The 144,179-nt window shown below is 34.3% G+C and overlaps 5 protein-coding genes across 5 annotated transcripts; 2 read left to right on the top strand and 3 right to left on the bottom strand.

Moving 5' to 3' along the window:
- Positions 1 to 48,045: 48,045 nt before the first annotated feature.
- On the bottom strand, positions 48,046 to 51,241 carry LOC146732308 (uncharacterized). The gene is made up of 2 exons (XM_085493072.1): positions 48,690 to 51,241; positions 48,046 to 48,502 (listed from the first exon to the last, which is right to left on the bottom strand). Exons 1-2 carry the CDS (start codon positions 51,202 to 51,204, stop codon positions 48,246 to 48,248), a joined length of 2,772 nt encoding a protein of 923 aa, XP_085349198.1. The 5' UTR covers positions 51,205 to 51,241; the 3' UTR covers positions 48,046 to 48,245.
- A 949-nt stretch (positions 51,242 to 52,190) lies between these two features.
- On the top strand, positions 52,191 to 67,417 carry LOC144356120 (acyl-coenzyme A thioesterase 13-like). The gene is made up of 3 exons (XM_085492773.1): positions 52,191 to 52,310; positions 66,522 to 66,706; positions 67,224 to 67,417. Exons 1-3 carry the CDS (start codon positions 52,215 to 52,217, stop codon positions 67,399 to 67,401), a joined length of 459 nt encoding a protein of 152 aa, XP_085348899.1. The 5' UTR covers positions 52,191 to 52,214; the 3' UTR covers positions 67,402 to 67,417.
- A 31,792-nt stretch (positions 67,418 to 99,209) lies between these two features.
- Positions 99,210 to 100,016, top strand: LOC146732307 (uncharacterized). Its single transcript, XM_085493071.1, has one exon. It carries the CDS (start codon positions 99,210 to 99,212, stop codon positions 100,014 to 100,016), a length of 807 nt encoding a protein of 268 aa, XP_085349197.1.
- Positions 100,017 to 101,616: 1,600 nt separating this feature from the next.
- On the bottom strand, positions 101,617 to 114,142 carry LOC146732306 (uncharacterized). The gene is made up of 7 exons (XM_085493070.1): positions 113,973 to 114,142; positions 110,702 to 110,848; positions 107,836 to 108,033; positions 107,428 to 107,652; positions 106,868 to 107,041; positions 104,617 to 104,701; positions 101,617 to 102,264 (listed from the first exon to the last, which is right to left on the bottom strand). The coding sequence occupies exons 1-7, from the start codon at positions 114,085 to 114,087 to the stop codon at positions 101,877 to 101,879; spliced, it is 1,332 nt and encodes a 443-aa protein (XP_085349196.1). The 5' UTR covers positions 114,088 to 114,142; the 3' UTR covers positions 101,617 to 101,876.
- Positions 114,143 to 124,918: 10,776 nt separating this feature from the next.
- Positions 124,919 to 135,604, bottom strand: LOC146732305 (uncharacterized). The gene is made up of 7 exons (XM_085493068.1): positions 135,490 to 135,604; positions 132,156 to 132,302; positions 129,249 to 129,446; positions 128,841 to 129,065; positions 128,281 to 128,454; positions 126,385 to 126,469; positions 124,919 to 125,666 (listed from the first exon to the last, which is right to left on the bottom strand). Exons 1-7 carry the CDS (start codon positions 135,602 to 135,604, stop codon positions 125,198 to 125,200), a joined length of 1,413 nt encoding a protein of 470 aa, XP_085349194.1. The 3' UTR covers positions 124,919 to 125,197.
- Between the last annotated feature and the right edge of the window lie 8,575 nt (positions 135,605 to 144,179).

Below are 144,179 nucleotides of genomic sequence, written 5' to 3'. Positions count from 1 at the left end.
GTCTATCAATGCTGTGTTTATTAAGGTTAATCTATCATAATAATGCACTGATACTATACAATCTAGTGATATGAAATATAATATGGCGTTTATCAATGGTGGGTTTAGAAAGGTGACTATCATAATAATGCACTGATACTATACAATCCAGTGCTATGAATTATAAGATGGCGTCTATCAATGGTGGGTTTAGAAAGGTTAATCTATCATAATAATGCACTGATACTATACAATCTAGTGATATGAAATATAATATGGCGTTTATCAATGGTGGGTTTAGAAAGGTGACTATCATAATAATGCACTGATACTATACAATCCAGTGCCATGAATTATAAGATGGCGTCTGTCAATAGTGGGTTTAGAAAGGTGACTATCATAATAATGCACTGATACTATACAATCCAGTGCTATGAATTATAAGATGGCGACTATCAATGGTGGGTTTAGAAAGGTGACTATCATAATAATGCACTGATACTATACAATCCAGTGCTATGAATTATAAGATGGCGTCTATCAATGGTGGGTTTAGAAAGGTGACTATCATAATAATACACTGATACTATACAATCCAGTGCTATGAATTATAAGATGGCGTCTATCAATGGTGGGTTTAGAAAGGTGACTATCATAATAATGCACTGATACTATACAATCCAGTGCTATGAATTATAAGATGGCGTCTATCAATGCTGTGTTTATTAAGGTTAATCTATCATAATAATGCACTGATACTATACAATCTAGTGATATGAAATATAATATGGCGTTTATCAATGGTGGGTTTAGAAAGGTGACTATCATAATAATGCACTGATACTATACAATCCAGTGCTATGAATTATAAGATGGCGTCTATCAATGGTGGGTTTAGAAAGGTTAATCTATCATAATAATGCACTGATACTATACAATCTAGTGATATGAAATATAATATGGCGTTTATCAATGGTGGGTTTAGAAAGGTGACTATCATAATAATGCACTGATACTATACAATCCAGTGCCATGAATTATAAGATGGCGTCTGTCAATAGTGGGTTTAGAAAGGTGACTATCATAATAATGCACTGATACTATACAATCCAGTGCTATGAATTATAAGATGGCGACTATCAATGGTGGGTTTAGAAAGGTGACTATCATAATAATGCACTGATACTATACAATCCAGTGCTATGAATTATAAGATGGCGTCTATCAATGGTGGGTTTCGAAAGGTGACTATCACAATAATGCACTGATACTATACAATCCAGTGCTATGAATTATAAGATGGCGTCTATCAATGGTGGGTTTAGAAAGGTGACTATCACAATAATGCACTGACACTATACAATCCAGTGCTAGGAATTATAAGATGGCGTCTATCAATGGTGGATTTAGAGAGGTGACTATCATAATAATGCACTGATACTATACAATCCAGTGCTAGGAATTATAAGATGGCGTCTATCGATGGTGGGTTAAGAAATGTGACTATCACAAAAATGCACTGATACTATACAATCCAGTGCTATGAATTATAAGATGGCGTCTATCAATGGTGGGTTTAGAAAGGTGACTATCACAATAATGCACTGATACTATACAATCCAGTGCTATGAATTATAAGATGGCGTCTATCAATGGTGGGTTTAGAAAGGTGACTATCACAATAATGCACTGATACTACACAATCCAGTGCTATGAATTATAAGATGGCGTCTATCAATGGTGGGTTTAGAAAGGTGACTATCACAATAATGCACTGATACTATACAGTCCAGTGCTAGGAATTATACAATGGCGTCTATCAATGGTGGGTTTAGAAAGGCGACTATCATAATAATGCACTGATACTATACAATCCAGTGCTATGAATTATAAGATGGCGTATATCAATGGAGGGTTTAGAAAGGTGACTATCATAATAATGCACTGATACTATACAATCCAGTGCTAGGAATTATAAGATGGCGTCTATCAATGGTGGGTTTAGAAAGGCGACTATCATAATAATGCACTGATACTATACAATCCAGTGCTATGAATTATAAGATGGCGTATATCAATGGAGGGTTTAGAAAGGTGACTATCATAATAATGCACTGATACTATACAATCCAGTGCTATGAATTATGAGATGGCGTCTATCAATGGTGGGTTAAGAAAGGTGACTATCACAAAAATGCACTGATACTATACAATCCAGTGCTATGAATTATAAGATGGCGTCTATCAATGGTGGGTTTAGAAAGGTGACTATCACAATAATGCACTGATACTATACAGTCCAGTGCTAGGAATTATACAATGGCGTCTATCAATGGTGGGTTTAGAAAGGCGACTATCATAATAATGCACTGATACTATACAATCCAGTGCTATGAATTATAAGATGGCGTATATCAAAGGAGGGTTTAGAAAGGTGACTATCATAATAATGCACTGATACTATGCAATCCAGTGCTATGAATTATAAGATGGCGACTATCAATGGTGGGTTTAGAAAGGTGACTATCATAATAATGCACTGATACTATACAATCCAGTGCTATGAATTATAAGATGGCGTCTATCAATGGTGGGTTTAGAAAGGTGACTATCATTATAATGCACTGATACTATACAATCCAGAGCTATGAATTATAAGATGGCGTCTATCAATGGTGGGTTTAGAAAGGTGACTATCACAATAATGCACTGATACTATACAATCCAGTGCTATGAATTATAAGATGGCGTCTATCAATGGTGGGTTTAGAAAGGTGACTATCATTATAATGCACTGATACTATACAATCCAGTGCTAGGAATTATAAGATGGCGACTATCAATGGTGGGTTTAGAAAGGTGACTATCATAATAATGCACTGATACTATACAATCCAGTGCTATGAATTATAAGATGGCGTCTATCAATGTTGGGTTTCGAAAGGTGACTATCATAATAATGCATTGATACTATACAATCCAGTGCTATGAATTATAAGGTGGCGTCTACCAATGGTGGGTTTAGAAAGGTGACTATCACAATAATGCACTGACACTATACAATCCAGTGCTAGGAATTATAAGATGGCGTCAATCAATGGTGGATTTAGAAAGGTGACTATCATAATAATGCACTGATACTATACAATCCAGAGCTATGAATTATAAGATGGCGTCTATCAATGGTGGGTTTAGAAAGGTGACTATCACAATAATGCACTGATACTATACAATCCAGTGCTATGAATTATAAGATGGCGTCTATCAATGGTGGGTTTAGAAAGGTGACTATCATTATAATGCACTGATACTATACAATCCAGTGCTAGGAATTATAAGATGGCGACTATCAATGGTGGGTTTAGAAAGGTGACTATCATAATAATGCACTGATACTATACAATCCAGTGCTATGAATTATAAGATGGCGTATATCAATGGAGGGTTTAGAAAGGTGACTATCATAATAATGCACTGATACTATACAATCCAGTGCTATGAATTATGAGATGGCGTCTATCAATGGTGGGTTAAGAAAGGTGACTATCACAAAAATGCACTGATACTATACAATCCAGTGCTATGAATTATAAGATGGCGTCTATCAATGGTGGGTTTAGAAAGGTGACTATCACAATAATGCACTGATACTATACAGTCCAGTGCTAGGAATTATACAATGGCGTCTATCAATGGTGGGTTTAGAAAGGCGACTATCATAATAATGCACTGATACTATACAATCCAGTGCTATGAATTATAAGATGGCGTATATCAAAGGAGGGTTTAGAAAGGTGACTATCATAATAATGCACTGATACTATGCAATCCAGTGCTATGAATTATAAGATGGCGACTATCAATGGTGGGTTTAGAAAGGTGACTATCATAATAATGCACTGATACTATACAATCCAGTGCTATGAATTATAAGATGGCGTCTATCAATGGTGGGTTTAGAAAGGTGACTATCATTATAATGCACTGATACTATACAATCCAGAGCTATGAATTATAAGATGGCGTCTATCAATGGTGGGTTTAGAAAGGTGACTATCACAATAATGCACTGATACTATACAATCCAGTGCTATGAATTATAAGATGGCGTCTATCAATGGTGGGTTTAGAAAGGTGACTATCATTATAATGCACTGATACTATACAATCCAGTGCTAGGAATTATAAGATGGCGACTATCAATGGTGGGTTTAGAAAGGTGACTATCATAATAATGCACTGATACTATACAATCCAGTGCTATGAATTATAAGATGGCGTCTATCAATGGTGGGTTTCGAAAGGTGACTATCATAATAATGCATTGATACTATACAATCCAGTGCTATGAATTATAAGGTGGCGTCTACCAATGGTGGGTTTAGAAAGGTGACTATCACAATAATGCACTGACACTATACAATCCAGTGCTAGGAATTATAAGATGGCGTCAATCAATGGTGGATTTAGAAAGGTGACTATCATAATAATGCACTGATACTATACAATCCAGAGCTATGAATTATAAGATGGCGTCTATCAATGGTGGGTTTAGAAAGGTGACTATCACAATAATGCACTGATACTATACAATCCAGTGCTATGAATTATAAGATGGCGTCTATCAATGGTGGGTTTAGAAAGGTGACTATCATTATAATGCACTGATACTATACAATCCAGTGCTAGGAATTATAAGATGGCGACTATCAATGGTGGGTTTAGAAAGGTGACTATCATAATAATGCACTGATACTATACAATCCAGTGCTATGAATTATAAGATGGCGTCTATCAATGGTGGGTTTCGAAAGGTGACTATCATAATAATGCATTGATACTATACAATCCAGTGCTATGAATTATAAGGTGGCGTCTACCAATGGTGGGTTTAGAAAGGTGACTATCACAATAATGCACTGACACTATACAATCCAGTGCTAGGAATTATAAGATGGCGTCAATCAATGGTGGATTTAGAAAGGTGACTATCATAATAATGCACTGATACTATACAATCCAGTGCTAAGAATTATAAGATGGCGTCTATCGATGGTGGGTTAAGAAAGGTGACTATCACAAAAATGCACTGATACTATACAATCCAGTGCTATGAATTATAAGATGGCGTCTATCAATGGTGGGTTTAGAAAGGTGACTATCACAATAATGCACTGATACTATACAATCCAGTGCTATGAATTATAAGATGGCGTCTATCAATGGTGGGTTTAGAAAGGTGACTATCACAATAATGCACTGATACTATAAAGTCCAGTGCTATGAATTATACAATGGCGTCTATCAATGGTGGGTTTAGAAAGGCGACTATCATAATAATGCACTGATACTATACAATCCAGTGCTATGAATTATAATATGGCGTCTATCAATGGTGGGTTTAGAAAGGTGACTATCACAATAATGCACTGATACTATACAGTCCAGTGCTATGAATTATACAATGGCGTCTATCAATGGTGGGTTTAGAAAGGCGACTATCATAATAATGCACTGATACTATACAATCCAGTGCTATGAATTATAAGATGGCGTCTATCAATGGTGGGTTTAGAAAGGTGACTATCATAATAATGCACTGATACTATACAATCCAGTGCTATGAATTATAAGATGGCGTCTATCAATGGCGGGTTTAGAAAGGTGACTATCATAATAATGCACTGACACTATACAATCCAGTGATATGAATTATAAGATGGCGTATATCAATGGAGGGTTTAGAAAGGTGACTATCATAATAATGCACTGATACTATACAATCCAGTGCTATGAATTATAAGATGGCGACTATCAATGGTGGGTTTAGAAAGGTGACTATCATAATAATGCACTGATACTATGCAATCCAGTGCTATGAATTATAAGATGGCGTATATCAATGGAGGGTTTAGAAAGGTGACTATCATAATAATGCACTGATACTATACAATCCAGTGCTATGAATTATAAGATGGCGACTATCAATGGTGGGTTTAGAAAGGTGACTATCATAATAATGCACTGATACTATGCAATCCAGTGCTATGAATTATAAGATGGCGACTATCAATGGTGGGTTTAGAAAGGTGACTATCATAATAATGCACTGATACTATACAATCCAGTGATATGAATTATAAGATGGCGTATATCAATGGAGGGTTTAGAAAGGTGACTATCATAATAATGCACTGATACTATACAATCCAGTGCTATGAATTATAAGATGGCGACTATCAATGGTGGGTTTAGAAAGGTGACTATCATAATAATGCACTGATACTATGCAATCCAGTGCTATGAATTATAAGATGGCGACTATCAATGGTGGGTTTAGAAAGGTGACTATCATAATAATGCACTGATACTATACAATCCAGTGCTATGAATTATAAGATGGCGTCTATCAATGGTGGGTTTAGAAAGGTGACTCTCATAATAATGCAGTGATACTATACAATCCAGTGCTATGAATTATAAGATGGCGTCTATCAATGGTGGGTTTAGAAAGGTGACTATCATAATAATGCACTGATACTATACAATCCAGTGCTATGAATTATAAGATGGCGTCTATCAATGGTGGGTTTAGAAAGGTGACTATCATAATAATGCACTGATACTATACAATCCAGTGCTATGAATTAAAAGATGGCGTCTATCAATGGTGGGTTTAGAAATGTGACTATCATTATAATGCACTGATACTATACAATCCTGTGCTATGAATTATAAGATGGCGTCTATCAATGGTGGGTTTAGAAAGGTGACTATCACAATAATGCACTGATACTATACAATCCAATGCTATGAATTATAAGATGGAGTCTATCAATGGTGGGTTTAGAAAGGTAACTATCATAATAATGCACTGATATTACACAATCCAGTGCTATGAATTATAAGATGGCGTCTATCAATGGTGGGTTTAGAAAGGTGACTATCATAATAATGCACTGATACTATACAATCCAGTGCTATGAATTATAAGATGGCGTCTATCAATGGTGGGTTTAGAAAGGTAACTATCATAATAATGCACTGATACTACACAATCCAGTGCTATGAATTATAAGATGGCGTCTATCAATGGTGGGTTTAGAAAGGTGACTATCATAATAATGCACTGATACTACACATCCAGTGCTATGAATTATAAGATGGCGTCTGTCAATGGTGGGATTAGAAAGGTGACTATCATAATAATGCACTGATACTACACAATCCAGTGCTATGAATTATAAGATGGCGTCTGTCAATGGTGGGTTTAGAAAGGTAACTATCATAATAATGCACTGATACTATACAATCCAGTGCTATGAATTATAAGATGGCGTCTATCAATGGTGGGTTTAGAAAGGTTACTATCACAATAATGCACTGATACTATACAATCCAGTGCTATGAATTATAAGATGGCGTCTAACAATGGTGGGTTTAGAAAGGTGACTATCATTATAATGCACTGATACTATACAATCCAGTGCTAGGAATTATAAGATGGCGTCTATCAATGGTGGGTTTAGAAAGGTGACTATCATAATAATGCACTGATACTATACAATCCAGTGCTATGAATTATAAGATGGCGTCTATCAATGATGGGTTTAGAAAGGTGACTATCACAATAATGCACTGATACTATACAATCCAGTGCTATGAATTATAAGATGGCGTCTATCAATGGTGGGTTTAGAAAGGTGACTATCATAATAATGCACTGATACTATACAATCCAGTGCTAGGAATTATAAGATGGCGTCTATCGATGGTGGGTTAAGAAAGGTGACTATCACAAAAATGCACTGATACTATACAATCCAGTGCTATGAATTATAAGATGGCGTCTATCAATGGTGGGTTTAGAAAGGTGACTATCACAATAATGCACTGATACTATACAATCCAGAGCTATGAATTATAAGATGGCGTCTATCAATGGTGGGTTTAGAAAGGTGACTATCACAATAATGCACTGATACTATACAGTCCAGTGCTAGGAATTATACAATGGCGTCTATCAATGGTGGGTTTAGAAAGGCGACTATCATAATAATGCACTGATACTATACAATCCAGTGCTATGAATTATAAGATGGCGTATATCAATAGTGGGTTTAGAAAGGTGACTATCATAATAATGCACTGATACTATACAATCCAGTGCTATGAATTATAAGATGGCGTCTATCAATGGTAGGTTTAGAAAGGTGACTATCATAATAATGCACTGATACTATACAATCCAGTGCTATGAATTATAAGATGGCGTCTATCAATGGTGGGTTTAGAAAGGTGACTATCACAATAATGCACTGATACTATACAATCCAGTGCTATGAATTATAAGATGGCGTCTATCAATGGTGGGTATAGAAAGGTGACTATCATTATAATGCACTGATACTATACAATCCGGTGCTAGGAATTATAAGATGGCGACTATCAATGGTGGGTTTAGAAAGGTGACTATCATAATAATGCACTGACACTATACAATCCAGTGCTATGAATTATAAGATGGCGTCTATCAATGGTGGGTTTCGAAAGGTGACTATCATAATAATGCATTGATACTATACAATCCAGTGCTATGAATTATAAAGTGGCGTCTACCAATGGTGGGTTTAGAAAGGTGACTATCACAATAATGCACTGACACTATACAATCCAGTGCTAGGAATTATAAGATGGCGTCTATCAATGGTGGATTTAGAAAGGTGACTATCACAATAATGCACTGATACTATACAGTCCAGTGCTAGGAATTATACAATGGCGTCTATCAATGGTGGGTTTAGAAAGGCGACTATCATAATAATGCACTGATACTATACAATCCAGTGCTATGAATTATAAGATGGCGTCTATCAATGGTGGATTTAGAAAGGTGACTATCATAATAATGCACTGATACTATACAATCCAGTGCTATGAATTATAAGATGGCGTCTATCAATGGTGGGTTTAGAAAGGTGACTATCACAATAATGCACTGATACTATACAGTCCAGTGCTAGGAATTATACAATGGCGTCTATCAATGGTGGGTTTAGAAAGGCGACTATCATAATAATGCACTGATACTATACAATCCAGTGCTATGAATTATAAGATGGCGTATATCAATGGAGGGTTTAGAAAGGTGACTATCATAATAATGCACTGATACTATGCAATCCAGTGCTATGAATTATAAGATGGCGACTATCAATGGTGGGTTTAGAAAGGTGACTATCATAATAATGCACTGATACTATACAATCCAGTGCTATGAATTATAAGATGGCGTCTATCAATGGTGGGTTTAGAAAGGTGACTATCATTATAATGCACTGATACTATACAATCCAGTGCTATGAATTATAAGATGGCGTCTATCAATGGTGGGTTTAGAAAGGTGACTCTCATAATAATGCAGTGATACTATACAATCCAGTGCTATGAATTATAAGATGGCGTCTATCAATGGTGGGTTTAGAAAGGTGACTATCATAATAATGCACTGATACTATACAATCCAGTGCTATGAATTATAAGATGGCGTCTATCAATGGTGGGTTTAGAAAGGTGACTATCATAATAATGCACTGATACTATACAATCCAGTGCTATGAATTATAAGATGGCGTCTATCAATGGTGGGTTTAGAAATGTGACTATCATTATAATGCACTGATACTATACAATCATGTGCTATGAATTATAAGATGGCGTCTATCAATGGTGGGTTTAGAAAGGTGACTATCACAATAATGCACTGATACTATACAATCCAGTGCTATGAATTATTATATGGCGTCTATCAATGGTGGGTTTAGAAAGGTGACTATCATTATAATGCACTGATACTATACAATCCAGTGCTATGAATTATAAGATGGCGTCTATAAATGGTGGGTTTAGAAAGGTGACTATCACAATAATGCACTGATACTATACAATCCAGTGCAATGAATTATAAGACGGCGTCTATCGATGGTGGGTTTAGAAAGGTGCCTATCACAATAATGCACTGATACTATACAATCCCGTGCTATGAATTATACAATAGCGTCTACCAATGGTGGGTTTAGAAAGGTAACTATCATAATAATGCACTGATACTATACAATCCAGTGCTATGAATTATAAGATGGCGTCTATCAATGGTGGGTTTAGAAAGGTGACTATCATTATAATGCACTGATACTATACAATCCAGTGCTATGAATTATAAGATGGCGTCTATCAATGGTGGATTTAGAAAGGTGACTATCATAATAATGTCCTGATACTATACAATCCAGTGCTAGGAATTATAAGATGGCGTCTATCAATGATGGGTTTAGAAAGGTGACTATCATAATAATGCACTGATACTATACAATCCAGTGCTATGAATTATAAGATGGCATCTATCAATGGTGAGTTTAGAAAGGTGACTATCATTATAATGCACTGATACTATACAATCCAGTGCTATGAATTATAAGATGGCGTCTATCAATGGTGGATTTAGAAAGGTAACTATCATAATAATGCACTGATACTATACAATCCAGTGCTATGAATTATAAGATGGCGTCTATCAATGGTGGGTTTAGAAAGGTGACTATCATTATAATGCACTGATACTATACAATCCAGTGCTATGAATTATAAGATGGCGTCTATCAATGGTGGATTTAGAAAGGTGACTATCATAATAATGTCCTGATACTATACAATCCAGTGCTAGGAATTATAAGATGCGTCTATCAATGATGGGTTTAGAAAGGTGACTATCATAATAATGCACTGATACTATACAATCCAGTGCTATGAATTATAAGATGGCATCTATCAATGGTGAGTTTAGAAAGGTGACTATCACAAAAATGCACTGATATTATGCAATCCAGTGCTATGAATTATAAGATGGCGTCTATCAATGGTGGGTTTAGAAAGGTGACTATCATTATAATGCACTGATACTATACAATCCAGTGCTATGAATTATAAGATGGCGTCTATCAATGGTGGGTTTAGAAAGGTGACTATCACAATAATGCACTGATACTATACAATCCAGTGCTATGAATTATAAGATGGCGTCTATCAATGGTTGGTTTAGAAAGGTGACTATAATTATAATGCACTGATACTATACAATCCAGTGCTATGAATTATAAGATGGCGTCTATCAATGGTGGGTTTAGAAAGGTGACTATCACAATAATGCACTGATACTATACAATCCAGTGCAATGAATTATAAGACGGCGTCTATCGATGGTGGGTTAAGAAAGGTGACTATCACAAAAATGCACTGATACTATGCAATCCAGTGCTATGAATTATAAGATGGCGTCTATCAATGATGGGTTTAGAAAGGTAACTATCATAATAATGCACTGATAGTATACAATCCAGTGCTATGAATTATACAATGGCGTCTATCAATGGTGGGTTTAGAAAGGTAACTATCATAATAATGCACTGATACTATACAATCCAGTGCTATGAATTATAAGATGGCTTCTATCAATGGTGGGTTTAGAAAGGTGACTATCATAATAATGCACTGATACTATACAATCCAGTGCTAAGAATTATAAGATGGCGTCTACCAATGGTGGGTTTAGAAAGGTGACTATCATAATAATGCACTGATACTATACAATCCAGTGCTAGGAATTATAAGATGGCGTCTATCAATGGTGGGTTAAGAAAGGTGACTATCACAAAAATGCACTGATACTATGCAATCCAGTGCTATGAATTATAAGATGGCGTCTATCAATGGTGGGTTTAGAAAGGTGACTATCATAATAATGCACTGATACTATACAATCCAGTGCTATGAATTATACAATGGCGTCTATCAATGGTGGGTTTAGAAAGGTAACTATCATAATAATGCACTGATACTATACAATCCAGTGCTATGAATTATAAGATGGCTTCTATCAATAGTGGGTTTAGAAAGGTGACTATCATAATAATGCACTGATACTATACAATCCAGTGCTAAGAATTATAAGATGGCTTCTATCAATGGTGGGTTTAGAAAGGTGACTATCATAATAATGCACTGATAGTATACAATCCAGTGCTATGAATTATAAGATGGCTTCTATCAATAGTGGGTTTAGAAAGGTTACTATCATAATAATGCACTGATACTATACAATCCAGTGCTATGAATTATACAATGGCGTCTATCAATGGTGGGTTTAGAAAGGTAACTATCATAATAATGCACTGATACTATACAATCCAGTGCTATGAATTATAAGATGGCTTCTACCAATGGTGGGTTTAGAAAGGTGACTATCATAATAATGCACTGATACTATACAATCCAGTGCTAAGAATTATAAGATGGCGTCTATCAATGGTGGGTTTAGAAAGGTGACTATCATAATAATGCACTGATACTATACAATCCAGTGCTAAGAATTATAAGATGGCGTCTATCAATGGTGGGTTTAGAAAGGTGACTATCATAATAATGCACTGATACTATACAATCCAATGCTAGGAATTATACGATGGCGTCTATCAATGGTGGGTTTAGAAAGGTGACTATCATTATAATGCACTGATACTATACAATCTAGTGCTATGAATTATAAGATGGCGTCTATCAATGGTGGGTTTAGAAAGGTAACTATCACAAAAATGCACTGATACTATGCAATCCAGTGCTATGAATTATAAGATGGCGTCTACCAATGGTGGGTTTAGAAAGGTGACTATCATAATAATGCACTGATACTATACAATCCAGTGCTATGAATTATACAATGGCGTCTATCAATGGTGGGTTTAGAAAGGTAACTATCATAATAATGCACTGATACTATACAATCCAGTGCTATGAATTATGAGATGGCGTCTATCAATGGTGGGTTTAGAAAGGTGACTATCATAATAATGCACTGATACTATACAATCCAGTGCTATGAATTATAAGATGGCGTCTATCAATGGTGGGTTTAGAAAGGGAACTATCATAATAATGCATTGATACTACACAATCCAGTGCTATGAAATATAAGATGGCGTCTGTCAATAGTGGGTTTAGAAAGGTGACTATCATAATAATGCACTGATACTATACAATCCAGTGCTATGAATTATAAGATGGCGTCTATCAATAGTGGGTTTAGAAAGGTGACTATCATAATAATGCACTGATACTATACAATCCAGTGCTATGCATTATTAGATGGCGTCTATCAATGGTGGGCTTAGAAAGGTGACTATCATAATAATGCACTGATACTATACAATCCAGTGCTATGAATTATAAGATGGCGTCTATCAATGGTGGGTTTAGAAAGGTGACTATCATAATAATGCACTGATACTATACAATCCAGTGCTATGAATTATAAGATGGCGTCTACCAATGGTGGGTTTAGAAAGGTGACTATCATAATAATGCACTGATACTATACAATCCAGTGCTATGAATTATAAGATGGCGTCTATCAATGGTGGGTTTAGAAAGGTGACTATCACAATAATGCACTGATACTATACAATCCAGTGCTATGAATTATAAGATGGCGTCTATAAATGGTGGGTTTAGAAAGGTGACTATCATAATAATGCACTGATACTATACAATCCAGTGCTATGAATTATAAGATGGCGTCTGTCAATAGTGGGTTTAGAAAGGTAACTATCATAATAATGCACTGATACTACACAATCCAGTGCTATGAATTATAAGATGGCGTCTATCAATGGTGGGTTTAGAAAGGTAACTATCATAATAATGCACTGATACTACACAATCCAGTGCTATGAATTATAAGATGGCGTCTATCAATGGTGGGTTTAGAAAGGTGACTATCATAATAATGCACTGATACTACACAATCCAGTGCTATGAATTATAAGATGGCGTCTGTCAATGGTGGGTTTAGAAAGGTGACTATCATAATAATGCACTGATACAACACAATCCAGTGCTATGAATTATAAGATGGCGTCTATAAATGGTGGGTTTAGAAAGGTAACTATCATAATAATGCTCTGATACAATACAATCCAGTGCTATGAATTATAAGATGGCGTCTGTCAATAGTGGGTTTAGAAAGGTAACTATCATAATAATGCTCTGATACTACACAATCCAGTGCTATGAATTATAAGATGGCGTCTATCAATGGTGGGTTTAGATAGGTAACTATCATAATAATGCACTGATACTACACAATCCAGTGCTATGAATTATAAGATGGCGTCTGTCAATGGTGGGATTAGAAAGGTAACTATCATAATAATGCACTGATACTACACAATCCAGTGCTATGAATTATAAGATGGCGTCTATCAATGGTGGGTTTAGAAAGGTAACTATCATAATAATGCACTGATACTACACAATCCAGTGCTATGAATTATAAGATGGCGTCTGTCAATAGTGGGTTTAGAAAGGGGTAACTATCATAATAATGCACTGATACTACACAATCCAGTGCTATGAATTATAAGATGGCGTCTATCAATGGTGGGTTTAGAAAGGTGACTATCATAATAATGCACTGATACTACACAATCCAGTGCTATGAATTATAAGATGGCGTCTGTCAATGGTGGGATTAGAAAGGTAACTATCATAATAATGCACTGATACTATACAATCCAGTGCTAGGAATTATAAGATGGCGTCTGTCAATAGTGGCTTTAGAAAGGTGACTATCATAATAATGCACTGATACTATACAATCCAGTGCTATGAATTATAAATGGCGTCTATCAATGGTGGGTTTAGAAAGGTGACTATCATAATAATGCACTGATACTATACAATCCAGTGCTATGAATTATAAGATGGCGTCTATCAATGGTGGGTTTAGAAAGGTAACTATCATAATAATGCATTGATACTACACAATCCAGTGCTATGAATTATTAGATGGCGTCTGTCAATAGTGGGTTTAGAAAGGTGACTATCATAATAATGCACTGATACTATACAATCCAGTGCTATGAATTATAAGATGGCGTCTATCAATGGTGGGTTTAGAAAGGTGACTATCATAATAATGCACTGATACTATACAATCCAGTGCTATGAATTATTAGATGGCGTCTGTCAATAGTGGGTTTAGAAAGGTGACTATCATAATAATGCACTGATACTATACAATCCAGTGCTATGAATTATAAGATGGCGTCTATCAATGGTGGGTTTAGAAAGGTAACTATCATAATAATGCATTGATACAACACAATCCAGTGCTATGAATTATTAGATGGCGTCTGTCAATAGTGGGTTTAGAAAGGTGACTATCATAATAATGCACTGATACTATACAATCCAGTGCTATGAATTATAAGATGGCGTCTATCAATGGTGGGTTTAGAAAGGTGACTATCATAATAATGCACTGACACTATACAATCCAGTGCTATGAATTATAAGATGGCGTCTGTCAATAGTGGGTTTAGAAAGGTGACTATCATAATAATGCACTGATACTATACAATCCAGTGCTATGAATTATTAGATGGCGTCTGTCAATAGTGGGTTTAGAAAGGTGACTATCATAATAATGCACTGATACTATACAATCCAGTGCTATGAATTATAAGATGGCGTCTATCAATGGTGGGTTTAGAAAGGTGACTATCATAATAATGCACTGATACTATACAATCCAGTGCTATGAATTATTAGATGGCGTCTGTCAATAGTGGGTTTAGAAAGGTGACTATCATAATAATGCACTGATACTACACAATCCAGTGCTATGAATTATAAGATGGCGTCTGTCAATAGTGGGTTTAGAAAGGTGACTATCATAATAATGCACTGATACAACACAATCCAGTGCTATGAATTATAAGATGGCGTCTATCAATGGTGGGTTTAGAAAGGTGACTATCATAATAATGCACTGATACTATACAATCCAGTGCTATGAAATATAAGATGGCGTCTATCAATGGTGGGTTTAGAAAGGTGACTATCATAATAATGCACTGATACTATACAATCCAGTGCTATGAATTATAAGATGGCGTCTATCAATGGTGGGTTTAGAAAGGTAACTATCATAATAATGCACTGATACTATACAATCCAATACTAGGAATTATAAGATGGCGTCTATCAATGGTGGGTTTCGAAAGGTAACTATCATAATAATGCATTGATACTACACAATCCAGTGCTATGAATTATTAGATGGCGTCTGTCAATAGTGGGTTTAGAAAGGTGACTATCATAATAATGCACTGATACTATACAATCCAGTGCTATGAATTATAAGATGGCGTCTATCAATGGTGGGTTTAGAAAGGTAACTATCATAATAATGCACTGATACTATACAATCCAGTGCTATGAATTATAAGATGGCGTCTATCAATGGTGGGTTTCGAAAGGTAACTATCATAATAATGCATTGATACTACACAATCCAGTGCTATGAATTATTAGATGGCGTCTGTCAATAGTGGGTTTAGAAAGGTGACTATCATAATAATGCACTGATACTATACAATCCAGTGCTATGAATTATAAGATGGCGTCTATCAATGGTGGGTTTAGAAAGGTGACTATCATAATAATGCACTGATACTATACAATCCAGTGCTATTAATTATAAGATGGCGTCTATCAATGGTGGGTTTCGAAAGGTAACTATCATAATAATGCACTGATACTACACAATCCAGTGCTATGAATTATAAGATGGCGTCTGTCAATAGTGGGTTTAGAAAGGGGTAACTATCATAATAATGCACTGATACTACACAATCCAGTGCTATGAATTATAAGATGGCGTCTATCAATGGTGGGTTTAGAAAGGTGACTATCATAATAATGCACTGATACTACACAATCCAGTGCTATGAATTATAAGATGGCGTCTGTCAATGGTGGGATTAGAAAGGTAACTATCATAATAATGCACTGATACTATACAATCCAGTGCTAGGAATTATAAGATGGCGTCTGTCAATAGTGGCTTTAGAAAGGTGACTATCATAATAATGCACTTATACTATACAATCCAGTGCTATGAATTATAAATGGCGTCTATCAATGGTGGGTTTAGAAAGGTGACTATCATAATAATGCACTGATACTATACAATCCAGTGCTATGAATTATAAGATGGCGTCTATCAATGGTGGGTTTAGAAAGGTAACTATCATAATAATGCATTGATACTACACAATCCAGTGCTATGAATTATTAGATGGCGTCTGTCAATAGTGGGTTTAGAAAGGTGACTATCATAATAATGCACTGATACTATACAATCCAGTGCTATGAATTATAAGATGGCGTCTATCAATGGTGGGTTTAGAAAGGTGACTATCATAATAATGCACTGATACTATACAATCCAGTGCTATGAATTATTAGATGGCGTCTGTCAATAGTGGGTTTAGAAAGGTGACTATCATAATAATGCACTGATACTATACAATCCAGTGCTATGAATTATAAGATGGCGTCTATCAATGGTGGGTTTAGAAAGGTAACTATCATAATAATGCATTGATACAACACAATCCAGTGCTATGAATTATTAGATGGCGTCTGTCAATAGTGGGTTTAGAAAGGTGACTATCATAATAATGCACTGATACTATACAATCCAGTGCTATGAATTATAAGATGGCGTCTATCAATGGTGGGTTTAGAAAGGTGACTATCATAATAATGCACTGACACTATACAATCCAGTGCTATGAATTATAAGATGGCGTCTGTCAATAGTGGGTTTAGAAAGGTGACTATCATAATAATGCACTGATACTATACAATCCAGTGCTATGAATTATTAGATGGCGTCTGTCAATAGTGGGTTTAGAAAGGTGACTATCATAATAATGCACTGATACTATACAATCCAGTGCTATGAATTATAAGATGGCGTCTATCAATGGTGGGTTTAGAAAGGTGACTATCATAATAATGCACTGATACTATACAATCCAGTGCTATGAATTATTAGATGGCGTCTGTCAATAGTGGGTTTAGAAAGGTGACTATCATAATAATGCACTGATACTACACAATCCAGTGCTATGAATTATAAGATGGCGTCTGTCAATAGTGGGTTTAGAAAGGTGACTATCATAATAATGCACTGATACAACACAATCCAGTGCTATGAATTATAAGATGGCGTCTATCAATGGTGGGTTTAGAAAGGTGACTATCATAATAATGCACTGATACTATACAATCCAGTGCTATGAAATATAAGATGGCGTCTATCAATGGTGGGTTTAGAAAGGTGACTATCATAATAATGCACTGATACTATACAATCCAGTGCTATGAATTATAAGATGGCGTCTATCAATGGTGGGTTTAGAAAGGTAACTATCATAATAATGCACTGATACTATACAATCCAATACTAGGAATTATAAGATGGCGTCTATCAATGGTGGGTTTCGAAAGGTAACTATCATAATAATGCATTGATACTACACAATCCAGTGCTATGAATTATTAGATGGCGTCTGTCAATAGTGGGTTTAGAAAGGTGACTATCATAATAATGCACTGATACTATACAATCCAGTGCTATGAATTATAAGATGGCGTCTATCAATGGTGGGTTTAGAAAGGTAACTATCATAATAATGCACTGATACTATACAATCCAGTGCTATGAATTATAAGATGGCGTCTATCAATGGTGGGTTTCGAAAGGTAACTATCATAATAATGCATTGATACTACACAATCCAGTGCTATGAATTATTAGATGGCGTCTGTCAATAGTGGGTTTAGAAAGGTGACTATCATAATAATGCACTGATACTATACAATCCAGTGCTATGAATTATAAGATGGCGTCTATCAATGGTGGGTTTAGAAAGGTGACTATCATAATAATGCACTGATACTATACAATCCAGTGCTATTAATTATAAGATGGCGTCTATCAATGGTGGGTTTCGAAAGGTAACTATCATAATAATGCATTGATACTACACAATCCAGTGCTATGAATTATTAGATGGCGTCTGTCAATAGTGGGTTTAGAAAGGTGACTATCATAATAATGCACTGATACTATACAATCCAGTGCTATGAATTATTAGATGGCGTCTATCAATAGTGGGTTTAGAAAGGTGACTATCATAATAATGCACTGATACTATACAATCCAGTGCTATGAATTATAAGATGGCGTCTATCAATGGTGGGTTTAGAAAGGTGACTATCATAATAATGCACTGATACTATACAATCCAGTTCTATGAATTATAAGATGGCGTCTATCAATGGTGGGTTTAGAAAGGTAACTATCATAATAATGCATTGATACTACACAATCCAGTGCTATGAATTATAAGATGGCGTCTGTCAATAGTGGGTTTAGAAAGGTGACTATCATAATAATACACTGATACTATACAATCCAGTGCTATGAATTATAAGATGGCGTCTGTCAATAGTGGGTTTAGAAAGGTAACTATCATAATAATGCACTGATACTACACAATCCAGTGCTATGAATTATAAGATGGCGTCTATCAATGGTGGGTTTAGAAAGGTGACTATCATAATAATGCACTGATACTACACAATCCAGTGCTATGAATTGTAAGATGGCGTCTATCAATGGTGGGTTTAGAAAGGTGACTATCATAATAATGCACTGATACTATACAATCCAGTGCTATGAATTATAAGATGGCGTCTATCAATGGTGGGTTTAGAAAGGTGACTATCATAATAATGCACTGATACTACACAATCCAGTGCTATGAATTATAAGATGGCGTCTATCAATGGTGGGTTTAGAAAGGTGACTATCATAATAATGCACTGATACTATACAATCCAGTGCTATGAATTATAAGATGGCGTCTATCAATGGTGGGTTTAGAAAGGTGACTATCATAATAATGCACTGATACTATACAATCCAGTGCTAGGAATTATAAGATGGCGTCTATCAATGGTGGGCTTAGAAAGGTGACTATCATAATAAAGCACTGATACTATACAATCCAGTGCTATGAATTATAAGATGGTGTCTATCAATGGTGGGTTTAGAAAGGTGACTATCATAATAATGCACTGATACTATACAATCCAGTGCTAGGAATTATAAGATGGCGTCTATCAATGGTGGGTTTAGAAAGGTAACTATCATAATAATGCACTGATACTATACAATCCAGTGCTAGGAATTATAAGATGGCGTCTATCAATGGTGGGTTTAGAAAGGTAACTATCATAATAATGCACTGATACTATACAATCCAGTGCTAGGAATTATAAGATGGTGTCTATCAATGGTGGGTTTAGAAAGGTGACTATCATAATAATGCACTGATACTATACAATCCAGTGCTAGGAATTATAAGATGGCGTCTATCAATGGTGGGTTTAGAAAGGTGACTATCATAACAATGCACTGATACTATACAATCCAGTGCTATGAATTATAAGATGGCGTCTATCAATGGTGGGTTTAGAAAGCCGACTATCATAATAATGCACTGACACAATCCAGTGCTAGGAATTATAAGATGGCGACTATCAATGGTGGGTTTAGAAAGGTGACTATCATAATAATGCACTGATACTATACAATCCAGTGCTAGGAATTATAAGATGGCGTCTATCAATGGTGGGGTTAGAAAGGTGACTATCATAATAATGCACTGATACTATACAATCCAGTGCTAGGAATTATAAGATGGTGACTATCAATGGCGTCTATTCAATACACGCATTACAATATTGAATGTTTTTACTGACCCCGTGCTTCACAAATCTTACCGTCTGGCAGCAGACATGTGTGTACATTTCTACTGGAAGTCCTTCCTTTGTTGTCCATGGATATGACATGAATTTAGTGTCAATTTTGTTGTTCATTTAATTCACTTTACATTATTTACAAAAGCATGGGTGCCTAAACTTTCCATAGTAAAACATACCATACTTACCCTAGGCATACATTTCTTAATCTCCGAAATAATTATACCATTTCAACATGTTTAAATTGATATATTAATAACGCACAGTTCATATCAACTTATCATAACCTTTTGAGAATTGAAAATACACCTATGTGTGAATATTTTTAACATTAGCTAGACTGGACTTTGCACGTGACCATCTGCGATCATACTTTGGGCAATAAACGGAAATTCAGCTCATATTTGGTTTGGAGTTTTGGTAACCTATTTGCAAGGTAACTGAACTTAGAAATGAAACAAATGTATGGTTCTCTCCCAATAAGACTGCAATTCCAAGGCAGTAGTACAAATTCAGAACACACAGAATACAAGATAATATACAGTAATAGTAGTGAAATGTTATACCTTGTGGTTGATCTATCAATACATATTTAAAACTCAAATCCGATAGTGGCCGAGTTCAATTGCAAGATGTTGCTCGGCAGATTACGAAATGTAAACAGTTGATATGGAACATTATTCAAATAAGTGTACGTGCTTTATGTGGAATCGTTAAATAATTGTCACCTGTATTATAAATATGAACGTATAACTCACTGTTGGGTTGCATTCGAATAATAGATGAGATGACTCGGTTGACAGAATATTAAGAATTATTATAGAATAATAATTATAAATGATACGAGCGATAGAAGACGATATTGTAAATACTGTTATTGGTAATGTAATTTAGCTATGTTTCAATTGTGGTAATTTAATAAATAACAAAACGACTACTAATGAGACATTTGAAACGACGATAATGAAGACATAAAACAACTTAGAACTGTACATTGTTCTTTGGTATATTATGCTATTCTGAGGTCAAATTCAGTAGAAATTGCCTGTGAAATCTGGATTTATGACATTCAATGATAATAAATTTATACCATCGGTACGTTGCAGTATTTTTTCTTGTTGATAAAAGGTTAAACATAAATACTGCATATTTATATAACATGTGATGGACAGCAAATTGGCGTTCATTGAGAGTTTAAGTAATGGGTTGGAGAAGGCGGCTTCCTTTCAATTGATACAAATTTTGCAAGTGTTTAAAGTAGTGAGAGGAGCTTTTCTTTTTTTAAATCTTTTGTTTACACATGAACAAGTTCATTCAAACATAGATATATTCATTATAGCTAAATAAAAATCCGAATTTAGTAGGGATGTTACTTGAATGGGTGTTTGAAACATTAAATAAACTAGCACTATTATGTTTTTGAATAAAGTTTGCCCTTGGATAGACTTAGATAAACTGTATATTTAATTGTGTATTGTGTTTTATCGGTTGCACTCGAAATATAGGTTATTTGTACACTATAAGTGGGTACTGTGTGACAGATATGTTAGGCAATGGACTACTCGTTAATGGGTATATTTGCCTAACGATGGATACTGACACGTCTCTGGATACATATTGGGCAATGGACTACTCGTTAATGGGTATATTTGCCTAACGATGGATACTGACACGTCTCTGGATACATATTGGGCAATGGACTACTCGTTAATGGGTATATTTGCCTAACGATGGATACTGACACGTCTCTGGATACATATTGGGCAATGGACTACTCGTTAATGGGTATATTTGCCTAACGATGGATACTGACACGTCTCTGGATACATATTGGGCAATGGACTACTCGTTAATGGGTATATTTGCCTAACGATGGATACTGACACGTCTCTGGATACATATTGGGCAATGGACTACTCGTTAATGGGTATATTTGCCTAACGATGGATACTGACACGTCTCTGGATACATATTGACGGTGAACGACAGTAGTCGTTTCGGTTTTACTGTGTTTTCTCATCTTTGAAAAATGAATATCACTAACAGAATCAAAGAGAAATATATAGATCACAAGGCATGTTAGTCATGTTTTAAAAGAGTGGCTACATGGCTATATTGTTCTCTATTTTATATCAACTTGTTTTCTTTTCAATGAGTACAGGCAGCAGTTTTTGAGCTGGTGTTGTTTGCTTTTACAAAATTACCTTCTAACCGTAATTATAATGAAATGGTTAAGTCTAACAATCTTGACTTTAGAGATTATAAATAACCCACAAACCATGACAATCTAGCCAGTATATTACCACTTAGGTATGAGAAATGCATTTATAGATTAAGCCATATCATGTACATCTCATCTAGTAAGTATCCTGGATTACTTTGCAGTCACCTTGACATTGTAAACACTCAGTTAAATAGGCAAAGCCAATTAAATCATTTCAGATGCCCATAATTTGAGTTATTTTAAGAAACCCAACATATAATAATAATAATCAATTGAATAAGCAGAGTATACGTGCCAAGTATGCATTCTGTTAAAACAAATGATTGGGATAAACTTAAATCACATTAGTCGTGGTTCAGTAGAACTTGCTTGTGCAGCATTGCTGAAAACAAATTATATTTGTGAGCAATGTAATCACTCAATGTAATGTTATAGTATCACACTGCTGGTGCGATTCAGTGTCTTATATATATATTACATTGTTTTAACCCCGAAATGACACCCATGTGAATACAGGAACATTTCAAGGTCAAATGACACTGCATAAAAACAAACACAGAAACAGTAGTAGAAACACTTACATATCACCCTCAATACACAGTAACAGTGTTGAAGAATACAATGTTTTTTTTTTATTTAACTAAATGATCAATGGTATCTAAATTGTTACATACAATTCGTATGCAATTTGCAAAAGTCATGGCATGGGTTTATGTATTTTGTTAGATATATAACCACAAGAGGAAAATAGAAATGGTTTTCAAACGTGCTACTAAAGCGACTCAAACGTGAAACACCTGCGTATATTTTCAAGGGGATAGCTAGAAACCTTAAACCTGGAACGCATTCCCCCCATGTAACCCACAAGCCGTGACAAATTTCAGGAACAAAATGTCAAAGGTCAAATTCACAGTTTGATTTCGTACTGTACAATAGTACTACATAGGAAAAATAGTCAGCGTTTCATAATGTACATATATATTTCTCATGCAATTTACATTTATCTTATTCATCTGAATAATAGACAAAACTGTGACACGCGGTATTTAGGTTCAAATACGTCAAAATTAGCCGTGATTGTCTCAGATAATACTCAATTTGAGGCGCTAGAAAATGCAGTTATCCCAAAAGATGTGAACAAAGTGCCTTAAAAATTAACCTTTCACATACTGAAATTATTTATAAATAGTGTGCATATTTGCGGGTTGTGGCGTGACTAATAGTTAAAATAACTAAACTTGACTTTAATTTTACGGTCAAATTACGCATATATGGTGTGTCATGGGGTCATAAATAAAACCATAACACATTCATATTTAAAATATGAGCAGTTTAATGTACAATATGAGTAATTAAATTTAAACACACCACACTATACGCATGATTGGAAACTGATTGAGTCAATCTAAATAATGCAGGTAAAATTGCATCCTACATGAACATATTTGTGACCGATTTTGTTTTTCTAAATGAGTTCATGAAGTATTATTGTGAATGCTTTCAAGGGCGTACAATTTTGGAGTGTTTCCAATTTACATGAAAAACATCTTTTATTAAAACGAACAAAAGTGCAGTAGACACTTAAAGTACAGCCATTGATTGGAACGAAGCAACCTGCTGCACCTGGATGATAAATATGATATCATACAGACTTTGGTGATATAACAGAGATTATGATGCCACATTATGTCCTTTGGGGTATTGTATGTAATGGTAAGCTACAAAATAAAAAATGAACATGATCACGTTTGTTGGTACATGTGAGTGTGTTAATACAGTATAGTCGTCGGCGGTTCTTTTTGACATTTAATCGGAGACTTAGAAATTAAAATACCAAATGTACATTATCCCACGTATTGATTCATTGGAAATGTTATTGAAATGTCTTAGTTCGCTATTCACGTGTCTTTAGACGAATATCAAAAGAAATGTATCATACGAACTCGTCAAAATTCGGTGTGGTTTAGTAATTGTTACTATGATATATTAGTTCCGTTGTCATTTCCTGCACCTTTGTTCTTTCATGTGACTTTATTAGTATTGTATCATTATGGATATCTAGCACAAATTTCTCTTGGGCAACTCTGGTCTCGAAAATTTAACTTTTAAAACACTGGTCCTAGAATGATGTTTAAGTAAGTTTTAATCGATTTGTAATTTTCATTTCAAAACAAACAATTATTTAAGAATAATAACCCCCCTAAGTTGCTCATCAATGTCTCAATGACTGTCATGAGTATATTAAATGCTTCTTAAAGATTGTAACATACTTCAATTAAACCACTAAATATGTCTAGAATATCTAGATTGCTCAATTACTAATATTGTTGATGGGATGGGCTGTACTGTCTAGGTTGGATTATGTTGGTCATACACTAAATTCACTGCTCTTAAGAATGGATGGACAGCGCAATGAAGTAAACAAATGCATAAATTTGAAACTATAAGAACATTTCAATCTAGGGAATCACTTAATTTTATCTGTACATTCTTGAGAACATGTACTGCCACAAGAAAAGACCTAAATTGAGTACACTATTCTGTAAACAACGAATTATTGGATTAAACAATTTGATTATGTCTTGATTGCAGCGGTAATACTATAGAAATATTATAGAAATATTGACCAGGGCCGAGGTCGATATACAGATTTGTCGACCCAAAGTAAGCATGTTACCTGGTTGTCGATAAATATGTATATGGACCGAGGCTAGGGTTATTATTTGTATTATTATACCGAATAAAACAATTTGTAAATGGCTACATTTCAAGATTTCTCCTGTCCAATTTTGCGATGACAACATCTAGAACATTCTCCATTCACAAGTATCTGTTTCAACACACTTCCAATGGTTGAACCTATTCACAAACATCAACGGTGAATAACCCTTTTTTCAATGTATCATAACGTTTGTGATATGACGTATTTTACTGCTGAGAAGTCAATATGCAAATGTATCGACCGACAAATGCGCGAATTTGATTGGCTCTTAGGACTAGAGGTATTATAATTTTAAATAGTAAATTTACAAAGCTCTTGGTATAGCTCTATATATATTTAATATCTCAGAGATGCCAAAACGCAGTCATGAACATGCAATTTACGATAGATCACATATGCAAAAAACATTCATCACATTTTTACATCACTTTTATTTCCATTTTCGACAAGCAACATACACAACTTTATAGAGTACTCTCTACCAAATATGATCATAATTCATTCAAATAAAATATAGTTGCCGACATTGCTGTATATACACTGTTTAAGCCAGTTGAATTCCAGACTTTGTTAAAATAACAGTTTATGCATCTCATTTTTTTTTATTAATAATTAAATTGATGTTATTAATTTGGCAATGCACCTCACCATATGAAGGTCACATGCAGCATTTCTTTATATTTTGACAACCTGTTTTATTATTTCTTACACACCAACATCGGATTTCAGAAAGACAAAACAAATAGATATATCAACTATGTTATTTAAATAAAGAGGTAAAAGTTTGTTCTACAGAACTGAAAGTTAAAAAATAATTGAATCAACATTTGCTGCTTCATATCTTGATACTTACTTTGACATAACACTACTGTCAATTTTTCTACCGGACTTAATGATAAGAGATACGCTTGATACGCTCAGTTGAGTCATTTTAGTCGCCATGTACCCTTGTGCAACGTCATAGCATTCTGTGCACACAATTATTATGTCAAGGTTTCATTGCTAAACGACTAGAACAGTAATTCAATTTGTTTTATGACAGATACAACGATCTTGTGAATAAATATGGTTTTTATGTCATAAATGATACTATAAACTATTATTGGTTGATTCAATTCCCAACTATTTAACAGTTTCTCAATGGAGTTATGAGATGGGCGTCGCAGTGGGCAGAAGTGTTCACTCTTTTTGAAACTTCTCACACCACCGTAATTGATCTATTGTACTGTGTTGTGTTTGTGCTCTTTTTTTCAGAAATTTAGCATTTTTCTTTGCCTCAATCAGAGTAGTCCTTATGTGGTGTTCATCAATGCAAGGTTTCAAATTAATATAATAATAAATATTGTTGCTAGATAAGCCATATTGGAACACTGATATGAATGAAGCGTGACTAATTTACATTAGGTTATTTAAATGAATACAGATATATATTTAATAGATGCGACCAGATACTCCTTACATAAGCAAAAGCATGATTTCATCGCTTTTTAACTTCACGAAATCGTGTATAGGCTCGTTAAAGCACTTGTGAATGTGATCCCTGGGTGCTTTTCATGATGAGATAAACACCCTTGCCGTGATAACTGTCATGCATGCGCCGAACACATATATTTATAGTGATAATCTAATGTTTGATAGTCTTTACTTGACCAAATCGGCGCTTCGATCAAGGCCATCACAACAGACTCAACAGTTGTATTGATATATGTATGTATATTCAGGACTTAACTGAGAGGCGAGTTAATTCCGGGCAAGCACATATAAGTCAGGCCATATAAGCTAACCAACTCAATAGTCGCAGCAGGCTTGCAGTGTTTTGTATGGAACAACTTATTGTTGACCAGCACAGCACAGTACAGGCTTGCATACACAATGTGTTCGTGTGTTTTAATAGACGCGAGATTTGGGTGACAAAATATATTCATCTCTCTTTTAATAACAACTCTGGCAATTGTACAAATCTTCAAAATGTCCGTGTAGAATTTAGGGATAATTTTCTTATATGACATTAAATGTGAACAGAGACCAACAATATTATCAATTCTGATGTTATTGTATGTAATTATATTGAATCTGTACAATTTATAATCCTAATAGCAGCAACTCAACTTTTTCTGAGACAAAGATATGTGATTGCATGAGAGCGGTTTTGAAATGTTCTGTAAATATAAATAAAATATTTAAAAATATCTCGTTTATAGAGACCAAAACAGTGCCTCAGTACTTAGTCGTTAGCAATGCATTGCAATTTGTAATGTAACAATTACCTACCCTTGAAATTTGATTAGAACACAAAACAAACACGTGAAGTATACAGTTGTCTGCGCAATATATATTTATGCTATAAATAAAAGCGTCTCGGCAGATAGAGTGAAACCAAAGTCATTAATAACGTTGTAAGTGTGTAACTTAAAACACTAAATGCTACTTGAAATTATATATGAAACGTAATTATATTGATATATTCGTCTGGTTTCCTGTTTGTCATTGACGTCCGATATGCGAAAACAGGAAAATATGATATTCAGTGATCTGCATAACAATATGTATTTGCCATGGAAACAGAACGTTTTGGCTTCACATAGTAATATTGCAACGGTGTATTGTATCGACTTGTATGGCTGCGATATATCTCAGGTATACGCAGGAATTATTTGATTCCCGCAATTAATAAGTGCGAAATGGATGAATGAGATAACAGAATATAACGTGTAGTTACAAAAATGTTGCAAAATTACTACACTCTTTTAGCAAATCCGATATCACACTCGAATATATCGAAAAACGTGAACAAACATATATATTCATAATGTAATCCAACAAGTGAGGCCAAGTATTCTCGAACAACTTTAAAATGCATTAAAGCATAATAGAGGAACACTAATCGCTTTTTCAATAAGCCTCATTTTGCGTCTCAACTGCAGCCAACTGTTATGCATTAATAACACAGATTTTTTTGTAATTGTCGTGATCGCACGCCAACATTAAATTCATAATTCCACAGCTAATTTTTAATCGCTCACAACGAATAACTTGTCTTACCTTTATGAAAAAAATCGTATTTAGCACGATACCGAATGTTCGACCACTTCGCCAGTCACTTTGCGTTACGATGTGGGTATACTGCTCCTGACTTTATAATGGGAGTGTAATGTAGACAGTTGACTGGCCATTCCACTCGAAAGGTCAAATCAATGATTTATGAGAAGGATATATTATTGCTGTCATCTTCTGTCCTCTCCAGAATTGTCCTTTGGGATGTCATCTATATTTCAAATGTTAAGACCACCCACGTAACATGTAGAAACCACACTACATGTTATCAGGCAAAATATAGTATAGATATTCTTCTCTTAAACTTAGTATTACGATGATAAAACTGAGTTGTATGTTATATAAAATTTCATTGTAACTGAATTCATAATATGTGTTTGGCACCAGAGAAGAGTTTTTATCCTAAGACAATATTTTCGTCTCGTGTTTTCCCCAATGAAAACATCGGAAGCTATATTGTAACTGTCATATAAGAAGCTGTAAATCGGTAATGACAGTGATTTCTAACTAATTAGTAATGAATGAAATGCAATATGAACATAAATTAATGCTACTCACATTCTGTGCATTGATTTATTATGTTAAGTAACAGGAAGAGTAATCGTCTGTCCTAATGATTACGTTATACAAACAAACAAAAACCGATGCCTGTTATTCACAAAACTGTGTGTATGTGCATTGTAATTATATACACTGACACAACAAGCTTTGGTGGTAGTTGAGACAAATTTTATTCTGTAGGATAGAACATTTAAAAAATAATTATCATTAATTATCATTGAATTGAAATGAATAACGTGTAAATGAGATTTGTTCAGTGATTGTGGGAGCAATTTGCATTAACAAAATTGTCTAACGACATCTAATGAGAATATAGAAGATATATTATTACACTTATTACACATATAGCATCAAGACAATCTATGTCAGAATATGTGGAATGCCAAATAAGTCTCCCTCTGTTCATTGTGATGATACGTTGTTATTCTTTACTCGACACAGCTCTAAATCCATTGTTCTAATTCATGAAATTATAAGTAATTGTTGAAAAGGGTAATACGCATGTTATATATCACAGATTTGACTGATTGCGTGGTTGAGGTGAGATGGTGACTGTGAACACGCAATGTACACGCAAGTTCCGGTTTAGGTTGGTTTAGTAGTACAGTTGTTGATTGATAGTAAGGTGTGGATATCAATAACCGTACCAAATCAATGTAAATGATTAAAAGTATTCACGAAAAAAATATATTTTTACTTTTTTTACTTATAATCGCATGATTCGCATCATTCTACATATCGCAGTGTATTTATCCGTTTACATTATGTAACGACATGCTGCAATATGCAAATGCTAATTTATGACAAACGCAGAAACTGTCAAGAAATTCTAAATTATAAAGTCGCCAAAACGTACTGGTTACCACGTTATCAAGAAGTAAAATATACTCAGGGGTAATCACAATGTACATATGAGTGTTACGAGATATTATTATTTAGATCAGTTCATGTACAGGTGCAGGGACGCATTCATATAAACCTGACATTAAACAGCAACAGGATAACTATGTTGGCTGTCAACATAATGTAATGAACATAAATCAAAAAGAAGGGTATAATAAATTATAGGTAATTTCTCACACAATTAAGCCCTATTCCAAACTGCTATATTTGGTATCGTTTGTGCAATATTACCTTACCGGGTGTTCTTTAATATTTCAACAATTCACTGTCGTAGTTTCCGTGGGGGGGGGGGGGGTAAACCGGCAGCGACGTAGGTGGAATGTTAGACAACATAATAATTTACGAAATTATTATTTCTCAATGCTTTCACAGTCACACGCAGACACATGGCGTGGACAATTCGCCGAACACAAAACATACATACGGGAGCTTGGTTCGACACGAGCGTGAGACACAATTGTAACATGGAAAAGCATCAACATGATACACAACAATATGACACCAGCCCCTCCACCTTGATATGCAACACGGGTGTAGTCCCAATATACCAATCCAATCAGTGGCCTCAATTAATGTAATAACACGTGTCCCTTTTAATCAGGTCACGTGCCGTATGCGCTCGCTCATTGCTACTGACCAATCAGTGGCCTCTTCCGATGTTTATACACTTGCGTATGCACCCGTTCATAGGTGCTATCCAATCAGTGGCATTCACCATTGTGTAAACACGTGTCTTATTACTGTGATCGTAAGAAAGAATGGAATTCAATATTTGAATATGAGGCACTGCTTGCTATCAAAGTAGCTACATTACACACAAAGTGTTAGCACATGAAGCAGTGAATACATTGTGAGCAATATAGCTATACCACCAGCAAAACAATGTTACATACTACAATATTGCCGTTCCACTCTTCTTGCGGTCACAGTAATCAAGTCATGACACCTTCCATGAGGATTCATCAGAATATCCAGGAATAACCATACAGTTCTCTAAATATTTCTCTTATTATAGTCAGGTTGCCGACCCAGAAAGTCGTAAAAGTGCGTATGACTTTTTTGCTGAAATGTGTTCTACAGTATGTTTACATCAAGATCCTGATGGGTGCCCAGTTGGCACCTTTGAGCATTTTTTTCTAATTTGCATAAATCCAAAATGGCTGCCAATGAGGATCAAGCATGCTATTGTGGTGATATCTCCGCTTCAAGATTGAATTTTCAACTGCTGTATATTATGCAAATTGAGTATTGAGGCCCCCAGAATAAATATTAAGCCGCATGTTTGTTAAATTCACAGTTTCCATAAATACCTTATTTGCATAAATCCAAAATGACAGCAAATGAGGATCAAACAGGCTACTAGGGCGATTTATTCATGACTATATTTAATTTTTGGCTGATCTGGAGGCTATAAATAAATCGTCAGTAGCTGTTGTTTTTTAGTATACTCTCATTCCGTGACAGCCAATCAGACTCACGCATTTCACAGAGTGCGTGCGCAACGATGCATTCCTGTATGATCGCGTATGCAGTCTGTGAGATGGCGAGTTTATTTGTTATTTTTCGATTTAAGTCCAAGATTCCATGAGTTTTTGCTGAAGTAAGGTATTTTTGTTTTCTCAGTATATTAGCTTTCCAATATTGAGGTAATAAACCTTTAAATTTGTTTAAAGTGACACGATTTTGCTGTTTCTGTATGATAAACTGGCGATAAACACAACTATGATGAGGTTCCTATGACGCCCCCCCCCCAAGTTCCAGTTCTTCGGCGCAGACGACGATTGGTTGACCCTCAGTCACCTCTAATGGGTTAACCATTTTTACTATATTGACCTCGTTATTTGTGTTATTCCTTTATAAATATCACCAAACAGCCAATAAACTAATTATTATACAACGTGTGTAATAGTAATTATGTATTGAGCATGTGCCATGAAGGGACTTGAACAACTTTAGCAGAATTCCAAAATGGCAATTCACATGTACAGTAAAAGTAAAATAGCAATTCTGAGAAAAAAATACTTTCTTTTTTGTATTCATCAATAAATTTCCATGAAATATTATCAATTATTTGCAGGATAAAGAAATTATTATTTCAACATGACTCAAGTTGGATCACATTGTTTCTTCAACTGTGAAAGATCAGGACCACTTATAACTGGCGGGGAGATAAGAATAAAGAAAATTATTGAATCAAGTATTCTACGAAGAGACGATATTTACATAGAGTTGAAAGAGAGATTAGCAAAAAATGCTAATATAACAATAATTTATCATAAGACGTGTGTTTCAAATTATACATCGAAATTGCATATTGAACGAGAATTAAAACGTATAGGCAGTCAAAGTTTTCAGAGTGAACTCTCACCTCGAAAAAGACGATCCCAGCACAAAGGATTTGACTTTACTCAGAACTGCTCAATTTGTGGTGATATATATTTACCAAAGGACCCGAAGAATCCAACAAGATGGAGACAAGTTTTTCAGTGCAGAGCTACAGAATTTAAGGAACGTGTCCTGCAAGTGTGTGGCGAAAGGGGAGATGATCTGTCATCGAAAGTGCATACTCGAATTCTTGGTGCTCTGTCAGACTTACATGCGCAGATGCCCAATATCATCAAGATTGTTACAAAATGTTTTCATCAAAACGCAATGTTTCTGCAGCCTCTAAACTTTGTTCACCAGATGTGATTGATGTTGCTTTCCAGAGAGCTGTATCTGCCATTGAGGCTGACCCAAAGAGGATTTGGAACTCTGCCTCCACAAGTACTGCTTCGGATGTATCAAAACATGAAAAGATAGGTAATCAGCAAGAGCAACAGGCAAACCGTTCGATGCGAGCTAACCTCATTCGCAAACTTGAGAGTCATTTTGGTGATCAGTTGTTGGAAATGAAGATATTTGGATGTGCAAGTATCATTTGTTTACGAAAGTATGTACCAGACACATTGAAATTAGTTAAAGCGGATGACACGTATGACCAAGTTGATGATATTGTAAAGAAAATTAGAGACGAAATTAAGAATTCAGAACAAAAAGAAACTGACTCGTATGACTTTAACAGCTTCACCTTTCAGAACGCGCTGGAAAACACAAGTGCAACCCTTGTACGTCTTGTGAGTGGTCTGGTTTCAAATGGAACTGTCACAAAAGTATCTTTAAGTCTGTGCCAGTCAATTCAGTCTTTGATATCAAAAACATTTAATCAAACTACACTAGGACTTGCAGTAAAACTCCACCATCGATTTGGATCCAAAGAACTAATTGACATTCTTCATAAAAGTGGGTACATAAGTTCGTATGATGAAGTCTTACGATTCAGAAAATCTGCAGCAAAGTATGCAGGTCAAGGTCAAGACTGCTACTAGGTTTTTTTTTATACTGGTGGCCTCATGAGTGCATGGTTTGACAACTTTGATCTGCAGGTGTACAACCCACTCAATGGCTATTGAATTCACCCAATATTCAAATGGTAACTATGTTTATAAATACAGAAATAATGTATGAGATAAATATTTACAGATTCTCAAGAATATAATCATGGCCATACGTTACCGAGAATCACAAAAGAGGAGATGCATACTTTGAAACTCAAAGAACTGTCACCTATAAGCATTCAACATTTCATTGGTTCGAAAAAAACCGGTACCTCCTACAGTTCAGGTTAAACAAGGTCTACCATTCCACCTACTGACACAGCTTCATATGACTATAAAAACTTCTCTAGAATCTGACATAACATGGTTGTCTACAGTTATTGATAACACTCGTGGTAAAACTCCAGTACCTGAATGGTCTGGTTACATGGCTGGTATTACTAGGACGATGGTTCCTGAGCCAGGACATTCAGCAAGATTTGCATTCGGCCTATTGATAGATTCACCACCTTCCCATCCTGATACTGGGTTGACAACACTCTTGTTTATTGAAGATTTCATGAAACAGAATGATGTACCGTACACTTATGTATCTGCCGATATGCAGCTGTACAAGGTGATGCAGATTCAATGGTCTTTCCCTGACAAATGGAATAATCTCGTAGTGCGTCCTGGTGGTATGCACACACTGATGTATTTTATTGGTTGCATTGGTACTCTGATGAATAATAGTGGCCTGGAGGCAATTCTTGGTGTGGCATTCAAGGGTGTTGTTCACATGCTCAATGGAAAGGCATGGCCCAAGGCACTCCGAGGATTGAGGATGGTCACAGCAGCACTACTAGAACCATTGATTCTCGCAAGGAAGTCTACTTTTGAAGACCTGGAAGATGAGTTTGATAGTGTTCGCAGTTCTTCACGTACACCTGATTACACCTGTCATAATCCTGCACTTGTTCCTCCGTGCGGAAAGGGAGGGGGATTGGTTGCTCCATGTTTATTGTCTGAAGTGTATGTTGCCATATTTCTTTGCAGCAGGCCACTGGAATTATGCACGATATATTTTGTGGCACATTTGTGACAAGTCTACTTCATTACCAGAAGTGGTACAAGCTGCCTTCCTGAGAGGTGAACATGTTTGTCGACACCGTTGTGGAGTGTGGAATTCACTTTTCCTGGACCAATTTGGTGAACAAATCTACATACGATATGGAAAGGCCAAAGGAGGGTTAGTAGGAAAGACCCATTCTGAAGAACAAGTAGCTGGTTGGATACTTTCTCACCCTCTATGCAATGGTCTATCTCTTGCTTATGACAGAATGTATGGTGAAGCGCTTGATGAAGATCATGGTATGGAACTAAATTCTCACAAAGAAGAGGGGAAAAGAAGGAAATAACTAGATGCCTCCGACAGAAATTTGATTATTGCAGAACTAAAGAAGTACGGTAATCCTCTTACCACACAATCCGGCGATGCACTCATCAATATTGTTAGTGTCCGTGTTGCTCCAGATACTGTGAATGTAGATAACGCACTTGTCATTGGTCAGCAAATGGTTGCTGAATTCTCAGCAAAATTGCCGGAAGGATTTCATACTCCACTGAAAAAGAAAGTAATAACCATGGAGACTATGAGGAAAAGCACTAAAATAGGAGATACTAATGTCTATGACGTGGAAAAGTTGTATGCACGCCTGCTTGTTATCTCCCAGAAAAGAGACGTCAACTTGCCTGATCTTTTTCAGTACGAGCTCTCACCAGTACCTTCTTCAATCTTTGATGAATTTGGAAACATGTGGAAAGGAGTGAAATCAGTTCTCGTGACAAAGTTGGCCGTGTTTGCTTCTACACATCTCCCACCTGTAGACATGGAAATAGTGGATGGAAATGAAGCTCTCTATCATACACCTTGGCCAAAATTGGGAACTGTGGAACAGTTGTCAGAAAGCTTTTGCCAGCGTTTTAATAGACCATATGACATTTATGTAATTTTTGATAAATACATACCAAGTTCCACAAAGTCAAATGAAAATATGCGACGCATGGGAGGAACATTGCCCCAGGAGCATAACCTCATGAGAAATATGACACTACCTGCACGAGATGTTATCATGAAAAGTGATCACAACAAAACCCAATTAATCAAATTGATTTGCAATACAGACTTCGAGTCACCAACTCTTCACCTCATTGGTGAGGAGCAGTGCTTGTTTGAACATGAAGAAGCAGATGTGAATATCATCAGTTATCTACTCATGCTCCATGACCAGAAAAAATCATGTTCAAATAATTGCTGATGATACAGACATATTTGTGCTATTGGTGTACTATGTATGGAAGAGTAGCATTTCAACTCAGGTTTCCATGAAAAAAACAGGATGGAAGGGTAATTGACATTAACGCAACTGTATTAAATTTAGGAGACAAATGCGGCGATATTGTGCCTTTACATGCTGTGTCTGGGTGTGACACTGTATCATATCCCTTTGGAAAAGGCAAGGTAACATGTGTTAACCTACTGCTCAAGAACAACCTAGGTCTTGGAGTTATGTGCGATCCAAATTCCACAGATGTTGAAATCCTTAATGTTGGCATCAATTTCCTTACTCTTCTTTATGGTGGAACATCAACTTCAGATTTCAATAATCTCAGATACCAAAACTTCGGCAAGAAGAAGGATCCTCCAAAAATCAATTCCCTGCCTCCAACCCGTGCAGCTGCAGTATAACACATAAAACGAGCTCATCTGCAGACACTAATCTGGTGTGCAGTAGCACAGAGATATCCACCATCAGTTGATATATCACGCGATGGCTGGAAACTTGATGTTAACTATACCCCTCACCCAATCTACGGACCTATCAAACTTGCTCCAACTGCTTTGTTGAAGATGGTTGCATGCAACTGCAAATCACAGAACAGCTTCTCAACAAATCGATGCAGTTGCCAACTGGCTAGGCTTTCCTGTACATCATATTGCAAATGTGAAGGCGAAAATAACTGCTGCAATGAGAACACTATTCCAACAACTAATGTTGAAGATTCAGATGTAGACTAGAATTAAATTAGAGCAATCACGATTTCCCTATTGATATTTTTGCACATGTGGAATACTTTACATAATTTTGAGTTGATTTTGTTATACAATATCATATGTTGTATAGGTAGCATAACTCTTTACCAGTTTCTCAGCTTTTATAATTATTTGATGCGGTGGGTAATCTGTGCTTTGAAAAATTGTGCATTTAGGTCGATACTAAACAGATTTTCAAGTGGATCTTTGGATTACAACTGCAGTATCTCAATACACATACATTTAAATTACTATTCGTGTCTATTTAACAGTCGATATTAAGTCTACTTATGTTTTGTGGGAATGACTACCACCATTAACACGATTGAGGTTACCAAATTTATGCTCACATGGTATAGACATATTGTTCATTATAACAATATAAAATAAGTGATTTAGATCATCGGGATTTTATTCAAATGAATATATATATATATATATATATATATATATATATATATATATATATATATATATATATATATATATATACATATATATATATACATATACATATATTTATTTTGGGGGCATCAATACTCAATTTGCATGTTATACAGCAGTTGAAATTTCCATCTTGGTGCGAAGATATCATCATAATAGCATGCGTGATCGTCATTGGCGTCCATTTTGGATTTATGCAAATGGGGTATTTATGCAAATGATGAATGTAACAAACATGGGGATTAATATTTATTTTGGGGGCCTCAATACTCAATTTGCATATTATACATCAGTTGAAATGTCCTTCTTGATGCGGAGATATCATCATAATAGCATGCTTGATCGTCATTGGCAGCCATTTTTGATTTATGCAAATTAGAAAAAATGCTCAAGGGTGCCAACTGGGCACCCATCAAAATCTTGAAGCAGACATACTGGAGAACACATACGCAATTTTACGCTTTTCCCAAAAAACTAGGGCTGGCAACCTGACTAACATATATTTAGTTCCATAAACCGAATGTAGATAATATAGCTTCACATTCCGACCATAACACGGAATTCATAAAAGGAAACCTATTTTCCGAGTAATTCATATATCGTTCTATTAAAAAATCTTTCTCATATCAACTCACGTGATGATTAATGGTATATGTCTCAATAAATACCAGACACATAGATGTTTGAGAAATCAAAGACACAAACCAATTATTTCCTAGTATCCTTGGTGGAATTCATGTATAATTCCCGACTGAATTCGCGGTTCTATTCGCCTACAACCATTTGTGTAACGCTAGTCTCGCTGACAGCGTCGGTCATGGAAGGCTGGCCTATATATGTTATCAAAAGCTGAGCATGTACATGTCTTGTCTCTTTCCTAACGCCCACCTAGGCAGGAATTGTAATCATACGCTTATGCCCACCTAGACAGGAATTGTAATCATACGCTTATGCCCACCTAGGCAGGAATTGTAATCATACGCTTATGCCCACCTAGGCAGGAATTGTAATCATACGCTTATGCCCACCTAGGCAGGAATTGTAATCATACGCTTATGCCCACCTAGGCAGGAATTGTAATCATACGCTTATGCCCACCTAGGCAGGAATTGTAATCATACGCTTATGCCCACCTAGGCAGGAATTGTAATCATACGCTTATGCCCACCTAGGCAGGAATTGTAATCATACGCTTATGCCCACCTAGGCAGGAATTGTAATCATACGCTTATGCCCACCTAGGCAGGAATTGTAATCATACGCTTATGCCCACCTAGGCAGGAATTGTAATCATACGCTTATGCCCACCTAGGCAGGAATTGTAATCATACGCTTATGCCCACCTAGGCAGGAATTGTAATCATACGCTTATGCCCACCTAGGCAGGAATTGTAATCATACGCTTATGCCCACCTAGGCAGGAATTGTAATCATACGCTTATGCCCACCTAGGCAGGAATTGTAATCATACGCTTATGCCCACCTAGGCAGGAATTGTAATCATACGCTTATGCCCACCTAGGCAGGAATTGTAATCATACGCTTATGCCCACCTAGGCAGGAATTGTAATCATACGCTTATGCCCACCTAGGCAGGAATTGTAATCATACGCTTATGCCCACCTAGGCAGGAATTGTAATCATACGCTTATGCCCACCTAGGCAGGAATTGTAATCATACGCTTATGCCCACCTAGGCAGGAATTGTAATCATACGCTTATGCCCACCTAGACAGGAATTGTAATCATATGCATATGCCCACCTGCGTAGGAATACTAATCGTACTTTTACGCCCATCTAGGTAGGAAAAATAATTGTTATATAATGCCAATTGTTTGTTTGTAATATTACAGAATCTTAGTCCGATTAACTATTGCATTTAACATTATTGTAAATAAAAAGATGGCCGGGTAATTCGGTATATTGAATACCGGGCTCCTCATTTAACCATATATCTGACCAATGACAAAGTCCCAATCATTGTTGTGTATTTATGTTAGTTTACCATACGACTAACTTGATTATCAACTATCTATCAATTATCTTGATGTCTTATTTATTTTTGTATTGATTAACTTCGCCAACAACAGCCCGAGTCTCCGCTTTAACGGCTTTATTTACATGTGTATGTACATATAAGCAAACAACTACAACTTCTACGCACTATACATCAAATTTACATCAATGTAAATGCAATTACAGGTCATATATTTGATGGAGCAATCGTAATCCTAATCAAGGCTGCAAGGCTATGCGTACTTCCGCCACATACGTGTTTTTGAAGTTTGCAGCTTGCATGTAAAAGTTATTTTTGATAAAGGTTACGTTCAAATATTCTAGAAAGAAGCCGGAGATCAATTTTTAAGCTACCTTTAATCAATGTAATTACACTGCCAATTCAGATTACGCTTGGGAAACCTTTTTTATAATAATTAATCCAACTTATTAATGTCGCGTTGTGGATAATATGTTAGCTTGCAAGCTGATCATATATTGAATGCAATCATAGCTCTGATAAATAATTGTGTAGAATGCTTTTCGTCGTAAATATCTGTAAACGACATTACATGTCTTATCGATACCGTGTATGCATTACTTTGACCTGGTTAACTTGCGTGTATTATTGCTGTACATCACATAATTCCGAATCTGAAACATTGGTGGCGCTGTGCCGTTTGTAAAAGGTCGTACACTACATATTCAAATCTCTTTCTTGTTTGAACTCTTCATTTAGCTGCTTGAAATACACATCATATTTATGTCAGAAACGCGCGGTTGATTATTTACCATGGCATCGTATTTTTGTGCGCGTATAAACAATATTTGTACTCATATTCTCTTCACGTGTGTTGGTGGATTGTCTAAGATATTCGAAATATAGTATGAACTGGAATAAGATAAACCTATGTATTCGGTTAAAATTTATGAATTATATTAACCATTGTTGTTTTGAACGTCCACCTATTGAAAATATTGACCAAAACAACGTGTCTTGTCGTGTAATGTGTATTATTGTACCTCATGTTCAAGGTCATCACTGTAATGCCTCAGAGCGCAGAGATATGATGGTGAATGAAACTCATTATAGACTCGGGGTCAAAAATGAAATCCAGTGACCTCGATTTGTACGCATGCGCAGGTGTAGTGTTTACAAAAATGCTGTCTGCCATAAACTCCAACGTTCGCTTTACGTTCAGTATGTTTATTTATTTATTAGATATAATAAAATATATAGTTACCTCAGTGTCGGCTACCTCTGTAACTATTGCTATATAATAATTTTGGATAAGATAAATACAACACATATCGACTGACCATGGAGACAGTGTCGTATGACTGTTCCAATCGCGATACAGCATCTCAATATGACGTCATATAGTTTTGCTTAACGTTTCTTTGATACTGGATGTTGATGACCAAAAATGATTGTAAAAAACAGACGTACTTCATTGCCCGATTGGAGCCAATCAATTCGTATTAGAAACACTACGACGACAAAGTGTGGGTTTACAGATATAAATCCACTGTTTTGGTCGAGTCAAGCCAATTTCACGGGGGCGTTGTGGGTAATTATGTGGGTTCCAACCAATTACACTGTCTTCATTTTAAAGGTAATTCTGGGACAAGAAATAACTTCAAAACTCGTGCCCAAATGTGATACATCATTTGAATCTGAGTACTTCCCTAATGGCCCTGGAACTAGCATATATTGATCATAGAAATAATCGAGCAGTGGTTCACATTCGCTCCCTTATTTCGGCGTCGTCAAGCTCAATGTTATTCAATGACATGTAGTTTCTTGACAGCGGTACATTGTAAAATCTCTCAGTCGACATAACAGTCGACATAACAGTCGACATAACAGTCGACATAATTTTGAAAATTACAGACGCTGATTGGTGGCGTACGCCCGATTACGTTTCTGGGTTCTTGAGGGAGCCACTGCAGACGGCAACCATTTGTTGACGTCGTTTGCGGAATTCTGGCAAATTATTTTCCCCATGCCTCCCTTTGAACCTAAAATACCCGAGGATCGCATTTCGTTTCAATATTTTTTTTACAGAATTCCGTTGACAAAATTATTTAACCTTTTTTTTTGTTATTCATTTTTGGGGCCTACTTCTAAACACTGTCAATTTTATCACGGCTTGCATAATTATGAACACGCTCTCAATCAGAACGATGTAATCAGGCCATCCTTTTATTGTTATCTGAAGTTATGTATTTGAAGATGTTTTTATCGTTCTATGCCGTTTTTCGAAAAATTTACACAATATACACGAGTGGTTTACATGCAATGGTACTTCAACCACGTGACCATAGATTTCAGTTGAACTCTCAGTTATAATTTGGAAGATTCGTAGAAACACGCAACTCGAAATATAATGCAGTATTCGTGTAGTATAGTTAAAACAAAATACTTGTTATAGTTATATGTTATAGTATTCATATTGTCTCATAAACTAGGACCGCCAATTACTTGTCTGTATAAAACGTGGAATTTTGTCGTCTGCTTTTGTGTCGTCTTTTGTGAACAAAGAGTACGAGTTTGCTAGCGCGGTGGCAAAGTATGATAAAGCCTCGAACCACCGCCGAAGACGGGTATATCACAAGATTGTATATAGCGTAGACTGTGAAGAATCTGCCGTAATTTTGAGGGCGTCGTTTGCGTTATTCTAAAGAAATATTTCTTTCATGCATTACTTTTGAAGAACTCCAACGTCCTACGCCAAATCTTCTTGTATAAATAAAACACGCTCTCTATCAGAACGACGTATTCGGGCAATTAAATGCTGGTATAATATAATGAATTATTTTCAAAGTTACGTCACGTCACTTGCGTAATTTTTCAGCATGTGTGTAATTCAACGTAACCCCATGTGACCAATCACGACACAGCATCTCAATATGACGTCATATTATAATTTTGCTTAATGTTGTTTGATACTGTATGTTGATGACCAAAATGATTATAATTTATCGTGGAAAATACGTTTTTTGGAGCACTAACACTTATATTTGTTCGATGAAACACAATCTAGCGTATATCAGAATGTCAGCCTGAGAGTTTTATGTATTTTTTGAATGAATGTTTAGTTCATTATAATTCATAAAACATCGTGTTCATTGCTTTAAGATATCAAATAATATTAATTTATACATATGTTCGTTCATATTGCAACTTTAATAGCGCCCTCTAACAAATACCGGTGGTAAAAGTAATTCGTCTAACGATGATACGGAAAACACGACATTTCACAAGTACAGTAGATTCATGAGATAGGCAAGAACTGAGTCCGTATAACTGTTGTGACACAAACTCCATCACTCGGGAATGAAACAGACTGACGTATGTCAATTACTTTGCGGTTTATATTCGCTTCATATGGCTACAAAATTATTCAATCTAGAATACTAATTGGGAGTTTTGTACAGTGTATACAGGTCTATTTGTCTAGCAGTGCAGCGCCATACATGACTGAATAGCCCCGAGTTAATCCTTTCTCGACGGAACTCTGTGAACTCAGCTGAAGTTGAATATATGGTTATTTTACACTCTTGCATTAATGTGTGCCATCAGTGTTCTTTAAGGGGAAATCATATCCAACGGCTACTGTTACATCTTTTATTTGCCATGATTACATTTTCAATATAATTGTAACCGTAGAGCACTCACTACGTACAGGCAGGGGTCAACTAAAGAATAAATAGTCAACAACAACTCTCCTTGACAACTGTGTTAAGGCTAGCGGCTCTGAGAGTAGAATGATCCTTATGTGTTAACATACCCATTAAATACTCTTATTTCCAATACATTTATCTATGTGAGTATATATGCAGCTGATGTCACGTGGTTTGGGTCACTGAGGTCGTATAGAAGTGAACGTTGTTGGTACATGCGCATAACAGATACCCAGTGTTACGCTGACATCTGACCCAGAGCTTGCTGAAGATTAGAATACATACATTCTTTTTCCAATTAAATAAAATATTATTTGAATTCTGAGTGTATAAATGCCGAAAAGCTGGTTACTACGAAAACCAGGTTAGCGGAATAAACAAAACCATGTAGACGCACACTTGCGGCATCGGTGATGGTTGTCACCGGTATGGGGGTTCAGTGGCCGATTCAACGATTGACAGGCTCAATAATATTTCACCAATCAGCGTCAAGGTCAAAATTGGAGTTATATTTTTATAAATAAAAAACATTCGTCTTAATAGTGTATTAGAAACCGCGTTGAATCTCCATTGCACTGGCGGCTCTTATGAAAAAACAATTACAGAGAATGACAAAACGCATAGCAAGAGAACACTCAAAAGGACCACACGTCTCTTGTCAGTCTCGCGGTAACCCAGCTTTCGCCATTTATACACTCACATATTCTATTGTATTGAAAAAAAAAACATCAAAAAACAAGCACAAGACTGTATGCATGTCTAGCTACAAAGCTCCCTGTGTGCATTGAGACCGGTTAGTTTACCACGATTACCGGCAGTTGCAGAGCTTCGCTGCATATGAAGCTAAATAGATGAGGAAGCCACTATCGCCGGACGCAATATTGGTTTATGCATGTTTGCCTACAGATAACATATATCTGTTTTTTAATGAGGTCATAGCCAACGGCAAATTCAAATAATTCTGATTATCCGATCGCTAAATATACTATGTGTAATTAACTAATACGCCAACAACGACGATCATCCTAGCAGCCGTCGCGGTTTCATCCTTCACCGTGGTTACCGAAGTAGTCCAGGATAGTCCCCGTTGCAAAATTAATTGCCCGCGTTGTTTTCAATTAACCGTTTTTCTTGACTTAAATAATTTCAAAAATGTATCAGTTTTTCCCGACCAATTAACTCTGTGCAAACTGTTGTGCAAACTGTTGAATAAAATCACAAATGCCAGTTTACAACTAAGCGTATGATAGCGAAACAATTTGTTGTGATATTTGTTTCTGTCAGGAGTGGTGGAGTGGTGACAACTGCGCCACCAGAGTCAAAGAAAGCGTTTTGTCGCCGATTACTTGCAAAGCTGTGAACCATAGAATCGGACTCGGTTCAGTTGCTACTACTAAACTACACTTATGTTGCACTACGGAAATTGAAAGTCTTTCAAAATCACATAATACAACTATCTCATGTTACTCTGCATAATGTCACAAGCGGAGATAGAGGTTAACTGATGATGATGTAGATATTTTGTTTATATTCAGTATCCGTACATCCGATTAAATCGGCTACATAATATCAGTATGTAATTGAGATATGTAAAGTTTGTATAGGGTGTGACTGTAGTATTTACAAGAAAGGGAGATGTCGGTGTGTACGTTTGACAACATCATGAATTAGAATTTCTATCAAGGCGAGATGTAATCAGAGCGACTTTTTTCAAAGAGACGCACACTTTTAAAACTGTTTTAATGTGATAGCCGAAAAAGCAAGCAACAGATTTATGAGTGGAATTCAGTGAAATGGCGCACTGATACATTACAAAGGAGTCATTACTGGATCTACTTTTCTAATATTGCCAATACTATTGTAGTTGAATCGGCTTCAAAATGTGACGTGATGACTAAAACTGGAAAAATTACTCGTTTTAATGGCTTAAAATGTTATTAGATGCTCGACTCATTGGCTTCACTGGAATAACACTTCGAAAGTATACACGGAATTGATCGGGGCTAAAATCGCATAAGTATTGACAAATATAGTCTCTGAGAAGGAATATTTAGTGTATCTGTGAGCTGTAGTGTTTTGGCTCAAAAACCAAGCAATATTCACACAAACACCGTTTCCAGTAAAAAAGATGATACGTATTGGGGTTGGGGAGCTCCATTATAACAGGAGTCAGCGTTCGTAGTGAGGTGTTCGTAGGCAGTGGCCGACGCAGTACAACGCCAACGCCAGTGAGCAGCTGTTACATCGGGGGTAACACCAGCCGTTAGGCAGCAATATGTCACACCACTTACTTTGGCGAAGGGGGATATATTTCGGGAATGAGGAATGTTATGTTAAACAATGTTATGATTGACGGATCGTTACTCGTACCTACATGTCATGAGTAGCTCGCGCCTTCTTTTGTCTCTTCCCAATATGCCGAATTTAATTTATGCAAATGATAAATATTGGTCAATCGTGAGACAATGTTGACATATTTTGGAGCATATTAAAGTGCATATTATGGGATAGCCTATGTACATTTAACCGATACCCTGTGTTCTCGTAAGTAAGTAAGGGATTACCGATGACATATATATATATATATCAGGTGAGATTATCACCATCAGCCAAATAAAAAAAAACAACACATTGTATTACTCATTTATTCATACACATACTGGAAAACCACATCGAGGCTTTGAAGAAATATTATTATTCTATATGATGAATGGTTGAATGGTCTTGAATGGCGAAGTGCCTGTTGTAACCGAAACTTTATTCAATATCAGCAATAAGTACTCTCAATGCTGGCCATCCATGAAATCGAATTTCAGTCGACCACCGGATATCTAGTATTTGTAACCAACTGAAACGAATGGCTCGAAATATATCGTAAAGTCACCGGCAGAGGGCGGCAGAATAGATTATGCAGCAAAGTGGGGATCCTACAATTACTTACTAGTACTACTCGGAATATAAATACTGAATGAAACTGGAAAGATAGATTCTACAGACACGTACACGATTCTCGCTATATTTAGATTGAATTAAATTCCCTTATTTAAAAAAAATCGGCAATGTTTTCGTTATTTACATAATTTTGATTAATATATTTGGAAAGCCACACTATTATGTTATGTGGTAAATTCATCATGCCATATAGTGAAATCATCATACCATGTGGCGCATTGACCATTTGAAATGTATGGGGGCAAATGTCTGCACAAAAATGGAATCATGCTGGCAAGGGTTAAAAATATGCAAAAAGGTTGTATGGAAAATATTATTATACGATGAAAAAAGAAATTGCAAACTAAGATGACATTAGCGTCATTACCTCTCAACATCATTTCCCGCTCAGTTCAAACTTTTTTGTAATAAGCAATATATATACATATATAATTGTTGTGGTATTTATCTTGATTTGTAATACTTTGTTAAATTCTGCACGATTTGTTTCTGTCCAGATATGTGTAAGATTATTATAACCAGTACTGCTTGATGCATGTGACGTCATGGCCCGTAATGTCAACTCATCAGATATAAATTGTAATCAACAAGTGCTAAGTTATGCAAAGGAATAATAAGTTATGCTACTTTTATAATCATGTATGGTGATATCTAACGAAAAATGAACTCTGGCGTTTTGTGGGAGTTATTAATCAATCCTATTTCGTAATATGATGATATATGCACTGCGTGAAATGATGAATGCACTACATAACATGGTGAATGCACCACATTATATGATGGACTACCTTACATGATTGCACCAAATAACATAATATTGTACTACTTAAGGTAGAGATGCAGGTTCGTGGGCACTTGGAAGTGATTTTTTTTTTTTTTTTTTTTTTGCTTTTTATTATTCAAACAGTCTTGGCTATAGACTGTTTGTAGAATTGTGAATAGTGGAACATACTCAAAAAACGATTTTAAAATATAGATAACAGGTGCAAACATTCTCTTTTTTGAAAGCTTAGCAAGATTTAGCAAGGCTGTACATAAATAATAAAACAGCAACATGGTAAAAAAAGAAATGACTGGATCTGTATTATGCACTATATTTAACTTTTAACAAAACGATAATACATTTAAAACTTCTTACTGAGTGAATTGTTATACAAATTAGCAATTATCTCAGTTTCTTTTTAGCTCCTAGACGCTTCGACCTTTTGTTTTGAAATTTTCACAAATGACTGACAATGTGTTTATCTTCAAAACGCCGTCGGGGCATTGTTTTTGGTTGAACAGTGTTACAACAACCGTACAGACAACTAGCCTGGGTGTTAATTTATGCATAAACTTGAAGTAGTGAAATTTGAGCTGCTGCCCTGCAAAATTGACAACTGGTAGACAGTTTTCAAGACGGCACTTTCTTCATAGTAAACAGATATACCCATAAACCAATTTTGACGGAAACAGAAGCATGATTTTGAAGCTAATTTTTTTTAATCACTTTTGACCAAAAAAACAGCACATTTTTGTGCACATTTCAAACTACAGTGTCCATAAAAAAATATTAACAAAATATTAAAATTGATACAATAAGCTTTCCAAAAATATATAGTTTTGTGGACAAGGGAGGTCATCTTGGTTTCCTAATTAACTGATTAAAATACCTGTCAGGTAAACTCTACCTTAAGGTAACTGGATTCATATAATATTACATTGTTATACATTGAGTACGAGTCATTGTGCATTAAAAGTGTACTTCAGGTAATAAACATTCCAGTATGCAGTTAATAAATTATTAAAACACTAGTACGCATGCGCCCAGTAATAAACACAAGTGCATCGATCGTTTCGAAATAGTGTAAATTTGTTTGTGCTTTGCTTGGTCAGTTTTCCAGTATTGTCGGTACCAGTATTGTCAGTACCAGTATTGTCGGTACCAGTATTGTCAGTACCAGTATTGTCGGTACTGGTACCAGTATTGCCAGTACCAGTATTGTCGGTACCAGTATTGTCGGTACCAGTATTGTCAGTACCAGTATTGTCAGTACCAGTATTGTCGGTACCAGTATTGTCGGTACCAGTATTGTCGGTACTGGTACCAGTATTGCCAGTACCAGTATTGTCGGTACCAGTATTGTCAGTACCAGTATTGTCGGTACCAGTATTGTCAGTACCAGTATTGTCAGTACCAGTATTGTCGGTACTGGTACCAGTATTGCCAGTACCAGTATTGTCGGTACCAGTATTGTCGGTACCAGTATTGCCAGTACCAGTATTGCCAGTACCAGTATTGTCAGTACCAGTATTGTCAGTACCAGTAAGGCCGGGATGAACTCAGAATTATGTTAATACTGTTTATATTGATTGCTCTTTTTGTTTTTTTTCTTTCTTTCTATTCATTTGGTGTACATAACTTATTGGCACTTGGCGTAGAACAGCAATGTCTCTCAAGTCTAGTTGTGAGAAACCTTGATCTCAATGTCACATTTAGGGAAGCGCGCCATCACACGATAGTGCAACACCTCCGATGTTTATAATTCTTTTAGATCTTAAGACACTTCGTAAATATTACTTGTAGTATACTGTGGATTATGTTTAGATTCCTGAATATAATCCTGGAGCCGAGATATTTCTTTCTCGTTCATTCTGTATCGTTTCATGTCTGCTTTGGTTAAAAGGGAACATGCGTCACCATCGATACGATTACCGGAAAAACACAATATAACTTCTTCACGAAATCCAAGTTGACGAAATAGTTGAACGACCTCCCGCACACTAAACTTATTCAAATTCCCTGCAGGCCTTACTGAAATAAAAACAGAACATATTAAAATTATACACATTATTTTGTGATTATTTCAATCATATTTAATACAGGAATCGTATAACATCGTGACATGATGTCGAAATGTTGACATTAAAGGTAAGGCGATTGTACGGTGTCGACACTGGTAAATCACGGATATCATACACAAACAAACTGAAGCACATACCGGATTTGTTAAAGAAGGTTACATTTTTTGACAGATTATCGGGAATAACAGTGTCCTCAAAGTCTCGGCTTCGAAGCATCCCTCTGCGTTGCCCAAGCTTTTTAACTCTTCGAGTGGCGTCACCACACGCATGAACTTCCCTGGTGATACCTATACTTGTACGGCGGTCGTCGACTTCGTAAACCGATTCTCCCTGACTGGTCGTAGCCTTTGCATTCTTCTTTAAACCTACTTTTGGTGGCAGCATCGGTGCTCCCTCTGAAACTTGATATTCTGGAGATATTTGCCTATTTGGGTAATCAGTGTGTTCCCTTCCGATGACTGCCGACCCTCCTCCGATGATTGCCGACTTCCTTCCAATAACTGTCGATTCCTCTTCGATGATTGCTGACTCCCGTCCTATGACTGTTGATTTTCCCTCGATTGCTGTCGACCTCCTTACGGAGACTGACGAATCCCCTCTGATGATTGCCGACTTTCTTCCGATGACTGTTGACTCAACTCCGGTAACTGCCGACTTCTTATTGACGACCACCGACTCCCCTCCGATGTCTGCCGACTCTCCTGAGATGATTGACGACTTGAATTGAACAGTACGTGCCGTTTTACGAGTGTTTCGGCTTCGTTGCTTCCGGCAAATTTCTGATATGTCAACAAAATCCGGAACTCCCCGAGTATCTCCGACACAGTAAATGTCGTCTAATGATTCACCCGTTGACGGCATATCTTGTGGTTTAGCATTCACCGCATATGTGTCACTTTCGTTAAGTATAGTCGCGTCTTTTGCTGATTCACGATGTGTTGTATCTAATGAAAGCTGGCAATGTTTGTTTTGAACGGTTGAATGTTGGACAGTAAAATAGTATAACGGGTTTGAGTTTCTTTGATATCCCGTAGGATTGGTTGTTTTTACGTTCTTCACAGTGTCCCTTGCAGAGGTGTTCGTGCTTGATTTTATCAAAGCACTTTGAATTTCAGTCAAAATTTCTACTGTGTCTGGCGGATGAATACCTGTTGACTGAGCGGGGCAGATTCGACTACGTAACGGCACAACGCGTAACGGAAAAAAGTCAAGAATTTCCACTATGACATCAGAGTGCTTATTTTCATCGAATGTGCTAACGTAAATGGCACACGATTCGACGATTTCGCTGACGGTTACCCAGTCTCCCGAGTTCAAAACATCTATCTCTTCACGACCATGGTTGAACAAACGCGGTGATGCTTTTTTGCAGACTACACCATTGACAGGTAAAGAATTGAGGGCTAGTTTGGCGAGCGTGTGCGAATCGTCGTTGTCGACCTCGGTAAAATTCCCAACGGCGTCCATTGGCAAACGGACAATTCTCTCCGTGTTGTTGGTTTTCTTAGATGAGCAAATCAAAACAGAATGCTCATCTGGTTCTCCGTTAGGATTGGTGGAAGCCACACCGCGTATAGTCAGTACTTCTCCGCACAATATCGAGTCAAACTGTACGTCCGACGAACACCAAGTTTTAGTTACCTCGACCTGTGACTGGATACCAGCCATAAGCATATCAATTGGTTTAGCAAAAGTACGCGAAAAAATACGGAACGTCCCATCGTAAGATTCGGGAAGTAGAAGCTCTTGGTCCCGCCATTGGACTAAGTATTTTCTGCAGAATCCCATACTGTGGATTATAAGCAAACTGTCAATCGAGATAGGCAGACGCGAAATAATAGGGGCATGGTCCATCACCTTGACAACCAAAGGTAGTTGTTCGCCATATTTAATGCTGTCATGAATATCCATAACTTGGGCAAAGTCCTCGTCCGTGTAACAAGAATTTGTGACGAGTCTGATCGGTAAATCTGACGGTATGTAAACACACTGGCTGTGACCCATAAATAAGCATTCTACAGCCTCGGATTTGTTAAGAATGAATACATCATTAAAATCACATTTTCCATTCCATAAATCAACAACCGTACCTGCACAAAAACTGATTCGTAACGGCAAACGTTTATAGAGGTCACCGACTGTATATTCTAACTCATCGACTACTTCAATGAAATCAGCGTGAAAATCTAACGGCAGTAGCACCTCTCTATTGGATTTCAGATGTTTACATTGTATGTACAGGTTCCTGTCAGCACAGATGGCTTTGTCGATCAACTCCAACGTATCACCTGATTGCACGGACACTGCGTTCGGTACTGTGAACTCTATAGTTGGGGCGACAAATCGGGGGAAATCATCCAACAGATCCGCCACATTGCTATAAACATAACCTTCATCGTGAAATGGAAGCACTTGGAACTTTCCTTCATAATCTAATGGAACAAAACGCCTGTCTGTTACACCAGTGTGTTTAGACACGTAATCAGACTCAGATATTAGTTCCGCCCGTTGCACAACGCGTATCAGCCGACCTAAGTCTCCAACTCTGATATCAGCACCGGCGCGATCGTCATTACAGCTCTTCGCGTCAACGACTTCCACCGTAACTGGCAGTTCGTGGCGTCCTACGTATTCTTTCAGCGATAACGCCATGGCTGCTCTCGTGTCCAAAACGCTTCCTCCTGAATAGTTTCGCGAATGCTATAACCGAAGTGACCTCGTTCGATTGTATGACACCATTCTACGAATTCATTTGCATAGTGGGCACTCCATGTGAAACACGCCCCCTTGGTACGTGTCACTTCATGTTACTATCAACATATGATCATACTTATAATGTATTGGTTGTGACAGTTTCGATCCAAACGTATATTAATGTGTTGGATGTGACAGCTCGTTAAAAACGTATATTTACTATTTGTTTTTAATTGGTCTACATGAGTATCCTGCATTCTCTTAACTGCAAAGGCTTTTTTCAGCTAACACAACATATTATGGCAATAATACTTTCCTAGTGAAAATATATATATATATATATGTGTGTGTGTGTTGTGTATACTTAATAGAAATGCTGGAAAATGCATGTTCGACTTAAAAAAAGAGATAAAATTGTACTAAATTCCTAAATTTCCTTTAAGGGCCTTGAGATAGATTAGCTTTTAGATAATTGAGTTACCCTCGTAAGTCTTAAATAAAATAAAACGCTGATAGGAACCGTTTCAAAAAAATTGTTGACATCGAAACTCAACTAAACACTATATCAATATATATACACACGAGTAATATATGTCACATGATTTTTTACATGACGTCATATGTGATACATGAAACATTTTCATAGATTCAAATTTCATAAATAAAACATTATTACGGGTGACAAATGTGATTGTTTTGTATTTACGTATTTTATTTATTTATTTATTCATTTATTTATTTATTTATTTTTTATTTATTTATTTATTTATTTATTTATTTATTTATTTATTTATTTATTTATTTATTTATTTATTTATTTATTTATTTATTATTTTTTTTATTTATTTTTTCAGTTAGTTAGATAGTTATTCAGTTAGTTAGTATTCCTCATATTTCAGGGAGATATAAATCTCGCCTTGTCGAATAAAATTCAAGTTGCAAAGGATTGTGGGTACTATCGTGCAAACATGGCTGCATGGGGGTCACGAGCGGCACTTCAGAGAGCAAGGCTGATCTTAGGACAAATATTTTCTCCGTCTAGATTCAATAGGGTTTTTAATAAGGTAAGTTTCAATGTGCAAAATGTAACTTTTATTCACGATGGTATGGCTAAAGACGATAGTATGGCTATAGACGGAGTAGAATGATATGAACCACGCTAAGTCAACAGCAGCCACTGTGCCCTCGCCCTTTGACCTAGCGATTAACATTGCTAATCGACACTACAGAAAGTCATGTGAATAACTCAAGATGAATGTTTAGCATGTGTGGTTAAACAGTCACGTGTATGCAGCACCTATGCAACGATTGGACGAATCCCACGTAACAATCAGCGCTGCTCTAATTAGATTTTACGCGCATGGAAACTGCGTACATGGTAGGTATGATATGCTGCTCCAACCACCTGGCGCACTTCATCACTGAAAGTGTCGTGACATTGTATTTATTTATTTATTTTTTTATTTTTTTTTTTTTAAATTTGTAATTCTCAGTTTCTTTATTCTCATGCAAAGAATTGTGAGTAAAGTATGAAATCATAGCCAATGTTGTGAAAAATTGAAAACATTATTTCATCTATTACTTCAAAGTATGCTTCAAATTGGTCGAAAGTTTGCAACGTTGTAGCATATATTTACCAATGCCAACCATACATATAAAAATAGTTGTCATTGCAATGGAACTGAATATATAATTTTTACCAAATGCTTAATTGTATTTTATGGAATGTATCGATGAGATTAGCTTATACAGATTATATACAACCTACTGACCACAAAAAGGGGACAAGAAAATGACATTCTATTTTCAAAGTCCTAAGTAACGGTTTTTAGTAATTTTACGTTTTTGGCTGTATCTTTACTTTTTGTATATTTGTAACTTTCTAATTTCTAGTATTATAATTATTTGCATCAGTAATGTGCACACCGAAGATGTTAACTAATTTGCATCAGTTTTCCTTGAGTTCTAGATAAAATCATTTTTCTAATTTTTCCTTGCTGGTAAATCAAGATAGCGGAGTACATACATGAAAAACTTATGTGGTTTCGTTTCGTATAAAAAATTAAGTTCACATAAGACACTTTTATGTCCCTAGTGAACCAATTAGAGGCAATAATTCTTTGAAAGTAAAACTGACTGAGGTACTTTTTTTAATACATAGAAAATAATTTTTTGCCTTTTCACCTTTTTCAACCCACTACACACGCAATCACACGTTGGCACCCTTAGAAAATTAGCCATAATATTATTCTAGGTCAAATTTAGCTTTATTAAGTTCCCCCAAGTTGTGTGGAGAGGAGTTGGCCGACGAAAGTCTGTCCTACCTATTAGCTTTTTTCAATTTAATATAAAAGCGATTTACTTTATTTTCCTTTTTTTCTCTGCTGACAGTAATAGTGAAGCCTCTGATACGATAGGTGAAAATGTTTCACAACCAACTCTTGCCTTGGTTTTTAAGGCATGTCCTTCTTAACAACAGAAGACCATTATCACATCTGCCATAGTATTAAAGTTTGGTTTGTTATCACTAATTCAACACTTTGGGCTGATCTGCAGCAGCTCGGAACTCAGATATCATTGGCCAGTTTGAAAATACCTTATTTGCATATTAAAATTTGAAGAAAAAAAATTGTAGGGTCGTATGTGAAAGCCATGAAAGGGAAAGTTTTGGGGGAAAAAGTTTCTAAAGGTCCCCTCACTACTAACCTGAACAATCACCCTATCACTCCAGCCCCAAATGTAATTTAACATGCCCCTCCAAATAACTGCAATGACACAAAGAAGGTATAGGGAGAGGCACTAGATGGGCACGTTTAGAGCTATTGGTGAGGTGGTTGTTGAAGACGTCAGGTACACTATTTGTACTGGTTATGTTTTTATTATAATTGACTTTAATTTAGATCATTTTAGTCACCTGTGTATGTTCGGCAGTAGCCGTGCTTAACATTATTGTTTCGATAGTTTTGTTTTGGGTTCCAAATGCAACTGGGACACCACCAGTTATAATCTGTTAATTAAAGTCACAGCTTTATACATACCCACTTCATTTATTTGTTTGGAATGGATTTTGTCAAATTCATCTTTTCATTTGGTTGAACAGGTTGAACGTGGTTGAACGAGGTTGGACGAGGTTGAACGAGTTTGGAGTGAATTTTGTTAAATTCATCTTTTCATTTGGTTGAACAGGTTGAACGAGGTTGAACGAGGTTGGACGAGGTTGAACGAGTTTGGAGTGAATTTTGTCAAATTCATCTTTTCATTTGGTTGAACAGGTTGAACGAGGTTGAACGAGGTTGGACGAGTTTGGAGTGAATTTTGTCAAATTCATCTTTTCATTTGGTTGAACAGGTTGAACGTGGTTGAACGAGGTTGAACGGAGATGAAATGGATTTTGTCAAATTCATCTTTTCATTTGGTTGAACAGGTTGAACGTGGTTGAACGAGGTTGAACGAGTTTGGAGTGAATTTTGTCAAATTCATCTTTTCATTTGGTTGAACAGGTTGAACGAGGTTGGACGAGGTTGAACGAGTTTGGAGTGAATTTTGTCAAATTCATCTTTTCATTTGGTTGAACAGGTTGAACGTGGTTGAACGAGGTTGAACGGAGATGAAATGGATTTTGTCAAATTCATCTTTTCATTTGGTTGAACAGGTTGAACGTGGTTGAACGAGGTTGAACGAGTTTGGAGTGAATTTTGTCAAATTCATCTTTTCATTTGGTTGAACAGGTTGAACGTGGTTGAACGAGGTTGAACGAGGTTGAACAGAGATGAAATATATTTTGTCAAATTCATCTTTTCATTTGGTTGAACAGGATGAACGTGGTTGAACGAGGTTGAACGAGTTTGAACGGAAAGGGAATGGATTTTGTCAAATTCATCTTTTCATTTGGTTGAACAGGTTGAACGTGGTTGAACGAGGTTGGACGAGGTTGAACGAGTTTGGAGTGAATTTTGTCAAATTCATCTTTTCATTTGGTTGAACAGATTGTACGTGGTTGAACGAGGTTGAACGGAGAGGGAATGGATTTTGTCAAATTCGTCTTTTCATTTGGTTGAACGAGGTTGAACGAGTTTGGAATGAATTTTGTCAAATTCATCTTTTCATTTGGTTGAACAGGTTGAACGTGGTTGAACGAGTTTGGAATAGATTTTGTCAAATTCATCTTTTCATATGATTGAACAGATTGAAGCTAGTGATCTGTACAACAAAAATAAAACAAATTAGGGTCAAATGGAAGAGTCTAAAATGTAAAAAAAAATGGTCAAAATTGACTTAACCCAAGTTTCTGTATGAAATGATTGGGCAGATATATTAACCAATGTTAACATTAGTTTCCTGAATGATATTTTTTCTATATGCATGATTGCATGCATGTTTTGTGATGCAAAATTCCAATTGTATAAATTGCTGAACTTTAATAGTGCACTTGTTTATCATGAAAATGGTTGAAAATATAAAGTAACACACACTGACATCAAATACAAATATACACTAGCAACAATGTCAAATATGTGACCCCTGACACACATTTTAAATTTGGACTATTCAGTAACAAATAATTAAGTGTTGATGGTCCAAACTTAAATGGCAAACATTCTTTCATGCTTCTGCCATGAAGAACGATCTTCATTAAACTGAGTGGTTTGTGTGTGTGGACATTTCAGTTTGATGTACATACTGAAATCAAACTATTTTTATTTCAACAATGTCTAACAAACAATACATGCATGGACATATTAGTTCTTTTTTGCCATGAAAAATATTAACTGAGAAACACACTTTATATGCTCCCAGTTGCTGCAGGTTTTTCATTGAACACAAGCATACAAGTCATTGCTTTTGTGGCACCTGACACACAGACAATCATTATTTTTGGCAAGTGGTAAAAAACAGAAAGAAGTCACAATGTAGTATGCTTGGTGAATACTTGATTGTAACTATACTGCCGTTAATTATAAAGCTTTACAATTAATGGCATAGCATATATACCTGAAAGATGAAATGATGTATGACAACATTAAAGTCAAGAAACAAGCAGCCTCTCAACTGTGATAGCTCTGCTGTTAGCAACACACATTTTAATTAAAGAATTGAAGATATCATCACAAAATGAACAAATCTGACAGAGGCTAGCCTGTACCCCGGTAGTACCTATATGTATAATATCAAAGCAATCTGATTTGCGGTTTTCAACAAAAAGTTGAAAATATCACTTTTCAATAAAAATTACAAAAATATTCATCAAAATTGAAGAATCAAATATATCATCATTATATGTCAGCACTAGCACTTGCAATTTACACGTACACAAAAAATTCAGGAGAGAAAACAGTGATATTCAATGTCCAGAACTTTCGCCTGGCACAAAACTATTTTTGAAAAAAAAATATATCATCATGAAATAAACAAATCTAAGGTGCATATCAGACTTTCAAGAAGAAGTCGAAAAAGTAAGTCCCTGGACCATTTTCTGCCAGGGGCTAAAAATACACATTGCAGGGAAAGAATTAGTACTACACAAAATGTTATAATCTTAGTTTCAAATGGTACCGGTATTTGCCCTAATGAAAGTGTATCTCCAGTAGAAGTGCATATAAACTATTAATGTATAATGGATCATTTAAATATTTTTTTGCTTTTGTTGTCATTGATGTAAGCACATGGGCTATTAATACGTAATACATAAATTGTAGTTCTAGATAGTGCAGCAGGCTTATGTAAGTCAATAGGCGAGTCAATGAGTTTAATCCAGATTTATATCTTTTATTTTAAGCTTTATCGTTATTGCCAAATTTTTTGATTTTCAACTCGTCATCAGAAATAGGCTAATAATAGATAATCAATATGCATTTTTTCAACTAATCATGTCTGTGGATTACCAAAAGGAATATTATACAAATTAAGCAATTATTATGCATAGATTTAGGTCTGTAAATTGTTTCAGGGTGCATATGTAAAAAGTTTCATTATAATGTGATGATTAATTCTAACTAAATTAGTGGAAAGCTGAAAAGTTAATTATTACACAAATTACCTAATTATTATGAATGTATATAAACCCAAAACTAATGGTCACATTGTATTAGAGTACATACATACTAAGATTCATTTAAATAAGATAAGTACTGGCACAGACTATCTAAGTACAAAGTTTTATTGAAACTGAGCAGGTCTGTGCATTGTTCTAGAGTAGCTCTATAGACAAAGTTTTATTGAAATGAATTAATTAGTATACGTGATATAAGTGAGAAAGCTGAAAATTGGTTAGTTATGCAAATTAGGTCATTAATATACACAAATTTTTAGCGAAAACTAATCAGGTATCAGTATAGTTCTAGATCATCTATGTAACAAGTTTCATTGAAAAATAATGATTAGTACTTGAAATATCAAAAGCTAAAATTTATTAATTATTCAAATTAGGTTAATATCCGTACATAATAATTACCTATCAGGTCTGTGCTTGTCCTATGACATCTATGTACTAAGTTTCATTGAAATGGAGTGATTAGTAGTTGTGATATAAGTGAGAAAGCTAAAAAATTGCTAATTATGCAAATTAGGTTATTAATATGCACACATCTTTATCCAAAACTAATCAGATGTCTGCATAGTCATAGAGAATCTATGTGCCAAGTTTCATTGAAATGTGATGATTAATACTAAAGATATCAGTGGAAAAGCTGAAAATTAACTAATTATGCAAATAGGATGATTAATAGGCACAAATATTTATCCCAAAATAATTAATGTCTAAATAGTCCTTGAGTATCTATGTATCAAGTTTCATTGAAATGTAATGATTACTACTTGAAATATCAAAAGCTGAAAATTAATTATGTAAATTAGGTAATTAATATGTACTGATATTACCCTAAAAACTATCAGGTCTGTGCAGTGTCCTATGACATCTATGTACCAAGTTTTATTAAAATGTGATGATTAGTACTTGAGATATCAGTGGAAAAGCCGAAAATTGATTAATCATTATGCAAATTAGGTAATTAATATGCACATATTTTTACCCAAAACTAATCAAAACCTAGCATTAATTCAGAGCATCTATGTACCACGTTTCATCAAAATCCAATGAGTGGTTGTTTAGATATAAGTGGAACAGTCATGGGACAGCTAAAAATTATCATGCAAATTAGGTAATCAATATGCATGGATATCTACCAAAACCTAATCAAAGCTGCGCATTGGCCCAGAGCATCTATGCACCAAGTTTCATCAAAATCTAATAAATGGTTCTTTAGATATCAGTGGAACAGTCATGGAACATCTAAAAAATAGTAAATAAACAAATATATATGTTTTTGTGTGGCAAGGTGCTTGACCTTAAGTTTTTTTATATTTGGTCTTAACAATATATATTCAATTATATTATACCAGTATATTGATGGTGTTAATCCATTGATTTGATTGGTCCAAACACAAAATTTGCATATGCAATCCATGGTATATTGGCTGATAATGCACGGCTAAACCAAGTGGCCCTGGAACATGAATTGACTACAGGTTTAATACGAAAATGCATAAAACCGGTATTATTTGATTTTTAGGTAAATATAGTGGTTGAATTTTAGAAGAATATTGAAAAAAAAACTGAATTAAAAACATCTGAAAAGTTATTTAACTATAATATTGCTTTTTGTTAATGGTGGGATCCAAGTTGTGAGCGTCGGTCGTTGGGTGATTGTCGTTCGCCACACAAACCTAAACCACCGTCCCTTAACACCGTGAGGTGCCGACACGAACGCCAGAACGCTATGTTCTCAGTGCTGTTACTTTGAGATGGATTGCGAACTTCCAACAAAGAAAACATGATCTTTAAGTACAAGATATAATTGAGGGATTTAATGACATAAAAATGCAAAAAAACTATGAGTCACAGGCAAAAATGTATGCCAGTTTGCCACTAATAACAACCGGTGTCCGGTAGCGGCAGGTGACAAAATTGCAGTGCACCCGGGTAATTGTCATCTGTTTCAAAAAACACGGGACAACGCAGGATTCGACGACGATATATGGTATTGCAATTCTTCACTATGGGTGAATAAATTACAGGAGATGATGAAGGTAATTTCGAAAGCTACAGATTTGTGCCGAGTGTACACCAACCACTGTATTATATTAGAGCGACGGCGTGCAAAGTCTTTCGGCCTTAGTTGAGACAAGGCATATCATGTACGTGTCACAAAAACGATGTGAAAATCCGATCTTACACCATCAAACTTACCCCAGAACAACGACAAAACTTGTCAGTCATACTGTCACAAAACTTTGGTTATACCAAAGGTATCCAGGTCAGATGTTTGAACTGAGGTCGCTGTGCCGGTCGCCGTACATGATACACCGCGTCCCGCCGCGTACCGCTGAACGTCAAATATACACAGTTACAAGTAGTATGATGAGTCACAAAACCGGTTTATTTCACAACTGTACTTTCAATGGGCAAATTACAGTCCAAATTGTACAAAAACCGGAATGAAAACGTGGAAAATCCGTTGTTTAAATGATCCAAACTGTACACGACCCTGTATTTCAAATCGCGTTGTGCGTCAGTAAAAGGTCAGAAAAGTCATCCTTTGTTATGCTAATTTGTGTGTTTACGCTGCTCTATTCAACGTGGATGTTTGTTTTTTCATGTGGAATACAAAATTAGTTTGTATTCAATTTGAACTGTGTTGTGCATGTAATTTTTGTATGCATTCAGCGTACAACTACATACTATTCTTATAAATATTCATGTTCAAGGGCCATAATCATGATCTTTTAGTAGATGAAAGTAAACTCTTTTTTTACAAGTTTTATCGAATTGTCAATATACTGGTATAATATAATAGCAATAACCCCCGCCGAAGTTGGGTATACCACTTGATATTGCACAATTCACTCCATATATGCACTCGCCTGCGGCTCGTGCATATATGTCGTGAATTGTGCAATATCTCGTGGTATACCCGCCTTCGGCGGGGGTTATTGCTTAATTACTTAACATCAAATGGAATAGGTATGCTACAACTAGGGCAGTACAACCAAAGTGGTACAATGTACATCTACGAAAAAAGAAAAAGATAGAGTGACATTATTTAAGAGGTATTGATGTCAAGATGGTATCTAATCGATTTTAAATCAATTTTACCAGTAAATACACATGAGTATATCATCAATCTTATGAATATGCTAATTTTTCTTCCCAATTTAATGTTGCTTTAGGAAGTCGTAAGGTAGCAGCCTACTCATAATTTGTGAGAAAGTTGGTCATAAATTGCATTAAAATGTTCATTGGTTTATTGTATAAAATCATGAAGGTATTTCTTTTGTGTGTTACAGTGACTTATTTTGAGAAACTTGTCCTAATATCTTTCAAAAATCGTTATTTTCAGAACAATTCCATAGAGTACAATGTTAAAGAATAATTTAATTTTTTGCCACGTCTTAAAACCCAGATTTTTGAAATAAATTAGAACAAAAAGTACCCCATCATTCACAATACCGGTATATAATTTTTTAGCCTATGTCACCAGCCTACATTATCTTTGCCACAGGAACCTATGACAAAAGCACTATAATACTGCCAAAATGTACACTATTCACTTAAATACAATGATGATTTTCTTGAAAATTAAGCTGTGGCCTCCAACTTTGTTAAGTCAATATCCTTATATTGCTCAAAAGTACAATGTTCTGGATATTTGAAATCATGAGTAGGCTTTTAATGGTTTACGAAAAGAACTTAAAGAAACAGAATACAATAAAAACAGCTATATATATTCGATATTGGATTCTACAGGGTTTAAACAAAGACAAAATAATTGGCTTAGGGGAAACGAGGTTAACCAATGAAAATAAAAACATTGAATTGACAAATACTGGAACCATTCAATAGTACGTAAAAAGCAAAAACGTGGCGGGCTGACAATACTGATCACGGAGATATGATTTGGTGTAAACTACAAAAACATTTTTTCAATACACCCACAGATATACAAATATGTTTTGTTTACAATCCACCAGCAAATTCAAATACCAACTCAGACACATTTTTTGAACGGTTAGAAAAAATAATTAGAGAGATGGATTCAAAGGGTTCTATTTCAATAATGGGAGATATAAATGCAAAAACTGGTTTACTCCATGATTTCATCCAAAGTGACTATTCAAGACATGTACCACTACCTCAAAATTATATGATAGATACTACTAATTTGAGCCGCTGTAACATGCATAAAAACAAAAACAGCTATGGTAAACTATTATGTGATCTTTGTAAATATTGTAACTTGAGAATTCTAAATGGTCGCATAGCAGGTGATATTTGTGGAAACTACACATGTTATCACTGGAATGGTAACTAAGGTAGACTATGGCTTAGCAACAACTGATCTTTTCAACAAATTTGAAATGTTTCAAAGTTCACAGTTTTAAAAAAAGAATCCCAGATGGTTTGATAAACAATGCAACCAGAGTAAACGTGATATAATGGCTTGTGCAAAGTTGATAAATAAATTACCATTTGATATGCAACTAAGACAATTTTTTTATTCTAAAGAGAAAAGATTTAAGAAACTTATAAAACAAAAGAAAAACCAAATCCAAGAAAATTATCTTAATAAACTCAATTCAAAAGAGTTTTGAAAAATTATTAACCATATGAAAAATACAGATCAAAATAGTAATAATCCAATTTCATGGAATATTATGCAACACTAAACAATAAAAAAAGATGATAATAGTTTCAAGGAAAATAAAATGAAAGAATTATCAGAGCATGAAGAGAAAATGATTACTTAGATAAGGTTATTAGTGAAAAAGAACTTAGTTTTGAGTAGCTCAGTTTTCCCAGATATTTGGAATTTAAGGTGCATCACTACTCTTTATAACAAAAAAAAGAGACAAATTACACCCTCAAAATTACAGGGGAATATCAGTTTCAAGTTGTATTGGTAAGGTCTTCTGTTCCATCATATATAAACGCATAAACTGTTTTATTGAAAAAAATAAAATACTCAAAAACAACCAGGCCGGCTTCAGAAAAAACACAGAACAACTGTTCAATTTTTTGTATTAAAAACTCTAATTCAGAAACACATTAAAAATAAACAAAAACTCTATGTTTGTTTTGTAGATTTTGCCAAAGCATTTGACACTGTATGGAGAGTAGGGCTATTCTATATACTATTAAAAATAACATTAATGGCAAAATTTACAAAATAATAAAAAACATGTATTCAAAAACAAAAGCTTGCATTAATATAAATAAATATATAACCAAAGAATTTACTATTAATAGAGGAGTAAAACAGGGATGTACAATTAGCCTTACACTTTTCAACATTTTTATTAATGATTTAAAAGATAGTTTAGATAATGCCAATACTGAATCACTACTGAATAATAACAATGTTAAGTATTTTATATTCAGATGATTTAGCCCTCACTTCCACTACCCAGGCTGATCTACAGACATCATTAAATACGCTAAAATATTATTGCAATAGGTGAAAATTGAGTGTGAACCTTTCAAAAACACAAGTTGTTATCTTTGATTCATCAACATTGAGAAATAAATACCAATTCAGTTTTGGAAATGATAACATTCAAACAACAAACAGTTATACATATCTAGGAATCAAATGGGAGTTTTAATTTGCTGATACCGTGTCAAATTTAGCAGGTAAAGCTGTAAAAATCAATTTACATCATGAACAAAGTATTTTTTGGAAATCTAGAAATAACACTAAAAATGAAACTATTTAACATTTACATAAAAACAATTTTGCTTTTTGGCTCAGAATTATGGGCCCTAGACTTGCAGGACATTCAGGACAATGCTAAATGGGACAAAACATCAATTGAAAAGTCAATATTAAATTCTGCAAACAAATCTTACAAGTGAATAAAAAACCCTGTAACTTAGCATCAAGAGCAAAGGTGGGTCATTATCCACTACTACTCAGTGCAAAAGTTCAAGCTATTAATTACTGGTTGCATATAAAAGAACTCCCAGATGATAATCTAACAAAACAGGCATACCTAGAACAAGCACAACACAATGCTAAATGCAATACATACAACATTGAAAGACAATTCACTAAACTTCATAAAAGAAAAAACACTTACTATAGAACAAAATAATCAAATTAATATAATTTTTAAAAACTTCCCTTGAAAATAAATATGCCAGTTTTTGGAAAGAAATGATTTCCAAAGAAAATAGCAAACTGAGAACATATGCTAAATTTAAAACAGAATACATCTTTGAGCCATATTTGAATGAACTTGAATGAATGTTGCCATAACTTAGGAAATGAAACTATGAAACCTATGAACACAGGAATATGCAATAACTGTGACATAAATTCATTTGAAGATGAAGAACATTTTCTATTGAATTGCCCAAAATATGAACACATGCAGGGAAAACTTCATCAAAAAAAATTATGACAGTACTTTTATCCAAAAATAACAATATACTGTTCACATATATACTCTCAAGCAAAGATACTGGCATAATTATAGAACTTGACAATTATATTTACACAACACAAAGCTTTATTTACTAGTTAAGTTCTTTTGTTTTTTTTATAATATTTTTACATATATCCAGTTATTATTTTAAAACTCGCTGTACTTTTCTTATGAAAATCTTTTTACGCGGAGACAATAAAGTTATTATTATTAGTAAGAAACGAGTTCTTGAAATGTTTCGTAATATTAAAATGTGCGACAGCCTGAATGTGTTTCTGTCATCAGTCATACGCGACAATGATGGGCGAATAATTAGTCAGTCGCCGATTTAGCTGTCGCTGCTACAACTAAAATGTTGCAATATTGGAGTTCAATGCTACGATCAGGAAAATACAAACCAGCCGGTGCATGCTACGATCGACCGCCTTTATTATAGATTTCACACGTTATTCAGAGCTCACACCAATACCTTCTCAACTTGAATCCTATGCAGCTCTCAAAACAGTACAGAAAGTCGCCAAGAGCAAAGTTTAGCTCGATACATTGCGCTCAAAGCAACTGCGCGATGAATCGAACGAGGTCAACAAGCAACTTCTCGGAGAATAAGATTAAAAGACCGTTGACCCGGTTGGCCGTAGGTGGCGCAGCTCATTAACATTAACCAATCACGATCGATTCCCGAGCCGCTGCAGATCAACAGAACACTTTTGTTGAGTCAACTGTTTTTCCGTTATCTGTAATTAGTACTTATTCACATTTTGGGGAACACATAATCCACGTTGGTTCCTGTGTACTTATTTTCAAATTAATATGAGAAACTGTATAAATGTCGTATTGCAACAACAACGTTTAAACCGTTTGAAAGGTTAATGGAATCGAAGCGTACCAACAAATCAAAATAAATTAATCTAATACCCCTAGCCCCCAGAAATAGGAGACTTTCAACAAAAAAACTTGATTACCGGTCTGTTTTATGTGACGTCGTACCTTATCCTTAAACAGCGCTTGTGACGTCACTCTATACGAAAAACTTACCCCGAAACCACACTTCACACTAAACAATATACTTACCCTCGAACCACAGCTGTGACGTCAAACTATACAATTTATTTACTCCAGAACCACCCTTGCAATGTCATGCCACACTATAGACTTACCTTATAACCACTATTATGACGTCACATTAAAAAATATATTTACCCTCAATCCACAGTGACGTCACACTATACAATATACTCATCTTCAAACCACACTTGTAACGTCAAACGATAAAATTTATTTACCCCGAAACCACACTTACCTCATAGTACACAATAAACTTACGCTTAAACTACATTTGTGACGTCACACTTATCGATTACTTATCCAAAACCCACACTTGTCACTTTATTGTCCTTATTGGTGTTTATTTCATACTTCAACTGCGGAAATTCTGACAAAGTCTATAGGATATTCTGACAGGCTTGGCTACAACAACAATTTCTGTCAGGGGCAGTGATGAGCAATTTATTAGTTATAATAGGCTTCCTTGATAATAGTTAAGAGCTCACCTTGCTCCCTAAAGTATACATGCAGGTTGGTGGGCACTCGCACACTAAATAATCTTACATTGTTTATTGTATACAGTCCTGACGTCACACTATTTAGGAGCACTGCCACAAGTGGGCAAAAAAGCGTCCTGAAAGCTGTTTTCTTGATAAACGCCACCTGTATGTGAACATTTCAAATTCGATGAAATTCTCTTGGAACTATTCAGGCTTGAAACTCCCTCGTAAAGGTAGATAATGCTCATTTTTAAACCTAAGCAACCATGTGTATCTTAGTAATAACTGATATAACTCGACATGATTTCCCCCGATGTTAGTAGCCAACACTGTGTAAGATTGAACAAAGGAAAAGATTTATCAATTCGAAACTACTCTGGAAACCTGATTGCCCTGGAGAAGTCCCTTTCAGAACTGAACTAAACAAGTGATTGATGAGGAAATGCAATAATTTGCCAAGATTACAACCATTGTCTGTTAAACATTTTGAAAATAATAGTGAGCTATTTATATGGAGACAGTGTACGTGTGATTTTTATTAAGATAACCGCCACCTCTTCGGGGTTTGTGGCATGGAATCATCTCGTAGTGGACAGTTATTTATTATATAAAGTAGTTTTATTAGCAGATATTTTAGTAATTATTCATTCACCACAAAAAGTTTAAAAATGGCGGAGACGAAGAATATGTCGTGTGGTTACGGTATACTCGAAGGCGTTGTTAGTCTATTAAATGTTTCAATAACTGTAGGGTTTTACGATACACGATGAATCTACCGTTGAAAAAAAATGATACTTTGTTCAAAACGTTATATAGAATAATTGACACGGAGTGCGAACACTATTTTCTACTATATTATAATTATTGGTCCTAGCAGCTTTTTTTTAATTTTTAATTTTGCTAAAATGTGAATTAATTTAGGTATATTTTGGAGATGCTTAAATGTGTTTCTCTGTATTGCATCTTGATAGAATATAAAGTAATCATTTTTCAAAAAAAATGAAACCACGATTCGGAGCAAATGCAGTTCGATAAATGCTCATGTATTTCGATTCGTCGTTTGCAATATTTATACAATAAACAAAGATGCGTCGTTTGCAATATTTATACAATAAACAAAGATGCGTCGTTTGCAATATTTATACAATAAACAAAGATGCAAATGCAATTTTCTTGAATAATTAGTTAACCACAATGTCTCTTTGAATTTACTTCTACGTGTATTCTTTTTTTATTTCTTTTGAATTAAAGATGAAAATACTATCAGCCGATCCTGGCAATCTTAAATGTGAACTGATATTACATGAAGAACATGTGAATAGTCTAGGGACATTACATGGATCTATGATTACGTCACTTGTGGATGTTGTATCTGGAATCGCTGTCATCACACATCATATGTGTAAAGATCCCCTCTCTGTTGAGCTGAATACATCGTAAGTCTCAAATTGTTATAGTATTGTAAGCTTTTTAGTCCCGTCATACAATATGATCATGTGATTTCGTATAGCCAATCGCCTGAATGCCACAATTAAAAAATCGCCTGCGTCAAATAATACTATAGTTCATTGACGCATATAAACCACAGTAGGTTTGAATTGTTACTGTTATTCATCTATCAGGAATATTTTATGAGGTCTGATATATTCAATATTTTATTTTTCACTGGAAGTTTTCATCTTGAAGTTGAATCAAAGTTAGATTACATTATTTCGGTTTTTGTAGAGATGTGCTTAAAATGTCAACGGTTCAAAAGTTATCGGTCTTTGTGATATGCCTGTGATATTAACAAAAGTGAAGTATTTCTTACTAAATGGGCTACAGGTACCTGACAATTATTTGACTTAACGTAATTATTGAATATCTGTCGCCAGTGGGAATTTCATGACGTGTCACCGAACATGACGATCACAATACATTTTCCTAATTATTCATTTTAATTTCTTCATCCAGATTTATGAGATCAGCGGCTCTTGGAGAAAAGATAACAATATGTGCTGACGTCATTGGAGTAGATGATAATCTTGTTTACGCGTCTATACACATTACCAATGAAATGAATAAACTTATAGCCAGGGGCGGACATACAATGACATGCTCAAACAAGACGTTCAAAATAAACGCAATCTGAAAATATTACTCATAAACTTATATATCTTTATGTATTGAATACGGTTGAAAACTGACCAAATGACACTCGCGGTTGTGACGCACGGAAATGAAGTCGATAGTTTCGACAATATATGACGATGAATTACGGTTCATTTTACATAAACGCAACATGAAGAATATAACCACCAACATACATTCAGTTAAATTACATTAAATTCAATTAAAACTACAATCATATATAGAAATGAAATTAAAATTTGGTATACGAATAATACTTGATTAAATTTAAACTATATCTAGATGAAATGACTTACATTCAATAAAATTCAAACTAAACTTCAGACAAATTTATTTAAAGTGTTTTGGTATTAGAATTTCGGTAAATGGATATGTATAGGAATACTTAAAGCCCTTTCACCAATAAATCTAATCCTATTTCTACCTTGCCAGTGACCGTCTCGTCTGTAGTTATTTAGAGGGCCTCGTATACAATTAATTGGAATATCTGTAAGGAATGTATTCCCCAAATATTGTACCGATGCTATAAATGTCGGAAACGCACACTAATTTATTCCATACAGGCACCTGCACTACAGCGCTGTTATTCACATCATTTTATTGTGATATTTTACCCAGAACCATCATTAAATAAATAAATAAATTTCAAATGGAATATGCTATGAAAGTCTGAAAGATTATCACGCTATGCGTGAATGGAGTACGCGTGTGAAACATTGATGACCGACCTTTCGAAATTTGTGGTCATTGTGAATACTGAATTGTCAGGTTTCAGACAGGAGATGCTGAATTGTTCGAGTTAACTCGAACCTTAATTAATAGTTAACCGAACTTCGAGTTATGGGCAAGATTTTTTTGGAACTTTGGAATTTCTGGTTAACATTTTTTGAACAACACCATCCATCAAAATATACCTCTTTTTGGTGTGCAAATGCTACATTTTTGAAACATCGTTTACATAAAATAGATTTTAAATTTAGCACAATTTTGTATATCATTTAAGTTATTTGTTTCCTGGGCGAGCCTCCATAAGGTCATGTGTGGTAGAGTTAACTGTAACCAGTACATACCTGTCAGCGTACAAGTACTACACTCATTTAAAGTATATGAACGAGCTGCTATTGAATTCTTACACAGTACTGACCTCCAGATTATATAGCTGTCTTATTTATATCACAAAGAACTATATATCTTAATACGCACCAACATTATTGAATAAGTAAATCAAACTCAACATAAACTTAACATACAACAATGACAGTGTTGTAAATAAACACATGCACATTAATATTCTATGATATGAAATATTGAAATATATATATATATATATATGTATACAGACAATTGAAATATTTAATCTATATATGTGTGTTTCACTTATTTATATGGCAACAAACAAGTTACACACACAGAGACAATTGAAATATTTAATCTATATATGTGTGTTTCACATATTTATATGGCAACGAACAAGTTACACACACACAGAAAGACAATTAAAATATGTAATCTATATATTGTGTTTTTACATATTTATGTGGCAACGAACAGGTTACACACACACAGACAATTGAAATATTTAATCTATATATGTGTGTTTCACATATTATATGTCAACGAACAAGTTACAGACACACAGACAATTGAAATATTTACTTTATATGTGTGTGTTTCACATATTTATGTGGCAAACAAGTTACACAGACAATTGAAATATTTACTTTATATATGTGTGTTTCACATAGTTATATGGCAACAAACAAGTTACACAGACAATTGAAATATTTAATCTATATATGTGTGTTTCACATATTATATGTCAACGAACAAGTTACAGACACACAGACAATTGAAATATTTAATTTATATATGTGTGTTTCACATATTTATGTGGCAAACAAGTTACACAGACAATTGAAATATGTAATCTATATATGTGTGTTTCACATATTTATATGGCAACAAACAAGTTACACAGACAATTGAAATATTTAATCTATATATGTGTGTTTCACATATTAATATGGCAACGAACAAGTTACACACACACACAGAAAAACAATTAAAATATGTAATCTATATATTGTGTTTTCACATATTTATGTGGCAACGAACAGGTTACACACACACAGACAATTGAAATATTTAATCTATATATGTGTGTTTCACATATTTATATGGCAACGAACAAGTTACACACACACAGAAAGACAATTAAAATATGTAATCTATATATTGTGTTTCACATATTTATGTGGCAACGAACAGGTTACACACACACAGACAATTGAAATATTTAAACTATATATGTGTGTTTCACATAGTTATATGGCAACAAACAAGTTACACAGACAATTGAAATATTTAATCTATATATGTGTGTTTCACATATTTATATGGCAACGAACAAGTTACACACACACAGAATGACAATTAAAATATGTAATCTATATATTGTGTTTTCACATATTTATGTGGCAACGAACAGGTTACACACACACAGACAATTGAAATATTTAATCTATATGTGTGTGTTTCACACAGTTATATGGCAACAAACAAGTTACACAGACAATTGAAATATTTAATCTATATATGTGTGTTTCACATATATGTCAACGAACAAGTTACACACACAGAGACAATTGAAATATTTAATCTATATATGTGTGTTTCACATATTTATATGGCAACGAACAAGTTACACACACACAGGAAGACAATTAAAATATGTAATCTATATATTGTGTTTTCACATATTTATGTGGCAACGAACAGGTTACACACAGACAATTGAAATATTTAATCTATATATGTGTGTTTCACATATTATATGTCAACGAACAAGTTACAGACACACAGACAATTGAAATATTTACTTTATATATGTGTGTTTCACATATTTATATGGCAAACAAGTTACACAGACAATTGAAATATTTACTTTATATATGTGTGTTTCACATAGTTATATGGCAACAAACAAGTTACACAGACAATTGAAATATTTAATCTATATATGTGTGTTTCACATATTTATATGGCAACAAACAAGTTACACACACAGACAATTGAAATATTTAATCTATAAATGTGTGTTTCACATATTTATATGGCAACAAACAAGTTACACAGACAATTGAAATATTTAATCTATATATGTGTGTTTCACATATTTATATGGCAACGAACAAGTTACACACACACAGAAAGACAATTAAAATATGTAATCTATATATTGTGTTTTCACATATTTATGTGGCAACGAACAGGTTACACACACACAGACAATTGAAATATTTAATCTATATGTGTGTGTTTCACACAGTTATATGGCAACAAACAAGTTACACAGACAATTGAAATATTTAATCTATATATGTGTGTTTCACATATATGTCAACGAACAAGTTACACACACACAGACAATTGAAATATTTAATCTATATATGTGTGTTTCACATATTTATATGGCAACGAACAAGTTACACACACACACAGGAAGACAATTAAAATATGTAATCTATATATTGTGTTTTCACATATTTATGTGGCAACGAACAGGTTACACACAGACAATTGAAATATTTAATCTATATATGTGTGTTTCACATATTATATGTCAACGAACAAGTTACAGACACACAGACAATTGAAATATTTACTTTATATATGTGTGTTTCACATATTTATATGGCAAACAAGTTACACAGGCAATTGAAATATTTACTTTATATATGTGTGTTTCACATAGTTATATGGCAACAAACAAGTTACACAGACAATTGAAATATTTAATCTATATATGTGTGTTTCACATATTTATATGGCAACAAACAAGTTACACACACAGACAATTGAAATATTTAATCTATAAATGTGTGTTTCACATATTTATATGGCAACAAACAAGTCACACACACACACATACACACACACACACACACACACAATTGAAATATTTAATCTATATATGTGTGTTTCACATATTTATATGGCAACAAAAAAGTTACAAACACACAGACAATTGAAATATTTAATCTATATATGTGTTTCACATATTTATATGGCAACAAACAAGTTACACACAGAGACAATTTAAATATTTAATCTATATATGTGTGTTTCACATATTTATGTGGCAACAAACAAGTTACACACACAGACAATTGAAATATTTAATCTATATGTGTGTGTTTCACATAGTTATATGGCAACAAACAAGTTACACACACAATTGAAATATTTATCTGTATATGTGTGTTTCACATATATGTCAACGAACAAGTTACAGACACACAGACAATTGAAATATTTACTTTATATATGTGTGTTTCACATATTTATGTGGCAAACAAGTTACACAGACAATTGAAATATTTACTTTATATATGTGTGTTTCACATAGTTATATGGCAACAAACAAGTTACACAGACAATTGAAATATTTAATCTATATATGTGTGTTTCACATATATGTCAACGAACAAGTTACAGACACACAGACAATTGAAATATTTAATTTATATATGTGTGTTTCACATATTTATGTGGCAAACAAGTTACACAGACAATTGAAATATTTAATCTATATATGTGTGTTTCACATATTTATGTGGCAACGAACAGGTTACACACACACACACAGAAAGACAATTAAAATATGTAATCTATATATTGTGTTTTCACATATTTATGTGGCAACAAACAGGTTACACACACACACAGACAATTGAAATATTTACTTTATATATGTGTGTTTCACATATTTATGTGGCAAACAAGTTACACAGACAATTGAAATATTTACTTTATATATGTGTGTTTCACATAGTTTTATGGCAACAAACAAGTTACACAGACAATTGAAATATTCAATCTATATATGTGTGTTTCACATATTATATGTCAACGAACAAGTTACAGACACAGACAATTGAAATATTTACTTTATATATGTGTGTTTCACATATTTATGTGGCAAACAAGTTACACACACAGACAGACAATTGAAATATTTAATCTATATATGTGTGTTTCACATAGTTATATGGCAACAAACAAGTTACACAGACAATTGAAATATTTAATCTATAAATGTGTGTTTCACATATTTATATGGCAACAAACAAGTCACACACACACACACACACAATTGAAATATTTAATCTATATATGTGTGTTTCACATATTTATATGGCAACAAAAAAGTTACACACTCACAGACAATTGAAATATTTAATCTATATATGTGTGTTTCACATATTTATATGGCAACAAACAAGTTACACACACAGACAATTGAAATATTTAATCTATAAATGTGTGTTTCACATATTTATATGGCAACAAACAAGTCACACACACACACACACACAATTGAAATATTTAATCTATATATGTGTGTTTCACATATTTATATGGCAACAAAAAAGTTACACACTCACAGACAATTGAAATATTTAATCTATATATGTGTGTTTCACATATTTATGTGGCAAACAAGTTACACAGACAATTGAAATATTTAATCTATATATGTGTGTTTCACATATTTATATGGCAACAAAAAAGTTACACACTCACAGACAATTGAAATATTTAATCTATATATGTGTGTTTCACATATTTATATGGCAACAAACAAGTTACACACACAGACAATTGAAATATTTAATCTATAAATGTGTGTTTCACATATTTATATGGCAACAAACAAGTCACACACACACACACACACAATTGAAATATTTAATCTATATATGTGTGTTTCACATATTTATATGGCAACAAAAAAGTTACACACTCACAGACAATTGAAATATTTAATCTATATATGTGTGTTTCACATATTTATGTGGCAAACAAGTTACACAGACAATTGAAATATTTAATCTATATATGTGTGTTTCACATATTTATGTGGCAACGAACAGGTTACACACACACACAAAGACAATTAAAATATGTAATCTATATATTGTGTTTTCACATATTTATGTGGCAACGAACAGGTTACACACACACAGACAATTGAAATATTTAATCTATATATGTGTGTTTCACATAGTTATATGGCAACAAACAAGTTACACAGACAATTGAAATATTCAATCTATATATGTGTGTTTCACATATTATATGTCAACGAACAAGTTACAGACACACAGACAATTGAGATATTTACTTTATATATGTGTGTTTCACATATTTATGTGGCAAACAAGTTACACACACAGACACAGACAATTGAAATATTTAATCTATATATGTGTGTTTCACATAGTTATATGGCAACAAACAAGTTACACAGACAATTGAAATATTTAATCTATAAGTTACACACACACACACAGACAATCGAAATATTTAATCTATATATGTGTGTTTCACATATTTATATGGCAACAAACAAGTTACACACACAGACAATTGAAATATTTAATCTATAAATGTGTGTTTCACATATTTATATGGCAACAAACAAGTCACACACACACACAATTGAAATATTTAATCTATATATGTGTGTTTCACATATTTATATGGCAACAAAAAAGTTACACACACACAGACAATTGAAATATTTAATCTATATATGTGTGTTTCACATATTTATAGGGCAACAAACAAGTTACACAAACACAGACAATTGAAATATTTAATCTATATATGTGTGTTTCACATATTTATATGGCAACAAACAAGTTACACACACAGACAATTGAAATATTGAATCTATAAATGTGTGTTTCACATATTTATATGGCAACAAACAAGTCACACACACACACACACACACACAATTGAAATATTTAATCTATATATGTGTGTTTCACATATTTATATGGCAACAAAAAAGTTACACACACACAGACAATTGAAATATTTAATCTATATATGTGTGTTTCACATATTTATATGGCAACAAACAAGTTACACACACAGACAATTGAAATATTTAATCTATATATGTGTGTTTCACATATTTATATGGCAACAAAAAAGTTACACACACACAGACAATTGAAATATTTAATCTATATATGTGTGTTTCACATATTTATAGGGCAACAAACAAGTTACACACACAGACAATTGAAATATTTAATCTATATATGTGTGTTTCACATATTTATGTGGCAACAAACAAGTTACACACACAGACAATTGAAATATTTAATCTATAAATGTGTGTTTCACATATTTATATGGCAACAAACAAGTCACGCACACACACACACACACACACACACACACAATTGAAATATTTAATCTATATATGTGTGTTTCACATATTTGTGTGGCAACAAACATGTTACACACACACAGACAATTGAAATATTTAATCTATATGTGTGTGTTTCACATATTTATATGGCAACAAAGAAGTTACACACACACAGACAATTGAAATCTATATATGTCTGTTCGTTTCATAAATTGATGTGGTAAGTCATTCTCATACAAAGAAATGAAACATTTAGTCCATGCATGTGGAAGTGTGTTATCTATAGTCGATGCATATGCCCTACCCTGTGCACCAAATATTAAAGAATATAGTATACATTTCATGCGGTACTATTCATTAGAGGAAACGTTACAAGTGTTAAGCTATGATACACCTACAGTAAGCCGATGTATTAACCTTTCTGGGAACAATATAGTAACGTGTGTGGGAACAATACATTGCCTCTGTGGCAACTTTGTATAATTCTTGTACATTGACATTTTACATAAAGCCGTCGTATGTCACGAGCTGCATTCAATGCTCAAATCTCGTGTTATTCTCGCGTGATCTATGTTAAGAACAAAGCACACTAATATTAATGCTTGAACGAATCCTGACGAGTGATCATAGCCGCGACATTTAACAGGTACCATGTCTTACATCTGTCCATTTTTACATCACTGGTCATATCTCATCGTATTGTGATTGGGTTAGGCAGGTATTGACGTATGTTGTAGCTTGATCTTTGGTTGGTTGTCGTTTCGTGGTCCAGTACTCACTTGTTGTGTGGTCATGTGATAGAATGACTTAGTGATCTAACGGATGTTAATGATTAACTTTGTCAAGGTTAGTTTTCATGAGTGTGTGTTAATGTTTAACTTTGTCTAGGTTATTCATTTATTTAATTATGTGTTTTCACCCCGGTAAACAAACAATTGGTCGATGTACGTCAAAACAAAAATCTTGTACAAGGAAGGAAAAATACCAGTATAGTACTTTAATAAATATTGCGTATCGCGTCATGTCATGGCGATTGGAAACGACTCACTGATATGTGGTCGATGTATTACATGTACTTGTTTGCTGGAGTATCGCGTCATGTCATGGCAATTGGAAACGACCCACTGATATGTGGTCAATGTATCACATGTACTTGTTTGCTGGAGTATCGCGTCATCTCATGGCGATTGGAAACGACTCACTGATATGTGGTCGATGTATTACATGTACTTGTTTGCTGGAGTATCGCGTCATGTCATGGCCATTGGAAACGACTCACTGATATGTGGTCGATGTATTACATGTACTTGTTTGCTGGAGTATCGCGTCATGTCATGGCCGTTGGAAACGACTCACTGATATGTGGTCGATGTATTACATGTACTTGTTTGCTGGAGTATCGCGTCATGTCATGGCCATTGGAAACGACTCACTGATATGTGGTCGATGTATTACATGTACTTGTTTGCTGGAGTATCGCGTCATGTCATGGCCATTGGAAACGACTCACTGATATGTGGTCGATGTATTACATGTACTTGTTTGCTGGAGTATCGCGTCATGTCATGGCCATTGGAAACGACTCACTGATATGTGGTCGATGTATTACATGTACTTGCTTGCTGGAGTATCGCGTCATGTCATGGCCATTGAAAACGACTCACTGATATGTGGTCGATGTATTACATGTACTTGTTTGCTGGAGTATCGCGTCATGTCATGGCCATTGGAAACGACTCACTGATATGTGGTCGATGTATTACATGTACTTGTTTGCTGGAGTATCGCGTCATGTCATTGCGATTGGAAACGACTCACTGATATGTGGTCGATGTATTACATGTACTTGTTTGCTGGAGTATCGCGTCATGTCATGGCCATTGGAAACGACTCACTGATATGTGGTCGATGTATTACATGTACTTGTTTGCTGAAGTATCGCGTCATGGCATGGCAATTGGAAACGACTCACTGATATGTGGTCGATGTATTACATGTACTTGTTTGCTGGAGTATCGCGTCATGTCATGGCCATTGGAAACGACTCACTGATATGTGGTCGATGTATTACATGTACTTGTTTGCTGAAGTATCGCGTCATGGCATGGCAATTGGAAACGACTCACTGATATGTGGTCAATGTATTACATGTACTTGTTTGCTGGAGTATCGCGTCATGTCATGGCGATTGGAAACGACCCACTGATATGTGGTCAATGTATCACATGTACTTGTTTGCTGGAGTATCGCGTCATGTCATGGCCATTGGAAACGACTCACTGATATGTGGTCAATGTATCACATGTACTTGTTTGCTGGAGTATCGCGTCATGTCATGGCCATTGGAAACGACCCACTGATATGTGGTCAATGTATCACATGTACTTGTTTGCTGGAGTATCGCGTCATGTCATGGCAATTAGAAACGACCCACTGATATGTGGTCAATGTATTACATGTACTTGTTTGCTGGAGTATCGCGTCATGTCATGGCAATTGGAAACGACCCACTGATATGTGGTTGATGTATTACATGTACTTGTTTGCTGAAGTATCGCGTCATGTCATGACAATTGGAAAGGACTCACTGATATGTGGTCAATGTATTACATGTACTTGTTTGCTGGAGTATCGCGTCATGTCATGGCAATTGGAAACGACTCACTGATATGTGGTCAATGTATTACATGTACTTGTTTGCTGAAGTATCGCGTCATGTCATGGCCATTGGAAACGACCCACTGATATGTGGTCGATGTATTACATGTACTTGTTTGCTGGAGTATCGCGTCATGTCATGGCAATTGGAAACGACCCACTGATATGTGGTCAATGTATCACATGTACTTGTTTGCTGGAGTATCGCGTGATGTCATGGCCATTGGAAACGACCCACTGATATGTGGTCAATGTATCACATGTACTTGTTTGCTGGAGTATCGCGTCATGTCATGGCAATTGGAAACGACTCACTGATAAGTGGTCAATGTATCACATGTACTTGTTTGCTGGAGTATCGCGTCATGTCATGGCCATTGGAAACGACCCACTGATATGTGGTCAATGTATCACATGTACTTGTTTGCTGGAGTATCGCGTCATGTCATGGCAATTGGAAACGACCCACTGATATGTGGTCAATGTATCACATGTTCTTGTTTGCTGGAGTATCGCGTCATGTCATGGCAATTGGAAACGACCCACTGATATGTGGTCAATGTATCACATGTTCTTGTTTGCTGGAGTATCGCGTCATGTCATGGCGATTGGAAACGACCCACTGATATGTGGTCAATGTATCACATGTACTTGTTTGCTGGAGTATCGCGTCATGTCATGGCCATTGGAAACGACCCACTGATATGTGGTCGATGTATTACATGTACTTGTTTGCTGGAGTATCGCGTCATGTCATGGCAATTGGAAACGACCCACTGATATGTGGTCGATGTATTACATGTACTTGTTTGCTGGAGTATCGCGTCATGTCATGGCCATTGGAAACGACCCACTGATATGTGGTCGATGTATTACATGTACTTGTTTGCTGGAGTATCGCGTCATGTCATGGCCATTGGAAACGACTCACTGATATGTGGTCGATGTATTACATGTACTTGTTTGCTGGAGTATCGCGTCATGTCATGGCCATTGGAAACGACCCACTGATATGTGGTCGATGTATTACATGTACTTGTTTGCTGGAGTATCGCGTCATGTCATGGCCATTGGAAACGACTCACTGATATGTGGTCGATGTATTACATGTACTTGTTTGCTGGAGTATCGCGTCATGTCATGGCCATTGGAAACGACCCACTGATATGTGGTCGATGTATTACATGTACTTGTTTGCTGGAGTATCGCGTCATGTCATGGCCATTGGAAACGACCCACTGATATGTGGTCGATGTATTACATGTACTTGTTTGCTGGAGTATCGCGTCATGTCATGGCAATTGGAAACGACCCACTGATATGTGGTCGATGTATTACATGTACTTGTTTGCTGGAGTATCGCGTCATGTCATGGCCATTGGAAACGACCCACTGATATGTGGTCGATGTATTACATGTACTTGTTTGCTGGAGTATCGCGTCATGTCATGGCCATTGGAAACGACTCACTGATATGTGGTCGATGTATTACATGTACTTGTTTGCTGGCGTATCGCGTCATGTCATGGCAATTGGAAACGACTCACTGATATGTGGTCGATGTATTATTAATAAGATTAAAACAACTATGAATGAAAGAAAAAAAATCCCGTCGATAACACAGACAGTGGATTAAAAACAGTGATTCATGTAGAGCGTTATCAATTAGGACAAAAAATAACTCTTTGATAAAAAATAATATTCAGAAACATATTAAATCCAGGCAAAGTTTATGCATCGTATAGGAATTAGGAAGGCAGATGGGAAATCAAATCGTAAATACTGATAACTTTTAAAATGCCCAAAAGAAAGGTCTTATATAACTGTGGTCTTAGACCAGGATTCTACTCTAGTAATAGAAAAAAACAAAATAAAAAACTAAACAAGTAAATTGCGAGCAAGTTTTGGGTAAACGAAACAAACAAAACGTAAATCAGAGAAATAAACCATTAGATTTGACGTTTTTGGGTTTTAGAAAAACATTTGATTGTGTTTGGTAAGAAGGTCTTCGATATGCACTATGGCAAATTAGCATTGAAGGAAAATTGTGGCGAGTGATAACAAATATGTACAGCCACTGAAGGTAAAGTATTATTAAAGTATGACATTGAAGCAGAATATTTTACTTACAACGAGGGCTGCTCGAAACATGGATATGTGTTAGACTCATTGCTGTTTTCAATTTATATCAATGAACCTAGAATATGTGTGTTAGTTCCATTGCTGTTTTCAAGTTATATCAATGAACCAAGAATATGTGTGTTGGCACCATTGCTGTTTTCAATTTATATCAATGAACCTAGAATATGTGTGTTAGCCCCATTGCTGTTTTCAATTTATAACAATGAACCTAGAATATGTGTGTTGGCCCCATTGCTGTTTTCAATTTATATAAATGAACCTAGAATATATGTGTTAGCCCCATTGCTGTTTTCAATTTATATCAATGAACCTAGAATATGTGTGTTAGCCCCATTGCTGTTTTCAATTTATATCAATGAACCTAGAATATGTGTGTTAGTTCCATTGCTGTTTTCAAGTTATATCAATGAACCAAGAATATGTGTGTTGGCACCATTGCTGTTTTCAATTTATATCAATGAACCTAGAATATGTGTGTTAGCCCCATTGCTGTTTTCAATTTATAACAATGAACCTAGAATATGTGTGTTGGCCCCATTGCTGTTTTCAATTTATATAAATGAACCTAGAATATATGTGTTAGCCCCATTGCTGTTTTCAATTTATATCAATGAACCTAGAATATGTGTGTTAGCCCCATTGCTGTTTTCAATTTATAACAATGAACCTAGAATATGTGTGTTAGCCCCATTGCTGTTTTCAATTTATATCAATGAACCTAGAATATGTGTTTTAGCCGCATTGCTGTTTTCAATTTATATCAATGAACCTAGAATATGTGTGTTAGCCGCATTGCTGTTTTAAATTTATATCAATGAACCTAGAATATGTGTGTTAGCCCCATTGCTGTTTTAAATTTATATCAATGAACCTAGAATATGTGTGTTAGCCCCATTGCTGTTTTAAATTTATATCAATGAACCTAGAATATGTGTGTTAGCCGCATTGCTGTTTTCAATTTATATCAATGAACCTAGAATATGTGTGTTAGCTTCATTGCTGTTTTCAGTTTATATCAATGAACTTCGAATATATGTGTTAGCTCCATTGCTGTTTTCAATTTACATCAATGAACCTAGAATATGTGTGTTAGCCCCATTGCTGTTTTCAATTTATATCAATGAACCTAGAATATGTGTGTTAGTCCCATTGCTGTTTTCAATTTCTAACAATGAACCTAGAATATGTGTGTTGGCCCCATTGCTGTTTTCAATTTATATAAATGAACCTAGAATATATGTGTTAGCCCCATTGCTGTTTTCAATTTATATCAATGAACCTAGAATATGTGTGTTAGCTTCATTGCTGTTTTCAGTTTATATCAATGAACTTCGAATATATGTGTTAGCTCCATTGCTGTTTTCAATTTACATCAATGAACCTAGAATATGTGTGTTAGCCCCATTGCTGTTTTCAATTTATATCAATGAACCTAGAATATGTGTGTTAGTCCCATTGCTGTTTTCAAATTCTAACACTGAACCTAGAATATGTGTGTTGGCCCCATTGCTGTTTTCAATTTATATAAATGAACCTAGAATATATGTGTTAGCCCCATTGCTGTTTTCAATTTATATCAATGAACCTAGAATATGTGTGTGAGCCCCATTGCTGTTTTCAATTGATAACAATGAACCTAGAATATGTGTGTTCGCCCCATTGCTGTTTTCAATTTATATAAATGAACCTAAAATATATGTGTTAGCCCCATTGCTGTTTTCAATTTATATCAATGAATCTAGAATATATGTGTTAGCCCCATTGCTGTTTTCAATTTATATCAATGAATCTAGAATATGTGTGTTAGCCCCATTGCTGTTTTAAATTTATATCAATGAACCTAGAATATGTGTGTTAGCTCCATTGCTGTTTTCAATTTATATCAATGAACCTAGAATATGTGTGTTAGCCGCATTGCTGTTTTCAGTTTATATCAATGAACTTCGATTATGTGTGTTAGCTCCATTGCTGTTTTCAATTTATATCAATGAACCTAGAATATGTGTGTTAGCCCCATTGCTGTTTTCAATTTATATCAGTGAACCTAGAATATGTGTGTTAGCCCCATTGCTGTTTTCAATTTATATCAATGAACCTAGAATATGTGTGTTAGCCCCATTGCTGTTTTCAATTTATATCAATGAACCTAGAATATGTGTGTTAGCCCTATTGCTGTTTTCAATTGATATCAATGAACCTAGAATATGTGTGTTAGCCCCATTGCTGTTTTAAATTTATATCAATGAACCTAGAATATGTGTGTTAGCCCCATAGCTGTTTTTTTCAATTTATATCAATGAATCTAGAATATGTGTGTTAGCCCTATTGCTGTTTTCAATTGATATCAATGAACCTAGAATATGTGTGTTAGCCCCATTGCTGTTTTAAATTTATATCAATGAACCTAGAATATGTGTGTTAGCCCCATAGCTGTTTTTTTTCAATTTATATCAATGAATCTAGAATATGTGTGTTAGCCCTATTGCTGTTTTCAATTAATATCAATGAACCTAGAATATGTGTGTTAGCCCCATTGCTGTTTTAAATTTATATCAATGAACCTAGAATATGTGTGTTAGCCCCATTGCTGTTTTAAATTTATATCAATGAACCTAGAATATGTATGTTAGCCCCATTGCTGTTTTCAATTCATATCAATGAACCTAGAATATGTGTGTTAGCCGCATTGCTGTTTTCAATTTATATCAATGAACCTAGAATAGGTGTGTTAGCCTCATTGATGTTTTCAATTTATATCAATGAACCTAGAATATGTGTGTTAGCCCCATCGCTGTTTTAAATTTATATCAATGAACCTAGAATATGTGTGTTAGCCCCATTGCTGTTTTAAATTTATATCAATGAACCTAGAATATGTGTGTTAGCCCCATAGCTGTTTTTTTCAATTGATATCAATGAATCTAGAATATGTTTGTTAGCCCTATTGCTGTTTTCAATTAATATCAATGAACCTAGAATATGTGTGTTAGCCCCATTGCTGTTTTAAATTTATATCAATGAACCTAGAATATGTGTGTTAGCCCCATTGCTGTTTTAAATTTATATCAATGAACCTAGAATATGTATGTTAGCCCCATTGCTGTTTTCAATTCATATCAATGAACCTAGAATATGTGTGTTAGCCGCATTGCTGCTTTCAATTTATATCAATGAACCTAGAATATGTGTGTTAGCCTCATTGCTGTTTTCAATTTATATCAATGAACCTAGAATATGTGTGTTAGCCCCATCGCTGTTTTAAATTTATATCAATGAACCTAGAATATGTGTGTTAGCCCCATTGCTGTTTTCAATTTATATCAGTGAACCTAGAATATGTGTGTTAGTCCCATTGCTGTTTTCAAATTCTAACACTGAACCTAGAATATGTGTGTTGGCCCCATTGCTGTTTTCAATTTATATAAATGAACCTAGAATATATGTGTTAGCCCCATTGCTGTTTTCAATTTATATCAATGAACCTAGAATATGTGTGTGAGCCCCATTGCTGTTTTCAATTGATAACAATGAACCTAGAATATGTGTGTTCGCCCCATTGCTGTTTTCAATTTATATAAATGAACCTAAAATATATGTGTTAGCCCCATTGCTGTTTTCAATTTATATCAATGAATCTAGAATATATGTGTTAGCCCCATTGCTGTTTTCAATTTATATCAATGAATCTAGAATATGTGTGTTAGCCCCATTGCTGTTTTAAATTTATATCAATGAACCTAGAATATGTGTGTTAGCTCCATTGCTGTTTTCAATTTATATCAATGAACCTAGAATATGTGTGTTAGCCGCATTGCTGTTTTCAGTTTATATCAATGAACTTCGATTATGTGTGTTAGCTCCATTGCTGTTTTCAATTTATATCAATGAACCTAGAATATGTGTGTTAGCCCCATTGCTGTTTTCAATTTATATCAGTGAACCTAGAATATGTGTGTTAGCCCCATTGCTGTTTTCAATTTATATCAATGAACCTAGAATATGTGTGTTAGCCCCATTGCTGTTTTCAATTTATATCAATGAACCTAGAATATGTGTGTTAGCCCTATTGCTGTTTTCAATTGATATCAATGAACCTAGAATATGTGTGTTAGCCCCATTGCTGTTTTAAATTTATATCAATGAACCTAGAATATGTGTGTTAGCCCCATAGCTGTTTTTTTCAATTTATATCAATGAATCTAGAATATGTGTGTTAGCCCTATTGCTGTTTTCAATTGATATCAATGAACCTAGAATATGTGTGTTAGCCCCATTGCTGTTTTAAATTTATATCAATGAACCTAGAATATGTGTGTTAGCCCCATAGCTGTTTTTTTTCAATTTATATCAATGAATCTAGAATATGTGTGTTAGCCCTATTGCTGTTTTCAATTAATATCAATGAACCTAGAATATGTGTGTTAGCCCCATTGCTGTTTTAAATTTATATCAATGAACCTAGAATATGTGTGTTAGCCCCATTGCTGTTTTAAATTTATATCAATGAACCTAGAATATGTATGTTAGCCCCATTGCTGTTTTCAATTCATATCAATGAACCTAGAATATGTGTGTTAGCCGCATTGCTGTTTTCAATTTATATCAATGAACCTAGAATAGGTGTGTTAGCCTCATTGATGTTTTCAATTTATATCAATGAACCTAGAATATGTGTGTTAGCCCCATCGCTGTTTTAAATTTATATCAATGAACCTAGAATATGTGTGTTAGCCCCATTGCTGTTTTAAATTTATATCAATGAACCTAGAATATGTGTGTTAGCCCCATAGCTGTTTTTTTCAATTGATATCAATGAATCTAGAATATGTTTGTTAGCCCTATTGCTGTTTTCAATTAATATCAATGAACCTAGAATATGTGTGTTAGCCCCATTGCTGTTTTAAATTTATATCAATGAACCTAGAATATGTGTGTTAGCCCCATTGCTGTTTTAAATTTATATCAATGAACCTAGAATATGTATGTTAGCCCCATTGCTGTTTTCAATTCATATCAATGAACCTAGAATATGTGTGTTAGCCGCATTGCTGCTTTCAATTTATATCAATGAACCTAGAATATGTGTGTTAGCCTCATTGCTGTTTTCAATTTATATCAATGAACCTAGAATATGTGTGTTAGCCCCATCGCTGTTTTAAATTTATATCAATGAACCTAGAATATGTGTGTTAGCCCCATTGCTGTTTTCAATTTATATCAGTGAACCTAGAATATGTGTGTTAGCCCCATTGCTGTTTTCAATTTATATCAATGAACCTAGAATATGTGTGTTAGCCGCATTGCTGTTTTAAATTTATATCAATGAACGTAGAATATGTGTGTTAGCCCCATTGCTGTTTTAAATTTATATCAATGAACCTAGAATGTGTGTGTTAGCCCCATTGCTGTTTTCAATTTATATCAATGAACCTAGAATATGTGTGTTAGCCGCATTGCTGTTTTCAATTTATATCAATGAACCTAGAATATGTGTGTTAGCTTCATTGCTGTTTTCAGTTTATATCAATGAACTTCGAATATGTGTGTTAGCTCCATTGCTGTTTTCAATTTATATCAATGAACCTAGAATATGTGTGTTAGCCCCATTGCTGTTTTCAATTTATATCAATGAACCTAGAATATGTGTGTTAGCCGCATTGCTGTTTTCAATTTATATCAATGAACCTAGAATAAGTGTGTTAGCCGCATTGCTGTTTTAAATTTATATCAATGAACCTAGAATATGTGTGTTAGCCCCATTGCTGTTTTCAATTTATATCAATGAACCTAGAATATGTGTGTTAGCCCCATTGCTGTTTTCAATTTATAACAATGAACCTAGAATATGTGTGTTAGCCCCATAGCTGTTTTTTTTCAATTTATATCAATGAATCTAGAATATGTGTGTTAGCCCTATTGCTGTTTTCAATTAATATCAATGAACCTAGAATATGTGTGTTAGCCCCATTGCTGTTTTAAATTTATATCAATGAACCTAGAATATGTGTGTTAGCCCCATTGCTGTTTTAAATTTATATCAATGAACCTAGAATATGTATGTTAGCCCCATTGCTGTTTTCAATTTATATCAATGAACCTAGAATAGGTGTGTTAGCCTCATTGCTGTTTTCAATTTATATCAATGAACCTAGAATATGTGTGTTAGCCCCATCGCTGTTTTAAATTTATATCAATGAACCTAGAATATGTGTGTTAGCCCCATTGCTGTTTTAAATTTATATCAATGAACCTAGAATATGTGTGTTAGCCCCATAGCTGTTTTTTTTCAATTTATATCAATGAATCTAGAATATGTGTGTTAGCCCTATTGCTGTTTTCAATTAATATCAATGAACCTAGAATATGTGTGTTAGCCCCATTGCTGTTTTCAATTAATATCAATGAACCTAGAATATGTGTGTTAGCCCCATTGCTGTTTTCAATTTATATCAATGAACCTAGAATATGTGTGTTAGCCCCATTGCTGTTTTCAATTTATATCAATGAACCTAGAATATGTGTGTTACCTCCATTGCTGTTTTCAATTTATATCAATGAACCTAGAATATGTGTGTTAGCCGCATTGCTGTTTTAAATTTATATCAATGAACCTAGAATATGTGTGTTAGCCCCATTGCTGTTTTCAATTTATATCAATGAACCTAGAATATGTGTGTTAGCCGCATTGCTGTTTTCAATTTATATCAATGAACCTAGAATATGTGTTTTAGCCGCATTGCTGTTTTCAATTTATATCAATGAACCTAGAATATGTGTGTTAGCCGCATTGCTGTTTTAAATTTATATCAATGAATCTAGAATATGTGTGTTAGCCCCATTGCTGTTTTCAATTTATATCAATGAACCTAGAATATGTGTGTTAGCCGCATTGCTGTTTTCAATTTATATCAATGAACCTAGAATATGTGTTTTAGCCGCATTGCTGTTTTCAATTTATATCAATGAACCTAGAATATGTGTGTTAGCCGCATTGCTGTTTTAAATTTATATCAATGAACCTAGAATATGTGTGTTAGCCCCATTGCTGTTTTCAATTTATATAAATGAACTTCGAATATGTGTGTTACCTCCATTGCTGTTTTCAATTTATATCAATGAACCTAGAATATGTGTGTTAGCCCCATTACTGTTTTCAATTTATATAAATGAATCTAGAATATATGTGTTAGACCCATTGCTGTTTCCACTTTATATTAATGAACCTAGAATATGTGTGTTAGCCCCATTGCTGTTTTCAATTTATAACAATGAACCTAGAATATGTGTGTTAGCCCCATTGCTGTTTTCAATTTATATCAATGAACCTAGAATATGTGTGTTAGCCCCATTACTGTTTTCAATTAATATAAATGAATCTAGAATATATGTGTTAGACCCATTGCTGTTTCCACTTTATATCAATGAACCTAGAATATGTGTGTTAGCCCCATTGCTGTTTTCAATTTATAACAATGAACCTAGAATATGTGTGTTAGCCCCATTGCTGTTTTCAATTTATATCAATGAACCTAGAATATGTGTGTTAGCCCCATTACTGTTTTCAATTTATATCAATGAATCTAGAATATATGTGTTAGACCCATTGCTGTTTTCACTTTATATCAATGAACCTAGAATATGTGTGTTAGCCCCATTGCTGTTTTCAATTTATAACAATGAACCTAGAATATGTGTGTTAGCCCCATTGCTGTTTTCAATTTATATCAATGAACCTAGAATATGTGTGTTAGCCCCATTGCTGTTTTCAATTTATATCAATGAACCTAGAATATGTGTGTTAGCCCCATTGCTGTTTTCAATTTATATCAATGAACTTAGAATATGTGTGTTAGCCCCATTGCTGTTTTCAATTTATATCAATGAACCTAGAATATGTGTGTTAGCCCCATTGCTGTTTTCAATTTATAAAAATAACCTAGAATATGTGTGTTTTCCCCATTGCTGTTTTCAATTTATATCAATGAACCTAGAATATGTGTGTTAGCCCCATTGCTATTTTCAATTTATATCAATGAACCTAGAATATGTGTGTTAGCCCCATTGCTGTTTCCAATTTATATCAATGAACTTAGAATATGTGTGTTAGCCCCATTGCTGTTTTCAATTTATATCAATGAACCTAGAATATGTGTGTTAGCCGCATTGCTGTTTTCAATTTATATCAATGAACTTAGAATATGTGTGTTAGCCCCGTTGCTGTTTTCAATTTATATCAATGAACTTAGAATATGTGTGTTAGCCCCATTGCTGTTTTCAATTTATATCAATGAACCTAGAATATGTGTGTTAGCCGCATTGCTGTTTTCAATTTATATCAATGAACTTAGAATATGTGTGTTAGCCCCGTTGCTGTTTTCAATTTATATCAATGAACTTAGAATATGTGTGTTAGCCCCGTTGCTGTTTTCAATTTATATCAATGAACTTAGAATATGTGTGTTAGCCCCATTGCTGTTTTCAATTTATATCAATGAACCTAGAATATGTGTGTTAGCGCCATTGCTGTTTTCAATTTATATCAGTGAACCTAGAATATGTGTGTTAGCCCCATTGCTGTTTTCAATTTATATCAATGAACCTAGAATATGTGTGTTAGCCCCATTGCTGTTTTCAATTTATATCAATGAACCTAGAATATGTGTGTTAGCCGCATTGCTGTTTTCAATTTATATCAATGAACCTAGAATATGTGTTTTAGCCGCATTGCTGTTTTCAATTTATATGAATGAACCTAGAATATGTGTGTTAGCCGCATTGCTGTTTTAAATTTATATCAATGAACGTAGAATATGTGTGTTAGCCCCATTGCTGTTTTAAATTTATATCAATGAACCTAGAATATGTGTGTTAGCCCCATTGCTGTTTTCAATTTATATCAATGAACCTAGAATATGTGTGTTAGCCGCATTGCTGTTTTCAATTTATATCAATGAACCTAGAATATGTGTGTTAGCTTCATTGCTGTTTTCAGTTTATATCAATGAACTTCGAATATGTGTGTTAGCTCCATTGCTGTTTTCAATTTATATCAATGAACCTAGAATATGTGTGTTAGCCCCAATGCTGTTTTCAATTTATATATCAATGAACCTAGAATATGTGTGTTAGCCCCGTTGCTGTTTTCAATTCATATCAATGAACTTAGAATATGTGTGTTAGCCCCATTGCTGTTTTCAATTTAGATCAATGAACCTAGAATATGTGTGTTAGCCCCATTGCTGTTTTCAATTTATATCAGTGAACCTAGAATATGTGTGTTAGCCCCATTGCTGTTTTCAATTTATATCAATGAACCTAGAATATGTGTGTTAGCCGCATTGCTGTTTTCAATTTATATCAATGAACCTAGAATATGTGTGTTAGCCGCATTGCTGTTTTCAATTTATATCAATGAACCTAGAATATGTGTGTTAGCCCCATTGCTGTTTTCAATTTATATCAATGAACCTAGAATATGTGTGTTAGCCCCATTGCTGTTTTCAATTTATATCAATGAACCTAGAATATGTGTGTTAGCCCCATTGCTGTTTTCAATTTATATCAATGAACCTAGAATATGTGTGTTAGCCGCATTGCTGTTTTCAATTTATATCAATGAACCTAGAATATGTGTGTTAGCTTCATTGCTGTTTTCAGTTTATATCAATGAACTTCGAATATGTGTGTTAGCTCCATTGCTGTTTTCAATTTATATCAATGAACCTAGAATATGTGTGTTAGCCCCGTTGCTGTTTTCAATTCATATCAATGAACTTAGAATATGTGTGTTAGCCCCATTGCTGTTTTCAATTTATATCAATGAACCTAGAATATGTGTGTTAGCCCCATTGCTGTTTTCAATTTATATCAGTGAACCTAGAATATGTGTGTTAGCCCCATTGCTGTTTTCAATTTATATCAATGAACCTAGAATATGTGTGTTAGCCCCATTGCTGTTTTAAATTTATATCAATGAACCTAGAATATGTGTGTTAGCCGCATTGCTGTTTTAAATTTATATCAATGAACCTAGAATATGTGTGTTAGCCCCATTGCTGTTTTCAATTTATATCAATGAACCTAGAATATGTGTGTTAGCCCATTGCTGTTTTCAATTTATATCAATGAACCTAGAATATGTGTTTTAGCCGCATTGCTGTTTTCAATTTATATCAATGAATCTAGAATATATGTGTTAGACCCATTGCTGTTTCCACTTTATATCAATGAACCTAGAATATGTGTGTTAGCCCCATTGCTGTTTTCAATTTATAACAATGAACCTAGAATATGTGTGTTAGCCCCATTGCTGTTTTCAATTTATATCAATGAACCTAGAATATGTGTGTTAGCCCCATTACTGTTTTCAATTTATATCAATGAATCTAGAATATATGTGTTAGACCCATTGCTGTTTTCACTTTATATCAATGAACCTAGAATATGTGTGTTAGCCCCATTGCTGTTTTCAATTTATAACAATGAACCTAGAATATGTGTGTTAGCCCCATTGCTGTTTTCAATTTATATCAATGAACCTAGAATATGTGTGTTAGCCGCATTGCTGTTTTAAATTTATATCAATGAACCTAGAATATGTGTGTTAGCCCCATTGCTGTTTTCAATTTATATCAATGAACCTAGAATATGTGTGTTAGCCGCATTGCTGTTTTCAATTTATATCAATGAACCTAGAATATGTGTTTTAGCCGCATTGCTGTTTTCAATTTATATCAATGAACCTAGAATATGTGTGTTAGCCGCATTGCTGTTTTAAATTTATATCAATGAACCTAGAATATGTGTGTTAGCCCCATTGCTGTTTTCAATTTATATCAATGAACTTAGAATATGTGTGTTAGCCCCATTGCTGTTTTCAATTTATATCAATGAACCTAGAATATGTGTGTTAGCCGCATTGCTGTTTTAAATTTATATCAATGAACCTAGAATATGTGTGTTAGCCCCATTGCTGTTTTCAATTTATATCAATGAACCTAGAATATGTGTGTTAGCCGCATTGCTGTTTTCAATTTATATCAATGAACCTAGAATATGTGTTTTAGCCGCATTGCTGTTTTCAATTCATATCAATGAACCTAGAATATGTGTCTTAGCCGCATTGCTGTTTTCAATTTATAACAATGAACCTAGAATATGTGTGTTAGCCCCATTGCTGTTTTCAATTTATATCAATGAACCTAGAATATGTGTGTTAGCCGCTTTGCTGTTTTCAATTTATATCAATGAACCTAGAATATGTGTGTTAGCCTCATTGCTGTTTTCAGTTTATATCAATGAACTTCGAATATGTGTGTTACCTCCATTGCTGTTTTCAATTTATATCAATGAACCTAGAATATGTGTGTTAGCCCCATTGCTGTTTTCAATTTATGACAATGAACCTAGAATATGTGTGTTAGCCCCATTGCTGTTTTCAATTTATATCAATGAACCTAGAATATGTGTGTTAGCCCCATTACTGTTTTCAATTTATATAAATGAATCTAGAATATATGTGTTAGACCCATTGCTGTTTCCACTTTATATCAATGAACCTAGAATATGTGTGTTAGCCCCATTGCTGTTTTCAATTTATAACAATGAACCTAGAATATGTGTGTTAGCCCCATTGCTGTTTTCAATTTATATCAATGAACCTAGAATATGTGTGTTAGCCCCATTACTGTTTTCAATTTATATCAATGAATCTAGAATATATGTGTTAGACCCATTGCTGTTTTCACTTTATATCAATGAACCTAGAATATGTGTGTTAGCCCCATTGCTGTTTTCAATTTATAACAATGAACCTAGAATATGTGTGTTAGCCCCATTGCTGTTTTCAATTTATATCAATGAACCTAGAATATGTGTGTTAGCCGCATTGCTGTTTTAAATTTATATCAATGAACCTAGAATATGTGTGTTAGCCCCATTGCTGTTTTCAATTTATATCAATGAACCTAGAATATGTGTGTTAGCCGCATTGCTGTTTTCAATTTATATCAATGAACCTAGAATATGTGTTTTAGCCGCATTGCTGTTTTCAATTTATATCAATGAACCTAGAATATGTGTGTTAGCCGCATTGCTGTTTTAAATTTATATCAATGAACCTAGAATATGTGTGTTAGCCCCATTGCTGTTTTCAATTTATATCAATGAACTTAGAATATGTGTGTTAGCCCCATTGCTGTTTTCAATTTATATCAATGAACCTAGAATATGTGTGTTAGCCGCATTGCTGTTTTAAATTTATATCAATGAACCTAGAATATGTGTGTTAGCCCCATTGCTGTTTTCAATTTATATCAATGAACCTAGAATATGTGTGTTAGCCGCATTGCTGTTTTCAATTTATATCAATGAACCTAGAATATGTGTTTTAGCCGCATTGCTGTTTTCAATTCATATCAATGATCCTAGAATATGTGTCTTAGCCGCATTGCTGTTTTCAATTTATAACAATGAACCTAGAATATGTGTGTTAGCCCCATTGCTGTTTTCAATTTATATCAATGAACCTAGAATATGTGTGTTAGCCCCATTGCTGTTTTCAATTTATATCAATGAACCTAGAATATGTGTGTTAGCCGCTTTGCTGTTTTCAATTTATATCAATGAACCTAGAATATGTGTGTTAGCCTCATTGCTGTTTTCAGTTTATATCAATGAACTTCGAATATGTGTGTTACCTCCATTGCTGTTTTCAATTTATATCAATGAACCTAGAATATGTGTGTTAGCCCCATTGCTGTTTTCAATTTATGACAATGAACCTAGAATATGTGTGTTAGCCCCATTGCTGTTTTCAATTTATATCAATGAACCTAGAATATGTGTGTTAGCCCCATTACTGTTTTCAATTTATATAAATGAATCTAGAATATATGTGTTAGACCCATTGCTGTTTCCACTTTATATCAATGAACCTAGAATATGTGTGTTAGCCCCATTGCTGTTTTCAATTTATAACAATGAACCTAGAATATGTGTGTTAGCCCCATTGCTGTTTTCAATTTATATCAATGAACCTGGAATATGTGTGTTAGCCCCATTACTGTTTTCAATTTATATCAATGAATCTAGAATATATGTGTTAGACCCATTGCTGTTTTCACTTTATATCAATGAACCTAGAATATGTGTGTTAGCCCCATTGCTCTTTTCAATTTATAACAATGAACCTAGAATATGTGTGTTAGCCCCATTGCTGTTTTCAATTTATATCAATGAACCTAGAATATGTGTGTTAGCCCCATTGCTGTTTTCAATTTATATCAATGAACCTAGATTATGTGTGTTAGCCCTATTGCTGTTTTCAATTTATATCAATGAACTTAGAATATGTGTGTTAGCCCCATTGCTGTTTTCAATTTATATCAATGAACCTAGAATATGTGTGTTAGCCGCATTGCTGTTTTCAATTTATATCAATGAACCTAGAATATGTGTGTTAGCCCCACTGCTGTTTTCAATTTATATCAATGAACCTAGAATATGTGTGTTAGCCCCATTGCTGTTTTCAATTTATATCAGTGAACCTAAAATATGTGTGTTAGCCCCATTGCTGTTTTCAATTTATATCAATGAACCTAGAATATGTGTGTTAGCCCCATTGCTGTTTTCAATTTATATCAGTGAACCTAGAATATGTGTGTTAGCCCCATTGCTGTTTTCAATTTATATCAATGAACTTAGAATATGTGTGTTAGCCCCATTGCTGTTTTCAATTTATATCAATGAACCTAGAATATGTGTGTTAGCCTCATTGCTTTTTTTCATTTTATATCAATGAACCTAGAATATGTGTGTTAGCCCCATTGCTGTTTTAAATTTATATCAATGAACCTAGAATATGTGTGTTAGCCCCATAGCTGTTTTTTTCAATTGATATCAATGAATCTAGAATATGTGTGTTAGCCCTATTGCTGTTTTCAATTTATATTAATGAACCTAGAATATGTGTGTTAGCCCCATTGCTGTTTTAAATTTATATCAATGAACCTAGAATATGTGTGTTAGCCTCATTGCTGTTTTCAATTTATAACAATGAACCTAGAATATGTGTGTTAGTCCCATTGCTGTTTTCAATTTATATCAATGAACCTAGAATATGTGTGTTAGCCCCATTGCTGTTTTCAATTTATATCAATGAACTTAGAATATGTGTGTTAGCCCCATTGCTGTTTTCAATTCATATCAATGAACCTAGAATATGTGTGTTAGCCCCATTGCTGTTTTCAATTGATATCAGTGAACCTAGAATATGTGTGTTAGCCCCATTGCTGTTTTCAATTTATATCAATGAACCTAGAATATGTGTGTTAGCCCCATTGCTGTTTTCAATTTATATCAGTGAACCTAGAATATGTGTGTTAGCCCCATTGCTCTTTTCAATTTATATCAATGAACTTAGAATATGTGTGTTAGCCCCATTGCTCTTTTCAATTTATATCAATGAACTTAGAATATGTGTGTTAGTCCCATTGCTGTTTTCAATTTATATCAATGAACCTAGAATATGTGTGTTAGCCCCATTGCTGTTTTCAATTTATATCAATGAACCTAGAATATGTGTGTTAGCCCCGTTGCTGTTTTCAATTTATATCAATGAACTTAGAATATGTGTGTTAGCCCCATTGCTGTTTTCAATTTATATCAATGAACCTAGAATATGTGTGTTAGCCGCATTGCTGTTTTCAATTTATATCAATGAACCTAGAATATGTGTGTTAGCCCCATTGCTGTTTTCAATTTATATATCAATGAACCTAGAATATGTGTGTTAGCCCCGTTGCTGTTTTCAATTCATATCAATGAACTTAGAATATGTGTGTTAGCCCCATTGCTGTTTTCAATTTATATCAGTGAACCTAGAATATGTGTGTTAGCCACATTGCTGTTTTCAATTTATATCAGTGAACCTAGAATATGTGTGTTAGCCCCATTGCTGTTTTCAATTTATATCAATGAACCTAGAATATGTGTGTTAGCCGCATTGCTGTTTTCAATTTATATCAATGAACCTAGAATATGTGTGTTAGCCGCATTGCTGTTTTCAATTTATATCAATGAACCTAGAATATGTGTGTTAGCCCCTTTGCTGTTTTCAATTTATATCAATGAACCTAGAATATGTGTGTTAGCCCCATTGCTGTTTTCAATTTATATCAATGAACCTAGAATATGTGTGTTAGCCCCATTGCTGTTTTCAATTTATATCAATGAACCTAGAATATGTGTGTTAGCCGCATTGCTGTTTTCAATTTATATCAATGAACCTAGAATATGTGTGTTAGCTTCATTGCTGTTTTCAGTTTATATCAATGAACTTCGAATATGTGTGTTAGCTCCATTGCTGTTTTCAATTTATATCAATGAACCTAGAATATGTGTGTTAGCCCCGTTGCTGTTTTCAATTCATATCAATGAACTTAGAATATGTGTGTTAGCCCCATTGCTGTTTTCAATTTATATCAATGAACCTAGAATATGTGTGTTAGCCCCATTGCTGTTTTCAATTTATATCAGTGAACCTAGAATATGTGTGTTAGCCCCATTGCTGTTTTCAATTTATATCAATGAACCTAGAATATGTGTGTTAGCCCCATTGCTGTTTTAAATTTATATCAATGAACCTAGAATATGTGTGTTAGCCGCATTGCTGTTTTAAATTTATATCAATGAACCTAGAATATGTGTGTTAGCCGCATTACTGTTTTCAATTTATATAAATGAATCTAGAATATATGTGTTAGACCCATTGCTGTTTCCACTTTATATCAATGAACCTAGAATATGTGTGTTAGCCCCATTGCTGTTTTCAATTTATAACAATGAACCTAGAATATGTGTGTTAGCCCCATTGCTGTTTTCAATTTATATCAATGAACCTGGAATATGTGTGTTATCCCCATTACTGTTTTCAATTTATATCAATGAATCTAGAATATATGTGTTAGACCCATTGCTGTTTTCACTTTATATCAATGAACCTAGAATATGTGTGTTAGCCTCATTGCTCTTTTCAATTTATAACAATGAACCTAGAATATGTGTGTTAGCCCCATAGCTGTTTTTTTCAATTGATATCAATGAATCTAGAATATGTGTGTTAGCCCTATTGCTGTTTTCAATTTATATTAATGAACCTAGAATATGTGTGTTAGCCCCATTGCTGTTTTAAATTTATATCAATGAACCTAGAATATGTGTGTTAGCCTCATTGCTGTTTTCAATTTATAACAATGAACCTAGAATATGTGTGTTAGTCCCATTGCTGTTTTCAATTTATATCAATGAACCTAGAATATGTGTGTTAGCCCCATTGCTGTTTTCAATTTATATCAATGAACTTAGAATATGTGTGTTAGCCCCATTGCTGTTTTCAATTCATATCAATGAACCTAGAATATGTGTGTTAGCCCCATTGCTGTTTTCAATTGATATCAGTGAACCTAGAATATGTGTGTTAGCCCCATTGCTGTTTTCAATTGATATCAATGAACCTAGAATATGTGTGTTAGCCCCATTGCTGTTTTCAATTTATATCAGTGAACCTAGAATATGTGTGTTAGCCCCATTGCTCTTTTCAATTTATATCAATGAACTTAGAATATGTGTGTTAGCCCCATTGCTGTTTTCAATTTATATCAATGAACCTAGAATATGTGTGTTAGCCCCATTGCTGTTTTCAATTTATATCAATGAACCTAGAATATGTGTGTTAGCCCCGTTGCTGTTTTCAATTTATATCAATGAACTTAGAATATGTGTGTTAGCCCCATTGCTGTTTTCAATTTATATCAATGAACCTAGAATATGTGTGTTAGCCGCATTGCTGTTTTCAATTTATATCAATGAACTTAGAATATGTGTGTTAGCCCCATTGCTGTTTTCAATTTATATCAATGTACCTAGAATATGTGTGTTAGCCGCATTGCTGTTTTCAATTTATAACAATGAACCTAGAATATGTGTGTTAGTCCCATTGCTGTTTTCAATTTATATCAATGAACCTAGAATATGTGTGTTAGCCCCATTGCTGTTTTCAATTTATATCAATGAATCTAGAATATATGTGTTAGACCCATTGCTGTTTTCACATTATATCAATGAACCTAGAATATGTGTGTTAGCCTCATTGCTGTTTTCAATTTATAACAATGAACCTAGAATATGTGTGTTAGCCCCATTGCTGTTTTCAATTTATATCAATGAACCTAGAATATGTGTGTTAGCCCCATTGCTGTTTTCAATTTATATCAATGAACCTAGAATATGTGTGTTAGCCCCGTTGCTGTTTTCAATTTATATCAATGAACTTAGAATATGTGTGTTAGCCCCATTGCTGTTTTCAATTTATATCAATGAACCTAGAATATGTGTATTAGCCGCATTGCTGTTTTCAATTTATATCAATGAACCTAGAATATGTATGTTAGCCCCATTGCTGTTTTCAATTTATATCAATGAACTTAGAATATGTGTGTTAGCCCCATTGCTGTTTTCAATTTATATCAATGAACCTAGAATATGTGTGTTAGCCCCATTGCTGTTTTCAATTTATATCAGTGAACCTAGAATATGTGTGTTAGCCCCATTGCTGTTTTCAATTTATATCAATGAACCTAGAATATGTGTGTTAGCCCCATTGCTGTTTTCAATTTATATCAGTGAGCCTAGAATATGTGTGTTAGCCCCATTACTCTTTTCAATTTATATCAATGAACTTAGAATATGTGTGTTAGCCCCATTGCTGTTTTCAATTTATATCAATGAACTTAGAATATGTGTGTTAGCCTCATTGATGTTTTCAATTTACAACAATGAACCTACAATATGTGTGTTAGCCCCATTGCTGTTTTCAATTTATAACAATGAACCTAGAATATGTGTGTTAGCCTCATTGCTGTTTTCAATTTATAACAATGAACCTAGAATATGTGTGTTAGCCCCATTGCTGTTTTCAATTCATATCAATGAACCAAGACTATGTGTGTTAGCCCCATTGCTGTTTTCAATTTATATCAATGAACCTAGAATATGTGTGTTAGCCCCATGTTAGCCCCATTGCTGTTTTCAATTTATATCAATGAACCAAGAATATGTGTGTTAGCTCCATTGCTGTTTTCAATTTATATCAATGAACCTAGAATATGTGTGTTAGCCGCATTGCTGTTTTCAATTTATATCAATGAACCAAGAATATGTGTGTTGGCCCCATTGCTGTTTTCAATTTATATCAATGAACCTAGAATATGTGTGTTAGCCGCATTGCTGTTTTCAATTTATATCAATGAACCAAGAATATGTGTGTTGGCCCCATTGCTGTTTTCAATTTATATCAATGAACCTAGAATATGTGTGTTAGCCGCATTGCTGTTTTCAATTTATATCAATGAACCAAGAATATGTGTGTTGGCCCCATTGCTGTTTTCAATTTATATCAGTGAACCTTGAATATATGTGTTAGCCCCATTGCTGTTTTCAATTTATATTAATGAACTTAGAATATGTGTGTTAGCCCCATTGCTGTTTTCAATTTATATCAATGAACCTAGAATATGTGTGCTAGCCTCATTGCTGTTTTCAATTTATATCAATGAACCTAAAGTAGTACTTGATCATGCACAGCTTGGGATACAAAGAAATTCTGTAAATTTTGAATAATTACAGTCAATGAAGATAAATCCAAAGTTCTATTCATAGTGATTTTGGACTTGTGATGATGTAAAACCGATTAAAAATTACGCAACTGAAATATTACAAACGGCTATGCCACATATATATATATTTTTTAAATACCTGTTGAACCAACGTTTTGTAATTACATGTATTTGTACTTTCAGACATGTGTTTTGATGTTTCTAATTAATTTATTCCTGTATGTGTACTTCCTTCAGTGAGCCCCGTTTAAAAGGGATGCAGCAAATAAATAAATAAATAAATAAATAAATAATAAAATAATCATAATACCCCGTGTCCAGTGGAAATAAAACAAAAAGTAATAACTCTCGGCCAGCATGGTTGGAGGTCCACCGTCTAAGCGAAAATCACTTAATTTAAAGAACATGCTTTTTATTGTTGACATCCACATTATAAGTATTATGTGTATTTTTGTTTATTATATGCCAATCTTTTATACTGTCTGGACGTTCCTGTATTCTTAACCAATATTTAAACATGGAAATATGTATTTCAGTCAGTAATGAATAACTACCAATCTCGCTTCAATTTGCTTAAATAAGCCAAAAATATTTGTCCTGGGGTTTTAGGGTATGTTTCACTGGATACCTACAACACAATTGCTGGTACATAAAACCGATAATAATTACCTTTTTCTGCATATTTGCTTTTTTAGTCTCTCTGATGACGTAATGGCAAAGTCGCAAATTGGACCCAAAAGACGTGAATGGTGGATGTGTTCTGTGAGACGTGTATTTCTATTATCAGTTTTTGCTGTCGGTCTAATTACTATTTTCAAAATCGGTGTGTTTACACCACACCAACTAACGTTAGCAGATGAAATAGAACGTGGGAAAGCGGCAATGACCACTTACTCACTGAAAATACTAGAATGGCGAAAAATACATAACACGTTGTACGATATACATGGTTTAAAGGCATTTGCTGAATCATATTTCAATCATTATCGCAAATGTATCAAATATTTAAAAGAAAACATATACAAGGAAATCAAGTTGTTCAAGTACAACTCCTTAAAAGACACGTCTGCAAAACGAATTTGTCGTACAGGAAACTCCACCGAAATGGAACTGAAAGCACACGAGTCGCCAGTCATTCCAAACATAGCACATTATATTTGGTTTGGTAATCGTTCGTTCCGCTTCGACCATCTAATTAGCATATTGAGTGCACATCGTATCATGAAAGCTGAAAAAATTATGTTTCACACAAATCAAGAACCAACTGGCAAATACTGGCAGGAAGCTAAATCTATTATAGGCGACGTACTTAAAATTAAATACAGAGCGCCACCAACGGACATATTTGGAAACAAATTATCTGCCAAGTGGATTGAGCATACAGCGGATGTGGTAAGACTGGAAGTTTTGTTGGAATATGGGGGCGTATATATGGATACTGACGTCATCGTCGTACAGCCAATGGAAAGACTTCGTTATTACGACATAGTTCTAGGACGTGAACGAAAACGGGAACTAAATAATGGCGTTATCTTGGCAAACCACAATTCACTGTTTTTGAAATTACTTTACCTTAGCTATGAATACTTCCTCACTAGCTGTTGGTCATGTGACTCAACGCGGTTTGCTAATGAGTTGGCTACAATGTATCCGCAATTGATACATATTGAGCAAAGTAGCGTCCATCATCCGCTGCATCATAAATACGATATGTTTGGCGGTAAATACGACTGGTTCACAGGGCACTATACCGTGCATACATTTATACAACATATCAATCCGCTCATTATTGGTAAACAAGTCACAGATTTTAATTCCGAAAATATAAAAACAGAGGATACACCATTCGGTGAAATGTGCCGTTATATTTATTATGGTAGCAAAGAACTGATTTTGAAAAACAATCAATAAAACAATACATTTTGATTGTACAATGACAATAGAAATGTTGTATGCAATCATTTGTTTTGTTAAAGCACAGCCCCTCCAGCTGACTGTGGTTAAAACGGGAAGGTCGTCACCTGCGCACGCGCGGGAATTGAGTCCCAAGCGATGATAACAACACACGCTAAAAACGCAAAGGCTCATGGGTAGACGCTTGTTTATAAACAATGACACGCTATGGCCATCTGACGCATGGGCAGGTGACGACTCCCCCGCTTTAAACTATACAGACGGTTAGATTAGGTGGTCAAGTTTACGTGTCGATGAAATATTCGAGGCGAGACTTAAATGTACGACTACAGTGTTTTTCTTAATTCAGTATTTTACATTTTTTTACATTTTTACATTTACCCTATTTTGATTAACTATTATATAACACATTTTGGTATATCCTACATGAATTTACGGATCGCTCATTAACTCGTTGAAGAATTGATGTCTGAAACACAGAATTCTCTATATAATGTACTAAACTTATTATTGTTCCCGTATTTGCTTGACATTCCATTAATTGAAGTCCATTTTTTGAAATTATACCCTTACTTCTGACACCACTCACCCTGCCAGTTTTACACAAAAATGTAACACATTCTGTAACGTCTGGATTAGGGGAAAACTAGTTAGGTTTTTGAAGACGTATATTTATTGACTGGTGGCCACAATGCTTTGCTGTCATCACCAGGGTAACATGATGCATGATGCCATAGGTTATACATAGAAAGCTGCACTAGTATTCAATAATATACATTCTAGTACTCGTGAACATTTGATAACAACACAGAATTAGAATAGAATAGAATATATTTATTTCACCAGAAAAAAAGACAGGAACTTTATCTGAATAAATATTAAATATATATATATATATATTCTGGTTGGGACCAGGGAGGTAGTTCTAGCAGAACTAATCTAGTCCCTGGCCCGATTGATTTTTAAATTTGCAATTTGGACTGAAAATAATTCCCAGATAACAACATTCCTTAACAGCTGTAATAAGATGGTTATTCAACACAAAGTTATGTTTCTTTAAAAGACGGTTGCTTTTAGTAAAAACCATAACTTAACATTGAGATGCCAATTTGTACAATAAACTTGAAGTTTGTTTAAATAATTTTGTAAACCATCTGCTGTCTCTGACATAATGACTAAATCATCTGCATAAAGAATACTATTAATTAGATTATCTTCAAGCATATTGTTGCTTTGTATTGATCACCGTCTGTTTAGAGCGACCGTGTTCAAGTTCACTGCAGGTTGAGTCACAGTCGAAATCCTGGTTTGAAGTCATTGACAAGTAAGTGAAATGTAATTTTAATGTTTCCTGAATTGATTGACTGGGTTGGGACAAGTTACCATGGTTATTATATAAATTTTTCACCTCTTATCACCGGTCACAATGGAGAATTGTCTCCATGCAATCTCCGTAGCTCTGAGCGAAATCAGGCATATTTCTTTTCACATTGTTGAACTCTATATTGTAGTGGTATAATGATAAATCTACACACAGTGAAACAAGACTTATCTATACCATGTATCATTTGTAGCGCTATTGATGTCAGTAATAACCTTATATAAATGTTATAACGTCATCGACAAATACTTGTATGATGTTATATCAATCAAAAGAGACTAAGATTCTAATAACTTATTATAAACGTATATCTGCACAGTCAAGAAAATATAACTGACTCAAAGTTTGTTGACCTTCATTTCCTACAAAATGACGTATTAACATGTTGTCGGCGGAGTCAATGTCCTTCTTTTATGTCAGATTTTTCACTGCCTGGCATGTAAATAATATTATTTACGAAACCAATGTCCTTTGAATCAATATCTTCTTATAATGTCAGATTTTTCACTGCCTGGCATGTAAATAATATTATTTACGAAGCCTTGTTGACTGGATACAGTACTGACTGGCTCGGCTGCTGGTTCATAAGCGACATTTTCGACAAAACCTGCCGTTGGCTCGTTTGAACAGAATGAAGGGGTACGATCATACAAATCACTGCCACGCACTGCTGCTAAGGTAGGCGTCCCTTTATCATGCTCCCCATGGGTACCGTGAACTTCAGCATACAGTGTAGTCTCTGGCAATGGGTCCTTAATATCAGAGTAATATACACTCTCTGTTGTGCTGACTTGTCCTATCTTCTGAGTCATACCAATGTTGATGTCTTTACCCTTTGCAAAGTGCGCGTCATGGCTTAGTTTCCTGTACAGAAAATAATAATGTTTCTATTCAATGTGGAAGGCGAAAATTTATATTTATAAATGAGATGTTTATATTCGTGAAACCTCCATTTGTATTCGTAGAATCAAAATGTTTATTTGTGAAACTACCATTCCTATTTTTATTTAAAATCGTTATTTATATTCTTAGAATCCCCTGTGGGATTCGCGAGCATAGAGGGCGCTGCTCATTCATGTCGTTCATGAGTATTCAACCTATGAACTTAGGTCACAACAATTATCACGTATATTTGTTTTGAAAGTGTTACATAATTTGTATATATTAGTCATCGTTTTAGCATTTGTATCTAGCACAAAGTATTGAGTAAGTGAAACAACAATAATAAGTAAAACATTACTTCTGTATATACTGATGACATTCGGAAATGGATGGTGTCAAACAGGTTGGTTTTGAATGACAAGAAAACTGAAGTGATACACATATACTCAAAATATGGTAAATATGAGCGTTTATCATGCCTTCCAGGGGCGGATCTAGGATTCTGGAATAGGGGGGGGGCGATAAGTTGGCCGAAGGCCTAGTTTGCGAGCGCCAATGGCGCGAAGCCTTTGCGTTTTTTTTTTTAAATAGGGGGCCTCGGCCCCCTCGACCCCTTCTAAATCCGCCCCTGCCTTCGCGTCTAATGAATCGATTCTTTTCATCTAGTGAGAAATCTTGGGTTTCACATTGACATTTTTGCTTTATCCCATAAACAAAATTTAAATGTCTTTAAATCAGCCTCTTATGCATTAAGTCGTATTGGTCGTATTAGAAATGTTTTAAATCGGCGTAGTAATACTCTAGATTGGCTTATTGTAATAGTCTATATATCCATCTTTATGATTATCTAATTGCCCGTCTTCAACGTATTCAAAATTCCATAAGCACATAACTCCCAGCGTATTGTTTTTAATGTTTATATATAAGATTTTACACAACTTGAATGAAGCGCCGTCTTATCTATCCGACCTCATTACTATTCCTGTTCCACTATGAGGGTATTTGAACCCCGTTATAAACAAGAGCATTACGGAAAGAGGGCATTTCGGTTGGTGCACCCAGACTCTGGAACGCACTTCCCAGAGCGCTTTGCCTTGCACCTACTTTATCTTCTTTCAAGTCTCAACTAAAAGCTCATCTTTACCATATTACCGTAGTACATCAGTACAGTGACGTGTTTTTATCTGCGTTTTTAATTAGTCCCCGTTCGGAAACGGGGACTTATGTTTTGACCTCCGTGCGCCTGTGCTTCTGTGCGTCCGTGCGTGCGTCCGGACCTGTATCTTAGAAATGCCTGGACCAATCACAATCAAACTTCACATTACATCATACATGATATTATACATATGCACATGGCCGAATGGTGGCCATTTTTGTTCTAAAAATCATCAAAATCAAGCATTTCTCGGCTGTTTACTGATGGATTTTGTTGAAAAATTGTATATATGTTGGACATTATAGAACCTTGGTGCACATCATATTTTTTTCAGATAAGATTCAAAATGGCCGACTGGCTTTAATAAATGTGGTTCTAGTGCCATATCTCTGACTTACTGTGACTGATTATGTTCAAATTTTAAATATTCATTATACATCATGTCATAGATATACAGATATATTGGTTTGACGATCCTATTGAAAATGGCCGAATGGTGGCCATTTTTGTGCTAAAAAATCATCAAAATCAAGCATTTCTCGGCTGTTTAAAGATGGATTTTGTTCAAACTTGGTACATACATTAGACGTTACGGGTTCCTGATGCACGTTATTTTATTTTTTAGATCGGATTCAGAATGGCTGACTAGTGGCCATTTTTTGTTAATGAATGGACTTCTAGAGCCATATCTCTGACATGCTTTGACTGACTAAGTTCAAATTTTATATATTCATTCATGATTTTGTTTTATTTAATGCTGTTTCAGAGCAATATCTCTAAATACTCGTTTGACGATCAGATACAAATGTCAATGATTTAAATGTTAAACAATCGTCATAATCATATTCCTGACATGTTTATATTCCAGCTATATTACTATAAACAGAACTATATATCTTAAGTTCGACAACTAACAGGGACTGTGTCATGCATGGCTTGTTTAATCTTATTTTGCTATTTTCTATAAGAATTTAATTTAATATAATAATATGCGCTGAGCAACGTACAGTAACGTGAATAGGAAACGATGCTGCAATTTGCAATTACGTAATCAGCTGTACAGTTTTCTGTATGAGCTGTGTTTATTTTGATTACTAAAATGGGCGATGTGTCGGTTTTCACAAGTTCAGTATCATTATAGTGATTTTTGTAATTAGTATATATACTCATACACTCACCGTTTCTTTCTGTAAATAATATAACCACCTATTAATATAACGACGACCACGACCATAATTGCTACGATAACTCCTATAATAGGACCTAAGTAATATAAAGTATTACTATGTTATGGTACGTATAACGTAATGCCAATTAGTAATATAAAGTATTACTATGTTATGATACGTATAACGTAATGCCAATGAGTAATATAAAGTATTACTATGTTATGATACGTATAACGTAATGCCAATGAGTAATATAAAGTATTACTAGGTTATGATATGTATAACGTAATGCCAATGAGTAATATAAAGTATTACTATGTTATGGTACGTATAACTTAATGCCAATGAGTATTATAAAGTATTACTATGTTATGGTACGTATAACGTAATGCCAATGAGTAATATAAAGTATTACTATGTTATGGTACGTATAACGTAATGCCAATGAGTAATATAAAGTATTACTATGTTATGGTACGTATAACGTAATGCCAATGAGTAATATAAAGTATTACTATGTTATGATATGTATAACGTAATGCCAATGAGTAATATAAAGTATTACTATGTTATGGTACGTATAACGTAATGCCAATGAGTAATATAAAGTATTACTATGTTATGATACGTATAACGTAATGCCAATGAGTAATGTAAAGTATTACTATGTTATGATACGTATAACGTAATGCCAATGAGTAATATAAAGTATTACTATGTTATGATATGTATAACGTAATGCCAATGAGTAATATAAAGTATTACTATGTTATGGTACGTATAACTTAATGCCAATGAGTAATATAAAGTATTACTATGTTATGGTACGTATAACTTAATGCCAATGAGTAATATAAAGTATTACTATGTTATGGTACGTATAACTTAATGCCAATGAGTAATATAAAGTATTACTATTTTATGGTACGTATAACTTAATGCCAATGAGTAATATAAAGTATTACTATGTTATGATACGTATAACTTAATGCCAATGAGTAATATAAAGTATTACTATGTTATGATATGTATAACGTAATGCCAACGAGTAATATAAAGTATTACTATGTTATGATATGTATAACGTAATGCCAATGAGTAATATAAAGTATTACTATGTTATGATATGTATAACGTAATGCCAATGAGTAATATAAAGTATTACTATGTTATGATATGTATAACGTAATGCCAATGAGTAATATAAAGTATTACTATGTTATGATATGTATAACGTAATGCCAACGAGTAATATAACGTATTACTATGTTATGATATGTATAACGTAATGCCAATGAGTAATATAAAGTATTACTATGTTATGATACGTATAACTTAATGCCAATGAGTAATATAAAGTATTACTATGTTATGATATGTATAACGTAATGCCAATGAGTAATATAAAGTATTACTATGTTATGATATGTATAACGTAATGCCAATGAGTAATATAAAGTATTACTATGTTATGATATGTATAACGTAATGCCAACGAGTAATATAACGTATTACTATGTTATGATATGTATAACGTAATGCCAATGAGTAATATAAAGTATTACTATGTTATGATATGTATAACGTAATGCCAATGAGTAATATAAAGTATTACTATGTTATGATATGTATAACGTAATGCCAACGAGTAATATAACGTATTACTATGTTATGATATGTATAACGTAATGCCAATGAGTAATATAACGTATTACTATGTTATGATATGTATAACGTAATGCCAATGAGTAATATAAAGTATTACTATGTTATGATATGTATAACGTAATGCCAACGAGTAATATAACGTATTACTATGTTATGATACGTATAATGTAATGCCAATGAGTAATATAAAGTATTACTATGTTATGATATGTATAACGTAATGCCAACGAGTAATATAACGTATTACTATGTTATGATATGTATAACGTAATGCCAATGAGTAATATAACGTATTACTATGTTATGATATGTATAACGTAATGCCAATGAGTAATATAAAGTATTACTATGTTATGATATGTATAACGTAATGCCAACGAGTAATATAACGTATTACTATGTTATGATACGTATAATGTAATGCCAATGAGTAATATAACGTATTACTATGTTATGATACGTATAATGTAATGCCAATGAGTAATATAAAGGAACGATCAGCTCAGTTATTACCGCAATTCGTGATTAAATATATATAATATAATACAATACAATACAATATTTGCACCACAACAGTGCATCTAGTTATTACCTGCTTGAGAGTTGCTCTCCTGTTTCTCGTTGGTCCCATTTATACTAAGGGTGACACATTCTGTAGAATATATTTGTTTTGGTGAACTCTCATATCGTGTGCTGTCTGCATGAGTGGTTGTTGTGGTGATTAGTATAGACGAAGTAGTAGACTTTGGCACCATAGTAGTTAGTTCTAAGATTAAGCCCAGTTATTCGTGATATAAAATAGAATATTACAGGTAAGATTTACAACTAAAATATCTACCACTAGATAATAAAACATCGACAGCAGACTGAGATCTCTAAGATCAAACGGAACGTTTTGTATCGACTCTAATTTCTTCATAATTTAGTTTGTGTAGCATGCTATAGTGGTTTAGGTTTATAGTTTATGTTGAGCTGTCAAACTGAATGATGCCGTAACATGAAGATAAATAACCCGTGGTGAATATATAACAGATGGGACGAGGTTATTCGGCCCATATTTCTTAAAATACATAATTCCCTTGATATTATGATTATTTCACTTTCAGAGTATAATATGAATTTGTATGCAAATTAAACATTATTTTTACTTACCCTGATCACATCGTGTGCCGTTGTAGCCAATAGGACAATGACATATAAAAGTGTCACTATTAGGTTTACACGTGCCATTATTATGACATGGGTTGATATAACATGGTTCTCTCGATTCACACCTGTCACCTTGCCAACCATCCTGACATATGCATTGGTTATTGTAGCAGGTTCCGTTATTGGAGCAGTTCATTGCACAAGGCGATGGTGTTGGTTCGCCTTCAGCTGTAATGAAACACATTACAATGCAGTGAACAACGATAATGCTTTGTATCTTGAACTGAACGTCATATATTGTGTGAACTTGTACGTGCCAGGCCACTTTAAGGCATCCTTAGACACGTTTTAAGTATTCGCTGATTACATTCACTTAACGTACAACTACGATATAGTGTTAATATTACATACCAATACATCGTACACCAGCATCCTCCCAATGTTGGCACCAATTAAAAAAACCTTCTTCTTTCTTCTTACATTCCCATATATTTGGTTCTGTTCCGTGACATCTAACATTTGTAAACCAGATTTTACCACTACCTGCTCCAAACGGACCACCCGACTTCCACCAACTTCCTTGAACTGCTTCAATGGCACCGGGAAACCCTAGCGAGCAGAGGAAACGAAAGACGACAAGACTCGTATGTCAAAAACAATAGCAATTTTGAAACAAAATTGGCCTTGGTATTCTTCATAAACGACACCAAGATTATACACAATAATTGTTTAGTTTTACTTAATCCGATGTACTAACAATAAACAATAACAATATTAGTGTCAAATCGATGTCGTAGTTGCGTAAGCGTTGGTCCACAGTTTAACAAAGTAGCGTTCGGTAATAAAAAAGAAACCCCAGTTTTGCTGCATGGGACTATTTCTTAATAATGTATAACGGTCTTTTACCACCAACCACCCCCCCCCAACCCTCAAACAGTGTGACTTCTTCACATTCATGTGAACCTCGTGCGCCACTAAATGTGATTATCATGTTTCAAGAATTGTGTTTATGCCCTCTCGTGTTTTACACTTTACACTATTCTACGCATACTAGTACTCAGTTCCGTTCGTTGAGTAACAAACGGAATTAACTCCATTCGTCAGCGCTTCAACATAAGTGCCCATTTGTAGTCTAAGCTTTGTGTATACAACATGTCTGTGTCTATACTGGCATGGTGGCAGCGTATGTCGGATCTACGCGTCATTGAAATGTAAAACGACCTGCCTGCTATACATGTATGGGCTTTCTACACACATATTGTGTACAGCCAGCCAGTCAATATATCAACTGAATAATACGGACGTTGATTTCGGTAATTACTATAACTCATTATGGTCAACCAACAACCATCACCCAAACAGTGGTGTCTAACAAATTCAGAAACAATTACTTTGTTTGAAAGCTGGTGTCACAGATGATGGGGAAAACACCCAGGGCGACAAGATATATTCAGGGGCCTCAGAGGAAATGCAATACACCAAACCCAGAACGATACCCAAACCTAGCGGAATACCCACAACCAAGAAAATGCCCATGCCAGGTGTGACATCCATGATAAATTGTCAACATACTTGATCAGATGGATCCCCAGACCATCCACCCAGGCGCAGCGATGAATAGTTCAGCAACTTCAGCACTACAGTCACCATATATTGATACATTTTATGGTCACCAAGTTTCACTTCCATAGACAGTGGTGACACAGGCATCATGATCATACTTGCTACCACAATATGTCTTGGCATCCCAATAAAGTCTAGTTCTCAATCAGCGAATTATCTAAAAGTTGTGTGCGAGACCAAATCATATTGAATCGTGATGACATTAATTTCAAGTTAGTGGGTCTCAGGTGATTTCATCAAACTAGATTTACCTGCAGAAATCAAAAGCTCAATTGAGACATTTGCACTTGAACCATGATTAGCAACTCGGTCGCTCCGAGTCACATCATGTGGTATGACATCACATGTCTTTGTGCTTTCAGACATGGGATTCCTAGGTTCTAAGACAGCATTGGAAGAGTTAATGTGTCGTATACCTTCTTGAAGATGGTAACATCACCTAGCTTACAGATGATCTGTACTGTGATGCAAGCTAACACTGTATTTCTACTTTTCATCATGTACACCACCTGAAAAGCTATGCAACCTACATTCATTTATAGGTGCATGCAAGTCCTAGCTAAAGTTCTAGTAAGCTATGCATCTCTTGTTGCCCCACTGGAAGACACAACTATTGGACATCAATCCCAACGTAAAATTCACTGATTAAATGAGCTTTGTGATGACTTTCAGGTTGCCCAGGGGGCGTTATCGAATCCTACGTTCGCATTCCCCATACACACAGATCAGATATGGATGATGTTACTGATGCTGCCGTGCAGTGCTAAGCTTAGAAGATATCATGCAACATTGTCCCTATGTGAAGTTGAAGCGCATTTTATCGCCATTGCCTAAGGCACCCGAGAATCATGCTAGTATCATCACAGATAATGTGTTCTTACCAACAGTAAGTCATGTGTTGAGGTGAAGTCTCAGCAAGTCCATGCAAAGCAACTTTCTGCAAATAGAACCCTGAGCCTTATTGATGACCTGCTACTGCACTGACACTCCTTTAGCAACTGTGTAACCATATACCCCTCCTTCATTCAACCTAAAATTGTCATCTCCTACTGACACAACACCAACATCTCCGATTAAAAATTCCCAAATTGAGGTACAGTCTGCTCAATGTAGGCACTCAAGCTGTAACCGCCAACTTGCACGACACTTCAAGGACTATTCAGTTGTGATTACTGTTCAGCCTTTTCTATACTAGTCTCTACTAGTCTTTATCAAACTGTTATTCATCGATTGTTCATTTGGTTTCTCTAAACTTTTCAGAATTTGTTAAAGTTAAAGACAATATTTGGTTACGCCACTGTGTGTGATTATCATGTTTTACTAGTTGTGTTTACACCCGCTCGTGTTCGCTTCAATTATTTAAAGCATGCTCCGTTCACTTCCTTGTATTTTCGCCATGTTGGTTGTGTTTTTTGTGTAATGAACGGATTTAGTTACGCTCCAACAGAAGTGTCTGGTTGTAGTCCATTTTTTGTATACAGCATGCCTGCGTCCATACTGGCGGTGTGCCATTAAAAGAGGACATCACACACACACGAGAAATATAGGGAATATATTTTCAGTATATCTAGCATAAAAGTTGTGTTTGCATAATCTATTTGTGTTGTGTGGGTGGGTGTTTATGCGTGTAACACAGTACGTTGACTTGACTTACCCATCTGTTTACATACAACTATGGCATCGTTTAAATCCCATCCATCATCGCATACTGTTCCCCATTCACCTTCGTACAACACTTCAACACGTCCTTCGTGGGTGGAGTCACCGTTGACTAAAGTAATGTTATAATCATCATATTCAGCTGAAATTGTAAAGAAATCAATGAAAAGTTTGAACTTATTAGAGGTAACAATGAATAACAGAACAATTGAAACATTATGCCAAGATTGTTGAAACGTAAATTTAGAATGTATGCTTATGACAAGAAAACGTATGTCATAAACCGTCATAGAAAGTTCTATTATATTTATATTATTTAGTATTATATTTATAATTATACGCTTAGCTCTGTAACCTATGGCAGTGAACGTTACAATAATAAATTACAATAAAAACACAAATCAAATAACCACGGAGCATATATGCCGAACGTACGATGTACGGGAAATTAAAATACGGTTTTGTGTTATTAACCTTATTGATGTGTTAAAGACACTGGAAAGAAAAGTTCAGCTTAAATATCGCACAGAACTAGTTTGCCACCAGGCACTCTCAGTGACGTATTATAAATTAGCATAATCATAAGAAACCAGACCATAAGAAATGCCGTAAACGCTCTCTAATGCATTCATAAAACCTACAGGAATTTATTTGTCAGTCTCTTAAGAAAATTGATGCGATCGTCTTTAAAGATACTTCCACCGACACCAGAGTGTATGCACTTGGAGAATAGTTTGTACATTACAAATTTGAATTATTTATTTATTGTGTCTGTCCCACAATTATCTTAAAATTTACTAGATAACTATCATCTATTCATCTATCAATCCTCGTGTTATTTTTCTTCTTGTTTGATGAAATTACACAGAATGCAATGTAAATACAATGTTAACGTTTCCAGTGGTTAGCGTTCAAGAATGCACGACACACTTTTACTTGTTTTATGTGTGCACGACAGGGATTACAATTGAATCCAAGTGTAACGTTAATTTACGCGTTCTATCTCACAAATGAAGTATTTCTGTTTATTCAAACTCAATGAATTTGTGCAAAGCGACAGAAATGCTAAATGTTGCATTTTAATTAGTGAATTGCCAGGTGTTGCAATGAATTCTGTTCCAGGATAAAGTGTGACTGCTATTACTGTACTTTGACGTATTTATTAGATATTTTATTTATTTTCTGAACATGTACATGTCACCAATAAATTACGAAAGCCAAGTAATGCTCAAAGACCGGGTTTTGTGACTAAACAGGCAAATATATCTATATCATGAATATGAACATAGGTATATGGAGAACATTATTGATTGTGTGGCACCATATGAACCTTGAAGAGAATGATATGTGTGGTTGTAGCAGCAAAAACAATACACAAAGTACTCTGTTTGCTTGTATGACGAGGGGGAAGACATTCGACAAAAGAAATTGCTAAAATGTTCAATGACCATATATGGTCATAGAACTCATCAAATATGCATATCTATAATATCTAGAGCACCATTGAAGTTAGAGACATGGGAATAATGCTATATTGAAGGCATTGGATAAGATCATCGTGTAACCTACATGTACATAGATTGCACAAATGAAATCTTTCAAACTATTTTTTTCAAATTCAATGGTATAATGGCTTTTTACTTGAAAGCCGTATAGACTGGTCCCAATATACTGGTCATGGTTCACCATATACTGTCACCAATTTACCATAACAGTACCCTTCCCCACCTGTTAGCAAAATTGTGACCTGTTTGCCATATAGTCTGACCAGTTCACCGTGCTGTTATATTGTGATCAATTTGCCTACAGTATATAATAAACTGATCACAGTACATGTCTCTATAACCCTAGATATTACAGAAGTGTAATGTCATAAATATGTTGCATGAATACAAGTATGTGTTAATGCAGGCATTGCATCGAAAGCCGGTAGTCTATGCTTGCTTGTTTTTGTTCCGAAACACGTAGACATTTTGCACAAACTTCGGAAGAAGAACCACTAAATCCACCTAATGATTGATTGTGAAACATTCGGAGAGGGGTTCATGGCGAAACTAGCAAAATATTATTATTATTACAGCGGCGTGAACAGTGTGTATTTCTTTTAATAAAAATGGTCAACAAGGTTCAAAGTGCACGTTCGAACTGAGCAGAGAGCTTGAATATGATGTGTGTTATCCGAACTGATTTATGAATTACTTTTGAATGCCCATATTTGGTATTGAGGTGCGGACATTTGTTATTGGGTTTTCCCTATGCTATGATGAAAAGCAATACAAAAATAAAAGTGTATGACTTTACATGTATGTATTTGTCTATAGGTGTGTTATGAATGTAATGAGGCCAGACAAGCAATTTGATTTCTCATTAACACTTGAATCTCCTCATAAATATCCATATAAATGTTGACCCAATTCAGTTATCTGGATATAGGCATCATAGGCCTGGATTCCCTTCACACAAACATTTATTTATTTATTTATTTATTTATTTATTTATTTATTTATTTATTTATTTATTTATTTATTTATTTATTGATTTATTTATTGATTTATTTATTGATTTATTTATTGATTTCTGCATAATGATATAGAAGAATACGCACACACAATTTATAACTACAAACTAAGTTTGAACTTACACTGTTAATAAATATACAATTTTAAACTTTCGGGAAGTACTGTCAATAAACTCGGTCCATTGTCGTCATATCACGAAAAGATAACACCAATCGTGAACGCGCTGACGTGTTTTAATGGACGACTATGTTTTACATTACGATAGGAAATTTTAAGCAGTATTAATGTTCGATTCTATGTTATTAGCATATAAACAACACAACATACGTAGGTTCTTTGCACTAAACTTATTTTATATAACCTATCCATAAATAACGTGTTTCCTTTAAACAATATAGTAATAGTATTACATATATGAAAAAAAGGCTGTTGCTGTGACTCAAACACATAGGACGTAATGACGATTTCAAGTAGCTTGTCGTAGCTATATGGCCTTGGGCACATTACTGGAATGTTTCAATGGGTGGTCGTCGTCATACATAAATCCGTGTGGAAAACATTGTTTTTTGTTTTGTTTTTGTTTTTACACAATATTCGAACATTAGACCCCGTTCCTTTAAGTTGTGATAAAAACTACTTGTGACCACAGTAGCCAAATAGAATGGGAAGGAAACTTCCGCATTTTGACATCTGACTTGTTCATGTGTTTGAGTCATAATTTTTGTTAATATTGAATTAGTTACTTACCAGTGACGGATGAAATTGTTACTATAGTTAATACTAGCATATAATATTGATATTCCATTATTCCAGTACGTTCTTCTGTAGAAAAGAATGTGTAGTCAGAAAACCATTTAAACATAACGTCCACTCGTCCCACTTGATTCGTGTAATGCGGATTGCGACGTATCAAAGCAGTGTTTGGGGCAGGGTTTTTGTTCCGGGTTTAAGACCGCTAGCGCTAGCCCTCTACGTCAAAATCATATAGTTCGTTGTGGGAGATCCACTAATTTCTGGGTCGTTTCACTTAGGTCGATTTCATTTATTTGCTGTACATCCAGCGTAGACGGTCCCTGTATTTAAGTATTCTATTTTTAAGTTGTCGGTGGCGGAGGGGAGGACACATATGCTAAAACGTTAGACAGCTAAATTTTTAATTTTTAGAGCTAATATTGGACCATATTGGCTTGTGTTTCGTTATATACACTACGTTTTGTTAGTGTATGTCCGAAATTATGTTTGTGTATTACCAACTATTCACCCATTTACGGATGTCTGTGATGCCTCTCCTTTACACAATTACAATACACTAGGAAATCACTACGTGGAATTAATGAAATTACTGCTATATCCAAAATGATGGTTACGTAACAGTATTACGGCGACCTGACTCGAGGTATCGACAGGGGCATGAATTCGCGACTTTACGTACTTCTCGGCCGTTCCCTATTGATAAAGCTTTATAAAGCTTCTTGTAGTGAGTTGAATCCTTGCGGACATGAACGCTCTGATGTTGTCCAATAATGAAAACGTACTATAAATAAATTCGTGTATGTACTTGTGTTTTTTATCTATTTTCAACACATACCCCCCCCCTCCCCTTTTCACGAGACCCCTCGGTTAGTCGCGACCCTCGATAGGTTTGGTATTTGCTTGGACTTCAAATTAGCGAGGACTATTTTATGTTCGAAAATTGTTGAGAGTTAAACTTTATTTGTCAGTCAGAGTCCTGGAGGATATAGATATACAACTTGATATCATTATACAGTAACTGTGTATACCCCATATGTCTATAGAAATAACATATATTGATGTTTCGTCAGAATAGCGCTCATTTGAATGTATCGCTTTTAGATTTTATTTTATTTTTTTTGCATTGGGATTTCGACTTGCGCTGCGATTTTAATTACATTTTCATTTACAATTTTACTAGCACTAAAATTTTTACTAGCACTGTAATTTGAACATGCATTTATTGTTTTCTTTTTAAAAAATACTTTCATCGTGTATGACATTCCCATTTACTAAATCACTGTCATTGTGTATGACTTCACCATTTACTAAATTACTGTCATCGTGTATGAAATCACCATTTACTAAATCACTGTCATTGTGTATGACTTCACCATTTACTAAATTACTGTCATCGTGTATGAAATCACCATTTACTAAATTACTGTCATCGTGTATGACATCACCATTTACTAAATCACAGTCATTGTGTATGACATCATCATTTACTAAATTACTGTCATTGTGTATGACATCATCATTTACTAAATTACTGTCATCATGTATGACATCACCATTTACTAAATTACTGTCATCGTGTATGACATCACCATTTACTAAATCACAGTCATTGTGTATGACATCATCATTTACTAAATTACTGTCATTGTGTATGACATCATCATTTACTGAATAACTGTCATTCTGTATGACATCACCATTTACTAAATCACTGTCATTGTGTATGACATCATCATTTACTAAATTACAGTCATTGTGTATGACATCATCATTTACTGAATAACTGTCATTGTGTATGACATCACCATTTACTAAATTACTGTCATTATGTATGACATCATCATTTACTAAATTACGGTCATCATGTATGACATCACTATTTACTAAATAACTGATATTGTGTATGACATTCCCATTTACTAAATCACTGTCATTGTGTATGACTTCACCATTTACTAAATTACTGTCATCGTGTATGACATCACCATTTACTAAATCACAGTCATTGTGTATGACATCATCATTTACTAAATTACTGTCATTGTGTATGACATCACCATTTACTGAATAACTGTCATTGTGTATGACATCACCATTTACTAAATTACTGTCATTGTGTATGACATCATCATTTACTAAATTACTGTCATTGTGTATGACATCATCATTTACTGAATAACTGTCATTGTGTATGACATCACCATTTACTAAATCACTGTCATTGTGTATGACATCATCATTTACTAAATTACAGTCATTGTGTATGACATCATCATTTACTGAATAACTGTCATTGTGTATGACATCACCATTTACTAAATTACTGTCATTATGTATGACATCATCATTTACTAAATTACGGTCATCATGTATGACATCACTATTTACTAAATAACTGACATTGTGTATGACAACATCATTTACTAAATTACTGTCATTGTGTATGACATCACCATTTACTGAATAACTGTCATTGTGTATGACATCACCATTTACTAAATTACTGTCATTGTGTATGACATCATCATTTACTAAATTACTGTCATCGTGTATGAAATCACCATTTACTAAATCACTGTCATCGTGTATGAAATCACCATTTACTAAATAACTGTTATTGTGTATGAAATCATCATTTACTAAATTACGGTTATTGTGTATGACATCACCATTTACTAAATTACTGTCATTGTGTATGACATCACCATTTACTAAATTACTGTCATCGTGTATGACATCATCATTTACTAAATTACGGTTATCGTGTATGAAATCACCATTTACTAAATAACTGTCATTGTGTATTACATCACCATTTACTAAATTACTGTCATCGTGTATGACATTATCATCATTTACTAAATTACTGTCATTGTGTATGACATCACTATTTATTAAATTACTGTTATTGTGTATGACATCACCATTTACTAAATTACTGTCATTGTGTATGACATCACCATTTACTAAATTACAGTCATTGTGTATGACATCACTATTTACTAAATTACTGTCATCGTGTATGACATCACCATTTACTAAATTACTGTCATCGTGTATGACATCACCATTTACTAAATTACTGTCATCGTGTATGACATCACAATTTACTAAATTACTGTCATTGTGTATGACATCACCATTTACTAAATAACTGTCATCGTGTATGACATCATCGTTTACTGAATAACTGTCATTGTGTATGACATCACCATCACTAAATTACTGTCATTGTGTATGACATCACTATTTACTAAATTACTGTTATTGTGTATGACATCACCATTTACTAAATTACTGTCATTGTGTATGACATCACCATTTACTAAATTACAGTCATTGTGTATGACATCACTACATGTATTTACTAAATTACTGTCATCGTGTATGACATCACCATTTACTAAATTACTGTCATCGTGTATGAAATCACCATTTACTAAATTACTGTCATCGTGTATGACATCACAATTTACTAAATTACTGTCATTGTGTATGACATCACCATTTACTAAATTACTGTCATCGTGTATGACATCACCATTTACTAAATTACTATCATCGTGTGTGACATCACCATTTACTAAATTACTGTCATCGTGTATGACATCACCATTTACTAAATCACTGTCATCGTGTATGACATCACCATTTACTAAATTACTGTCATCGTGCATGAAATCACCATTTAATAATTTACTGTCATTGTGTATGACATCACCATTTACTAAATAACTGTCATTGTATATGACATCACCATTTACTAAATCACTGTCATCGTGTATGACATCACCATTTACTAAATTACTGTCATCGTGTATGACATCACCATTTACTAAATCACTGTCATCGTGTATGACATCACCATTTACTAAATCACTGTCATCGTGTATGAAATCACCATTTACTAAATAAGTCATTGTGTATGAAATCATCATTTACTAAATTACGGTTATTGTGTATGACATCACCATTTACTAAATTACTGTCATTGTGTATGACATCACCATTTACTAAATTACTGTCATCGTGTATGACATCATCATTTACTAAATTACGGTTATCGTGTATGAAATCACCATTTACTAAATAACTGTCATTGTGTATTACATCACCATTTACTAAATTACTGTCATCGTGTATGACATTATCATTTACTAAATTACTGTCATTGTGTATGACATCACTATTTACTAAATTACTGTTATTGTGTATGACATCACCATTTACTAAATTACTGTCATTGTGTATGACATCACCATTTACTAAATTACAGTCATTGTGTATGACATCATCATTTACTGAATAACTGTCATTGTGTATGACATCACCATTTACTAAATTACTGTCATTATGTATGACATCATCATTTACTAAATTACGGTCATCATGTATGACATCACTATTTACTAAATAACTGACATTGTGTATGACATCATCATTTACTAAATTACTGTCATTGTGTATGACATCACCATTTACTGAATAACTGTCATTGTGTATGACATCACCATTTACTAAATTACTGTCATTGTGTATGACATCATCATTTACTAAATTACTGTCATCGTGTATGAAATCACCATTTACTAAATCACTGTCATCGTGTATGAAATCACCATTTACTAAATAACTGTCATTGTGTATGAAATCATCATTTACTAAATTACGGTTATTGTGTATGACATCACCATTTACTAAATTACTGTCATTGTGTATGACATCACCATTTACTAAATTACTGTCATCGTGTATGATATCATCATTTACTAAATTACGGTTATCGTGTATGAAATCACCATTTACTAAATAACTGTCATTGTGTATTACATCACCATTTACTAAATTACTGTCATCGTGTATGACATTATCATCATTTACTAAATTACTGTCATTGTGTATGACATCACTATTTATTAAATTACTGTTATTGTGTATGACATCACCATTTACTAAATTACTGTCATTGTGTATGACATCACCATTTACTAAATTACAGTCATTGTGTATGACATCACTATTTACTAAATTACTGTCATCGTGTATGACATCACCATTTACTAAATTACTGTCATCGTGTATGACATCACCATTTACTAAATTACTGTCATCGTGTATGACATCACAATTTACTAAATTACTGTCATTGTGTATGACATCACCATTTACTAAATAACTGTCATCGTGTATGACATCATCGTTTACTGAATAACTGTCATTGTGTATGACATCACCATCACTAAATTACTGTCATTGTGTATGACATCACTATTTACTAAATTACTGTTATTGTGTATGACATCACCATTTACTAAATTACTGTCATTGTGTATGACATCACCATTTACTAAATTACAGTCATTGTGTATGACATCACTATTTACTAAATTACTGTCATCGTGTATGACATCACCATTTACTAAATTACTGTCATCGTGTATGAAATCACCATTTACTAAATTACTGTCATCGTGTATGACATCACAATTTACTAAATTACTGTCATTGTGTATGACATCACCATTTACTAAATTACTGTCATCGTGTATGACATCACCATTTACTAAATTACTATCATCGTGTGTGACATCACCATTTACTAAATTACTGTCATCGTGTATGACATCACCAATTACTAAATCACTGTCATCGTGTATGACATCACCATTTACTAAATTACTGTCATCGTGCATGAAATCACCATTTAATAATTTACTGTCATTGTGTATGACATCACCATTTACTAAATAACTGTCATTGTATATGACATCACCATTTACTAAATCACTGTCATCGTGTATGACATCACCATTTACTAAATTACTGTCATCGTGTATGACATCACCATTTACTAAATCACTGTCATCGTGTATGACATCACCATTTACTAAATCACTGTCATCGTGTATGAAATCACCATTTACTAAATAACTGTCATTGTGTATGAAATCATCATTTACTAAATTACGGTTATTGTGTATGACATCACCATTTACTAAATTACTGTCATTGTGTATGACATCACCATTTACTAAATTACTGTCATCGTGTATGACATCATCATTTACTAAATTACGGTTATCGTGTATGAAATCACCATTTACTAAATAACTGTCATTGTGTATTACATCACCATTTACTAAATTACTGTCATCGTGTATGACATTATCATTTACTAAATTACTGTCATTGTGTATGACATCACTATTTACTAAATTACTGTTATTGTGTATGACATCACCATTTACTAAATTACTGTCATTGTGTATGACATCACCATTTACTAAATTACAGTCATTGTGTATGACATCACTATTTACTAAATTACTGTCATCGTGTATGACATCACCATTTACTAAATTACTGTCATCGTGTATGACATCACCATTTACTAAATTACTGTCATCGTGTATGACATCACAATTTACTAAATTACTGTCATTGTGTATGACATCACCATTTACTAAATAACTGTCATCGTGTATGACATCATCGTTTACTGAATAACTGTCATCGTGTATGACATCACAATTTACTAAATTACTGTCATTGTGTATGACATCACCATTTACTAAATAACTGTCATCGTGTATGACATCATCGTTTACTGAATAACTGTCATTGTGTATGACATCACCATCACTAAATTACTGTCATTGTGTATGACATCACTATTTACTAAATTACTGTCATCGTGTATGACATCACCATTTACTAAATTACTGTCATCATGTATGAAATCACCATTTACTAAATTACTGTCATTGTGTATGACATCACCATTTACTAAATTACTGTCATCGTGTATGATATCACCATTTACTAAATTACTATCATCGTGTGTGACATCACCATTTACTAAATTACTGTCACCGTGTATGACATCACCATTTACTAAATCACTGTCATCGTGTATGACATCACCATTTACTAAATTACTGTCATCGTGCATCCAATCACCATTTAATAATTTACTGTCATTGTGTATGACATCACCATTTACTAAATAACTGCCATTGTATATGACATCACCATTTACTAAATCACTGTCATCGTGTATGACATCACCATTTACTAAATTACTGTCATCGTGTATGACATCACCATTTACTAAATCACTGCCATCGTGTATGACATCACCATTTACTAAATAACTGTCATCGTGTATGACATCACCATTTACTAAATTACTGTCATCGTGTGTGAAATCACCATTTACTAAATTACTGTCATCGTGTATGACATCACAATTTACTAAATTACTGTCATTGTGTATGACATCACCATTTACTAAATTACTGTCATCGTGTATGACATCACCATTTACTAAATTACTATCATCGTGTGTGACATCACCATTTACTAAATTACTGTCATCGTGTATGACATCACCATTTACTAAATCACTGTCATCGTGTATGACATCACCATTTACTAAATAACTGTCATTGTATATGACATCACCATTTACTAAAGCACTGTCATCGTGTATGACATCACCATTTACTAAATCACTGTCATCGTGTATGACATCACCATTTACTAAATAACTGTCATCGTGTATGACATCACCATTTACTAAATTACTGTCATCGTGTATGACATCACCATTTACTAAATCACTGTCATCGTGTATGACATCACCATTTACTAAATTACTGTCATTGTATATTACATCACCATTTACTAAATTACTGTCATCGTGTATGACATCACCATTTACTAAATTACTGTCATCGTGTATGACATCACCATTTACTAAATTACTGTCATCATGTATGACATCACCATTTACTAAATTACTGTCATCGTGTATGACATCACCATTTACTAAATTACTGTCATCGTGTATGACATCACCATTTACTAAATTACTGTCATTGTGTATAAAATCGCCATTTACTAAATTACTGTCATCATGTATGACATCACCATTTACTAAATTACTGTCATCGTGTATGACATCACCATTTACTAAATTACTGTCATCGTGTATGACATCACCATTTACTAAATTACTGTCATCGCGTATGACATCACCATTTACTAAATTACTGTCATTTGATATTACATCACCATTCACTAAATTACGGTTATCGTGTATGACATCACCATTTACTAAATTACTGTCATCGTGTATGACATCACCATTTACTAAATTACTGTCATCATGTATGACATCACCATTTACTAAATTACTGTCATCGTGTATGACATCACCATTTACTAAATTACTGTCATCATGTATGACATCACCATTTACTAAATTACTGCCATCGTGTATGACATCACCATTTACTAAATTACTGTCATCGTGTATGACATCACCATTTACTAAATTACTGTCATCGTGTATGACATCACCATTTACTGAATTATTGTCATCGTGTATGAAATCACCATTTACTAAATTACTGTCATCGTGTATGACATCACCATTTACTAAATTACTGTCATCGTGTATGACATCACCATTTACTAAATTACTGTCATTGTGTATGACATCACCATTTACTAAATCACTGTCATCGTGTATGACATCACCATTTACTAAATTACTGTCATTGTATATTACATCACCATTCACTAAATTACGGTTATTGTGTATGACATCACCATTTACTAAATTACTATCATCGTGTATGACATCACCGTTTACTAAATTACTGTCATCGTGTATAAAATCGCCATTTACTAAATTACTGTCATCGTGTATGACATCACCATTTACTAAATCACTGTCATTGTGTATGACATCATCATTTACTAAATTACTGTCATTGTGTTTGACATCACCATTTACTAAATTACTGTCATCGTGTATGACATCACCATTTACTAAATCACTGTCATTGTGTATGACATCATCATTTACTAAATTACTGTCATTGTATATGGCATCACCATTTACTAAATTACTGTCGTCGTGTATGACATCACCATTTACTAAATTACTGTCATTGTATATGGCATCACCATTTACTAAATTACTGTCATCGTGTATGACATCACCATTTACTAAATTACTGTCATTGTATATGGCATCACCATTTACTAAATTACTGTCATCGTGTATGACATCATCATTTATTAAATTACTGTCATTGTATATGGCATCACCATTTACTAAATTACTGTCATCGTGTATGACATCACCATTTACTAAATTACTGTCATTCTATATGGCATCACCATTTACTAAATTAATGTCATCGTGTATGACATCATCATTTACTAAATTACTGTCATTGTATATGGCATCACCATTTACTAAATTACTGTCATCGTGTATGACATCACCATTTACTAAATTACTGTCATTGTATATGGCATCACCATTTACTAAATTACTGTCATCGTGTATGACATCATCATTTACTAAATTACTGTCATTGTATATGGCATCACCATTTACTAAATTACTGTCATCGTGTATGACATCACCATTTACTAAATTACTGTCATTGTGTATGACATCACCATTTACTAAATTACTGTCATCGTGTATGACATCACCATTTACAAAATTACTGTCACCATTTACTAAATTACTGTCATTGTATATGGCATCACTATTTATTAAATTACTCATTCGTATTGGTTACACAGAGCTTTATTAGTATAGGGCAATACATTGGTCATACATTTTATTTGCGCAATATTGAATGTAGAAAAATCAAATCAGCTTACACATATCCACTGCTTGTTTGAATAGAATTATAATGATCAAATAATAATGTAGTCACTACATAGATCATAATGATTGTATAATTCGAAGAAGACACTACATAGATCATAATGATTGTATAATTCGAAGAAGACACTACATAGATCATAATGATTGTATAATTCGAAGAAGACACTACATAGATCATAATGATTGTATAATTCGAAGAAGACACTACATAGATCATAATGATTGTATAATTCGAAGAAGACATATCAATATATCCGGTAATATTGATTACGATGTAAATATATAGATTAATAATGCAACATGTTTGCAAATTTATATTGTGTAATCAATATATTTCTACTCAATACAATAGATAAAATGTAGTTTTAAAAATTTACAGACTGTAGGAATAATGCAGAATTTGCGTAATTCTGGACAAGTAGTTTAAAATGCATTCTTCCTGATAACCCACTTAAGAAAATAACAAGCAGCCTATCGGATATCATTAGAAAATGAATTATATGTATAGTATCAATACGATTTGACTTGCTGCTTTCAACAAGCAGTCGGAAATATAACTTTTTACCAAAAATTCCGAAAATATTCACCAAAATTGAAGATATCATCACGAAGTGAACAAATCAGAGAGAGGTCCACAGGTAGTACCTATATATGTAATATCAAAGCAATCGGACTTGCGGTTTTTAACAAGAAGTCGAGAATATCACTTTTTACCAAAAATTACAAAAATATTCACCAAAATTAGAGAATTGAAGATATCATCATGAAATGAACAAATCTGAGAGAATTCCACATGTAGTACCTATATATGTAATATCAAAGCAAACAGGACTTGTAGTTTTTAACAAGAAATCAAAAATAAAACTGTTTATCAAAAATATTCACCAAAATTAAAGAATTGAAGATATCATCATGAAATAAACGAACAAATCTAAAAGAGGTCTACAATCGGACGGACAATCACTAATATGGTAAGCTCTGCTCGACAAAGTCGACAGCGGAGCTAAAAAGGGGTTCTTCCCTTGAGAATACGGTGTGTTAGAGTTGTCACTAAAAAGGACAGATACACTTCTGTGTAGGAATCAGTTTGGGCTTTTGAGATTCTCACTAGCCTTGAAAGCTTCACGGTTGAATGTGCGATATGTGTAAATCGACATAGATAACGATCAAGATATTAATCATTAAAGCGAAATCACAGAAAACACAAGAGAAATACAATGAAATTACAATAACACGTCACCAATACTATGCAATGTAATCTCCTCATTTTATTACACACATATTGATTTGTACAGCACACCTACAAGTTCTGTAGTCTGACTATAACAAAGACAAATATATCTTACTGTAAAGACGTGTAAATAGTATGATCCATGGGAGTTATTTGCAAATTTGTGTATGCATCACTGGCGTTCACGTCTTCAATAGTGTTCATAATCTCATTTCGATCAGGGGACCCGGTCAATATACGGTCTGGTTCCCTGGATATGTAGATGCTGTTTTCAACAATATCTTCTTGACATTAATCAGTTGTCGTTTCAGATGCATATATTCTGTTTTCAACGAACCCTTCAATTGTGTTTTCCGCAGACAGTTCTTGGGCTTGTCTTTCATTATCTGTGTCAGTCTCCGATGTGGCTCCACATACTACCCCTTCCAAACCATGCCTGCTCTGAGATGGAATGTTGGCGATTCCTTTTACTGGCAATTCAGCACTCGTGTCGGATGTTTCATAAGCAACGTTATCAACAAACCCTTCCCCGGCATCTACGTTCGTCTTCTCTCTTTTAATATTCTCATGGTGTATAATATTCTTTCTAAAGCTGTATACTTCGTTGTGTGTATTTTCTGTGTTAGTTATATTGTCAGAGATGGTGGAATAATATACTTCTTCAGTGGAATGGTCAGTTTTGCCCCTGTCAACATCATCTGCACCAAACGTCAAGTTGCCAAGAGGAATATTCGGTTCTCTATTTTGTTGGACTTTCTTCCTAAATCGGGAAAAGTAACTGTAATTCTTGTTTGATTTGATGTACATAATTATTTATGTGGATTCTCCTAGTCGTATAACTAAGTAATAAACTCATACATGTGTTATATTACAAATATTAAAACTAATTAATTATTCCTGAATATGCACGTTATTTTATTTTTTAGATCGGATTCAGAATGGCTGACTAGTGGCAATTTTTTTGAATGAATACACTTCTAGAGCCATATCTCTGACATGCTTTGACTGACTAAGTTCAAATTTTATATCTTCATTCATGATTTTGTTTTAATTAATGCTGTTTCAGAGCAATATCTCTCAATACTCGTTTGACGATCAGATACAAATGTCAATCATTTTAATTTTAAATAATCATCATAATCATATTCCTGACATGTTTATATTCCAGCTATATTACTATAAACAAAACTATATATCTTAAGTTCGACAACTAACGGGGACTGTGTCATGCATGGCTTGTTTAATCTTATTTTGCTATTTTCTATAAGAATTTAATATAATATAATAATATGCGCTGAGCTACGTACAGTAACATGAATAGGAAACGATGCTGCAATTTGCTATTACGTAATCAGCTGTACTGTTTTCTGTATGAGCTGTGTTTATTTTGATTACTAAAATGGGCGATGTGTCGGTTTTCACAAGTTCGGTATCATTGTAGTGATTTTTGTAATTAGAATATATACTCATACACTCACCGTTTCTTTCTGTAAATAATATAACCACCTATTAATATAACGACGACCACGATCATAATTGCTACGATAACTCCTATAATAGGACCTAAGTAATATAAAGTATTACTATGTTATGGTACGTATAACGTAATGCCAATGAGTAATATAAAGTATTACTATGTTATGATACGTATAACGTAATGCCAACGAGTAATATAAAGTATTACTATGTTATGATATGTATAACGTAATGCCAATGAGTAATATAAAGTATTACTATGTTATGATACGTATAACGTAATGTCAATGAGTAATATAAAGTATTACTATGTTATGGTACGCATAACGTAATGCCAATGAGTAATATAAAGTATTACTATGTTATGATACGTATAACTTAATGCCAATGAGTAATATAAAGTATTACTATGTTATGATATGTATAACGTAATGCCAACGAGTAATATAAAGTATTACTATGTTATGATATGTATAACGTAATGCCAATGAGTAATATAAAGTATTACTATGTTATGATACGTATAACGTAATGCCAACGAGTAATATAAAGTATTACTATGTTATGATATGTATAACGTAATGCCAATGAGTAATATAAAGTATTACTATGTTATGGTACGTATAACGTAATGCCAATGAGTAATATAAAGTATTACTATGTTATGATACGTATAACGTAATGCCAATGAGTAATATAAAGTATTACTATGTTATGATATGTATAACGTAATGCCAATGAGTAATAAAAAGTATTACTATGTTATGATACGTATAACGTAATGCCAACGAGTAATATAAAGTATTACTATGTTATGATATGTATAACGTAATGCCAATGAGTAATATAAAGTATTACTATGTTATGGTACGTATAACGTAATGCCAATGAGTAATATAAAGTATTACTATGTTATGATACGTATAACGTAATGCCAACGAGTAATATAAAGTATTACTATGTTATGATATGTATAACGTAATGCCAATGAGTAATATAAAATATTACTATGTTATGGTACGTATAACGTAATGCCAATGAGTAATATAAAGTATTACTATGTTATGGTACGTATAACGTAATGCCAATGAGTAATATAAAGTATTACTATGTTATGATACGTATAACGTAATGCCAATGAGTAATATAAAGTATTACTATGTTATGATATGTATAACGTAATGCCAACGAGTAATATAAAGTATAACTATGTTATGATATGTATAACGTAATGCCAATGAGTAATATAAAGTATTACTATGTTATGGTACGTATAACGTAATGCCAATGAGTAATATAAAGTATTACTATGTTATGATACGTATAACGTAATGTCAATGAGTAATATAAAGTATTACTATGTTATGGTACGTATAACGTAATGCCAATGAGTAATATAAAGTATTACTATGTTATGATACGTATAACTTAATGCCAATGAGTAATATAAAGTATTACTATGTTATGATATGTATAACGTAATGCCAACGAGTAATATAAAGTATTACTATGTTATGATATGTATAACGTAATGCCAATGAGTAATATAAAGTATTACTATGTTATGATATGTATAACGTAATGCCAATGAGTAATATAAAGTATTACTATGTTATGATATGTATAACGTAATGCCAACGAGTAATATAACGTATTACTATGCTATGATATGTATAACGTAATGCCAATGAGTAATATAAAGTATTACTATGTTATGATATGTATAACGTAATGCCAATGAGTAATATAAAGTATTACTATGTTATGATACGTATAATGTAATGCCAATGAGTAATATAAAGGAACGATCAGCTCAGTTATTACCGCAATTCGTGATTAAATATATATAATATAATACAATACAATATTTGCACCACAACAGTGCATCTAGTTATTACCTGCTTGAGAGTTGCTCTCCAGTTTCTCGTTGGTCCCATTAATACTAAGGGTGACACATTCTGTAGAATATATTTGTTTTGGTGAACTCTCATATCGTGTGCTGTCTGCATGAGTGGTTGTTGCGGTGATTAGTATAGACGAAGTAGTAGACTTTGGCACCATAGTAGTTAGTTCTAAGATTAAGCCCAGTTATTCGTGATATAAAATAGAATATTACAGGTAAGATTTACAACTAAAATATCTACCACTAGATAATAAAACATCGACAGCAGACTGAGATCTCTAAGATCAAACGGAACGTTTTGTATCGACTCTAATTTCTTCATAATTTAGTTTGTGTAGCATACTATAGTGGTTTAGGTTTATAGTTTATATTGAGCTGTCAAACTGAATGATGCCGTAACATGAAGATAAATAACCCGTGGTGAATATATAACAGATGGGACGAGGTTATTCGGCCCATATTTCTTAAAATACATAATTCCCTTGATATTATGATTATTTCACTTTCAGAGTATAATATGAATTTGTATGCAAATTAAACATTATTTTTACTTACCCTGATCACATCGTGTGCCGTTGTAGCCAATAGGACAATAACATATAAAAGTGTCATTATTAGGTTTACACGTGCCATTATTATGACATGGGTTGATATAACATGGTTCTCTCGATTCACACCTGTCACCTTGCCAACCATCCTGACATATGCATTGGTTATTGTAGCAGGTTCCGTTATTGGAGCAGTTCATTGCACAAGGCGATGGTGTTGGTTCGCCTTCAGCTGTAATGAAACACATTACAATGCAGTGAACAACGATAATGCTTTGTATCTTGAATTGAACGTCATATATTGTGTGAACTTGTACGTGCCAGGCCACTTTAAGGCATCCTTAGACACGTTTTAAGTATTCGCTGATTACATTCACTTAACGTACAACTACGATATAGTGTTAATATTACATACCAATACATCGTACACCAGCATCCTCCCAATGTAGGCACCAATTAAAAAAACCTTCTTCTTTCTTCTTACATTCCCATATATTTGGTTCTGTTCCGTGACATCTAACATTTGTAAACCAGATTTTACCACTACCTGCTCCAAACGGACCACCCGACTTCCACCAACTTCCTTGAACTGCTTCAATGGCACCGGGAAACCCTAGCGAGCAGAGGAAACGAAAGACGACAAGACTTGTATGTCAAAAACAATAGCAATTTTGAAACAAAATTGGCCTTGGTATTCTTCATAAACGACACCAAGATTATACACAATAATTGTTTAGTTTTACTTAATCCGATGTACTAACAATAAACAATAACAATATTAGTGTCAAATCGATGTCGTGGTTGTGTAAGCGTTGGTCCACAGTTTAACAAAGTAGCGTTCGGTAATAAAAAAGAAACCCCAGTTTTGCTGCATGGGACTATTTCTTAATAATGTATAACGGTCTTTTACCACCGACCACCCCCCCCCCCAACCCCCGAACAGTGTGACTTCTTCACATTCATGTGAACCTCGTGCGCCACTAAATGTGATTATCATGTTTCAAGAATTGTGTTTATGCCCTCTCGTGTTCACTTTACACTATTCTACGCATACTCAGTTCCGTTCGTTGAGTAACAAACGGAATTAACTCCATTCGTCAGCGCTTCAACATAAGTGTCCATTTGTAGTCCAAGCTTTGTGTATACAACATGTCTGTGTCTATACTGGCATGGTGGCAGCGTATGTCGGATCTACGCGTCATTGAAATGTAAAACGACCTGCCTGCTATACATGTATGGGCTTTCTACACACACATATTGTGTACAGCCAGCCAGTCAATATATCAACTGAATAATACGGACGTTGATTTTGGTAATTACTATAACTCATTATGGTCAACCAACAACCATCACCCAAACAGTGGTATCTAACAAATTCAGAAACGATTACTTTGTTTGAAAGCTGGTGTCACAGATGATGGGGAAAACACCCAGGCCGACAAGATATATTCAGGGGCCTCAGAGGAAATGCAATACACCAAACCCAGAACGATACCCAAACCTAGCGGAATACCCACAACCAAGAAAATGCCCATGCCCATTATGTAAGGCTAGTCACCTGGCAGTCATTGCCAGGTGTGACATCCATGACAAATTGTCAACATACTTGATCAGATGGATCCCCAGACCATCCACCCAGGCGCAGCGATGAATAGTTCAGCAACTTCAGCACTACAGTCACCATATATTGATACATTTTATGGTCACCAAGTTTCACTTCCATAGACAGTGGTGACACAGGCATCATGATCATACTTGCTACCACAATATGTCTTGGCATCCCAATAAAGTCTAGTTCTCAATCAGCGAATTATCTAAAAGTTGTGTGCGAGACCAAATCATATTGAATCGTGATGACATTAATTTCAAGTTAGTGGGTCTCAGGTGATTTCATCAAACTAGATTTACCTGCAGAAATCAAAAGCTCAATTGAGACATTTGCACTTGAACCATGATTAGCAACTCGGTGGCTCCGAGTCACATCATGTGGCATGACATCACATGTCTTTGTGCTTTCAGACATGGGATTACCAGGTTCTAAGACAGCATTGGAAGAGTCAATGTGTCGTATACCTTCTTGAAGATGGTAACATCACCTAGCTTACAGATGATCTGTACTGTGGTGCAAGCTAGCACTGTATTCCTACATTTTGTCGTGTCGCTGTCATGTACACCACCTGAAAAGCTATGCAACCTACATTCATTTATAGGTGCATGCAAGTCCTAGCTAAAGTTCTAGTAAGCTATGCATCTCTTGTTGCCCCACTGGAAGACACAACTATTGGACATCAATCCCAACGTAAAATTCACTGATTAAATGAGCTTTGTGATGACTTTCAGGTTGCCCAGGGGGCGTTATCGAATCCTACGTTCGCATTCCCCATACACACAGATCAGATATGGATGATGTTACTGATGCTGCCGTGCAGTGCTAAGCTTAGAAGATATCATGCAACATTGTCCCCATGTGAAGTTGAAGCGCATTTTATCGCCATTGCCTAAGGCACCCGAGAATCATGCTAGTATCATCACAGATAATGTGTTCTTACCAACAGTAAGTCATGTGTTGAGGTGAAGTCTCAGCAAGTCCATGCAAAGCAACTTTCTGCAAACAGAACCCTGAGCCTTATTGATGACCTGCTACTGCACTGACACTCCTTAAGCAACTGTGTAACCATATACCCCTCCTTCATTCAACCTAAAATTGTCATCTCCTACTGACACAACACCAACATCTCCGATTAAAAATTCCCCAATTGAGGTACAGTCCGCTCAACGTAGGCACTCAAGCTGTAACCGCCAACTTGCACGACACTTCAAGGACTATTCAGTTGTGATTACTGTTCAGCCTTTTCTATACTAGTCTCTACTAGTCTTTATCAAACTGTTATTCATCGATTGTTCATTTGGTTTCTCTAAACTTTTCAGAATTTGTTAAAGTTAAAGACAATATTTGGTTACGCCACTGTGTGTGATTATCATGTTTTACTAGTTGTGTTTACACCCGCTCGTGTTCGCTTCAACTATTTAAAGCATGCTCCGTTCACTTCCTTGTATTTTCGCCATGTTGGTTGTGTTTTTTGTGTAATGAACGGATTTAGTTACGCTCCAACAGAAGTGTCTGGTTGTAGTCCATTTTTTGTATACAGCATGCCTGCGTCCATACTGGCGGTGTGCCATTAAAAGAGGACATCACACACACACGAGAAATATAGGGAATATATTTTCAGTATATCTAGCATAAAAGTTGTGTTTGCATAATCTATTTGTGTTGTGTGGGTGGGTGTTTATGCGTGTAACACAGTACGTTGACTTGACTTACCCATCTGTTTACATACAACTATGGCATCGTTTAAATCCCATCCATCATCGCATACTGTTCCCCATTCACCTTCGTACAACACTTCAACACGTCCTTCGTGGGCGGACTCACCGTTGACTAAAGTAATGTTATAATCATCATATTCAGCTGAAATTGTAAAGAAATCAAAGAAAAGTTTGAACTTATTAGAGGTAACAATGAATAACAGAACAATTGAAACATTATGCCAAGATTGTAGAAACGTAAATTTAGAATGTATGCTTATGACAAGAAAACGTATGTCATAAACCGTCATAGAAAGTTCTAATTCTATTATATTTATATTATTTAGTATTATATTTATAATTATACGCTTAGCTCTGTAACCTATGGCAGTGAACGTTACAATAATAAATTACAATAAAAACACAAATCAAATAACCACGGAGCATATATGCCGAACGTACGATGTACGGGAAATTAAATTACGGTTTTGTGTTATTAACCTTATTGATGTGTTAAAGACACTGGAAAGAAAAGTTCAGCTTAAATATCGCACAGAACTAGTTTGCCACCAGGCGCTCTCAGTGACGTATTATAAATTAGCATAATCATAAGAAACCAGACCATAAGAAATGCCGTAAACGCTCTCTAATGCATTCATAAAACCTACAGGAATTTATTTGTCAGTCTCTTAAGAAAATTGATGCGATCGTCTTTAAAGATACTTCCACCGACACCAGAGTGTATGCACTTGGAGAATAGTTTGTACATTACAAATTTGAATTATTTTTTTATTGTGTCTGTCCCACAATTATCTCAAAATTTACTAGATAACTATCATCTATTCATCTATCAATCCTCGTGTTATTTTTCTTCTTGTTTGATGAAATTACACAGAATGCAATGTAAATACAATGTTAACGTTTCCAGTGGTTAGCGTTCAAGAATGCACGACACACTTTCACTTTTTTTATGTGTGCACGACAGGGATTACAAATGAATCCAAGTGTAATGTTAATTTATGCGTTCTATCTCACAAATGAAGTATTTCTGTTTATTCGAACTCAATGAATTTGTGCAAAGCGACAGAAATGCTAAATGTTCCATTTTAAATAGTGAATTGCCAGGTGTTGCAATGAATTCTGTTCCAGGATAAAGTGTGACTGCTATTACTGTACTTTGACGTATTTATTAGATATTTTATTTATTTTCTGAACATGTACATGTCATCAATAAATTACGAAAGCCAAGTAATGCTCAAAGACCAGGTTTTGTGACTAGAAAGGCAAATATATCTATATCGTGAATATGAACATAGGTATATGGAGAACATTATTGATTGTGTGGCACCATATGAACCTTGAAGAGAATGATATGTGTGGTTGTAGCAGCAAAAACAATACACAAAGTACTCTATTTGCTTGTATGACGAGGGGGAAGACATTGGACAAAAGAAATTGCTAAAATGTTCAATGACCATATATGGTCATAGAACTCATCAAATATGCATATCTATAATATCTAGAGCACCATTGAAGTTAGAGACATGGGAATAATGCTATATTGAAGGCATTGGATAAGATCATCGTGTAACCTACATGTACATAGATTGCACAAATGAAATCTTTCAAACTTTTTTTTTCAAATGCAATGGTATAATGGCTTTTTACTTGAAAGCCGTATAGACTGGTCCCAATATACTGGTCATGGTTCACCATATACTGTCACCAATTTACCATAACAGTACCCTTCCCCACCTGTTAGCAAAATTGTGACCTGTTTGCCATATAGTCTGACCAGTTCACCGTGCTGTTATATTGTGATCAATTTGCCTACAGTATATAGTAAACTGATCACATTACATGTCTCTATAACCCTAGATATTACAGAAGTGTAATGTCATAAATATGTTGCATGAATACAAGTATGTGTTAATGCAGGCATTGCATCGAAAGCCGGTAGTCTATGCTTGCTTGTTTTTGTTCCGAAACACGTAGACATTTTGCACAAACTTCGGAAGAAGAACCACTAAATCCACCTAATGATTGATTGTGAAACATTCGGAGAGGGGTTCATGGCGAAACTAGCAAAATATTATTATTATTACAGCGGCGTGAACAGTGTGTATTTCTTTTAATAAAAATGGTCAACAAGGTTCAAAGTGCACGTTCGAACTGAGCAGAGAGCTTGAATATGATGTGTGTTATCCGAACTGATTTATGAATTACTTTTGAATGCCCATATTTGGTATTGAGGTGCGGACATTTGTTATTGGGTTTTCCCTATGCTATGATGAAAAGCAATACAAAAATAAAAGTGTATGACTTTACATGTATGTATTTGTCTATAGGTGTGTTATGAATGTAATGAGGCCAGACAAGCAATTTGATTTCTCATTAACACTTGAATCTCCTCATAAATATCCATATAAATGTTGACCCAATTCAGTTATCTGGATATAGGCATCATAGGCCTGGATTCCCTTCACACATTTATTTATTTATTTATTTATTTATTTATTTATTTATTTATTTATTTATTTATTTATTTATTTATTTATTTATTTATTTATTTATTTATTTATTTATTTATTTATTTATTGATTGATTTATTGATTTATTGATTTATTTATTGATTTATTGATTTATTTATTGATTTCTGCATAATGATATAGAAGAATACGCACACACAATTTATAACTACAAACTAAGTTTGAACTTACACTGTTAATAAATATACAATTTTAAACTTTCGGGAAGTACTGTCAATAAACTCGGTCCATTGTCGTCATATCACGAAAAGATAACACCAATCGTGAACGCGCTGACGTGTTTTAATAGACGACTATGTTTTACATTACGATAGGAAATTTAAAGCAGTATTAATGTTCGATTCTATGTTATTAGCATATAAACAACACAACATACGTAGGTTCTTTGCACTAAACTTATTTTATATAACCTATCCATAAATAACGTGTTTCCTTTAAACAATATAGTAATAGTATTACATATATGAAAAAAAGGCTGTTGCTGTGACTCAAACACATAACATAGGACGTAATGACGATTTCAAGTAGCTTGTCGTAGCTATATGGCCTTGGGCACATTACTGGAATGTTTCAATGGGTGGTCGTCGTCATACATAAATCCGTGTGGAAAACATTGTTTTTTGTTTTGTTTTTGTTTTTACACAATATTCGAAAATTAGACCCTGTTCCTTTAAGTTGTGATAAAAACTGCTTGTGACCACAGTAGCCAAATAGAATGGGAAGGAAACTTCCGCATTTTGACATCTGACTTGTTCATGTGTTTGAGTCATAATTTTTGTTAATATTGAATTAGTTACTTACCAGTGACGGATGAAATTGTTACTATAGTTAATACTAGCATATAATATTGATATTCCATTATTCCAGTACGTTCTTCTGTAGAGAAGAATGTGTAGTCAGAAAACCATTTAAACATAACGTCCACTCGTCCCACTTGATTCGTGTAATGCGGATTGCGACGTATCAAAGCAGTGTTTGGGGCAGGGTTTTTGTTCCGGGTTTAAGACCGCTAGCGCTAGCCCTCTACGTCAAAATCATATAGTTCGTTGTGGGAGATCCACTAATTTCTGGGTCGTTTCACTTAGGTCGATTTCATTTATTTGCTGTACACCCAGCGTAGACGGTCCCTGTATTTAAGTATTCTATTTTTAAGTTGTCGGTGGCGGAGGGGAGGACACATATGCTAAAACGTTAGACAGCTAAATTTTTAATTTTTAGAGCTAATATTGGACCATATTGGCTTGTGTTTCGTTATATACACTACGTTTTGTTAGTGTATGTCCGAAATTATGTTTGTGTATTACCAACTATTCACCCATTTACGGATGTCTGTGATGCCTCTCCTTTACACAATTACAATACACTAGGAAATCACAACGTGGAATTAATGAAATTACTGCTATATCCAAAATGATGGTTACGTAACAGTATTACGGCGACCTGACTCGAGGTATCGACAGGGGCATGAATTCGCGACTTTACGTACTTCTCGGCCGTTCCCTATTGATAAAGCTTTATAAAGCTTCTTGTAGTGAGTTGAATCCTTGCGGACATGGACGCTCTGATGTTGTCCAATAATGAAAACGTACTATAAATAAATTCGTGTATGTACTTGTGTTTTTTATCCATTTTCAACACATACACCCCCTCCCCTTTTCACGAGACCCCTCGGTTAGTCGCGACCCTCGATAGGTTTGGTATTTGCTTGGACTTCAAATTAGCGAGGGCTATTTTATGTTCGAAAATTGTTGAGAGTTAAACTTTATTTGTCAGTCAGAGTCCTGGAGGATATAGATATACAACTTGATATCATTATAGAGTAACTGTGTATACCCCATATGTCTATAGAAATAACATATATTGATGTTTCGTCAGAATAGCGCTCATTTGAATGTATCGCTTTTAGATTTTATTTTTTTTTGCATTGGGATTTCGACTTGCGCTGCGATATTATTTACATTTTCATTTACAATTTTACTAGCACTAAAATTTTTACTAGCACTGTAATTTGAACATGCATTAATTGTTTTCTTTTTAAAAAATACTTTCATCGTGTATGACATTCCCATTTACTAAATCACTGTCATTGTGTATGACTTCACCATTTACTAAATTACTGTCATCGTGTATGACATCACCATTTACTAAATCACAGTCATTGTGTATGACATCATCATTTACTAAATTACTGTCATTGTGTATGACATCATCATTTACTGAATAACTGTCATTGTGTATGACATCACCATTTACTAAATCACTGTCATTGTGTATGACATCATCATTTACTAAATTACAGTCATTGTGTATGACATCATCATTTACTGAATAACTGTCATTGTGTATGACATCACCATTTACTAAATTACTGTCATTGTGTATGAAATCATCATTTACTAAATTACGGTTATTGTGTATGACATCACCATTTACGAAATTACTGTCATTGTGTATGACATCACCATTTACTAAATTACAGTCATTATGTATGACATCACTATTTACTAAATTACTGTCATCGTGTATGACATCACCATTTACTAAATTACTGTCATCGTGTATGACATCACCATTTACTAAATTACTGTCATCGTGTATGACATCACAATTTACTAAATTACTGTCATTGTGTATGACATCACCATTTACTAAATAACTGTCATTGTGTATGACATCATCGTTTACTGAATAACTGTCATTGTGTATGACATCACCATCACTAAATTACTGTCATTGTGTATGACATCACTATTTACTAAATTACTGTCATTGTGTATGACATCACCATTTACTAAATTACTGTCATTGTGTATGACATCACCATTTACTAAATTACAGTCATTGTGTATGACATCACTATTTACTAAATTACTGTCATCGTGTATGACATCACCATTTACTAAATTACTGTCATCGTGTATGAAATCACCATTTACTAAATTACTGTCATCGCGTATGACATCACAATTTACTAAATTACTGTCATTGTGTATGACATCACCATTTACTAAATTACTGTCATCGTGTATGACATCACCATTTACTAAATTACTATCATCGTGTGTGACATCACCATTTACTAAATTACTGTCATCGTGTATGACATCACCATTTACTAAATCACTGTCATCGTGTATGACATCACCTTTTACTAAATAACTGTCATTGTATATGACATCACCATTTACTAAATTACTGTCATCGTGTATGACATCACCATTTACTAAATTACTGTCATCGTGTATGACATCACCATTTACTAAATCACTGTCATCGTGTATGACATCACCATTTACTAAATAACTGTCATCGTGTATGACATCACCATTTACTAAATTACTGTCATCGTGTATGACATCACCATTTACTAAATCACTGTCATCGTGTATGACATCACCATTTACTAAATTACTGTCATCGTGCATGAAATCACCATTTAATAATTTACTGTCATTGTGTATGACATCACCGTTTACTAAATTACTGTCATTGTGTATAAAATCGCCATTTACTAAATTACTGTCATCATGTATGACATCACCATTTACTAAATTACTGTCATCGTGTATGACATCACCATTTACTAAATTACTGTCATCGTGTATGACATCACCATTTACTAAATTACTGTCATCGCGTATGACATCACCATTTACTAAATTACTGTCATTTTATATTACATCACCATTCACTAAATTACGGTTATCGTGTATGACATCACCATTTACTAAATTACTGTCATCGTGTATGACATCACCATTTACTAAATTACTGTCATCATGTATGACATCACCATTTACTAAATTACTGTCATCGTGTATGACATCACCATTTACTAAATTACTGTCATCATGTATGACATCACCATTTACTAAATTACTGTCATCCTGTATGACATCACCATTTACTAAATTACTGTCATCGTGTATGACATCACCATTTACTAAATTACTGTCATCGTGTATAAAATCGCCATTTACTAAATTACTGTCATCGTGTATGACATCACCATTTACTGAATTATTGTCATCGTGTATGACATCACCATTTACTAAATTACTGTCATCGTGTATGACATCACCATTTACTAAATTACTGTCATCATGTATGACATCACCATTTACTAAATTACTGTCATCGTGTATGACATCACCATTTACTAAATTACTGTCATCGTGTATGACATCACCATTTACTAAATTACTGTCATCATGTATGACATCACCATTTACTAAATTACTGTCATCGTGTATGACATCACCATTTACTAAATTACTGTCATCGTGTATGACATCACCATTTACTAAATTACTGTCATTGTGTATAAAATCGCCATTTACTAAATTACTGTCATCATGTATAAAATCGCCATTTACTAAATTACTGTCATCATGTATGACATCACCATTTACTAAATTACTGTCATCGTGTATGACATCACCATTTACTAAATTACTGTCATCGTGTATGACATCACCATTTACTAAATTACTGTCATCGCGTATGACATCACCATTTACTTAATTACTGTCATTTTATATTACATCACCATTCACTAAATTACGGTTATCGTGTATGACATCACCATTTACTAAATTACTGTCATCGTGTATGACATCACCATTTACTAAATTACTGTCATCATGTATGACATCACCATTTACTAAATTACTGTCATCTTGTATGACATCACCATTTACTAAATTACTGTCATCGTGTATGACATCACCATTTACTAAATTACTGTCATTGTGTATGACATCACCATTTACTAAATAACTGTCATCGTGTATGACATCACCATTTACTAAATTACTGTCATCATGTATGACATCACCATTTACTAAATTATTGTCATCGTGTATGACATCACCATTTACTAAATTACTGTCATCGTGTATGACATCACCATTTACTAAATTATTGTCATCGTGTATGACATCACCATTTACTAAATTATTGTCATCGTGTATGACATCACCATTTACTAAATTACTGTCATCGTGTATGACATCACCATTTACTAAATTATTGTCATCGTGTATGACATCACCATTTACTAAATTATTGTCATCGTGTATGACATCACCATTTACTAAATTACTGGCATCGTGTATGACATCACCATTTACTAAATTACTGTCATCGTGTATAAAATCGCCATTTACTAAATTACTGTCATCATGTATGACATCACCATTTACTAAATTACTGTCATTGTGTATGACATCACCATTTACTAAATTACTGTCATTATGTATGACATCATCATTTACTAAATTACGGTCATCATGTATGACATCACTATTTACTAAATAACTGACATTGTGTATGACATCATCATTTACTAAATTACTGTCATTGTGTATGACATCACCATTTACTGAATAACTGTCATTGTGTATGACATCACCATTTACTAAATTACTGTCATTGTGTATGACATCATCATTTACTAAATTACTGTCATCGTGTATGAAATCACCATTTACTAAATCACTGTCATCGTGTATGAAATCACCATTTACTAAATAACTGTCATTGTGTATGAAATCATCATTTACTAAATAACTGTCATTGTGTATTACATCACCATTTACTAAATTACTGTCATCGTGTATGACATTATCATTTACTAAATTACTGTCATTGTGTATGACATCACTATTTACTAAATTACTGTTATTGTGTATGACATCACCATTTACTAAATTACTGTCATTGGGTATGACATCACCATTTACTAAATTACTGTCATTGTATATTACATCACCATTTACTAAATTACTGTCATCGTGTATGACATCACCATTTACTAAATTACTGTCATCATGTATGACATCACCATTTACTAAATTACTGTCATCGTGTATGACATCACCATTTACTAAATTACTGTCATCGTGTATGACATCACCATTTACTAAATTACTGTCATCGTGTATAAAATCGCCATTTACTAAATTACTGTCATCATGTATGACATCACCTTTTACTAAATTACTGTCATCGTGTATGACATCACCATTTACTAAATTACTGTCATCGTGTATGACATCACCATTTACTAAATTACTGTCATCGCGTATGACATCACCATTTACTAAATTACTGTCATTGTATATTACATCACCATTCACTAAATTACGGTTATCGTGTATGACATCACCATTTACTAAATTACTGTCATCGTGTATGACATCACCATTTACTAAATTACTGTCATCATGTATGACATCACCATTTACTAAATTACTGTCATCGTGTATGACATCACCATTTACTAAATTACTATCATCATGTATGACATCACCATTTACTAAATTACTGTCATCGTGTATGACATCACCATTTACTAAATTACTGTCATCGTGTATGACATCACCATTTACTAAATTACTGTCATCGTGTATGACATCACCATTTACTAAATTACTGTCATCGTGTATGACATCACCATTTACTAAATTACTGTCATCGTGTATGACATCACCATTTACTAAATTACTGTCATCGTGTATGACATCACCATTTACTAAATTACTGTCATCATGTATGACATCACCATTTACTAAATTACTGTCATCGTGTATGACATCACCATTTACTAAATTACTGTCATCGTGTATGACATCACCATTTACTAAATTACTGTCATCGTGTATAAAATCGCCATTTACTAAATTACTGTCATCATGTATGACATCACCTTTTACTAAATTACTGTCATCGTGTATGACATCACCATTTACTAAATTACTGTCATCGTGTATGACATCACCATTTACTAAATTACTGTCATCGCGTATGACATCACCATTTACTAAATTACTGTCATTGTATATTACATCACCATTCACTAAATTACGGTTATCGTGTATGACATCACCATTTACTAAATTACTGTCATCGTGTATGACATCACCATTTACTAAATTACTGTCATCGTGTATGACATCACCATTTACTAAATTACTGTCATCGTGTATGACATCACCATTTACTAAATTACTGTCATCGTGTATGACATCACCATTTACTAAATTACTGTCATCGTGTATGACATCACCATTTACTAAATTACTGTCATCCTGTATGACATCACCATTTACTAAATTACTGTCATCGTGTATGACATCACCATTTACTAAATTACTGTCATCGTGTATAAAATCGCCATTTACTAAATTACTGTCATCGTGTATGACATCACCATTTACTAAATTACTATCATCATGTATGACATCACCATTTACTAAATTACTGTCATCGTGTATGACATCACCATTTACTAAATTACTGTCATCGTGTATGACATCACCATTTACTAAATTACTGTCATCGTGTATGACATCACCATTTACTAAATTACTGTCATCGTGTATGAAATCACCATTTACTAAATAACTGTCATTGTGTATGAAATCATCATTTACTAAATAACTGTCATTGTGTATTACATCACCATTTACTAAATTACTGTCATCGTGTATGACATTATCATTTACTAAATTACTGGTATCGTGTATGACATCACCATTTACTAAATTACTGTCATCATGTATGACATCACCATTTACTAAATTACTGTCATCGTGTATGACATCACCATTTACTAAATTACTGTCATCGTGTATGACATCACCATTTACTAAATTACTGTCATCATGTATGACATCACCATTTACTAAATTACTGTCATCATGTATGACATCACCATTTACTAAATTACTGTCATCGTGTATGACATCACCATTTACTAAATTACTGTCATCGTGTATGACATCACCATTTACTAAATTACTGTCATTGTGTATAAAATCGCCATTTACTAAATTACTGTCATCATGTATAAAATCGCCATTTACTAAATTACTGTCATCATGTATGACATCACCATTTACTAAATTACTGTCATCGTGTATGACATCACCATTTACTAAATTACTGTCATCGTGTATGACATCACCATTTACTAAATTACTGTCATCGCGTATGACATCACCATTTACTAAATTACTGTCATTTTATATTACATCACCATTCACTAAATTACGGTTATCGTGTATGACATCACCATTTACTAAATTACTGTCATCGTGTATGACATCACCATTTACTAAATTACTGTCATCATGTATGACATCACCATTTACTAAATTACTGTCATCATGTATGACATCACCATTTACTAAATTACTGTCATCGTGTATGACATCACCATTTACTAAATTACTGTCATTGTGTATGACATCACCATTTACTAAATAACTGTCATCGTGTATGACATCACCATTTACTAAATTACTGTCATCATGTATGACATCACCATTTACTAAATTATTGTCATCGTGTATGACATCACCATTTACTAAATTACAGTCATCGTGTATGACATCACCATTTACTAAATTATTGTCATCGTGTATGACATCACCATTTACTAAATTATTGTCATCGTGTATGACATCACCATTTACTAAATTACTGTCATCGTGTATGACATCACCATTTACTAAATTATTGTCATCGTGTATGACATCACCATTTACTAAATTATTGTCATCGTGTATGACATCACCATTTACTAAATTACTGGCATCGTGTATGACATCACCATTTACTAAATTACTGTCATCGTGTATAAAATCGCCATTTACTAAATTACTGTCATCATGTATGACATCACCATTTACTAAATTACTGTCATTGTGTATGACATCACCATTTACTAAATTACTGTCATTATGTATGACATCATCATTTACTAAATTACGGTCATCATGTATGACATCACTATTTACTAAATAACTGACATTGTGTATGACATCATTATTTACTAAATTACTGTCATTGTGTATGACATCACCATTTACTGAATAACTGTCATTGTGTATGACATCACCATTTACTAAATTACTGTCATTGTGTATGACATCATCATTTACTAAATTACTGTCATCGTGTATGAAATCACCATTTACTAAATCACTGTCATCGTGTATGAAATCACCATTTACTAAATAACTGTCATTGTGTATGAAATCATCATTTACTAAATAACTGTCATTGTGTATGACATCACCATTTACTAAATTACTGTCATTGTATATTACATCACCATTTACTAAATTACTGTCATCGTGTATGACATCACCATTTACTAAATTACTGTCATCGTGTATAAAATCGCCATTTACTAAATTACTGTCATCATGTATGACATCACCTTTTACTAAATTACTGTCATCGTGTATGACATCACCATTTACTAAATTACTGTCATCGTGTATGACATCACCATTTACTAAATTACTGTCATCGCGTATGACATCACCATTTACTAAATTACTGTCATTGTATATTACATCACCATTCACTAAATTACGGTTATCGTGTATGACATCACCGTTTACTAAATTACTGTCATCGTGTATGACATCACCATTTACTAAATTACTGTCATCATGTATGACATCACCATTTACTAA

This window comes from Saccoglossus kowalevskii, chromosome 18, assembly GCF_978046115.1.
Source record: "Saccoglossus kowalevskii chromosome 18, keSacKowa6.1, whole genome shotgun sequence".
Classification (NCBI taxonomy): Eukaryota; Metazoa; Hemichordata; class Enteropneusta; family Harrimaniidae; genus Saccoglossus; species Saccoglossus kowalevskii.
Note: the sequence above shows the minus strand (reverse complement) of the source record. Positions and strands in the feature narration are given on the sequence as shown.

What these genes read in the sequence shown, in the direction of transcription:
- LOC146732308 (XM_085493072.1), bottom strand. Translation starts at nt 51,204, where the DNA reads ATGGCGTTATCGCTGAAAGAATACGTAGGACGCCACGAACTGCCAGTT. An exon ending in AACCTTCTTTAACAAATCCG is followed by an intron (nt 48,503 to 48,689) that starts GTATGTGCTTCA and finishes TTTTTATTTCAG; the next exon opens with TAAGGCCTGCAGGGAATTTG.
- LOC144356120 (XM_085492773.1), top strand. Translation starts at nt 52,215, where the DNA reads ATGGCTGCATGGGGGTCACGAGCGGCACTTCAGAGAGCAAGGCTGATC. An exon ending in TCAATAGGGTTTTTAATAAG is followed by an intron (nt 52,311 to 66,521) that starts GTAAGTTTCAAT and finishes TTTGAATTAAAG; the next exon opens with ATGAAAATACTATCAGCCGA. An exon ending in TCTGTTGAGCTGAATACATC is followed by an intron (nt 66,707 to 67,223) that starts GTAAGTCTCAAA and finishes TTCTTCATCCAG; the next exon opens with ATTTATGAGATCAGCGGCTC.
- LOC146732307 (XM_085493071.1), top strand. Translation starts at nt 99,210, where the DNA reads ATGGAACTGAAAGCACACGAGTCGCCAGTCATTCCAAACATAGCACAT.
- LOC146732306 (XM_085493070.1), bottom strand. Translation starts at nt 114,087, where the DNA reads ATGTTTAAATGGTTTTCTGACTACACATTCTTTTCTACAGAAGAACGT. An exon ending in TGCTGGTGTACGATGTATTG is followed by an intron (nt 107,653 to 107,835) that starts GTATGTAATATT and finishes GTTTCATTACAG; the next exon opens with CTGAAGGCGAACCAACACCA. An exon ending in CGGCACACGATGTGATCAGG is followed by an intron (nt 107,042 to 107,427) that starts GTAAGTAAAAAT and finishes GCTTAATCTTAG; the next exon opens with AACTAACTACTATGGTGCCA.
- LOC146732305 (XM_085493068.1), bottom strand. Translation starts at nt 135,604, where the DNA reads ATGTTTAAATGGTTTTCTGACTACACATTCTTCTCTACAGAAGAACGT. An exon ending in AGTTGTATGTAAACAGATGG is followed by an intron (nt 129,447 to 132,155) that starts GTAAGTCAAGTC and finishes TCTGCTCGCTAG; the next exon opens with GGTTTCCCGGTGCCATTGAA. An exon ending in ATTATTTACAGAAAGAAACG is followed by an intron (nt 125,667 to 126,384) that starts GTGAGTGTATGA and finishes TTCCCGATTTAG; the next exon opens with GAAGAAAGTCCAACAAAATA.